We start from the raw sequence: 144,179 nt of genomic DNA on the forward strand, positions 1-144,179 counted from the left end.
GTGAAATGCTGTGTGGAATGATGTGTGTAATTTGGTGTGGAATGAAACGTCAGATGACGTGTCGAATGATGTGTGGAATGAAGAGCGGATAATATTTAAAATGTTGCATGGAATGACGTGTAGAATGAAGTGTGAAATGATGTGTAGAATGAGGTGTGGAATGAGGTGTGGAATGATGTGTACAATGATGTGTGGATTGTTGAGTGGAATGATGTGTGGAATGATTTGTGGAATGATGTTTGGAATGATGTGTGGAATGATGCGTGGAATGTTATGTGGTATGAGGTTTGGAATTATGTGGTGAATCATGTGTGGTATGGTGTGTGGAATGATGTGTGGAAAGAGGTGTGGAATGCGCTATGGACTGATGTGTGGAATGATGTGTGGAATGATGTGTGGAATGATGTGTGGAACGAGGTATGGAATAATGTGTAGAATGATGTGTGGAATGATGTGATGAATGATGTGTGGAATGATGTGTGGAAAGAGTTGTCGAATGAGGTTTGGAATGATGTGTGGAATGAGGTGTGGAATGATGTGTGCAATGATGTGTGGGATGATGTGTGGAATGATGTATGCAATGATGTTTGGAAAGAGGTGTGGAATGCGGTATGGACTGATGAGTGGAATGATGTGTGGAATGACGTGTGGAATGATGTGCGGAATGAAGTGTAGAATGATGTGTGGAATGATGTGTTGAATGATGTGTGGAATGATATGTTGAATGAGTTGTGGAATGATGTGTGGACAGATGTGCATAATGAGGTGTGGAATGATGTGAGGAATGAGTTGTGGAATGATGTGTGCAACGTGGTTTGGAATTATATGTGGAATGAGGTTTGGGATGTGGCGTGGAATGATGTGTAGAATGATGTGTTGAATGAGTTGTGGAATAATGTGTGGACTGATGTGCATAATGACGTGTGGAATGATGTTTGGAATGAGTTGTGGAATGATGTGTGGAAAGTGGTGTGGAATGACATGTGGAATGAAGTGTAGAATCATGTGTGGAATGATGTGATGAATGAATTGTGGAATGATGTGTGGAATGATGTATGAAATGATGTTTGGAATTATGTTTTGAATGATGTTTGGAATGTGGTGTGGAATGATGTGTGGAATGATGTGTGGAATGATGTGTGGAGTGATGTGTGGAATGACGTTTGGAATGATGTATGGAATGATGTGTGGAATGTTGTGTGGAATGCTGTGTGCAATGTTGTTTGGAATGATATGTGGAATGATGTGTGGAATGATGCCTGGAATGATGTGTGGAATGATGTGTGGAATGATGCGTGGAATGATATGTGGAATGAGGTGTGGAATGAGGTGTGGAATGAGGTGTGGAATGGTGTGTGGAATGATGTGAGAAATGCTGTGTGGAATGATGTGTGTAATTTGGTGTGGAATGATATGTCAGATGATGTGTCGAATGATGTGTGGAATGAAGAGCGGATAATATTTGGAATGTTGCATGGAATGACGTGTAGAATGAAGTGTGGAATGATGTGTAGAATGAGGTGTGGAATGAGGTGTGGAATGATGTGTGCAATGATGTGTGGATTGTTGAGTGGAATGATGTGTGGAATGATGTGTGGAATGATGTTTGGAATGATGTGTGGTATGATGCGTGGAATGTTATGTGGTATGTGGTGTGAATTGATGTTTGGAATGATGTGTGGAATGATGTGTGGAATGTTGTGGAATTATGTGTGGAATGATGCGTGGAATGATGTGTGGAATTTTGTGTGGAATGAGGTTTGGAATTATGTGGTGAATCATGTGTGGTATGGTGTGTGGAATGATGTGTGGAAAGTGGTGTGGAATGCGGTATGGACTGATGTGTGGAATGATGTGTGGAATGATGTGTGGAATGATGTGTGGAACGAGGTTTGGAATAATGTGTGGAATGATGTGTGGAATGATGTGTGGAATAACATGTGGAATGAAGTGTAGAATGATGTGTGGAATGATGTGATGAATGATGTGTGGAATGATGTGTGGAATGAGTTGTGCAATGAGGTTTGGAATTATGTGTGGAATGAGGTGTGGAATGATCTGTGGAATGATGTGTGGGTTGATGTGTGGAATGATGTATGCAATGATGTTTGAAATGAGGTGTGGAATGCGGTATGGACTGATGAGTGGAATGATGTGTGGAATGATGTGTGGAATGATGTGCGGAATGAAGTGTAGAATGATGTGTGGAATGATGTGTTGAATGATGTGTGGAATGATATGTTGAATGAGTTGTGGAATGATGTGTGGACAGATGTGCATAATGAGGTGTGGAATGATGTGAGTAATGTGTTGTGGAATGATGTGTGCAACGAGGTTTGGAATTATATGTGGAATGATGTTTGGGATGTGTCGTGGAATGATGTGTGGAATGATGTGTTGAATGAGTTGTGGAATTATGTGTGGACTGATGTGCATAATGACTTGTGGAATGATGTTTGGAATGAGTTGTGGAATGATGTGTGGAATGAGGTGTGGAATGACATGTGGCATGAAGTGTAGAATGATGTGTGGAATGATGTGAGGAATGAATTGTGGAATGATGTGTGGAATGAGTTGTGGAATGAGGTTTGGAATGATGTGTGGACTGAGGTGTGGAATGATGTGTGGAATGATGTGTGGGATGATGTGTGGAATGATGTATGCAATGATGTTTGGAATTATGTGTTGAATGATGTTTGGAATGTGGTGTGGAATGATGTGTGGAATGATGTGTGAAATGCTGTGTGGAATGATGTGTGTGATTTGGTGTGGAATGATATGTCAGATGATGTGTCGAATGATGTGTGGAATGAAGAGCGGATAATATTTGGAATGTTGCATGGAATGACGTGTAGAATGAAGTGTGGAATGATGTGTAGAATGAGGTGTGGAATGAGGTGTGGAATGATGTGTGCAATGATGTGTGGATTGTTGAGTGGAATGATGTGTGGAATGATGTGTGGAATGATGTTTGGAATGATGTGTGGTATGATGCGTGGAATGTTATGTGGTATGTGGTGTGAATTGATGTTTGGAATGATGTGTGGAATGATGTGTGGAATGTTGTGGAATTATGTATGGAATGATGCGTGTAATGACGTGTGGAATGTTGTGTGGAATGAGGTTTGGAATTATGTGGTGAATCATGTGTGGTATGGTGTGTGGAATGTTGTGTGGAAAGAGGTGTGGAATGCGGTATGGACTGATGTGTGGAAAGATGTGTGGAATGATGTTTGGAATGATGTGTGGAATGATGTGTGGAACGAGGTTTGGAATAATGTGTGGAATGATGTGTGGAATGATGTGTGGAATGACATGTGGAATGAAGTGTAGAATGATGTGTGGAATGATGTTTGGAATGATGTGTGGAATGATGTGTGGAACGAGGTTTGGAATAATGTGTGGAATGATGTGTGGAATGATGTGTGGAATGACATGTGGAATGAAGTGTAGAATGATGTGTGGAATGATGTGATGAATGATGTGTGGAATGATGTGTGGAATGAGTTGTGGAATGAGGTTTGGAAAGATGTGTGGAATGAGGTGTGGAATGGTGTGTGGAATGATGTGTGGGATGAGGTGTGGAATGATGTATGCAATGATGTTTGGAATGAGGTGTGGAAAGCGGTATGGACTGAGGAGTGGAATGATGTGTGGAATGATGTGTGGAATGATGTGCGGAATGAAGTGTAGAATGATGTGTGGAATGATGTGTTGAATGATGTGTGGAATGATATGTTGAATGAGTTGTGAGATGATGTGTGGACAGATGTGCTTAATGAGGTGTGGAATGATGTGAGGAATGAGTTGTGGAATGATGTGTGGAACGAGGTTTGGAATTATATGTGGAATGAGGTTTGGGATGTGGCGTGGAATGATGTGTGGAATTATGTGTGGAATGTCGTGTGGAATGATATATTGAATGATGTGTGGAAAGTTGTGTGGAATGATGTGTGCAATGCTGTGTGGAATGATATGTGGAATGATGTGTGGAATGATGCCTGTAATGATGCGTGGAATGATACGTGGAATGAGGTGTGGAATGACGTGTGGAATGATGTATGGAATGATGTGTGGAAAGTTGTGTGGAATGATGTGTGCAATGCTGTGTGGAATGATATGTGGAATGATGTGTGGAATGATGCCTGTAATGATGCGTGGAATGATACGTGGAATGAGTTGTGGAAATATTTTTGGAATGATGTGTATAATGATGTGTGGAATGATGTGTGGAATGATTTTTTGAATTATGTGTGGAATGATGTGTGGAATGAGTTGTGGAATGAGGTGTGGAATGAGGTGTGGAATGATTTTTGTCATGATATATGGAAAGATGTGTGAAATGAGGTCTGGAATATGGTGCGGAATGATGTGTGGAATGATGCGTGGAATGATGCGTGGAATGATGTGTGGAATGATGTGTGGAATGATGTGTGGAGTGATGTGTGGAATGATGTGTGGAATGATGTGTGGAATGATATGTGGAATGAGGTGTGGAATGAGTTATGGACTGATGAGTGGAATTATGTGTGGAATGATGTGTGGAATGATATGTGGAATGAGGTGTGGAATGAGGTGTGGAATGAGGTTTGGAATGGTGTGTGGAATGATGTGTGAAATGCTGTGTGGAATGATGTGTGGAATATGTTGTGGAATGATATGTCAGATGATGTGTCGAATGAAGTGTGGAATGAGGAGTGGATGATATATGGAATGTTGTGTGGAATGATGTGTGGAATGATGTGTGGAATGATGTTTGGAATGATGTGTGGTATGATGCGTGGCATGATATGTGGTATGTGGTGTGAATTGATGTTTGGAATTATTTGTGGAATGATGTGTGGAATGTTGTGGAATTATGTGGGGAATGATGCGTGGAATGATGTGTTGAATGTTATGTGGAATGAGGTGTGGAATGATGTTTGGAATTATGTGGTGAATCATGTGTGGTATGATGTGTGGAATGATGTGTGGAATGAGGTGTGGAATGCGGTATGGACTGATGTGTGGAATGATGTGTGGAATGATGTGTGGAATGATGTGTGGAATGATGTGTGGAATGAGGTGTGGAATGCGGTATGGACTGATGAGTGGAATGATGTGTGGAATGATGTGTGGAATGATGTGCGGAATGAATTGTAGAATGATGTGTGGAATGATGTTTGGAATGAGTTGTGGAATGATGTGTCGAATGATATCTGGACTTCTGTTTGGAATGATGTGCGGAATGATGTCTGGAATGTTGTGTGGAATGATGTGTGGACTGATGTTTTGAATTATGTGTGGAATGATGTGTGGAATGAGTTGTGGAATGAGGTGTGGAATGATTTGTGGAATGAGATATGGAATGATGTGTGGAATGATGTGTGGAATGATGTATGTAATGATGTTTGGAATGAAGTGTGGAATGAAGTGTGGAATGATGTGTGGAATGATGTGTGGAATGATGTGTGGAATGCTGTGTGGAATGATATGTGGAATGAGGTGTGGAATGAGGTATGGACTGATGAGTGGAATGATGTGTGGAATGATGTGTGGAATGTTGTGGAATGATGTGTGGAATGATGCGTGTAATGATGTGTGGAATGTTATGTGGAATGCGGTATGGAATGATGTTTGGAATGATGTGTGGAATCATGTGTGGAATGATGTGTGGAATGATGTGTGCAATGATATGTGGAATGAGTTGTGGAATGAAGTTTGGAATGATGTGTGGAATGACGTATGTCATGATGTTTGGAAAGATGTGTGGAATGAGGTCTGGAATATGGTGCGGAATGATGTGTGGAATGTTGCGTGGAATGATGTGTGGAATAGAAACATAGAAACATAGAAAATAGGTGCAGGAGCAGGCCATTCAGCACTTCTAGCCTGCACCGCCATTCAATGAGTTCATGGCTGAATATGAATCTTCAGTACCCCCTTCCTGCTTTCTCGCCATAACCCTTGATCCCCCGAGTAGTAAGGACTTCATCTAACTCCCTTTTGAATATATTTAGTGAATTGGCCTCAACTACTTTCTGTGGTAGATAATTCCATAGGTTCACCACTCTCTGGGTGAAGAAGTTTCTCCTCATCTCGGTCCTAAATGGCTTACCCCTTATCCTCAGACTGCGCTCCCTGGTTCTGGACTTCCCCAACATTGGGAACATTCTTTCTGCATCTAACCTGTCTAAACCCGTCAGAATTTTAAACGTTTCTATGAGGTCCACTCTCATTCTTCTGAACTCCAGTGAATACAAGCCCAGTTGATCCAGTCTTTCTTGATAGGTCAGTCCCGCCATCCCGGGAATCAGTCTGGTGAACCTTCGCTGCACTCCCTCAATAGCAAGAATGTCCTTCCTCAGGTTAGGAGACCAAAACTGTACACAATACTCCAGGTGTGGCCTCACCAAGGCCCTGTACAACTGTAGCAACACCTCCCTGCCCCTGTATTCAAATCCCCTCGCTATGAAGGCCAACATGCCATTTGCTTTCTTAACCGCCTGCTGTACCTACATGCTAACCTTCAATGACTGAGGTATCATGACACCCAGGTCTCGTTGCACCTTCCCTTTTCCTAATCTGTCACCATTCAGATAATAGTCTGTCTCTCTGTTTTTACCACCAAAGTGGATAACCTCACATTTATCCACATTATACTTCATCTGCCATGCATTTGCCCACTCACCTAACCTATCCAAGTCACTCTGCAGCCTAATAGCATCCTCCTCGCAGCTCACACTGCCACCCAACTTAGTATCATCCGCAAATTTGGAGATACTGCATTTAATCCCCTCGTCTAAATCATTAATGTACAATGTAAACAGCTGGGGCCCCAGCACAGAACCTTGCGGCACTCCACTAGTCACTGCCTGCAATTCTGAAAAGTACCCGTTTACTCCTAGTCTTTGCTTCCTGTCTGACAACCAGTTCTCAATCCACGTCAGCACACTACCCCAAATCCCATGTGCTTGAACTTTGCACATTAATCTCTTGTGTGGGACCTTGTCGAAAGCCTTCTGAAAGTCCAAATATACCACATCAACTGGTTCTCCTTTGTCCACTTTACTGGAAACATCCTCAAAAAATTCCAGAAGATTTGTCAAGCATGATTTCCCTTTCACAAATCCATGCTGACTTGGACCTATCATGTCACCATTTTCCAGATGCACTGCTATGACATCATTAAAATTGATTCCATCATTTTACCCACTACTGATGTCAGGCTGACCGGTCTATAATTCCCTGTTTTCTCTCTCCCTCCTCTTTTAAAAAGTGGGGTTACATTGGCTACCCTCCACTCCATAGGAACTGATCCAGAGTCAATGGAATGTTGGAAAATAACTGTCAATGCATCCGCTATTTCCAAGGCCACCTCCTTAAGTACTCTAGGATGCAGTCCATCAGGCCCTGGGGATTTATCGGCCTTCAATCCCATCAATTTCCCCAACACAATTTCCCGACTAATAAAGATTTCCCTCAGTTCCCCCTCCTTACTAGACCCTCTGACCCCTTTTATATCCGGAAGGTTGTTTGTATCCTCCTTAGTGAATACCGAACCAAAGTACTTGTTCAATTGGTCTGCCATTTCTTTGTTCCCCGTTATGACTTCCCCTGATTCTGACTGCAGGGGACCTACGTTTGTCTTCACCAACCTTTTTCTCTTTACATACCTATAGAAACTTTTGCAATCCGCCTTAATGTTCCCTGCAAGCTTCTTCTCGTACTCCATTTTCCCTGCCCTAAGCAAACCCTTTGTCCTCCTCTGCTGAGTTCTAAATTTCTCCCAGTCCACAGGTTCGCTGCTATTTCTGGCCAAATTGTATGCCACTTCCTTGGCTTTAATACTATGATGTGTGGAATGATATGTGCAATGAGGTGTGCAATGAGGTATGGACTGATGAGTGGAATGATGTGTGGAATGATGTGTAGAATGATGTGTGGAATGATGTGTGGAATGATGTGTGGAATGATGTGTGGAAAGATTTTTTGAATTATGTGTGGAATGATGTGTGGAATGAATTGTGAAATGATGTGTGGAATGAGGTGCGGAATGTGGTATGGACTGATGTGTGGAATGATGTGTGGAATGATGTGTGAAATGATGTGTGGAATGATGTGTGGAATGTTGTATGTAATGATGTTTGGAATGAAGTGTGGAATGAAGTGTGGCATGATGTGTGGAATGATGTGTGGAATGATGTGTGGAATGATGTATGGAATGATATGTGGAATGAGGTGTGGAATGAGGTATGGACTGATGAGTGGAATGATGTGTGGAATGATGTGTGGAATGTTGTGGAATGATGTGTGGAATGATGCGTGGAGTGATGTATGGAATGATGTGTGGAATGATGTGTGGAATGATTTTTTGAATTATGTGTGGAATGATGTGTGGAATGAGTTGTGGAATGATGTGTGGAATGATATTTGGAATGAGGTGTGGAATGAGTTATGGACTGATGAGTGGAATTATGTGTGGAATGATGTGTGGAATGTTGTGGAATGATGTGTGGAATGATGCGTGGAATGATGTGTGGAATGATGTGTGGAATGATGTATGTAATGATGTTTGGAATGATGTGTGGAATGAAGTGTGGAATTATGTGTGGAATGTTGTGTGGAATGATGTGTGGAATGATGTGTGGAATGATATGTGGAATGAGGTGTGGAATGAGGTATGGACTGATGAGTGGAATGATGTGTGGAATGAGGTTTGGACTGATGTCTGGAATGATGTGTGGAATGATGTGTGGAATGATGTGTGGAATGATGTGTGGAATGAGGTGTGGAATGAGGTATGGACTGATGAGTGGAATGAGGTGTGGAATGTGGTATGGACTGATGTGTGGAATGATGTGTGGAATGAAGTGTGAAATGATGTGTGGTATGTTATGTGGAATGAGGTGTAGAATGATGTTTGGAATGATGTGTGGAATGATGTGTGGAATGATGTGTGGAATGATGTGCGGAATGAAGTGTAGAATGATGTGTGGAATGATGTGTTGAATGATGTGTGGCATGAAATGTGGAATGATATGTGGAATGAGTTGTGGAATGAGGTGTGGAATTATGTGTGGAATATGGTGTGGAATGATGTGTGGACCGATGTGTGGAATGATGTGTGGAATGATGTGTGGAATGAGTTGTGGACTCATGAGTGGAATGATGTGTAGAATGACGTGTGGGATGATGTGTGGAATGAGTTGTGGAATGAGGTGCGGATTGATGCGTGGAATGATACGTGGAATGAGGTGTGGAAGGATGTTTGGAATGATGTGTGGAATGAGTTGTGTAATGAGTTGTGGAATGATACGTGGAATGAATTATGGAATGATGTTTGGAATGATGTGTGGAATGATGTTTGGATTGATGTGTGGAATGATGTATGTAATGATGTTTGGAATGATGTGTGGAATGAAGTGTGGAATGATGTGTGGAATGTTGTGTGGAATGATGTGTGGAATGTTGTGTGGAATGATATGTGGAATGAGTTGTAGAATGAGAAATGGACTGATGTGTGGAATGATGTGTGGAATGATGTGTGGAATGTTGAGGAATGATGTGCGGAATGATGCGTGGAATGATGTGTGGAATGTTATGTGGAATGAGTAGTGGAATGATGTTTGGAATGCGGTATGGACTGATGAGTGGAATGATGTGTGGAATGATGTGTGGAATGTTGTGGAATGATGTGCGGAATGATGCGTGGAATGATGTGTGGAATGTTATGTGGAATGAGGTGTGGAATGATGTTTGGAATGATGTGTGGAATGATTTTTTGAATTATGTGTGGAATAATGTGTGGAATGAGTTGTGGAATGATGTGTGGAATGATGTGTGGAATGATGTGTGGAATGATGTGTGCAATGAGGTGTGGAATGCGGTATGGACTGATGAGTGGAATGATATGTGGAATGATGTGTGAACTGATATGCGGAATGAAGTGTAGAATGATGTGTGGAATGATGTGTTGAATGATGTGTGGAATGATATGTGGAATGAGTTGTGGAATAACGTTTGGAATGATATGTGGAATGATGTATTTCATGATGTTTGGAAAGATGTGTGGAATGAGGTCTGAAATATGGTGCGGAATGATGTGTGGAATGTTGCGTGGAATGATGTGTGGAATGATGTGTGGAATGATGTGTGGAATGATGTGTGGTATGATGTGTGGAATGATGTGTGGAATGATGTGTGGAATGATTTTTTGAATTATGTGTGGAATAATGTGTGGAATGAGTTGTGGAATGATGTGTGGAATGATGTGTGGAATGATGTGTGGAATGATGTGTGGAATGATATGTGGAATGAGGTGTGGAATGAGTTATGGACTGATGTGTGGAATTATGTGTGGAATGATGTGTGGAATGTTGTGGAATGATGTGTGTATTGATGCGTGGAATGATGAGTGGAATGATGTGTGGAATGAGGTGTGGACTGATGTCTGGAATGATGTGTGGAATGATGTGTGGAATGATGTGTGGAATGATGTATGGAATGAGGTGTGGAATGAGGTATGGACTGATGAGTGGAATGAGGTGTGGAATGTGGTATGGACTGATGTGTGGAATGATGTGTGGAATGTTGTATGTAATGATGTTTGGAATGATGTGTGGAATGAAGTGTGGAATGATGTGTGGAATGATGTGTCGAATGATGTGTGGAATGATGTGTGGAATGATATGTGGAATGAGGTGTGGAATGAGGTATGGACTGATGAGTGGAATGATGTGTGGAATGATGTGTGGAATGTTGTGGAATGATGTGTGGAATGATGTGTGGAATGATGTGTGGAATGTTGTATGTAATGATGTTTGGAATGATGTGTGGAATGAAGTGTGGAATGATGTGTGGAATGATGTGTGGAATGATGTGTGTAATGATGGGTGGAATGATATGTGGAATGAGGTGTGGAATGAGGTATGGACTGATGAGTGGAATGATGTGTGGAATGATGTGTGGAATGTTGTGGAATGATGTGTGGAATGATGCGTGGAATGATGTGTGGAATGTTATGTGGAATGAGGTGTAGAATGATGTTTGGAATGATGTGTGGAATCATATGTGGAATGATGTGTGGAATGATGTGTGCAATGAGGTGTGGAATGCGGTATGGACTGATGAGTGGAATGATGTGTGGAATGATGTGTGGAATGTTGTGGAATGATGTGTGGAATGATGTGTGGAATGATGTGTGGAATGTTGTATGTAATGATGTTTGGAATGATGTGTGGAATGAAGTGTGGAATGATGTGTGGAATGATGTGTGGAATGATGTGTGTAATGATGTGTGGAATGAGGTGTGGAATGAGGTATGGACTGATGAGTGGAATGATGTGTGGAATGATGTGTGGAATGTTGTGGAATGATGTGTGGAATGATGCGTGGAATGATGTGTGGAATGTTATGTGGAATGAGGTGTAGAATGATGTTTGGAATGATGTGTGGAATCATATGTGGAATGATGTGTGGAATGATGTGTGCAATGAGGTGTGGAATGCGGTATGGACTGATGAGTGGAATGATGTGTGGAATGATGTGTGGAATGATGTGCGGAATGAAGAGTAGAATGATGTGTGGAATGATGTGTTGAATGATGTGTGGCATGAAATTTGGAATGATATGTGGAATGAGTTGTGGAATGAGGTGTGGAATTATGTGTGGAATATGGTGTGGAATGATGTGTGGAATGATGTGTGGAATGATGTGTGGAATGATGTGTGGAATGAGTTGTGGACTCATGTGTGGAATGATGTGTAGAATGACGTGTGGAATGATGTGTGGAATGAGTTGTGGAATGATGGTTCAAATGATATATGGAATTATATTTGGAATGATGTGTTGAATAATGTGTGGAATGATGTGTGGAATGAGGTGTGGAATGCGGTATGGACTGATGTGTGGAATGCTGTGTGGAATGATGTGTGGAATGTTGTGGAATGATGTTTGGAATGATGTGTGGAATGATGTGTGGAATTACGTATCGAATGATGTGTGGAATGATGCGTTGAATAATGTGTGGAATGAGTTGTGGAATGAGGTGCGGATTGATGCGTCGAATGATACGTGGAATGAGGTGTGGAATGATGTTTGGAATGATGTGTGGAATGAGTTGTGGAATGAGTTGTGGAATGATACGTGGAAGGACTTGTGGAATGATGTTTGGAATGTTGTGTCGAATGATGTTTGGATTGATGTGTGGAATGATGTATGTAATGATGTTTGGAATGATGTGTGGAATGAAGTGTGGAATGATGTGTGGAATGATGTGTGGAATGATGTGTGGAATGTTGTGTGGAATGATATGTGGAATGAGTTGTAGAATGAGAAATGGACTGATGTGTGGAATGATGAGTGGAATGATGTGTGGAATGTTGTGGAATGATGTGCGGAATGATGCGTGGAATGATGTGTGGAATGTTATGTGGAATGAGGTGTGGAATGATGTTTGGAATGAGGTATGGACTGATGAGTGGAATGATGTGTGGAATGATGTGTGGAATGTTGTGGAATAATGTGCGGAATGATGCGTGGAATGATGTGTGGAATGTTATGTGGAATGAGGTGTGGAATGATGTTTGGAATGATGTGTGGAATGATGTGTGGAATGATGTGTGGAATGATGTGTGCAATGAGGTGTGGAATGCGGTATGGACTGATGAGTGGAATGATGTGTGGAATGATGTGTGAAATGATGTGCGGAATGAAGTTTAGAATGATGTGTGGAATGATGTGTTGAATGATGTGTGGAATGATATGTGGAATGAGTTGTGGAATAACGTTTGGAATGATATGTGGAATGATGTATGTCATGATGTTTGGAAAGATGTGTGGAATGAGGTCTGAAATATGGTGCGGAATGATGTGTGGAATGTTGCGTGGAATGATGTGTGGAATGATGTGTGGAATGATGTGTGGAATGATGTGTGGAATGATGTGTGGAATGATGTGTGGAATGATGTGTGGAATGAATTTTTGAATTATGTGTGGAATGATGTGTGGAATGAGTTGTGGAATGATGTGTGGAATGATGTGTGGAATGATGTGTGGAATGATGTGTGGAATGATATGTGGAATGAGGTGTGGAATGAGTTATGGACTGATGTGTGGAATCATGTGTGGAATGATGTGTGGAATGTTGTGGAATGATGTGTGGAATGCTGCGTGGAATGATGTGTGGAATGATGTGTGGAATGATATGTGGAATGAGGTGTGGAATGAGGTGTGGACTGATGAGAAGAATGATGTGTGGAATGAGGTGTGGACTGATGTCTGGAATGATGTGTGGAATGACGTGTGGAATGATGTGTGGAATGATATGTGGAATGAGGTGTGGAATGAGGTATGGACTGATGAGTGGAATGAGGTGTGGAATGTGGTATGGACTGATGTGTGGAATGATGTGTGGAATGATGTGTCAAATAATGTGTGTAATGATGTGTGGAATGATGTGTGGAATGATGTGTGGAATGATGTGTGGAATGATATGTGGAATGAGGTGTGGAATGAGGTATGGACTGATGAATGGAATGATGTGTGGAATGTTGTATGGAATGAGGTGTAGAATGATGTTTGGAATGATGTGTGGAATCATGTGTGGAATGATGTGTGGAATGATGTGTGCAATGAGGTGTGGAATGCGGTATGCACTGATGAGTGGAATGATGTGTGGAATGATGTGTGGAATGATGTGCGGAATGAAGTGTAGAATGATGTGTGGAATGATGTGTTGAATGATGTGTGGAATGGTATGTGGAATGATATGTGGAATGAGTTGTGGAATGAGGTGTGGAATTATGTGTGGAATGAGGTATGGAATGATGTGTGGAATGATGTGTGGAATGATGTTTGGAATGATGTGTGGAATGAGGTGTGGAATATGGTGTGGAATGATGTGTGGAATGATGTGTGGAATGATGTGTGGAATGAGTTGTGGATCATGTGTGGAATGATGTGTAGAATGACGTGTGTAATGATGTGTGGAATGAGTTGTGGAATGATGTATCAAATGATATCTGGAATTATATTTGGAATGATGTGTTGAATAACGTGTGGAATGATGTGTGGAATGAGGTGTGGAATGCGGTATCTTCTGATGTGTGGACTGCTGTGTGGAGTGATGTGTGGAATGTTGTGGAATGATGTTTGGAATGATGTGTGGAATGATGTGTGGAATTAAGTATCGAATGATGTGTGGAATGATGCGTTGAATACTGTGTGGAATGAGTTGTGGAATGAGGTGCGGATTGATGCGTGGAATAATACGTGGAATGAGGTGTGGAATGATGTTTGGAATGATGTGTGGAATGAGTTGTGGAATGAGTTGTGGAATGATACGTGGAATGATACGTGGAATGACTTGTGGAATGATGTTTGGAATGATGTGTGGAATGATGTTTGGATTGATGTGTGGAATAATGTTTGTAATGATGTGTGGAATGATGTGTGGAATGAAGTGTGGAATGATGTGTGGAATGATGTGTGGAATGATGTGCGGAATGTTATGGAATGATGTGTGGGATGATGCATGTAATGATGTGTGGAATGTTATGTGGAATGAGGTGTAGAATGATGTTTGGAATAGGGTATGGACTGATGAGTGGAATGATGTGTGGAATGATGTGTGGAATGCTGTGGAATGATGTGTGGAATGATGCGTGGAATGATGTGTGGAATGTTATGTTGAATGAGGTGTGGAATGATGTTTGGAATGATGTTTTGAATCATGTGTGGAATGATGTGTGGAATGATGTGTGCAATGAGGTGTGGAATGCGGTATGCACTGATGAGTGGAATGATGTGTGGAATGATGTGCGGAATGAAGTGTAGAATGATGTGTGGAATGATGTGTTGAATGATGTGTGGAATGATATGTGGAATGAGTTGTGGAATAACATTTGGAATGATATGTGGAATGATGTATGCATGATGTTTGGAAAGATGTGTGGAATGAGGTCTGAAATATGGTGCGGAATGATGTGTGGAATGTTGCGTGGAATGATGTGTGGAATGATGTGTTTAATGAGGTGTGGAATGATGTTTGGAATGATGTGTGGAATGATGTGTGGAATGATGTGTGGAATGATTTTTTGAATTATGTGTGGAATGATGTGTGGAATGAGTTGTGGAATGATGTGTGGAATGATGTGTGGAATGGTGTGTGGAATGATGTGGAATGATGTGTGGAATGATGCGTGGAATGATGTGTGGAATGATGTGTGGAATGATGTATGTAATGATGTTTGGAATGATGTGTGGAACGAAGTGTGGAATTATGTGTGGAATGATGTGTGGAATGATGTGTGGAATGATGTGTGGATTGAAATGTGGAATGAGGTGTGGAATGAGGTATGGACTAATGAGTGGAATGATGTGTGGAATGAGGTGTGGACTGATGTCTGGAATGATGTGTGGAATGATGTGTGGAATGATGTGTGGAATGATATGTGGAATGAGGTGTGGAATGAGGTATGGACTGATGAGTGGAATGAGGTGTGGAATGTGGTATGCGCTGATGTGTGGAATGATGTGTGGAATGTTGTGTGAAATGATGTGTGGAATGATGTGTGGAATGCTGTATGTAATGATGTTTGGAATGATGTGTTGAATGAGGTATGGACTGATTAGTGGAATGATATGTGGAATGATGTGTGGAATGTTGTGGAATGATGTGTGGAATGATGCGTGGAATGATGTGTGGAATGTTATGTGGAATGAGGTGTAGAATGATGTTTGCAATGATGTGTGGAATGTTGTGTGGAATGAGGTGTAGAATGATGTGTGGAATGATGTGTTGAATGATGTGTGGAATGGTATGTGGAATGATATGTGGAATGAGTTGTGGAATGAGGTGTGCAATGTGGTGTGGAATGCGGTATGGACTGATGAGTGGAATGATGTGTGGAATGATGTGTGGAATGATGTGCGGAATGAAGTGTAGAATGATGTGTGGAATGATGTGTTGAATGATGTGTGGAATGGTATGTGGAATGATATGTGGAATGAGTTGTGGAATGAGGTGTGGGATTATGTGTGGAATGAGGTATGGAATGATGTGTGGAATGATGTGTGGAATGATGTTTGGAATGATGTGTGGAATGAGGTGTGGAATATGATGTGGAATGATGTGTGGAATGATGTGTGGAATGATGTGTGGAATGATGTGTTGACTCATGTGTGGAATGATGTGTAGAATGACGTGTGGAATGATGTGTGGAATGAGTTGTGGAATGATGTATCAAATGATATCTGGAATTATATTTGGAATGATGTGTTGAATAATGTGTGGAATGATGTGTGGAATGAGGTGTGGAATGTTGTGGAATGATGTTTGGAATGATGTGTGGAATGATGTGTGGAATTAAGTATCCAATGATGTGTGGAATGATGCGTTGAATAATGTGTGGAATGAGTTGTGGAATGAGGTGCGGAGTGATGCGTGGAATGACTTGTGGAATGATGTTTGGATTTATGTGTGGAATGATGTTTGAATTGATGTGTGGAATGATGTATGTAATGATGTTTGGAATGATGTGTGGAATGAAGTGTGGAATGATGTGTGGAATGATGTGTGGAATGTTGTGTGGAATGATATGTGGAATGAGTTGTAGAATGAGATATGGACTGATGTGTGGAATGATGTGTGGAATGATGTGTGGAATGTTATGGAATGATGTATGGAATGATGCATGTAATGGTGTGTGGAATGTTATGTGGAATGAGGTGTTGAATGATGTTTGGAATGATGTGTGGAATCATGTGTGGAATGATGTGTGGAATGATGTGTGGAATGATGGGTGGGATTAAGTGTAGAATGATGTGTGGAATGATGTGTTGAATAATGTGTGGAATGAGTTGTGGAATGAGATGCGGAATGATGTGTGGAATGAGGTGTGGAATGATGTGTGGAATGATGTGTGGAATGTTGTCTGGAATGATGTATGTAATGGTGTGTGGAATTACGTGTGGAATGTGGTGTGGAATAATGTGTGGAATGATGTGTGGAATGTTATGTGGAATGAGGTGTGGAATGATGTTTGGAATGATGTATGGAATCATGTGTGGAATGATGTGTGGAATGATGTGTGCAATGAGGTGTGGAATGCGGTATGGACAGATGAGTGGAATGATGTGTGGAATGATGTGTGGAATGATGTGTGGAATGATATGTGGAATGATATGTGGAATGAGGTGTGGAATGAGTTATGGACTGATGAGTGGAATTATGTGTGGAATGATGTGTGGAATGTTGTGGAAAAATGTGTGGAATGATGCGAGGAATGATGGGTGGAATGATGTGTGGAATGATGTATGTAATGATGTTTGGAATTATGTGTGGAATGAAGTGTGGAATTATGTGTGGAATGATGTGTGGAATGATGTGTGGAATGATGTGTGGAATGCTATGTGGAATGAGGTGTGCAATGAGGTATGGACTGATGAGTGGAATGATGTGTGGAATGAGGTGTGGACTGATGTCTGAAATGATGTGTGGAATGATGTGTGGAATGATGTGTGGAATGATGTGTGGAATGATGTGTGGAATGAGGTGTGGAATGAGGTATGGACTGATGAGTGGAATGATGTGTGGAATGATATGTGGAATGAGGTGTGGAATGAGGTATGGACTGATGAGTGGAATGATGTGTGGAATGATGTGTGGAATGTTGTGGAATGATGTGTGGAATGATGTGGGGAATGATGTGTGGAATGATATGTGGAATGAGGTGTGGAATGAGGTATGGACTGATGAGTGGAATGATGTGTGGAATGATTTGTGGAATGTTGTGGAATGATGTGTGGAATGATGCGTGGAATGATGTGTGGAATGTTACGTGGAATGAGGTGTAGAATGATGTTTGGAATGATGTGTGGAATGATGTGTGGAATGATGTGTGGAATGATGTGTGCAATGAGGTGTGGATGCGGTATGGACTGATGAGTGGAATGATGTGTGGAATGATGTGCGGAATGAAGTGTAAAATGTTGTGTGGAATGATGTGTTGAATGATGTGTGGAATGATATGTGGAATGATATGTGGAATGAATTGTGGAATGATGTTTGGAATTATGTGTGGAATGAGGTTTGGAATGTGGTGTGGAATGATGTGCGGAATGATGTATGGAATGACGTGTGGAATGATGTATGGAATGATGTGTGGAATGCTGTGTGGAATGATATGTGGAATGATGTGTAGAATGATGTGTGGAATGATGCGTATAATGATACGTGGAATGAGGTGTGGAATGATGTTTGGAATGATGTGTGGAATGATGTGTGGAATGATGCGTGGAATGATATGTGGAATGAGGTGTGGAATGAGGTGTGGAATGGTGTGTGGAATGATGTGTGAAATGCTGTGTGGAATGATGTGTGGAATGAGGTGTGGAATGATATGTCAGATGATGTGTCGAATGATGTGTGGAATGAGGAGTGGATGATATTTGGAAAGTTGTGTGGAATGTTGTGTGGAATGATGTGTAGAATGATTTTTGGAATGATGTGTGGATTGATGCGTGGAATGAGATGTGGAATGAGGTGTGGAATGAGGTGTGGAATGAGGTGTGGAATTGGGTGTGGAATGATGTGTGAAATGCTGTGTGGAATGATATGTGGAATGAGGTGTGGAATGATATTTCAGATGATGTGTCGAATGATGTGTGGAATGAGGAGTGGATGATATTTGAACTGTTGTTTGGAATGATGTGTGGAATGATGTGAGGAATGATGCGTGGAATGTGATGTGGTATGTGGTGTGAATTGATGTTTGGAATGATGTGTGGAATGATGTGTGGAATGTTGTGGAATTATGTGTGGAATGATGCGTGGAATGATGTGTGGAATGCTATGTGGAATGAGCTGTGGATGATGATTGGAATAATGTGTGGAATGATGTGTGGTATGATGTGTGGAATGATGTGTGGAATGATGCGTGGAATGTTGTATGGACTGATGTGTGGAATGATGTGTGGAATGAAGTGTGGTATGATTTGTGGAATGATGTGTGGAATGAGTTGTGGAATGAGGTGTGGAATTATGTGTGGAATGAGGTATGGAATGATGTGTGGAATGATGTGTGGAATGATGTTTGGAATGATGTGTGGAATGATGCATGTAATAATGTTTGGAAAGATATGTGGAATGAGGTGTGGAATATGGTGTGGAATGATGTGTGGAATGATGTGTGGAATGATGTGTGGAATGAGTTGTGGACTCATGTGTGGAATGATGTATAGAATGACGTGTGGAATGATGTGTGGAATGAGTTGTGGAATGATGTATCAAATGATATCTGGAATTATATTTGGAATGATGTGTTGAATAATGTGTGGAATGACGTGTGGAATGAGGTGTGGAATGCGGTATGGACTGATGTGTGGAATGCTGTGTGGAGTGATGTGTGGAATGTTGTGGAATGATGTTTGGAATGATGTGTGGAATGATGTGTGGAATTAAGTATAGAATGATGTGTGGAATGATGCGTTGAATAATGTGTGGAATGAGTTGTGGAATGAGGTGCGGATTGATGCGTGGAATGATACGTGGAATGAGGTGTGGAATGATGTTTGGAATGATGTGTGGAATGATACGTGGAATGAGTTGTGGAATGATACGTGGAATGACTTGTGGAATGATGTTTGGAATGATGTGTGGAATGATGTGTGGAATGATGCGTGGAATGATATGTGGAATGAGTTGTGGAATGAGGTGCGGAATGATGTGTGGAATAGGTGTGGAATGATGTGTGGAATGACGTGTGGAATGATGTATGTAATGATGTTTTGAATTATGTGTGGAATGAGGTGTGGAATATGGTGTGGAATGATGTGTGGAATGAGGTGCGGAATGATGTGTGGAATGATGTGTGAAATGAGTTGTGGAATAATGTGTGGAATGATGTGCAGAATGACGTGTGGAATGATGTGTGGAATGAGTTGTGGAATGATGTGTGGAATGTGGTTTGGAATGCTGTGTGGAATGATGTGTGGAATGCGTTGTGGAATGACATGTGGAATGAAGTGTAGAATGATGTGTGGAATGATGTGTTGAATGATGTGTGGAATGATGTGTGGAATGAGGTGTGGAATGATGTGTGGAATGATCTTTGGGATGATGTGTGGAATGATGTATGCAATGATGTTTGGAATTATGTGTGGAATGAGGTTTGGAATGTGGTGTGGAATGATGTGCGGAATGATGTGTGGATTGCTGTGTGGAATGATATGTGGAATGATGTGTAGAATGATGTGTGGAATGATGCGTATAATGATACGTGGAATGAGGTGTGGAATGATGTTTGGAATGATGTGTGGAATGATGTGTGGAATAATGCGTGGAATGATATGTGGAATGAGGTGTGGAATGAAGTGTGGAATGGTGTATGGGATGATGTGTGAAATGCTGTGTGGAATGATGTGTGGAATGAGGTGTGGAATGATATGTCAGATGATGTGTCGAATGATGTGTGGAATGAGGAGTGGATGATATTTGGAAAGTTGTGTGGAATGTTGTGTGGAATGATGTGTAGAATGATTTTTGGAATGATGTATGGATTGATGCGTGGAATGAGATGTGGAATGAGGTGTGGAATGAGGTGTGGAATTGTGTGTGGAATGATGTGTGAAATGCTGTGTGGAATGATGTGTGGAATGAGGTGTGGAATGATATTTCAGATGATGTGTCGAATGATGTGTGGAATGATTGGTGGATGTTATTTGAAATGTTGTTTGGAATGATGTGTGGAATGATGTGAGGAATGATGCGTGGAATGTGATGTGGTATGTGGTGTGAATTGATGTTTGGAATGATGTGTGGAATGATGTGTGGAATGTTGTGGAATTATGTGTGGAATGATGCGAGGAATGATGTGTGGAATGCGATGTGGAATGAGCTGTGGATGATGATTGGAATAATGTGTGGAATGATGTGTGGTATGATGTGTGGAATAATGTGTGGAATGATGTGTGGAATGTTGTATGGACTGATGTATGGAATGATGTGTGGAATGAAGTGTGGTATGATTTGTGGAATGATGTGTGGAATGAAGTGTAGAATGATGTGTGGAATGATTTTTTGAATGATGTGTGGAATGATGTGCGGAATGAGTTGTGGAATGTGGTGTGGAATGATGTGTGGAATGAGGGATGGAATGATGTGTGGAATGATATGTGGAATGATGTTTGGATTGATGTGTGGAATGTTGTATCTAATGATGTTTGGAATGATGTGTGGAATGAAGTGTGGAATGATCTGTAGAATGATGTGACGAATGATGTGTAGAATTATGTTGTGTATTATGATGTGTGGAATGAAATGTAGAACGATTTGTAGAATGATGTGTCGAATGATGTTGTTTAGACTGATGTGAAGAATGATGCGAGAATGATTTGTAGAATGATGTTGTGTAGAATGATGTGTAGAATAATGTGTGGATTGATGAGTAGAATGATGTGCAGAATGATATTGTGTAGAATGGTGTGTCGAATAATGTAAAGAATGATGTGTAGAATGCTGTTAAGAATGATGTTGTGTGGAATGATGTGTAGAATGAATTGCAGAATGATGTGTTGAATGATGTTGCGTAGAATGCTGTGTAGAATGAGGGTGTGTGGAAAGATGTGTCGAATGATGTTGTTTAGAAAGATGTGTCGAATGATGTGTAGAATGATATGTAGAATGATGTGTAGAATGGTGTGTAGAATGATGTTGTGTAGAATGACGTGTAGAATGATGTGTAGAATGATTTATAGAATGATGTGTAGAATGATGTTATGTAGAATGATGTGTAGAATGATATGCATTATGATTTGTATAATTATATTGTTTAGAATAATGTTTAGAATGAAGTTGTATAGAATGATGTGTAGAATGATACGTAAAATGAAGTGTAGAATGATGCTGTTTAGAATGATGTGTAGAATGATTTGTAGAATGATGTGTAGAATGATGTTTAGAATGATGTTGTGTCGAATGATATGTAGAATGATGTGTAGAATGATGTGTAGAATGATGTATGGAATGATGTGTAGAATGATGTGTAGAGTGATTTGTAGAATGTTGTGTAAAATGATGTGTCGAATGATTTGCAGAATGATGTGGCAAATGACTTGTGGAATGATGTTGTGTAGAATGATGTGTAGAATGATGTTTAGAATGATGTGCAGAATGATGTGTAGAATGATGTGTAGAATGATGTTGTTAGAATGCTCTGTAGAATGATGTGTGGAATGAAGTGTAGAATGATGTGTCGAATGATATGTAGAGTGATGTTGTGCAGAATGATGTGTAGAATGAAGTGCAGAATGTAGAATGATGTGTAGAATGATGTTTCGAGTGATGTTGTGTAGAATGATGTGTAAAATGACGTGTAGAATGAAGTGTAGAATGATGTGTAGAATGAGGTTTCAGAATGATGTGTAGAGTGATGTGTAGAATGATGTTGTGTGGAATTATGTGCAGATTGATGTGTGGAATGATGTGTCGAATGATGTGTAGAATGATGTTGTGTACTATGATGTGTAGAATGATGTGTATAAAGATGTGTGGTATGATGTGTAGAATGAAGTGTAGAATGAAGTGTAGAATGATGTGTAGAATGACGTTTTTGAATGATGTGTAGAATGATGTTTAGAATGATGTGTTTAATGATGTTGTGTAGAATGATATGCAGACTGATGTGTGGAATGATATTGTATAGAATGATATCGTTTAGAATGATGTGTAGAATGATGTGTAGAATGATGTGTAGAATGTTATTGTGAAGAATGATATCGTTTAGAATGATGTGTAGAATGATGTGTAGAATGATGTGTAGAATGATGCGCAGAGTGATGTGTAGAATGATGTGTAGAATGATGTGTAGAATGATGCATAGAGTAATGTGTCGAATGATGTGTAGAATGATGTTGTGTGGTATGATGTGCTGAATGATGTGAGAATGATATGTAGATTGATGTTGTATAGAATGATGTGCAGAATGATGTGTAGAATGATGATTAGAATGATGTGTAGAATGATGTGCAGAATTAAGATTAGAATGATGTTGTTTAGAATGATATGCAGAATTATGATTAGAATGATGTTGTTTAGAATGATGTGTAGAATGATGTGTAGAATGATGATTTGAATGATGTGTAGAATGATGTGCAGAATTATGATTAGAATGATGTTGTTTAGAATGATGTGTAGAATGATGTGCAGAATGATGTGTAGAATGATGCTGAGAGTGATGTGTCGAATGATGTGTAGAATGATGTTTTGTAGTATGATGTGTTGAATGATGTGAGAATGATATGTAGAGTGATGTTGTGTAAATTGAAGTGTAGAATGATGTGTAGAATGAAGTGTAGAATGATGTGCAGAATGATGTTTTAGAATGATTTGTAGAGTGATGTTTAGAATAATGTGCAGAATGCTGTTGTGCAGAATGATGTGTAGAATAATGTGTGGAATGATGTGTAGAAATATGTTCTTTAGAATGATGTGTAGAATGATGTGTAGAGTGATTTGTAGAATGTTATGTAACATGAAGTGTAGAATGATTTGCAAAATGACGTGTCGACTGACGTGTGGAATGCTGTGTGTAGAATGATGTGTCGAATGATGTGTGGAATGATGTTGTGTAGTATGATTTGTTGAATGAAATGTGGAACGATGTGTAGAATGATGTGTCGAATGATGTGCAGAATGATGTGCAAAATGATGTTGTTCAGAATGATGTGAGGAATGATGTGAGAATGATTTGTCGAATGATGTTGTGTAGAATGATGTGTAGAATGATGTGTAGATTGATGTGTAGAATGATGTGTGGATTGATGTGTAGAATGATGTGCAGAATGATGTTGTAGAGAATGGTGTGTCGAATAATGTAAAGAATGATGTGTAGAATGCTGTTAAGAATTATGTTGTGTAGAATGATGTGTAGAATGATGTGCAGAATGATGCGTAGAATGATGTTTCGAAGAATGATATGTAGAATGAAGTTGTGTGGAAAGATGTGTCGAATGATGTTGTTTAGAATGATGTGTAGAATGATGTGTATAATGATGTGTAGAATGACGTGCAAAGTGATGTGTAGAATGATGTGTAGATTGATGTGTAGAGTGATTTGTAGAATGATGTGTAGAGTGATGTTGTGTAGAATGATGTGTCGAATGATGTGTAGAATGACGAGGAGAATGATGTGTAGAATGATGTGTAGAGTGACTTGTAGAATGTTGTGTAAAATGATGTGTAGAATGATTTGCAGAATGATGTGTCGACTGACGTGTGGAATGATGTGTGTACAATGATGTGTCGAATGATGTGTGGAATGATGTTTTGTAGTATGATGTGTAGAATGAAATGTAGAACGATGTGTAGAATGATGTGTCGAATGATGTGTAGAATTATGTTTTGTAGAATGGTGTGTAAAATGATGTTTTGAATAATGTGTAGAAAGATGTGTAGAATGATGTGAGAATGATGTGTAAATTGAAGTTGTGTAGAATGATGTGTAAATTGAAGTTGTGTTGAATGATGTGTAAATTGAAGTTGTGTAGAATGATGTGTAGAATGATGTGTAGAAATATGTTGTATAGAATGATGCGTAGAATGATGTGTAGAATGATGTTTAGAATGATGTTGTGTAGAATGATGTGCAGAATGATGTGTAGAATGATGTGTAGAATGAAGTGTAGAAAAATGTGAGAATGATGTGTAAATTGAAGTTAGAAACATAGAAACATAGAAAATAGGTGCAGGAGTAGGCCATTCGGCCCTTCTAGCCTGCACCGCCATTCAATGACTTCATGGATGAACATGCAACTTCAGTACCCCATTCCTGCTTTCTCACCATACCCCTTGATTCCCCTAGTAGTAAGGACTTCATCTAACTCCTTTTTGAATATATTTAGTGAATTGGCCTCAACAACTTTCTGTGGTAGAGAATTCCACAGGTTCACCACTCTCTGGGTGAAGAAATTCCTCCTCATCTCGGTCCTAAATGGCTTCCCCCTTATCCTTAGACTGTGTCACCTGGTTCTGGACTTCCCCAACATTGGGAACATTCTTCCTGCATCTAACCTGTCTAACCCCGTCAGAGTTTTAAACGTTTCTATGAGGTCCCCTCTCATTCGTCTGAACTCCAGTGAATACAAGCCCAGTTGATCCAGTCTTTCTTGATAGGTCAGTCCCGCCATCCCGGGAATCAGTCTGGTGAACCTTCGCTGCACTCCCTCAATAGCAAGAATGTCCTTCCTCAGGTAAGGAGACCAAAACTGTACACAATACTCCAGGTGTGGCCTCACCAAGGCCCTGTACAATTGTAGCAACACCTCCCTGCCCTTGTACTCAAATCCCCTCGCTATGAAGGCCAACATGCTATTTGCTTTCTTAACCGCCTGCTGTACCTGCATGCCAACCTTCAATGACTGATGTACCATGACACCCAGGTCTCTTTGCACCTGCCCTTTTGTAGAATGATGTGTAGAATGATGTGTAGAAAGAGGTTGTGTAGAATGATGTGTAGAATGATGTGTAGAATGATGTTTGGAATGATGTTGTGTAGAATGATGTGCAGAATGATGTGTAGAATGATGTGTAGAATGATGTGTAGAATGAAGTGTAGAATGATGTATTGAATGATGTGTAGAATGAAGTGTAGAATGATGTGTAGAATGATATGTAGAGTGATGTTGTGTAGAATGATGAGACAAATGATGTGTAGAATGATTTTGTGAAGTATGATGTGTCGAATGATGTGTAGAATGATGTGTAGAATGATGTGTGGAATCATGTGCAGAGTTATGTTGTGTAGAATGATGTGTAGAATCATGTGTAGAATGATGAGTCGAATGATGTTGTGTAGAACGATGTGTAGAATGATGTGTAGAATGATGTGTCGAATGATGTATAGATTGATGTTGTGTAGTATGATGTGTAGAATGATGTGTAGAATGATGTCTAGAATTATGTGTGGAATGATGTGCAGAATGATGTGTAGAATAATGTGTGAAATGATGTGTAGTATGATGTGTAGAATTATATGCTGAATGATGTGTAGAATGATGTGAAGAATGATGTTGTTTAGAATGATGTGAAGAATGATGCGTAGAATGATGTGCAGATTGATGCGTAGAATGATGTGTAGAATGACGTGTAGAGTGATGTTGTGGAATGACGTGTTGCATGATGTGTAGAATGATGTGTAGAATGATGTGCTGAATGATGTGTAGAATGATGTTGTGTAGAATGACGTGTAGAATGATGTGTAAAGTGATGTTGTGTAGAATGATGTGTAGAATGAGGTGTAGAATGACGAATAGAATGATGTGTAGACTGATGTGGTGAATGATGATGTTTCGAATGATATGTCGAATGATGACGTTTAGACGATGTGTGGAATTATGTGTAGAGTGATGTGCAGAATGATGTGTAGAATAATGTGTCGAATGTTGTGTAGAATGATGTGTCGAATGATGTGTAGAATGATGTTGTGTAGTATGATGTGTAGAATGATGTGTGGAATGATGTGGAGAATGATATGCAGAATTATGTTGTGTATTATGATGTGTAGAATGATGTGAGAATGATTTGTAGAATGATGCTGTGTAGAATGATGTGTGGAATGATGTGTAGAATGATGTGTAGAATGATGTGTAGAATGATGTGTAGAATGAAGTGTAGAATGATGTGTAGAATGATGTGTAGAGTGATGTTATGTCGAATGATGTGTAGAATGATATGCAGAATGATGTGTAGAATGATGTGAAGAATGGTGTTGTGTAGACTGATGTGTAGAATGTTGCGTAGAATCACGTGTAGAATGAAGTTTTGTAGAATGATGTGTAAAATGATATGTAGAATAATATGTAGAAAGATATGTAGAATGATGTGAGAATGATGTGTAAATTGAAGTTGTGTAGAATGATGTGTAGAATGAAGTGTAGAATGATGTGCAGAATGATGTTTTAGAATGATGTGTAGAGTGATGTTTAGAATAATGTGCAGAACGCTGTTTTGTAGAATGATGTGCAGAATGATGTGTGGAATGATGTGTAGAAAGATGTTCTTTAGAATGTTGTGTGGAATGATGTATAGAATGATGTGTAGAATGATGCGTAGAATGAAGTGTAGAATGATGCTGTTTGGAATGATGTGTAGAATGATGTGTAGAATGATGTGTTGAATGATGTTTAGAATGATGATGTGTCGAATGATGTGTAAAATGATATGCAGAATGACGTGTAGAATGATGTGTAGAATGATGTTTAGAATGATGTGTAGAAGCATGTGTAGAATGAAGTGTAGAATGATGTTTAGAATGATGTGCAGAGTGATGTTTTGTAGAATAATGTGTAAAATGCCGTGTAGAATGATGTGTAGCTTGATGTGTAGAATGATGTGTAGAATGATGTAATGTAGAATGATGTGTAGCATGATATGCATAATGAAGTGTAGAATGATATTGTGTCGAATGATGAGCAGAATGAAGTTGTATAGAATGATGTGTAGAATGAAGCGTAGAATGATGTTGTTTAGAATGTTCTGTCGAATGATGTGTGGAATGATGTGCGAATGATGTGTCTAAAGATGTTGTGTAGAATGATGTGTAGAATGATGTTTAGAATGACGTGCAGAATGATATGTAGAATGATGTGGAGAATGATGTTGTTAGAATGATGTGTAGAATGATGTTTAGAATGATGTGTAGAATGATGTGTGGAATGAAGTGTAGAATGATGTGTAAAATGATATGTAAAGTGATGTTGTGTAGAATGTGTAGAATGATGTGTAGAATGAAGTGCAGAATGATGTTTTAGAATTATGTGTAGAGTGATGTTTAGAATAATGTGCAGAATGCTGTTATGCAGAATGATGTGTAGAATGATGTGTGAAATGATGTGTAGAATGATGTGTCGAGTGATTTGTAGAATGTTGTGCAAAATGATGTGTAGAATGATTTGCAGAATGATGTGTCGACTGACGTGTGGCATGATGTGTGTAGAATGATGTGTCGAGTGATGTATGGAATGATGTTGTGTAGTATGATGTGTAGAATGAAATGTCGAACGATGTGTAGAATGATGTGTCGAATGATGTGTAGACTGATGTGTCTAATGATGTATAGAATGATGTTGTGTACTATGATGTGTAGAATGATGTGTAGAATGATGTGTGTAATGAAGTGTAGAATGAAGTGTAGAATGATATGTAACGTGATGTTGTGCAGAATGAGGTGTAGAATGATGTGTAGAGTGATGTTTAGAATAATGTGCAGAATGCTGTTGTTAGAATAATGTGTAGAATGATGTTTAGAATAATTTGTAGAATGATGTGCGGAATGAAGTGGATAATGATGTGTAGAATGATATCTAAAGTGATGTTGTGTATAATGAGGTGTAGAATGATGTGTAGAATGAAGTGCAGAATGATGTGTAGAATGATGTTTTAGAATGCTGTGTAGAATTATGTTTAGAATGATATGTAGAATGATGTGTAGAATGATGTTCTGTAGAATTATATGTAGAATGATGTGTAGAATGATGTTGTATAGAATTATGTAGTTTAGAATGATGTGTAGAATGATGTGTAGAATGATGCGCAGAGTGATATGTAGAATGATGTGTTGAATGATGTGTAGAATGATGCATAGAGTAATGTGTCGAATGATGTGTGGAATGATGTTGTGTAGTATGATGTGCTGAATGATGTGAGAATGATATGTAGATTGATGTCGTGTGGAATGATGTGTAGAATGATGTGATAATGATAAGTAGATTGATGTTGTGTAGAATGATGTGCAGAATGCTGTGTAGAATGATGATTAGAATGATGTGTAGAATGATTTGCAGAATTATGATTAGAATGATGTTGTTTAGAATGATGTGTAGAATGATGTGTAGACTGATGTGGAGAATGATGCGTAGAGTGATACGTAGAATGATGTGCAGAATGATGTGTAGAATGATGCTTAGGGTGATGTGTCGAATGATGTGTAGAATGATGTTGTGTGGAATGATGTGAGAATGCTGTTGTGTATAATGATGTTTAGAATTATGTTTAGAATGATGTGTGGAATGGTGGGGCATGATGTTGTTTAGAATGATGTGTAGAATGATGTATGGAATGATGTGTAGAATGGTGTGTAGAATGATGTTGTTTAGAATGTTGTGTCGAATGATGTGTAGAATGACGTGCAGAATAATGAGTAGAAACATGTGTAGAATGATGCGAGATTGATGTGCAAATTGATGTTTTGTAGAATGATCTGTAGAATGATGTGTAGAATGATGTTTAGAATGATGTTGTGTAGACTGATGTGTAAAATGATGTGCATAATGATATGTGGAACGATGAGTAGATGCTTTACAGAATGATGCGCAGAATGGAGTGTAGAAGGTTATGTAGAATGATGTGCAGAATGATGTGTAGAATGATGTGTCGAATGATGTGTAGAGTGATGTTGTGTAGAATGATGTGTAGAATAATGTGCAGCAAGAAATGTAGAAGGATGTGTAGAATTAAGTTTTAGAAGGATGTGTAGAATGATGTTTAGAATGATGTGTAAAATTATGTGTCGAATGATGTGTAGAATGATGTGTAGTATGATGTGTAGAATGATGTGTAAAATTATGTGTGGAATGATGTGTAGAATGATGTGCAGAATGATGTTGTGTAGAATGCTGTGTCGGATGATGTGCAGAATGATGTGTAGATTGATGTTGTGTAGAATAATGTGTAGAAAGATGTGTGGAATGACGTGTAGAATGATGTTGTTTACAATGATGTGTAGAATGATGTGTAGAGTGATGTGTGGATGATGTGTAAAATGATGTGTAGAGTGATGTTGTGTAAAATGATGTGTAGAATGATGTGTAGAATGTTGTGTAGAATGGTGTGAAGAATAATGTGTAAAATGATGTGTCGAATGATGTGTAGAATGATGTTGTGTAGAATGATGTGTAGAATGTTGTGTAGAATGGTGTGTAGAATAATGTGTAGAATGATGTGTAGAATGATGTTGTCTAGAACATTGTGCAGAATGATGTGCAGAATAATGAGTAGAAAGATGTGTAGAATGATGTGAGAATGATGTGTAAATAAATGTTGTGTAGAATGTGGTGTAGAATGATGTGTAGAATGATGTGTAGGATGATGTTGTATAGAATTATGTGTAGAATGATGTGTAGAATGATATGTAGAATGATGTGTAGAATGATTTGCAGAATGATGTGCAGAATGGTGTGTAGAAGGATATGTAGAATGATGTGCAGATTAATGTGTAGAATGATGCGTCGAATGATGTGTAGAACAATGTGCAGAATGATATTGTGTAGAATGATGTGGAGAATGATGTGCAGAATGAAGTGTAGAATGATGCGTAGAATGAAGTTTTAGAATGATGTGTAGAATGATGTTTAGAATGATGTGTATAATGATGTTGTGTAGAATGATATGTAGAATGATGTGTCGATATATGTGTGCAATGAGGTGTGGAATGAGGTGTGGAATGATGTGTGGAATGAGATGTGGAATGACGTGTGGAATGATGTGTTGAATGATGTGTGGAATGAGGAGTGGAATGAGGTGTGGAATGATGTGTGGAATGAGATGTGGAATGAGGTGTGGAATGATATTTGGAATGATGTGTGGAATGAGGTGTGGATTGATGTGTGGAATGATGTATGCAATGAAATGTGGCATGCTGTGTGGAATGTTGTGTGGAATGATGTGTGGAATGATTTGTAGAATTATGTGTGGAATGATTTGTAGAATTATATGTGGAATTATGGACTGAATGAATTGTGGAATGATGTGCAGAATGAGGTGAGGAATGATGTGTGTAATGAAGTGTGGAATGATGTATGCAATGATGTGTCGAATGATATCAAGAATGATGTGTGGAATAATGTATGGAATGATGTTTGGAATGATGTGTGGAATGATGCGTAGAATTTTAGGTGAAATGACGTGTGGAATGATGTTTGGAATGATGTGTGGAATGATGTTTTGAATGACGTGTGGAATGATGTGTGGAATGAGGAATGGAATGATGTATGGACTGATGTGTGGAATGATGTGTGGATTGATGTGTGGAATGATGTGTGGAATATTGTGGAATGATGTGTGGAAAGCTATGTGGAATGATGTGTGGAATGATGCGTGGAATGAGATGTGGAATGAGGAGTGGAATGATGTGTGGGATTATGTGTGGAATCATATGAGGAATGATGTGTGGACTGATGTGGAATGATGTGTGAATGAGTTGTGGAATGAGGTGTGGAACGATGTGTGGAATGATGTGTGGGATGTGGTGTGGAATGATGTTTTGAATGATGTGTAGAATGAGTTGTGGAATGAGGTGCGGAATTTGGTGTGGAATAATATGTGGAATGATGTGTGCAATGATATGTGGAATAATATTTGGAATGAAGTGTGGAATGATATGTGGAATGAGGTGTGGAATGAGATGTGGAAAGAGGTGTGGAATGATGTGTGGAATGATGTGTGGAATGCTGTGTGGAATAAAGTGTGGAATGATATGTGGATTGATGTGTGGAATGATGCATGGAATGACGCGCGGAATGACTGTAGAATGGCGTATGGAATGCTGTGTGGAATGATGTGTGGAATGAAGTGTGGAAAGATGTGTGGAATGAGGTGTGGAATGATGAGTGGAATGATGTGTGGAATGTTGTGTGGAATGATGTGTGGAATGATCTGTGGGACGAGGTGTGGAATGAGGTGTGGAATGATGCGTGGAATGATGTGTGGAATGATATGAGAAATGATGTATTGAATGATGTGTGGAATGAAATGTGGAATGAGGGGTGGATGATATTTGGAATGTTGTTTGGAATGATGCGTGGATTGATGTGTGTAGTGATGTGTGGAATGTTATGGGATAATGTGTGGAATGATATGTGGAATGTTGTGTGGAAAGATGTGTTGAATGATCTGTGGAAAGAGGAGTGAAATGAGGAGTGGAATGATGTGTTAAATGATGTGTGGAATGAGGTGTGGAATGCTATTTGGAATGATGTGTAGAATGAAGTGTGGAATGATGTGTTGAATGATGTGTGGAATGATGTGTAGAATGAGTTGTGGAATGAGGTGCGGAATTTGGTGTGGAATAATATGTGGAATGATGTGTGCAATGATATGTGGAATAATATTTGGAATGAAGTGTGGAATGATATGTGGAATGAGGTGTGGAATGAGATGTGGAAAGAGGTGTGGAATGATGTGTGGAATGATGTGTGGAATGCTGTGTGGAATAAAGTGTGGAATGATATGTGGATTGATGTGTGGAATGATGCATGGAATGACGCGCGGAATGACTGTAGAATGGCGTATGGAATGCTGTGTGGAATGATGTGTGGAATGAAGTGTGGAAAGATGTGTGGAATGAGGTGTGGAATGATGAGTGGAATGATGTGTGGAATGTTGTGTGGAATGATGTGTGGAATGATCTGTGGGACGAGGTGTGGAATGAGGTGTGGAATGATGCGTGTAATGATGTGTGGAATGATATGAGAAATGATGTATTGAATGATGTGTGGAATGAAATGTGGAATGAGGGGTGGATGATATTTGGAATGTTGTTTGGAATGATGCGTGGATTGATGTGTGTAGTGATGTGTGGAATGTTATGGGATAATGTGTGGAATGATATGTGGAATGTTGTGTGGAAAGATGTGTTGAATGATCTGTGGAAAGAGGAGTGAAATGAGGAGTGGAATGATGTGTTAAATGATGTGTGGAATGAGGTGTGGAATGCTATTTGGAATGATGTGTAGAATGAAGTGTGGAATGATGTGTTGAATGATGTGTGGAATGATGTGTGGAATGAGTTGTGGAATGAGGTGCGGAATGTGGTGTGGAATGATGTGTGGAATGATGTGTGGAATGGTGTGTGGAATGATGTGTGGAATGAGTTGTGTAATGAGGTATGGAATGAGGTGTGGAATGATGTGTGGAATGAGGTGTGGAATGATGTGTGGAATGAGGTGTGGAATGATGTGTGGAATGTTGTGTTGAATGACGTGTGGAATGATGTTTGGAATGATTTGTGGAATGATATTTGGAATGATGTCTGGAATGATATGTGGAATGATGTGTGGAATGATGTGTGTAACGATGCGTGGAATGAGGTTGGAATGATCTGAGGAATGAGGTGTGGAATGATGTGTGGAATGTTGTGTGTTGTGATGTGTGGAATGAGGTGTGGAATGATGTGTGGAATGATGTATGGAATGATGTGTGGAATGAGATTTGGAATGTTGCATGGAATGATATGTGGAATGAGGTATGGAATGATTTTCGGAATGCTGTGTGGAATGATGTGTGGAATGAGGTGTTGAATGATGTATTGAATGATGTGTGCAATCATGTGCGCAATGCTGTGTGGAATGATGTGTGGAATGATGTGTGGAATTATATGTGGAATGATGTATTGAATGATGTGTGGAATGATCTGTGGAATGAGGTGAGGAATGATGTGTGGAATGAAGTGTGGAATTATGTGTGGAATTATGTGTCGAATGATATCTGGAAAGATGTGTGGAATGATGTGTGGAATGTTATGTGGAATGAGGTGTGGAATGATGTTTAGAATGATGATTCGAATGATGTGTGAATGATGTGTGGAATGATGTCTGGAATGATTTTGGAATGATGTGTGGAAGGATATGTGGAAAGAGGTGTGGAATGAGATGTGGAATGAGGTGTGGAATGATGTGTGGAATGATGTATGCAATGATGTGTGAATGATATCAAGTATGATGTGTCTATTAATGTATGGAATGATGTTTGGAATGATGTGTGGAATGATGCGTGGAATTTTAGGCGAAATGACGTGTGGACTGATGTGTGGAATGATGTGTGGATTGATGTGTGGATTGATGTGTGGAATATTGTGGAATGATGTGTGGACAGCTATGTGGAATGATGTGTGGAATGTTGCGTGGAATGATATGTGGAATGAGGAGTGGAATGATGTGTGGGATTATGTGTGGAATCATATAAGGAATGATGTGTGGATTGATGTGTGGAATGATGTGTGAATGAGTTGTGGAATGAGGTGTGGAACGATGTGTGGAATGATGTGTGGAATGTGGTGTGGAATGATGTTTTGAATGATGTGTAGAATGAAGTGTGGAATGATGTGTGGATTGATGCGTAGAATGAGTTGTGGAATGAGGTGCGGAATGTGGTGTGGAATGATATGTGGAATGATGTGTGCAATGATATGTGAAATGATTTTTGGAATGATGTGTGGAATGATATGTGGAATGAGGTGTAAAATGAGATGTGGAATGAGGTGTGGAATGATGTGTGGAATGCTGTGTGGAATAAAGTGTGGAATGATATGTGGAATGATGTGTGGAATGATGTATGCAATGACACATGGAATGACTGTGGAATGGTGTATGGACTGCTGTGTGGAATGATGTGTGGAATGAAGTGTGGAAAGATGTGTGGAATGAGGTGTGGAATGATGTGTGAATGATGTGTGGAATGTTGTGTGGAATGATATGTGGAATGATCTGTGGAACGAGGTGTGGAATGAGGTGTGGAATGATGCGTGGAATGATGTGTGGAATGATATGAGAAATTATGTATTGAATGATGTGTGGAATGAAATGTGGAATGATGGGTGGATGATATTTGGAATGTTGTTTGGAATGATGTGTGGATTGATGTGTGTAGTGAAGTGTGGAATGTTATGGAATAATGTGTGGAATGATATGTGGAATAATGTATTGAATAATGTGTGGAATGAAGTGTGGAATGAGGGGAGGAATGATGTGTGGAATGAAGTGTGGAATGAAGTGTGGAAAGATGTGTGGAATGAGGTGTGGAATGATGTGTGGAACGTGGTGTGGAATGATGTTTTGAATGATGTGTAGAATGAAGTGTGGAATGATGTGTGGATTGATGCGTAGAATGAGTTGTGGAATGAGGTGCGGAATGTGGTGTGGAGTGATATGTGGAATGATGTGTACAATGATACGTGGAATGATTTTTGGAATGATGTGTGGAATGATATGTGGAATGAGGTGTGGAATGAGATGTGGAATGAGGTGTGGAATGATGTGTGGAATGATGTGTGGAATGCTGTGTGGAATAAAGTGTGGAATGATATGTGGCATGATGTGTGGAATGATGTATGGAATGACACATGGAATGACTGTGGAATGGTGTATGGACTGCTGTGTGGAATGTTGTGTGGAATGAAGTGTGGAAAGATGTGTGGAATTAGGTGTGGATGATGTGTGGAATGATGTGTGGAATGTTGTGTGGATTGATATGTGAAATGATCTGTGGAACGAGGTGTGGAATGAAGTGTGGAATGATGCGTGGAATGATGTGTGGAATGTTGTTTGGAATGATGTGTGGATTGATGTGTGTAGTGATGTGTGGAATGTTATGGAATAATGTGTGGAATGATATGTGGAATGATGTATTGAATGATATGTGGAATGAAGTGTGGAATGTGGTGAGGAATGATGTGCGGAATGAAGTGTGGAATGATATGAGGAATGATGTGTCGAATGAAGTGTGGAATGGTGTGTTGAAAGTTGTGTGGAAAGATGAGTGGAATGATCTGTGGAAAGAGGAGTGGAATGAGGTGTGGAATGATGTGTTAAATGATGTGTGGAATGAGATGTGGAATGATGTGTGGAATGATGTGTAGCATGAAGTTGTGTCGATTGAAGTGTAGAATGATCTGTAGAATGAAGTGTATAATGAGGTGCATAATGAAGTGTAGAATAATGTGCAGAATGATGTGTAGAATGATGTGTAGAATGATGAGTAGAATGACGTGGAGAATGATGTGTAGAATGATGTGCAGAATGATGTGTACAATGATGTGTCGAATGATGTTTGGAATGATATGACGAATGATGTGCAGAATGATGTGTAGAATGATGTTGTGTCGAATGGTGTGTAGAATGATGTATAAAATAATATGTAGAATGATGTGTAGAATGATGTTGTTTCGATTGAAGTGTCGAATGATGTGTAGAATGATCAGTAGAATGATATATAGAATGATGTGTAGAATGATGTGTAGAATGATGTGTCGAATGAAGTTGTGCAGAAAGATGTGTAGAATGATGTGCAGAATGATATGTCGAATTGATGTGTAGAATGATGTGTAGAATGATGTGTAGAATAATGCTGTGTAGAATGACGTGTAGAATGATGTGTAAAATGATGATGTGTAGAATGATGTTGTGTGTAATGATGTGTTGAACGATCTGTAGAATGATGTGTAGTATAATGTGCAGAATGTTGTTTAGAATTATGAGTATAATGACGTGTGGAATGATATCTAGACTGAGGTGTAGAATGACGTGTAGAATTATATATAGAATGATGTGTTGAATGATGTGAAGCATGATGTGTAGAATGATGTGTAGAATGATGTGTAGAATGATGTGTAGAATAATGTTGTGTAAAATGATGTGTAGCATGATGTGCAAAATGATGTGCAGAATGATGTGTAGAATGATGTGTAGAATTATGTGTAGAATGATGTGTAGAATGATGTGTAGAATGATGTTTAGAATGATGTGTAGAATGATGTTGTGTAAAATGATCAGTTGAAAGATGTGTAGAATGATGTGTAGAATGATGTGTAGAATAATGTTGTGTAGAATGATGTGTCGAATGAAGTTATGTGGAATGATGTGTAGAATGATGTGTAGAATGATGTGTAGAATGCTGTGTAGAATGACGTGCAGAATGAAGAGTAGAATGATGTTGTGAAGAATGATGTGTAGAATGTTGTGTAGAATGATGTGTGGAATGATGTATGGAATGATATGTTGAATGATGTGCAGAATGATGTGCAGAATAATGTTGTGTAGATTGCTCTGTAGAATGATGTGCAGAAAAATGTTGTGCATCATGTCGTGTAGAATGATGTTTAGAATGATGTTGTGTCAACTGATGTTGTGTGGAATGATGTGCAGAATGCTCTGTAGAATGATGAGTAGAATGATGGTGTGTAGAATGATGTTCAGAATAATTTGCAGAATGATCAGTGGAATGATGTATAGAATGACGTGTAGAATGTTGTGCAGAATGAAGTGTTGACTGATCTGTCGAAAGATGTGTAGAATGATGTGTAGAATGGTGTGTAGAATGATGTGTAGAATGATGTTTTGTAGAATGATGTTTACAATGATGTGCAGAATGATCAGTAGAATGATGTACAGAATGACGTGTAGAATGGTGTAGAATAATGTTATGTCGAATGATGTGTCGAATGAAGTTGTGTTTAATGACGTGTCGAATGATGTGTAGAATGCTGTGTAGAATGACGTGTAGAATGATGTGTGGAATTATGTTGTATAGAATGATGTATAGAATGATGTATAGAATGATGTGTCGAATGATGCATGGAATGATATGTAGAATGATGTGCAGAATGATGTGTAGTATCATATTGCGTAGAATGCTGTGCAGATTGATGTGTAGAATAATGTTGTGTAGAATGATGTGTAGAATGATGTTGTGTGGAATGATGTACAGAATGATGTGTAGAAAGATGTGTAGAATAATGTTGTGTAGAATGACGTATAGAATGATGTGCAGAATGATGTTGTGCAGAATGATGTTGTGTGGAATGATGTGTTGAATGATCTGTAGAATGATGTGCAGAATGATGAACAGAATGAAGTTGTGTCGAATGATTTGTATAATGATGTGCAGAATGATATGCCGAATGAAGTGTAGAATGATGATGTGTAGAATGATGTTGTGTAGAATGATGGATAGAATGCGGTGTAGAATGATGTGTAGAATGATGTGTAGAATGATATGTAGAATGATCAGTAGAATGATATGTGGAATGATGTGTCGAATAATGCTTGTAGAATGATGCGCCAAAAAAGTTGTGTAGAATGATGTGTCGAATGTATGTAGAATGATGTGTAGAATGTTGTGTACAATGATGTGTAGAATGAAGTGTAGAATTATGTGTAGAATGATGTGTAGAATGAAGTGTAGAATGAAGTGTAGAATGATGTTGTTCAGAACCATGTGTACATTGATGTGTAGAATGACGTGGAGAATGATGTGCAGAATGATGTGCAGAATGATGTGTAGGATGAGGTGCAGAATGATGTGTGGAATGATGTGTAGAATGATGTGTAGAATGATGTGTAGAATGATGTGTAGAATAATGTTGTGTCGAATGATTTTTAAAATGATGTGTAGAATGATCAGTCGAATGATGTATAGAATGATGTGTAGAATGATATGTAGAATAATGTTGTGCAGAATGATGTGTCGAATGGAGGTGTGCAGAATGATGTGTAGAATAATGTGCAGAATAATGTGTCGAATGATGTGTCGAATAATGTGTAGAATGATGTTGTGTGGAATGACGTGTAGAATGATGTGTAGAATATTGTTGTGTAGAATTATGTTGTGTGGAATGATGTGTATAATAATGTGTAGAATGTTGTGTCGAATTATGTGTAGAATGATGTGTAGAATGGTCAGTAGAATGATCAGTAGAATGATGTATAGAATGTTGTGTAGATGATGTGTAAAATAATGTTGTGTAGAATGAGGTGTCGAATAATGTGCAGAATGATGTTGTGCAGAATGATGTGTCGAATGATATGTAGAATGAAGTGCAGAATGTTGTGTAGAATGATGTGTAGAATGATGTGTAGAATGAGGTGTCGAATGATGTGTAGAATGATGTGTAGAATGATGTGTAGAATGATGTGTACAAGGTTGTGCAGAATGATATGTAGAATGATGTGTAGAATGATGTGCAGAATGCCGTGTACAATGATGTGCAGAATGAAGTATAGACTGATGTGTCGAATGATGTGCAGAATGATGTGTAGAATGCTGTGTAGAATGTTGTGTAGAATGATGTTTAGAATGATGTGTCGAATAATGTGCAGAATGATGTTGTGTAGAATGATGTGCAGAATGATATGTAGAATGATGTGTAGAATGATGTGTAGAATGAGGTGTAGAATGATGTGTAGAATTATGTGTAGAATGATGTGTAGAATGATGTGTAGAATGATGTGTACAATGATGTGCAGAATGATATGTAGAATGATGTGTAGAATGATGTGCAGAATGCTGTGTAAAATGATGTGCAGAATGAAGTATAGACTGATGTGTCGAATGATGTGTCGAATGATGTGTAGAATGCTGTGTAGAATGTTGTGTAGAATGATGTTTAGAATAATGTGCAGAATGATCAGCAGAATGATGTATAGAATGATGTGTAGAATGGTGTAGAATAATGTTGTGTCGAATGATGTGTCGAATGAAGTTGTGTAGAATGATGTGTCGACTGATGTGTAGAATGATGTGTAGAATACTGTGCAGAATGACGTGTAGAATGCTGTGTAGAACGATGTGTCGAATGATGTATGGAATGATATGTAGAATTATGTGCAGAATGATGTTTAGAATGATGTTGTGTAGCATGCTGTGTAAAATGATGTGTAGAATAATGTTGTGTAGAATGATGTGTCGAATGAAGTTGTGTCGAATGATATGTAGAATTATGTGCAGAATGATATGTCGATTGATGTGTAGAATGATGTGTCGAATGATGTGCAGAATGATGTGTAGAATGTTGTGTCGAATGATGTGTGGAATGATGTGTAGAATGATGTGTAGAATGATGTTGTGTAGAATGATGTGTAGAATGATGTGTATAATGAAGTGTGGAATGATGTGTGGAATGAATTGTGGAATGATGTGTTGAATGATATCTGGAATTATGTTTGGAATGATGTCTGGAATGATGTGTGGAATGATGTGTGGAATGAGGTGTGGAATGCGGTATGTACTGATGTGTGGAATGCTGTGTGGAATGATGTGTGGAATGTTGTGGAATGATGTTTGGAATGATGTGAGGAATGATGTGTGGAATTAAGTGTATAATGATGTGTGGAATGATGTGTTGAATAATGTGTTGAATAATGTGTGGAATGAGTTGTGGAATGAGGTGCGGAATGATGTGTGGAATGAGGTGTGGAATGATGTGTGGAATGATGTGTGGAATGATGTGTGGAATGATGTACGTAATGATGTTTGGAATGATATGTGGAATGAAGTGTGGAATGATGTGAGGAATGATGTGTGGAATGAGTTGTGGAATCATGTGTGGAATGATGTGTAGAATGACGTGTGGAATGATGTGTGGAATGCTGTGTGGAATGATGTGTGGAATGTTGTGGAATGATGTTTGGAATGATGTGTGGAATGATGTGCGGAAGTAAGTGTAGAATGATGTTTGGAATGATGTGTTGAATAATGTGTGGAATGAGTTGTGGAATGAGGTGCGGAATGATGTGTGGAATGAGGTGTGGAATGATGTGTGGAATGATGTGTGGAATGATGTTTGCAATGATGTGTGGAATGAGTTGTGTAATAAAGTGTGGAATGATGTGCAGAATGACGTGTGGAATGATTAGTGGAATGAGTGGTGGAATGATGTGTGGAATGAGTTTTGGAATGATGTGTGGAATGATGTGTGGAATGAGGTGTGGGATGACATGTGGAATGAAGTGTAGAATGATGTGTGGAATGATGTGTTGAATGATGTGTGGAATGATGTGTGGAATGAGTTGTGGGATGAGGTTTGGAATGATGTTTGGAATGATGTGTGGAATGAGGTGTGGAATGATGTGTGGAATGATGTGTGGGATGATGTGTGGAATGATGTATGCAATGATGTTTGGAATTCTGTGTGGAATGAGGTTTGGAATGTGGTGTGGAATGATGTGTGGAATGATGTGTGGAATGACGTGTGGAATGATGCATGGAATGATGTGTGGAATGTTAGGTGGAATGCTGTGTGGAATGATATGAGGAATGATGTGTGGAATGATGTGTGGAATGATGTGTGGAATGATGTGCGGAATGATGTGTGGAATGATGCGTGGAATGATATGTGGAATGTGGTATGGAATGAGGTGTGGAATGAGGTGTAGAATGGTGTGTGGAATGATGTGTGAAATGCTGTGTGGAATGAGGTTTGGAATGTGGTGTGGAATGATGTGTGGAATGATGTGTGGAATGACGTGTGGAATGATGCATGGAATGATGTGTGGAATGTTAGGTGGAATGCTGTGTGGAATGATATGAGGAATGATGTGTGGAATGATGTGTCGAATGATGTGTGGAATGAGGAGTGGATGATATTTGGAATGTTGTGTGGAATGATGTGTGTAATGATGTGTGGAATGATGTGTAGAATGAGGTGTGAAATGATGTGTGGAATGATGTGTGCAATGATATGTGGATTGTTGAGTGGAATGATGTGTGATATGATGTGTGGAATGATGTTTGGAATGATGTGTGGAATGATGCGTGGAATGTTATGTGGTATGTGTTGTGAATTGATGTTTGGAATGATGTGTGGAATGATGTGTGGAATGTTGTGGAATTATGTGTGGAATGATGCGTGGAATGATGTGTGGAATGTTATTGGAATGAGGTGTGGAATGATGTTTGAAATGATGTGTTCAATCATGTGTGGAATGATGTGTGGAATGATGTGTGGAATGAGGTGTGGAATGCGGTATGGACTGATGTGTGGAATGATGTGTGGAATGATGTGTGGAATGATGTGTGGAATGAAGTGTAGAATATTGTGTGGAATGATTTTTTGAATGATGTGTGGAATGAGTTGCGGAATGAGGTGTGGAATGATGTGTGGAATGAGGTATGGAATGTTGTGTGGAATGATGTGTGGAATGATGTGTGGAATGATGTGTGGAATGATGTGTGGAATGATATGTGGAATGAGTTGTCGAATGAGGTATGGACTGATGTATGGAATGATGTGTGGAATGATGTGTGGAATGTTGTGGAATGATGTGTGGAATGATGCATGTAATGATGTGTGGAATGTTATGTGGAATGAGGTGTAGAATGATGTTTGGAATGATGTGTGGAATCATGTGTGGAATGATGTGCGGAATGATGTGTGCAATGAGGTGTGGAATGCGGTATGGACTGATGTGTGGAATGATGTGTGGAATGATGTGTGGAATGACGTGCGGAATGAAGTGCAGAATGATGTGCGGAATGATGTGTTGAATGATGTGTGGAATGATGTGTGGAATGAGTTATGGAATGATGTATGGAATGATGTGTGGAATGATGTGTGGAAAGATGTGTGGAATTAAGTGTAGAATGATGTGTGGAATGATGTGTTGAATAATGTGTGGAATGAGTTCTGGAATGAGGTGCGGACTGATATGTGGAATGAGGTGTGGAATGATGTGTGGAATGATGTGTGGAATAATGTCTGGAATGATGTATGTTATGATGTTTGTAATTATGTGTGGAATGAGGTGTGGAATATGGTGTGGAATGATGTGTGGAATGATATGTTCAATGATGTGTGGAATGATGTGTTGAATGAGTTGTGGAATAATGTGTGGACTGATGTGCATAATGACGTGTGGAATGATGTGTGAAATGAAGTGTGGAATGACATGTGGAATTAAGATAAAATGATGTGTGGAATGATGTGATGAATGAGGTGTGAAATGATATGTGGAATGATGTGTGGGATGATGTGTGGAATGATGTATGCAATGATGTTTGGAATTATGTGTGGGATGAGGTTTGGAATGTGGTGTGGAATGATGTGTGGAATGATGTGTGGAATGATGTGTGGAATAATGTGTGGAATGGCGTTTGGAATGATGTATGGAATGAAGTGTGGAATGTTGTGTGGAATGCTGTGTACAATGCTGTGTGGAATGATATGTGGAATCATGTGTGGAATGATGCCTGGAATGATGTGTGGAATGATGCGTGGAATGATTTGTGGAATGATGTGTGGTATGAGGAGTGGATAATATTTGGAATGTTGTGTGTAATGATGTGTGCAATGATATGTGGAATGATGTGTGCAGTGATGTGTGGATTGTTGAGGGAATGATGTGTGATATGATGTGTGGAATGATGTGTGGAATGATGTATGTAATGATGTTTGGAATAATGTGTGGAATGAAGTGCGGAATTATGTGTGGAATGATGTGTGGAATGATATGTGGAATGAGGTGTGGAATGAGGTATGGACTGATGAGTGGAATGATGTGTGGAATGAGGTGTGGACTGATGTCTGGAATGATGTGTGGAATGATGTGTGGAATGTTGCGTGGAAAGATATGTGGAATGAGGTGTGGAATGAGGTATGGACTGATGAGTGGAATGAGGTGTGGAATGTGGTATGGACTGATGTGTGGAATGATGTGTGGAATGATGTGTGAAATGATGTGTGGAATGATGTGTGGAATGCTGTATGTAATGATGTTTGGAATGATGTGTGGAATGAAGTGTGGAATGAGGTGTGGAATGAGGTATGGACTGATGAGTGGAATGATGTGTGGAATAATGTGTGGAATGTTGTGGAATGATGTGTGGAATGATGCGTGGAATGATGTGTGGAATGTTATGAGGAATGAGGTGTAGAATGATGTTTGGAATGATGTGTGGAATCATGTGTGGAATGATGTGTGGAATGATGTGTGCAATGAGGTGTGGAATGCGGTATGGAATGATGAGTGGAATGATGTGTGGAATAATGTGTGGAATGATGTGCGGAATGAAGTGTAGAATGATGTGTGGAATGATGTGTTGAATGATGTGTGGAATGGTATGTGGAATGATATGTGAAATGAGTTGTGGAATGAGGTGTGGAATTTTGTGTGGAATGAGGTATGGAATGATGTGTGGAATGATGTGTGGAATGATGTTTGGAATGACGTGTGGAATGAGGTGTGGAATATGGTGTGGAATGATGTGTGGAATGATGTGTGGAATGATGTGTGGAATGAGTTGTGGACTCATGTGTGGAATGATGTGTAGAATGACGTGTGGAATGATGTGTGGAATGAGTTGTGGAATGATGTATCAAATGATATCTGGAATTATATTTGGAATGATGTGTTGAATAATGTGTGGAATGATGTGTGGAATGAGGTGTGGAATGCGGTATGGACTGATGTGTGGAATGCTGTGTGGAGTGATGTGTGGAATGTTGTGGAATGATGTTTGGAATGATGTGTGGAATGATGTGTGGAATTAAGTATCGAATGATGTGTGGAATGATGCGTTGAATAATGTGTGGAATGAGTTGTGGAATGAGGTGCGGATTGATGCGTGGAATGATACATGGAATGAGGTGTGGAATGATGTTTGGAATGATGTGTGGAATGAGTTGTGGAATGAGTTGTGGAATGATACGTGGAATGACTTATGGAATGATGTTTGGAATGATGTGTGGAATGATGTTTGGATTTATGTGTGGAATGATGTATGTAATGATGTTTGGAATGATGTGTGGAATGAAGTGTGGAATGATGTGTGGAATGATGTGTGGAATGATGTGTGGAATGTTGTGTGGAATGATATGTGGAATGAGTTGTAGAATGAGATATGGACTGATGTGTGGAATGATGTGTGGAATGATGTGTGGAATGTTATGGAATGATGTGTGGGATGATGCATGTAATGATGTGTGGAATGATGTGTGGAATGTTGTGGAATGATGTGTGGAATTATGCGTGGAATGATGTGTGGAATGTTATGTGGAATGAGGTGTGGAATGATGTTTGGAATGATGTGTGGAATCATGTGTGGAATGATGTGTGGAATGATGTGTGCAATGAGGTGTGGAATGCGGTATGGACTGATGAGTGGAATGATGTGTGGAATGATGCGTGGAATGATGTGTTGAATGATGTGTGGAATGATATGTGGAATGAGTTGTGGAATGACGTTTGGAATGGTGTGTGGAATGATGTATGTCATGATGTTTGGAAAGATGTGTGGAATGAGGTCTGGAATATGGTGCGGAATGATGTGTGGAATGTTGCGTGGAATGATGTGTGGAATGATGTGTGGAATGATGTGTGGAATGATGTGTGTAATGATGTGTGGAATGATGTGTGGAATGATGGGTGGAATGATTTTTTGAATTATGTGTGGAATGATGTGTGGAATGAGTTGTGGAATGATGTGTGGAATGATGTGTGGAATGATGTGTGGAATGATGTGTGGAATGATATGTGGAATGAGGTGTGGAATGAGTTATGGACTGATGAGTGGAATTATGTGTGGAATGATGTGTGGAATATTGTGGAATGATGTGTGGAATGATGCGTGGAATGATGTGTGGAATGATGTGTGGAATGATGTGTGGAATGATGTTTGGATAGAAGTGTGGAATGATTTGAGCAATGTGGTGTGGAATGAGGTATGGACGGTTGAGTGGAATGATGTGTGGAATGAGGTGTGGACTGATGTCTGGAATGATGTGTGGAATGATGTGTGGAATGATGTGTGGAATGATATGTGGAACAAGGTGTGGAATGAGGTATGTGCTGATGAGTGGAATGATGTGTGGAATGATGTGTGAAATGATGTGTGGAATGATGTGTGGACTGCTGTATGTAATGATGTTTGGAATGATGTGTGGAATGAAGTGTGGAATGAAGTGTGGAATGATATGTGGAATGAGGTGTGGAATGAGGTATGGACTGATGAGTGGAATGATGTGTGGAATGATGTGTGAAATGATGTGTGGAATGAAGTGTGGAATGATGCATGGAATGATGTGTGGAATGAGGTGTGGATGATGTCTGGAATGATGTGTGGAATGATGTGTGGAATGATATGTGGAACGAGGTGTGTATGAGGTATGGACTGATGAGTGGAATGATGTGTGGAATGATGTGTGAAATGATGTGTGGAATGATGTGTGGAATGCTGTATGTAATGATGTTTGGAATGATGTGTGGAATGAAGTGTGGAATGATGTATGGAATGATGTGTGGAATGATGTGTGGAATGATGTGTGGAATGATATGTGGAATGAGGTGCGGAATGAGGTATGGACTGATGAGTGGAATGATGTGTGGAAGGATGTGTGGAATGTTGTGGAATGATGTGTGGATTGATGTGTGGAATGATGTGTGGAATGATATGTGGAACGAGGTGTGGAATGATGTATGGACTGATGAGTGGAATGAGGTGTGGAATGAGGTATGGACTGATGTGTGGAATGATGTGTGGAATGCTGTATGTAATGATGTTTGGAATGATGTGTGGAATGAAGTGTGGAATGATGCATGGAATGATGTGTGGAATGAGGTGTGGACTGATGTCTGGAATGATGTGTGGAATGATGTGTGGAATGATATGTGGAACGAGGTGTGGATGAGGTATGGACTGATGAGTGGAATGATGTGTGGAATGATGTGTGAAATGATGTGTGGAATGATGTGTGGAATGCTGTATGTAATGATGTTTGGAATGATGTGTGGAATGAAGTGTGGAATGATGTGTGGAATGATATGTGGAATGAGGTGTGGAATGAGGTATGGACTGCTGAGTGGAATGATGTGTGGAATGATGTGTGGAATGTTGTGGAATGTTGTGAGGAATGATGCGTGGAATGATGTGTGTAATGTTATGTGGAATGTGGTGCAGAATGATGTTTGGAATGATGTGTGGAATCATGTGTGGAATGAGGTGTGGAATGATGTGTGCAATGAGGTGTGGAATGCGGTATGGACTGATGAGTGGAATGATGTGTGGAATGATGTGTGGAATGATGTGCGGAATGGTGTAGGATGTTGTGTGGAATGATGTGTTGAATGATGTGTTGAATGATGTGTGGAATGATCTGTGGAATGATATGTGGAATGAGTTGTGGAATGAGGTGTGGAATTATGTGTGGAATGAGGTATGGAATGATGTGTGGAATGACGTGTGGAATGATGTTTGGAATGATGTGTGGAATGATGTGTGGAATATGGTGTGGAATGACGTGTGGAATGTTGTGTGGAATGATGTGTGGAATGAAGTGTGGAATGAGTTGTGGAATCATGTGTGGAATGATGTGTGGAATGACGTGTGGAATGATGTGTGGAATGAGTTGTGGAATGATGTATCAAATGATATCTGGAATTATATTTGGAATGATGTGTTGAATAATGTGTGGAATGATGTGTGGAATGAGGTGTGGAATGCGGTATGGACTGATGTGTGGAATGCTGTGTGGAGTGATGTGTGGAATGTTGTGGAATGATGTTTGGAATGATGGGTGGAATGATGTGTGGAATGATGTGTGGAATGATGTGTGGAATGAGTTGTGGACTCATGTGTGGAATGATGTGTGGAATGACGTGTGGAATGATGTGTGGAATGAGTTGTAGAATGATGTATCAAATGATATCTGGAATTATATTTGGAATGATGTGTTGAATAATGTGTGGAATGATGTGTGGAATGAGGTGTGGAATGCAGCATGGACTGATGTGTGGAATGCTGTGTGGAGTGATGTGTGGAATGTTGTGGAACGATGTTTGGAATGATGTGTGGAATGATATGTGGAATTAAGTATAGAATTATGTGTGGAATGATGCGTTGAATAATGTTTGGAATGAGTTGTGGAATGAGGTGCGGATTGATGCGTTTAATGATACGTGGAATGAGGTGTGGAATGATGTTTGGAATGATGTGTGGAATGATACGTGGAATGAGTTGTGGAATGATACGTGGAATGACTTGTGGAATGATGTTTGGAATGATGTGTGGAATGATGTGTGGAATGATGCGTGGAATGATGTGTGGAATGAGGTGTGGAATGAGGTGCGGAATGATGTTTGGAATGATGTGTGGAATGATGTGTGGAATGATGCGTGGAATGATATGTGGAATGAGTTGTGGAATGAGGTGCGGAATGATGTGTAGAATGACGTGTGGAATGATGTATGTAATGATGTTTTGAATTTCGTGTGGAATGAGGTGTGGAATATGGTTTGGAATGATGTGTGGAATAATGTGCGGAATGATGTGTGGAATGATGTGTGAAATGAGTTGTGGAATAATGTGTGGAATCATGTGCAGAATGACGTGTGGAATGATGCGTGGAATGAGTTCTGGAATGATGTGTGGAATGAGGTTTGGAATGATGTGTGGAATGATGTGTGGAATGAGTTGTGGAATGACATGTGGAATGAAGTGTAGAATGATCTGTGGAATGATGTGTTGAATGATGTGTGGAATGATGTGTGGAATGAGGTGTGGAATGATGTGTGGAATGATCTTTGGGATGATGTGTGGAATGATGTATGCAATGATGTTTGGAATTATGTGTGGAATGAGGTTTGGAATGTGGTGTGGAATGATGTGTGGAATGATGTGTGGAATGACGTGTGGAATGATGTATGGAATGATGTGTGGAATGCTGTGTGGAATGATATGTGGAATGATGTGTAGAATGATGTGTGGAATGATGCGTGGAATGATACGTGGAATGAGGTGTGGAATGATGTTTGGAATGGTGTGTGGAATGATGTGTTGAATAATGTGTGGAATGAGTTGTGGAATGAGATGCGGAATGATGTGTGGAATGAGGTGTGGAATGATGTGTGGAATGATGTTTGGGATGATGTGTGGAATGATGTATGCAATGATGTTTGGAATTATGTGTGGAATGAGGTTTGGAATGTGGTGTGCAAGATTGTGTGGAATGATGTGTGGAATGACGTGTGGAATGATGTATGGAATGATGTGTGGAATGATAGGTGGAATGATGTGTGGAATGCTGTGTGGAATGGTATGTGGAATGATATGTGGAATGATGTGTGGAATTATGTGAGGTATGTTGTGTGGAATGTTGTGTGGAATGATGTGTGGAATGATGCGTGGAATGATGCGTGGAATGATACGTGGAATGAGGTGTGGAATGATGTTTGGAATGATGTGTGGAATGATGTGTGGAATGATGCGTGGAATGTTATGGGAAATGATGTGTGGAATGAGGTGTGGAATGAGGTGTGGAATGGTGTGTGAAATGATGTGTGAAATGCTGTGTGGAATGATGCGTGGAATGAGGTGTGGAATGATATGTCAGAGGATGTGTCGAATGATGTGTGGAATGAGGAGTGGATGATATTTGGAAAGTTGTGTGGAATGATATGTGGAATGATGTGTAGAATGATTTTTGGAATGATGTGTGGAATGATGCGTGGAATGATATGTGGAATGAGCTTTGGAATGAGGTGTGGAATGAGGTGTGGAACGGTGTGTGGAATGATGTGTGAAATGCTGTGTGGAATGATGTGTGGAATGAGGTGTGGAATGATATTTCAGATGATGTGTCGAATGATGTGTGGAATGAGGAGTGGATGATATTTGGAATGTTGTGTGGAATGATGTGTGGAATGATGTGTGGAATGAGGTGCAGAATGAGGTGTGCAATGAGGTGTGAAATGATGTGTGCAATGATGTGAGGATTGTTGAGTGGATTGATGTGTGATATGATGTGTGGAATAATGCTTGGAATGATGTGTGGAATCATGCGTGGAATGTTATGTGGTATGTTGTGTGAATTGTTTTTTGAATGATGTGTGGAATGATGTGTGGAATGTTGTGGAATTATGTGTTGAATGATGCGTGGAATGATGTGTGGAATGATGTGTGGAATGCTCTGTGGAATGAGGTGTGGAACGATGTTTGGAATGATGTGTGGAATGAGCTGTGGAATGTTGTATGGACTGATGTGTGGAATGATGTGTCGAATGATGTGTGGAATGGTGTGTGGAATTATGTGTGGAATGAAGTGTAGAATTAAGTGTGGAATGATTTTTTGAATGATGTGTGGAATGATGTGTGGAATGAGTTGTGGAATGAGGTGCAGAATGATGTGTGCAATGAGGTGTGAAATGATGTGTGCAATGATGTGAGGATTGTTGAGTGGATTGATGTGTGATATGATGTGTGGAATAATGCTTGGAATGATGTGTGGAATCATGCGTGGAATGTTATGTGGTATGTTGTGTGAATTGTTTTTTGAATGATGTGTGGAATGATGTGTGGAATGTTGTGGAATTATGTGTTGAATGATGCGTGGAATGATGTGTGGAATGCTCTGTGGAATGAGGTGTGGAACGATGTTTGGAATGATGTGTGGAATGATGTGTGGAATGATGTGTGGAATGATGTGTGGAATGAGCTGTGGAATGTTGTATGGACTGATGTGTGGAATGATGTGTCGAATGATGTGTGGAATGGTGTGTGGAATTATGTGTGGAATGAAGTGTAGAATTAAGTGTGGAATGATTTTTTGAATGATGTGTGGAATGATGTGTGGAATGAGTTGTGGAATGAGGTGTGGAATGATGTGTGGAATGAGGTATGGAATGATGTGAGGAATGATGTGTGGAATGATGTGTGGAATGATGTGTGGAATGATGTATGTAATGATGTTTGGAATGATGTGTGGAATGAAGTGTGGAATGATGTGTGGAATGATGTGTGGAATGATGTGTGGAATGATGTGTGGAACGAGATGTGGAATGAGTTGTGGAATGAGGTGTGGAATGATGTGTGGTGTGAGGTGTGGAATGCTGTGTGGAATGATGGGTGGAATGATGTGTAGAATGATGTGTGGAATGATGCGTGGAATGATATGTGGAATGAGGTGTGGAATGAGGTGTGGAATGAGGTGTGGAATGTTGTGTGGAATAATGTGTGATATGCTGTGTGCAATGTTGTGTGGAATGATGTGTGGAATGAAGTGTGGAATGATGTGTGGAATGATGTGTGGAATGATGTGTGGAATGATGTGTGGAATGATGTGTGGAATGACGTGTGGCATGTGGTGTGAAATGAGGTATTGACTGATGTGTGGAATTATGTATGGAATGAGGTGATAAATGATGTGTGGAATGAAGTGTGGAATGATGTGTGGAATGATGTGTGGAATGATGTGTGGAATGAGGATGGGAATGAGATGTAGATTGATGTGTGGAATGATGTGTGGAATGATGTGTGAAATGTTGTGGAATGATGTGTGGAATGATGTGTGGAATGATGTGTCGAATGATATCTGGAATGTTGTGTGGAATGATGTGTGGAATGATGTGTGGAATGATGTGTGGAATGATGTGTCGAATGATATCTGGAGTGATGTGTGGAATGTTATGTGGAATGAGGTGTGGAATGAAGGATAGAATGATGTGTGGAATGATGTGTTGAATGATGTGTAGAATGATATGTGGAATGGGTTGTGGAATGAGGTGTGGAATGATGTGTGGAATGATGTGTGGAATGATGTGTGGAATGATGTGTGGAATGATGCGTGGAATGATATTTGGATTGAGGTGTGGAATTAGGTGTGGAATGAGGTGTGGAATGTTGTGTGCGATAATGTGTGAAATGCTGTGTGAAATATTGTGTGGAATGATGTGTGGAATGAAGTGTGGAATGATGTGTGGATTGATGTGTGGAATGATGTGTGGAATGATGTGTAGAATGAGATATGGACTGATGTGTGGAATGATGTGTGGAATTTTATGGAATGATGTGTGGAATTATGCATGTAATGATGTTTGGAATGTTACGTGGAATTTAAGTGTCGAATGATGTGTGGAATGATGTGTTGAATAATGTGTGGAATGAGGTGTGGAATGATGTGTGCAATGATGTGTGGCATGCGGTATGGACTGATGTGTGGAATGATGTGTGGAATGATGTCTGGAATGATGTATGTAATGATGTTTGGAATGATGTGTGGAATGAGGTGTGGAATATGGTGTGGAATAATTTGTGGAATGATGTGTGGAATGATGTGTGGAATGAGTTGTGGAATGATGTGTGGAATGATGTTGTGGAATGATGTGTGGAATGATGTGTGGAATGAGGTGTGGAATGACTTGTTGAATGAAGTGTAGAATGATGTGTGGAATGATGTGTTGAATGTTGTGTGGAATGATGTGTGGAATGAGTTGTGGAATGAGGTTTGGAATGATGTGTGGAATGAGGTGTGGAATGATGTGTGGAATGAGTTGTGGAATGAGGTTTGGAATGATGTGTGGAATGAGGTGTGGAATGATGTGTGGAATGATGTGTCGGATGATGTGTGGAATGATATATGCAATGATGTTTGGAATTATGTGTGGAATGAGGTTTGGAATGTGGTGTGGAATGATATGTGGAATGATGTGTGGAATGATGTGTGGAATGATGTGTGGAATGACGTGTGGAATGATGTATGGAATGATGTGTGGAATGTTGTGTGGAATGATGTGTGGAATGCTGTGTGGAATGATATGTGGAATGATGTGTGGAATGATGCCTGGAATGATGCGTGGAATGATACGTGGAATGAGGTGTGGAATGATGTTTGGAATGATGTGTGGAATGATGTGTGGAATGATGCGTGGAATGATATGTGGAATGAATTGTGGAATGAGGTGTGGAATGAGGTGTGGAATGGTGTGTGGAATAATGTGTGAAATGCTGTGTGGAATGATGTGTCGAATGATGCGTGGAATGAGGAGTGGATGATATTTGGAATGTTGTGTGGAATGATGTGTGGAATGATGTGTGGAATGATGTGTAGAATGAGGTGGGGAATGATGTGTGCAATGATGTGTGGATTGTTGAATGGAATGATGTGTGGAATGATGTGTGGAATGATGTTTGGAATGATGTGTGGTATGATGCGTGGAATGTTATGTGGTATGTGATGTGAATTGATGTTTGGAATGATATGTGGAATGATGTGTGGAATGTTGTGGAATTATGGGTGGAATGATGCGTGGAATGATGTGTGGAATGTTATGTGGAATGAGGTGTGGAATGATGTTTGGAATGATGTGGTGAATAATGTGTGGAATGATGTGTGGAATGATGTGTGGAATGAGTGTGGAATGCGGTATGGACTGATGTGTGGAATGATGTGTGGAATGATGTGCGGAATGATGTGTGGAATGATGTGTCGAATGATTTTTTGAATTATGTGTAGAATGATGTGTGGAATGAGTTGTGGAATGAGGTGTGGAATGATGTGTGGAATGAGGTATGGAATGATGTGTGGAATGATGTGTGGAATGATGTTTGGAATGATGTGTGGAATGATGTGTGGAATGATGTTTGGAATGATTTGTGGTATGATGCGTGGAATGTTATGGAATTATGGGTGGAATGATGCGTGGAATGATGTGTGGAATGTTATGTGGAATGAGGTGTGGAATAATGTTTGGAATGATGTGGAGAATAATTTGTGGAATGATGTGTGGAATGATGTGTGGAATGAGGTGTGGAATGCGGTATGAAATGATGTGTGGAATGAGTTGTGGAATGAGGTGTGGAATGATGTGTGGAATGAGGTATGGAATGATGTGTGGAATAAAGTGTGGAATGATGTGTGGAATGATGTGTGGAATGATGTGTGGAATGATGTGTGGAATGTTGTGTGGAATCATGTGTAGAATGACGTGTGGAATGATTTTTGGTATGAGGTGTGGAATGATGTGTGAATTGAGGTATGGAATGATGTGTGGAATGATGTGTGGAATGATGTTTGGAATGGTGTGTGGAATGATGTATGTAATGATGTGTGGAATGAAGTGTGGAATGATGTGTGGAATTATGTGTAGAATGATGTGTGGAATGAGTTGTGGAAAAAGGTGTGGAATGATGTGTGGAATGAGGTATGGCATGATGTGTGGAATGATGTGTGGAATGAGGATGGGAATGAGATATAGATTGATGTGTGGAATGATGTGTGGAATGATGTGTGGATTGTTGAATGGAATGATGTGTGGAATGATGTGTGGAATGATGTTTGGAATGATGTGTGGTATGATGCGTGGAATGTTATGTGGTATGTGATGTGAATTGATGTTTGGAATGATATGTGGAATGATGTGTGGAATGTTGTGGAATTATGGGTGGAATGATGCGTGGAATGATGTGTAGAATGAGGTGTGGAATGATGTGTGCAATGATGTGTGGATTGTTGAATGGAATGATGTGTGGAATGATGTGTGGAATGATGTTTGGAATGATGTGTGGTATGATGCGTGGAATGTTATGTGGTATGTGATGTGAATTGATGTTTGGAATGATATGTGGAATGATGTGTGGAATGTTGTGGAATTATGGGTGGAATGATGCGTGGAATGATGTGTGGAATGTTATGTGGAATGAGGTGTGGAATGATGTTTGGAATGATGTGGTGAATAATGTGTGGAATGATGTGTGGAATGATGTGTGGAATGAGTGTGGAATGCGGTATGGACTGATGTGTGGAATGATGTGTGGAATGATGTGTGGAATGATGTGTGGAATGATGTGTCGAATGATTTTTTGAATTATGTGTAGAATGATGTGTGGAATGAGTTGTGGAATGAGGTGTGGAATGATGTGTGGAATGAGGTATGGAATGATGTGTGGAATGATGTGTGGAATGATGTTTGGAATGATGTGTGGAATGATGTGTGGAATGATGTTTGGAATGATTTGTGGTATGATGCGTGGAATGTTATGGAATTATGGGTGGAATGATGCGTGGAATGATGTGTGGAATGTTATGTGGAATGAGGTGTGGAATAATGTTTGGAATGATGTGGAGAATAATGTGTGGAATGATGTGTGGAATGATGTGTGGAATGAGGTGTGGAATGCGGTATGAAATGATGTGTGGAATGAGTTGTGGAATGAGGTGTGGAATGATGTGTGGAATGTAGTATGGAATGATGTGTGGAATAAAGTGTGGAATGATGTGTGGAATGATGTGTGGAATGATGTGTGGAATGATGTGTGGAATGTTGTGTGGAATCATGTGTAGAATGACGTGTGGAATGATTTTTGGAATGAGGTGTGGAATGATGTGTGGAATGAGGTATGGAATGATGTGTGGAATGATGTGTGGAATGATGTTTGGAATGGTGTGTGGAATGATGTATGTAATGATGTGTGGAATGAAGTGTGGAATGATGTGTGGAATTATGTGTAGAATGATGTGTGGAATGAGTTGTGGAAAATGGTGTGGAATGATGTGTGGAATGAGGTATGGCATGATGTGTGGAATGATGTGTGGAATGAGGATGGGAATGAGATATAGATTGATGTGTGGAATGATGTGTGGAATGATGTGTGAAATGTTGTGGAATGATGTGTGGAATGATGTGTGGAATGATATGTGGAATGATGTGTGGAATGATGTGTGGAATGATGTGTGGAATGATGTGTGGAATGAATTGTGGAATCATGTGTGGAATGATGTGTAGAATGACGTGTGGAATGATGTGTGGAATGAGGTGTGGAATGATGTGTCAATGATGTGTGGAATGATGTGTGGAATGAGTTGTGGGATAAGGTGTGGAATGATGTGTGGCATGTTATGTGAAATGAGTTATGGACTGATGTGAGGAATGATGTGTGGAATGATGTGTGGAATGTTGTGGAATGATGTGTGGAATGATGTTTGGAATGATTTGTGGAATGAGTTGTGGAATGAGGTGTGGAATGATGTGTGGAATGTTATGTAGAATGAGGTATGGACTGATGTGATGAATGATGTGTGGAATGATGTGTGGAATGTTGTGAAATGATGTGTGGAATGATGTGTGGAATGATGTGTGGAATGATGTGTCGAATGATATCTGGAATGATGTGTGGAATGATGTGCGGAATGATGTGCCGAATGCGTTCTGGAATTATGTGTGGAATGATGTGTCGAATGATATCTGTAATGATGTGTGGAATGTTACGTGGAATGATGTTTGGAATGATGTGTGGAATGATGTGTGGAATGATGTGTGGAATTAAATGTGGAATGCGGTATGGACTGATGTGTGGAATGATGTGTGGAATGATGTGTGGAATGATGTGTGGAATGATATGTTGAATGAAGTGTGGAATGATGTGAGGAATGATGTGTGAAAAGATGTGTGGAATGATGTTTGGAATGATGTGTGGAATGAGTTGTGGATTGAAGTGTGGAATGATGTGTGAAGGAGTTGTGGAATGAGGTGTGGAATGATGTGTGGAATGAGTTGTGCAATGAGGTGTGGAATGATGTGTGGAATGAGTTGTGGAATGATGTGGTTAATGAAGTACGTAAAGATGTTTGGAATGATGTGTGGAATGAGGTGCGGAATGTGGTTTGGAATGGTGTGTGGAAAGATGTGTGCATGGATGTGTGGAATGCTGTGTGGAATGATGTGTGGAATGCTGTGTGGAATGATTTGTGGAATGATGTATGGAATGACGTGCGGAATGATGTGTAAAATGAGGTGTGGAATGATGTGTGGAATGATGTGTGGAATGAGGTGTGGAATGATGTGTGGAATGATGTGTGGAATGATGTGTGGAATGATGTGTGGAATGATGTGTGGAATGATATGTGGAATGATGTATAGAATGATGTGTGGAATGATGTGTGGAATGATGCGTGGAATTAAGTTTGGAATGCGGTATGGACTGATGTGTGGAATGATGTGTGGAATGATGTGTGGAATGATGTGTGGAATGAAGTGTAGAATAATGTGTGGAAAGATGTGTTGAATGATGTGTGGAATGATGTGTGGAATGATGTGTAAATGAGGTGTGGAATGATGTGTGGAATGAGGTGTGGAATGATGTGTGGAATGATGTATGGAATGATGTGTGGAATGATGTGTGGAATGACGTATGTAATGATGTTTGAAATTATGTGTGGAATGAGGTGTGGAATATGGTGTGGAATGATGTGAGGAATGATGTGTGGAATGATGTGTGGAATGACGTGTGGAATGAGTTGTGCAATGAGGTGTGGAATGATGTGTGGAATGAGTTGTGGAATGATGTGTGTAATGACGTACGTAATGATGTTTGGAATGATGTGTGCAATGAGGTGCGGAATGTGGTTTGGAATGGTGTGTGGAAAGATGTGTGGAATGATGTGTGGAATGATTTGTGGAATGATGTGTGGAATGAGTTGTGGAATGAGGTGTGGAATGTTATGGAATGTTGTGGAGAATGAGGTGTGCAATGATGTTTGGAATGATGTGTGGAATAACGTGTGGCATGATGTGTGGATTGATGTGAGGAATGATGTGTGGAATGTTCTGGAATGATGCGTGGAATGAGGTGTGGAATGATGCGTGTCATGTTGTGTGGAATGATATGTGGAATGATCTATTGAATGATGCATGGAATGATGTTTGGAATGATGTGTGGAATGATGTGTGGAATGATGTGTGGAATGATGTGTGGAATGATGTGTGGAATGATGTGTGGAATGAAGTGTAGAATAATGTGTGGAATGATCTTTTGAATGATGTGTGGAATGATGTGTGGAATGAGGTGTAGAATGAGGTGTGGAATGATGTGTGGAATGAGTTGTGGAATGAGGTGTTGAATGATGTGTGGAATGTTATGAGAAATGAGGTATGGACTGATGTGAGGAATGATGTGTGGAATGATGTGTGGAATGTTGTGGAATGATGTGTGGAATGATGTATGGAATGATGTGTGGAATGATGTGTGGAATGAGGTGTGGAATGATGTGTGGAATGATGTGTGGAATGATGTGTGGAATGATGTGTGGAATGATGTGTGGAATGATGTGTGGAATGAAGTGTAGAATAATGTGAGGAATGATGTTTTGAATGATGTGTGGAATGATGTGTGGAATGAGGTGTAGAATGAGGTGTGGAATGATGTGTGGAATGAGTTGTGGAATGAGGTGTTGAATGATGTGTGGAATGTTATGAGAAATGAGATTTGGACTGATGTGAGGAATGATGTGTGGAATGATGTGTGGAATGTTGTCGAATGATGTGTGGAATGATGTATGGAATGATGTGTGGAATGATGTGTGGAATGAGGTGTGGAATGATGTGTGGAATGATGTGTGGAATGATGTGTGGAATGATGTGTGGAATGATGTGTGGAATGATATGTGGAATGATGTATAGAATGATGTGTGGAATGATGTGTGGAATGATGCGTGGAATTAAGTTTGGAATGCGGTATGGACTGATGTGTGGAATGATGTGTGGAATGATGTGTGGAATGATGTGTGGAATGAAGTGTAGAATAATGTGTGGAAAGATGTGTTGAATGATGTGTGGAATGATGTGTGGAATGACGTATGTAATGATGTTTGAAATTATGTGTGGAATGTGGTATGGAATATGGTGTGGAAGGATGTGTGGAATGATGTGTGGAATGATGTGTGGAATGACGTATGTAATGATGTTTGAAATTATGTGTGGAATGTGGTATGGAATATGGTGTGGAAGGATGTGTGGAATGATGTTTGGAATCATGTGTGGAATGATCTGTGGAATGAGGTGTGGAATGATGTGTGGAATGATGTGTGGAATGAGTTGTGGAATGAGGTGTTGAATGATGTGTGGAATGTTATGAGAAATGAGGTATGGACTGATGTGAGGAATGATGTGTGGAATGATGTGTGGAATGTTGTGGAATGATGTGTGGAATGATGTATGGAATGATGTGTGGAATCAGTTGTGGAATGAGTTGTGGAATGAGGTGTGAAATTAAGTGTGGAATGATGTGTGGAATGTTTTGTGGAATGAGGTGCGGAATGATGTCTGGAATGATGTTTGGAATGATGTGTGGAATGATGTATGGAATGATGTGTGGAATGTTATGTGGAATGAGGTGCGGAATGATGTTTGGAATTATGTTTGGAATGATGTGTGGAATGATGAGTGGAATGATGTGTGGAATGAGGTGTGGAATGAGGTGTGGAATGAGGTGTGGAATGAGGTGTGGAATGATGTTTGGAATGATGTGTGGAATGATGTGAGGAATGATGCGTGGAATGATGCGTGGAATGATTTGTGGAATGAGGTGTGGAATGAGGTGTGGCAAGATGTTTGGAATGATGTGTGGAATGATGTATTGAATGATGTGTGGAATGATGTGTGGAACGTGGTGTCGAATGAGGTGTGGAATGATGTTTGGAATGATGTGTGGATTGATGTGTGGCATGATGTGTGGATTGCTGTGTGTAATGATATGTCGAAAGGTGAATTGAATGATTTGTGGAATGATGTGTGGAATGATGTTTGGAATGATGTGTGGAATGATGTGTGGAATGATGTATTGAATGATCTCTGGAATGATGTGTCGAATGAAATCTTGAATGATGTGTGGAATGATGTGTGGAATGATGTGGCATGATGTTTGGAATGATGAGTGGAATGATGTGTGGAATGATTTGTGGAATGAGGTGTGGAATGATGTGTGGAATGAGGTGTGGAATGAGGTGTGGACTGATATGTGGAATGATGTATTAAATGATGCATGGAATGATGTTTGGAATGATGTGTGGAATGATGTATGGAATGATGTGTGGAATGATGTGTGGAATGATTTGTGGAATGATGTGTGGAATGAGTTGTGGAATGAGGTGTGGAATGTTATGGAATGTTGTGGAGAATGAGGTGTGGAATGATGTTTGGAATGATGTGTGGAATAACGTGTCGCATGATGTGTGGATTGATGTGAGGAATGATGTGTGGAATATTATGGAATGATGCGTGGAATGAGGTGTGGAATGATGCGTGGCATGTTGTGTGGAATGATATGTGGAATGATGTATTTGAATGATGTATGGAATGATGTTTGGAATGATGTGTGGAATGATGTGTGGAATGATGTGTGGAATGATGTGTGGAATGAAGTGTAGAATAATGTTTGGAATTATGTGTTGAATGATGTGTGGAATGTTTTGTGGAATGCGGTGTAGAATGAGGTGTGGAATGATCTGTGGAATTAGTTGTGGAATGATGTGTGGAATGATGTTTGGAATGATGTGTGGAATGATGTGTGGAATGATGTGTGGAATGACGTATGTAATGATGTTTGAAATTATGTGTGGAATGAGGTTTGGAATATGGTGTGGAAGGATGTGTGGAATGATGTTTGGAATCATGTGTGGAATGATGTATGGAATGAGTTGTGGAATCTTGTGTGGAATAATGTGTAGAATGATGTGTGGAATGAAGTGTGGAATGAGGTGTGGAATGATGTGTCAATAATGTGTGGAATGATGTGTGGAATGAGGTGCGGAATGATGTTTGGAATGATGTTTGGAATGATATGTGGAATGAGGTGTGGAATGAAGTGTGGAATGTTATGTGGAATGAGTTATGGGCTGATGTGAGGAATGATGTGTGGAATGATGTGTGGAATGTTGTTGAATGATGTGTGAAATGATGTGTGGAATGATGTGTGGAATGAGTTGTGGAATTCTGTGTGGAATGATGTGTGGAATGAGGTGTGGAATGATGTGTCAATGATGTGTGGAATGACGTGTGGAATGATGTGTGGAATGATGTGTGGAATGAGTTGTGGAATCAGGTGTGGAATGATGTGTGGAATGTTATGAGAAATGAGGTATGGACTGATGTGAGGAATGATGTGTGGAATGATGTGTGGAATGTTGTGGAATGATGTGTGGAATGATGTGTGGAATGATCTGTGGAATGATGTGTGGAATGAGTTGTGGAAGGAGGTGTGAAATTAAGTGTGGAATGATGTGTGGAATGTTATGTGGAATGAGTTGCGGAATGATGTTTGGAATGATGTTTGGAATGATATGTGGAATGATGTGTGGAATGATGTGTGGAATGAGGTGTGGAATGATGTCTGGAATTATGTGTAGAATGATGTATGGACTGAGTTGTGGAATGAGGTGTGGAATGATGTGTGGAATGAGGTATGGCATGATGTGTGGAATGATGTGTGGAATGAGGATGGGAATGAGATATAGATTGATGTGTGGAATGATGTGTGGAATGATGTGTGAAATGTTGTGGAATGATGTGTGGAATGATGTGTGGAATGATATGTGGAATGATGTGTTGAATGATGTGTGGAATGATGTGTGGAATGATGTGTGGAATGATGTGTGGAATGAGTTGTGGAATCATGTGTGGAATGATGTGTAGAATGACGTGTGGAATGATGTGTGGAATGAGGTGTGGAATGCTGTGTCAATGATGTGCGGAATGATGTGTGGAATGATGTGTGGAATGATGTGTGGAATGAGTTGTGGAATAAGGTGTGGAATGATGTGTGGAATGTTATGTGAAATGAGGTATGGACTGATGTGAGGAATGATGTGTGGAATGATGTGTGGAATGTTGTGGAATGATGTGTGGAATGATGTTTGGAATGATTTGTGGAATGAGTTGTGGAATGAGGTGTGGAATGATGTGTGGAATGTTATGTGGAATGAGGTATGGACTGATGTGATGAATGATGTGTGGAATGATGTGTGGAATGTTGTGAAATGATGTGTGGAATGATGTGTGGAATGATGTGTCGAATGATGTGTCGAATGATATCTGGAATGATGTGTGGAATGATGTGCGGAATGATGTGCCGAATCCGTTCTGGAATTATGTGTGGAATGATATGTCGAATGATATCTGTAATGATGTGTGGAATGTTACGTGGAATGATGTTTGGAATGATGTGTGGAATGATGTGTGGAATGATGTGTGGAATGAAATGTGGAATGTGGTATGGACTGATGTGTGGAATGATGTGTGGAATGATGTGTGGAATGATGTGTGGTATGAAGTGTGGAATGATGTGAGGAATGATGTGTGAAAAGATGTGTGGAATGATGTTTGGAATGATGTGTGGAATGAGTTGTGGATTGAAGTGTGGAATGATGTGTGAAGGAGTTGTGGAATGAGGTGTGGAATGATGTGTGGAATGAGTTGTGCAATGAGGTGTGGAATGATGTGTGGAATGAGTTGTGGAATGATGTGGTTGATGAAGTACGTAATGATGTTTGGAATGATGTGTGGAATGAGGTGCGGACTGTGGTTTGGAATGGTGTGTGGAAAGATGTGTGCAATGATGTGTGGAATGCTGTGTGGAATGATGTGTGGAATGATGTATGGAATGACGTGCGGAATGATGTGTAAAATGAGGTGTGGAATGATGTGTGGAATGATGTGTGGAATGAGGTGTGGAATGATGTGTGGAATGATGTGTGGAATGATGTGTGGAATGATGTGTGGAATGATATGTGGAATGATGTATGGAATGATGTGTGGAATGATGTGTGGAATGAGGTGTGGAATGATGTGTGGAATGATGTGTGGAATGATGTGTGGAATGATGTGTGGAATGATGTGTGGAATGATGTGTGGAATGAAGTGTAGAATAATGTGTGGAATGATGTGTGGAATGATGTGTGGAATGATGTGTGGAATGATATGTGGAATGATGTATAGAATGATGTGTGGAATGATGTGTGGAATGATGTGTGGAATGATGTGTGGAATGAGGTGCGGACTGTGGTTTGGAATGATGTGTGGAATGATGTGTGGAATGATATGTGGAATGATGTATGGAATGATGTGTGGAATGATGTGTGGAATGAGGTGTGGAATGATGTGTGGAATGATGTGTGGAATGATGTGTGGAATGAGGTGTAGAATGAGGTGTGGAATGATGTGTGGAATGAGTTGTGGAATGAGGTGTTGAATGATGTGTGGAATGTTATGAGAAATGAGGTATGGACTGATGTGAGGAATGATGTGTGGAATGATGTGTGGAATGTTGTGGAATGATGTGTGGAATGATGTATGGAATGATGTGTGGAATGATGTGTGGAATGAGGTGTGGAATGATGTGTGGAATGATGTGTGGAATGATGTGTGGAATGATGTGTGGAATGATGTGTGGAATGATATGTGGAATGATGTATAGAATGATGTGTGGAATGATGTGTGGAATGATGCGTGGAATTAAGTTTGGAATGCGGTATGGACTGATGTGTGGAATGATGTGTGGAATGATGTGTGGAATGTTGTGTGGAATGAAGTGTAGAATAATGTGTGGAAAGATGTGTTGAATGATGTGTGGAATGATGTGTGGAATGACGTATGTAATGATGTTTGAAATTATGTGTGGAATGTGGTATGGAATATGGTGTGGAAGGATGTGTGGAATGATGTGTGGAATGATGTGTGGAATGACGTGTGTAATGATGTTTGAAATTATGTGTGGAATGTGGTATGGAATATGGTGTGGAAGGATGTGTGGAATGATGTTTGGAATCATGTGTGGAATGATCTGTGGAATGAGGTGTGGAATGATGTGTGGAATGATGTGTGGAATGAGTTGTGGAATGAGGTGTTGAATGATGTGTGGAATGTTATGAGAAATGAGGTATGGACTGATGTGAGGAATGATGTGTGGAATGATGTGTGGAATGTTGTGGAATGATGTGTGGAATGATGTATGGAATGATGTGTGGAATGAGTTGTGGAATGAGTTGTGGAATGAGGAGTGAAATTAAGTGTGGAATGATGTGTGGAATGTTTTGTGGAATGAGGTGCGGAATGATGTCTGGAATGTTGTTTGGAATGATGTGTGGAATGATGTATGGAATGATGTGTGGAATGTTATGTGGAATGAGGTGCGGAATGATGTTTGGAATTATGTTTGGAATGATGTGTGGAATGATGAGTGGAATGATGTGTGGAATGAGGTGTGGAATGAGGTGTGGAATGAGGTGTGGAATGAGGTGTGGAATGATGTTTGGAATGATGTGTGGAATGATGTGAGGAATGATGCGTGGAATGATGCGTGGAATGCTATGTGGAATGAGGTGTGGAATGAGGTGTGGCAAGATGTTTGGAATGATGTGTGGAATGATGTATTGAATGATGTGTGGAATGATGTGTGGAACGTGGTGTGGAATGAGGTGTGGAATGATGTTTGGAATGATGTGTGGATTGATGTGTGGCTTGATGTGTGGATTGCTGTGTGTAATGATATGTCGAAAGGTGAAGTGAATGATTTGTGGAATGATGTGTGGAATGATGTTTGGAATGATGTGTGGAATGATGTGTGGAATGATGTATTGAATGATCTCTGGAATGATGTGTCGAATGAAATCTTGAATGATGTGCGGAATGATGTGTGGAATGATGTGGCATGATGTTTGGAATGATGAGTGGAATGATGTGTGGATTGATTTGTGGAATGAGGTGTGGAATGATGTGTGGAATGAGGTGTGGAATGAGGTGTGGAATGAAATGTGGAATGATGTATTAAATGATGCATGGAATGATGTTTGGAATGATGTGTGGAATGATGTATGGAATGATGTATGGAATGATGTGTGGAATGATTTGTGGAATGATGTGTGGAATGAGTTGTGGAATGAGGTGTGGAATGTTATGGAATGTTGTGGAGAATGAGGTGTGGAATGATGTTTGGAATGATGTGTAGAATAACGTGTGGCATGATGTGTGGATTGATGTGAGGAATGATGTGTGGAATGTTATGGAATGATGCGTGGAATGAGGTGTGGAATGATGCGTGGCATGTTGTGTGGAATGATATGTGGAATGATGTATTGAATGATGTATGGAATGATGTTTGGAATGATGTGTGGAATGATGTGTGGAATGATGTGTGGAATGATGTGTGGAATGAAGTGTAGAATAATGTGTGGAATGATGTGTTGAATGATGTGTGGAATGTTTTGTGGAATGCGGTGTAGAATGAGGTGTGGAATGATCTGTGGAATTAGTTGTGGAATGATGTGTGGAATGATGTTTGGAATGATGTGTGGAATGATGTGTGGAATGATGTGTGGAATGACGTATGTAATGATGTTTGAAATTATGTGTGGAATGTGGTATGGAATATGGTGTGGAAGGATGTGTGGAATGATGTTTGGAATCATGTGTGGAATGATGTGTGGAATGAGGTGTGGAATGATGTGTGGAATGATGTGTGGAATGAGTTGTGGAATGAGGTGTTGAATGATGTGTGGAATGTTATGAGAAATGAGGTATGGACTGATGTGAGGAATGATGTGTGGAATGATGTGTGGAATGTTGTGGAATGATGTATGGAATGATGTTTGGAATGATGTGTGGAATGATGTGTGGAATGATGTGTGGAATGATGTGTGGAATGAAGTGTAGAATAATGTGTGGAATGATGTGTTGAATGATGTGTGGAATGTTTTGTGGAATGCGGTGTAGAATGAGGTGTGGAATGATCTGTGGAATTAGTTGTGGAATGATGTGTGGAATGATGTTTGGAATGATGTGTGGAATGATGTGTGGAATTAGTGTGGAATGACGTATGTAATGATGTTTGAAATTATGTGTGGAATGTGGTATGGAATATGGTGTGGAAGGATGTGTGGAATGATGTTTGGAATCATGTGTGGAATGATGTGTGGAATGTTATAGAATGATGCGTGGAATGAGGTGTGGAATGATGCGTGGCATGATTTGTGGAATGATGTGTGGAATGAGTTGTAGAATGAGATGTGGAATGTGTTGGAATGTTGTGTGGAATAAGGTGTGGAATGATGTTTGGAATGATGTGTGGAATAATGTGTGGCATGATGTGTGGATTGATGTGAGGAATGATGTGTGGAATGTTATGGAGTGATGCGTGGAATGAGGTGTGGAATGATGCGTGGCATGTTGTGTAGAATGATATGTGGAATGATGTATTGCATGTTGTGTGGAATGATGTATGGAATGATGTTTGGAATGATGTGTGTATTGATGTGTGGAATGATGTGTGGAATGAAGTGTAGAATAATGTGTGGAATGATGTGTTGAATGATGTGAGGAATGATGTGTGGAATGATGTGTAGAATGAGGTGTAGAATGAGGTGTGGAATGATGTGTGGAATGAATTGTGGAATGATGTGTGGAGTGATGTTTGGAATGATGTGTGGAATGATGTGTGGAATGTTGTGTGGAATGACGTATGTAATGATGTTTGAAATTATGTGTGGAATGAGGTTTGGAATATGGTGTGGAATGATGTGTGGAATGATGTGTGGAATGATGTTTGGATAGTTGTGGAATGATGTTTGGAATGATGTATGGAATGATGTGTGGAATGAGTTGTGGAATGAGGTGTGGAATGATGTGTGGAATGTTATGTGGAATGAGTTATGGACTGATGTGAGGAGTGATGTGTGGAATGATGTGTGGAATGTTGTTGAATGATGTGTGGAATGATGTGTGGAATGATGTGTGGAATGATGTGTGGAATGATGTGTCGAATGATATCTGGAATGATGTGTGGAATGATGTGCGGAATGATGTGTCGAATACTTTCTGGAATTATGTGTGGAATGATGTATCGAATATTATCTGGAATGATGTGTGGAATGTTACGTGGAATGATGTTTGGAATATTGTGTGGAATGATGTGTGGAATGATGTGTGGAATGAGGTGTGGAATGCGGTATGGACTGATGTGTGGAATGATGTGTGGAATGATCTGTGGAATGATGTGTAGAATGACGTGTGGAATGATGTGTGGAATGAAGTGTGGAATAATGTGTGGAACGATGTGTGGAATGATGTGTGGAATGATGTGTGGAATAAGTTGTGGAATGATGTGTATAATGATGTGTGGAATGATGTGTGGAATGATGTATGTAATGATGTTTGGAATTATGTGTGCAATGAGGTGTGGTATATGGTGTGGAATGATGTGTGGAATGATGTGTGGAATGAGGTGTGGAATGCGGTATGGACTGATGTGTGGAATGATGTGTGGAATGATCTGTGGAATGATGTGTAGAATGATGTGTGGAATGATGTGTGGAATGAAGTGTGGAATGATGTGTGGAAAGATGTGTGGAATGATGTGTGGAATGACGTGTGGAATAAGTTGTGGAATGATGTGTATAATGATGTGTGGAATGATGTGTGGAATGATAAATGTAATGATGTATGGAATTATGTGTGCAATGAGGTGTGGTATATGGTGTGGAATGATGTGTGGAATGATGTGTTGAATGAGGTGTGGAATGAGGTGTGGAATTAGTTGTGGAATCATGTGTGGAATGATGTGTAGAATGTCGTGTGGTATGACGTGTGGAATGATGTTTGGAATGATGCGTAGAATGATGCGTGGAATGATATGTGGAATGAGGTGTGGAATGAGATGTGGAACGAGGTGTGGAATGAGGTGTGGAATGATGTGTGAAATGCCGTGTGGAATGATGTGTGGAATGATTTGTGGAATGATGTGTGGAATGAGGTTTGGAATAATGTGTAGAATGAGGTTTGGATTGAGGTGCGGAATTACATGTGGAATGAAGTGTAGAATGATTTGTGGAATGATATGTTGAATGATGTGTGGAATGATGTGTGAAATGAGTTGTGGAATGAGGTTTGGAATGATGTGTGGAATGAGTTTTGGAATGATGTGTGGAATGATTTGTGGAATGCTGTGTGGAATGTTGTGTGGAATGACGTGTGGAATGATGTTTCGAATGATGCGTGGAATGATATGTGGAATGAGGTGTGGAATGAGGTTGGAATGAGATGTGGAATGAGGTGTGGAATGAAGTGTGGAATGATGTGTGAACTGCCGTGTGGAATGAGGTGTGGAATGATGTGTGGAATGATGTGTGAAATGCCGTGTGGATTGATTTGGGAATGAGGTGTGGAATGATGTGTGGAATGATTTGTGGAATGAGATGTGCAATGATGTGTGGAATGATAGCAGAATGAGGAGTGGATGATATTTGGAATGTTGTGTGGAATGATGTTCAAATGATGTGTGAAATGAAGTGTGGAATGACGTGTGGAATGATGTGTGAAATGATGTGTGCAATGATGTGCGGAATAATGTGTGGAATGATGTGTGGAATTACGTGTGGAATGTTGTCTGGAATGATGTGTGGAATGAGGTGTGGAATGAGGTGTGGAATGGTTTGTGGAATGAGATGTGGAATGAGGTGTGTAATGATATTTGGAATGCTGTGTGGAATGATGTGTGGAATGAGGCGTGGATTGATGTGTGGAATGATGTGTGCAATAATGTGTGGCACGCTGTGTGGAATGATGTGTGGAATGATGTGTGGAATGATGTATGGAATGGTGTGTGGAATGATGTGTGGAATGATGTCTGGAATGATGTATGGAATGACGAGTGGATTGAAATGTGCAATGGTGTATGGAATGCTGTGTGGAATGATACGTGGAATGACTTGTGGAATGCTGTGTGGAAAGATGTGTGGAATGATGTGTGGAACGAGGTGTGGAATGATGTGTCGAATGATGTGTCGAATGTTGTGAAATGATGTGTGGAATGATGTGTGGAATGATGTGTCGAATGATGTGTCGAATGATATCTGGAATGATGTGTGGAATGATGTGCGGAATGATGTGCCGAATCCGTTCTGGAATTATGTGTGGAATGATATGTCGAATGATATCTGTAATGATGTGTGGAATGTTACGTGGAATGATGTTTGGAATGATGTGTGGAATGATGTGTGGAATGATGTGTGGAATGAAATGTGGAATGTGGTATGGACTGATGTGTGGAATGATGTGTGGAATGATGTGTGGAATGATGTGTGGTATGAAGTGTGGAATGATGTGAGGAATGATGTGTGAAAAGATGTGTGGAATGATGTTTGGAATGATGTGTGGAATGAGTTGTGGATTGAAGTGTGGAATGATGTGTGAAGGAGTTGTGGAATGAGGTGTGGAATGATGTGTGGAATGAGTTGTGCAATGAGGTGTGGAATGATGTGTGGAATGAGTTGTGGAATGATGTGGTTGATGAAGTACGTAATGATGTTTGGAATGATGTGTGGAATGAGGTGCGGACTGTGGTTTGGAATGGTGTGTGGAAAGATGTGTGCAATGATGTGTGGAATGCTGTGTGGAATGATGTGTGGAATGATGTATGGAATGACGTGCGGAATGATGTGTAAAATGAGGTGTGGAATGATGTGTGGAATGATGTGTGGAATGAGGTGTGGAATGATGTGTGGAATGATGTGTGGAATGATGTGTGGAATGATGTGTGGAATGATATGTGGAATGATGTATGGAATGATGTGTGGAATGATGTGTGGAATGAGGTGTGGAATGATGTGTGGAATGATGTGTGGAATGATGTGTGGAATGATGTATGGAATGATGTGTGGAATGATGTGTGGAATGAAGTGTAGAATAATGTGTGGAATGATGTGTGGAATGATGTGTGGAATGATGTGTGGAATGATATGTGGAATGATGTATAGAATGATGTGTGGAATGATGTGTGGAATGATGTGTGGAATGATGTGTGGAATGAGGTGCGGACTGTGGTTTGGAATGATGTGTGGAATGATGTGTGGAATGATATGTGGAATGATGTATGGAATGATGTGTGGAATGATGTGTGGAATGAGGTGTGGAATGATGTGTGGAATGATGTGTGGAATGATGTGTGGAATGAGGTGTAGAATGAGGTGTGGAATGATGTGTGGAATGAGTTGTGGAATGAGGTGTTGAATGATGTGTGGAATGTTATGAGAAATGAGGTATGGACTGATGTGAGGAATGATGTGTGGAATGATGTGTGGAATGTTGTGGAATGATGTGTGGAATGATGTATGGAATGATGTGTGGAATGATGTGTGGAATGAGGTGTGGAATGATGTGTGGAATGATGTGTGGAATGATGTGTGGAATGATGTGTGGAATGATGTGTGGAATGATATGTGGAATGATGTATAGAATGATGTGTGGAATGATGTGTGGAATGATGCGTGGAATTAAGTTTGGAATGCGGTATGGACTGATGTGTGGAATGATGTGTGGAATGATGTGTGGAATGTTGTGTGGAATGAAGTGTAGAATAATGTGTGGAAAGATGTGTTGAATGATGTGTGGAATGATGTGTGGAATGACGTATGTAATGATGTTTGAAATTATGTGTGGAATGTGGTATGGAATATGGTGTGGAAGGATGTGTGGAATGATGTGTGGAATGATGTGTGGAATGACGTGTGTAATGATGTTTGAAATTATGTGTGGAATGTGGTATGGAATATGGTGTGGAAGGATGTGTGGAATGATGTTTGGAATCATGTGTGGAATGATCTGTGGAATGAGGTGTGGAATGATGTGTGGAATGATGTGTGGAATGAGTTGTGGAATGAGGTGTTGAATGATGTGTGGAATGTTATGAGAAATGAGGTATGGACTGATGTGAGGAATGATGTGTGGAATGATGTGTGGAATGTTGTGGAATGATGTGTGGAATGATGTATGGAATGATGTGTGGAATGAGTTGTGGAATGAGTTGTGGAATGAGGAGTGAAATTAAGTGTGGAATGATGTGTGGAATGTTTTGTGGAATGAGGTGCGGAATGATGTCTGGAATGTTGTTTGGAATGATGTGTGGAATGATGTATGGAATGATGTGTGGAATGTTATGTGGAATGAGGTGCGGAATGATGTTTGGAATTATGTTTGGAATGATGTGTGGAATGATGAGTGGAATGATGTGTGGAATGAGGTGTGGAATGAGGTGTGGAATGAGGTGTGGAATGAGGTGTGGAATGATGTTTGGAATGATGTGTGGAATGATGTGAGGAATGATGCGTGGAATGATGCGTGGAATGCTATGTGGAATGAGGTGTGGAATGAGGTGTGGCAAGATGTTTGGAATGATGTGTGGAATGATGTATTGAATGATGTGTGGAATGATGTGTGGAACGTGGTGTGGAATGAGGTGTGGAATGATGTTTGGAATGATGTGTGGATTGATGTGTGGCTTGATGTGTGGATTGCTGTGTGTAATGATATGTCGAAAGGTGAAGTGAATGATTTGTGGAATGATGTGTGGAATGATGTTTGGAATGATGTGTGGAATGATGTGTGGAATGATGTATTGAATGATCTCTGGAATGATGTGTCGAATGAAATCTTGAATGATGTGCGGAATGATGTGTGGAATGATGTGGCATGATGTTTGGAATGATGAGTGGAATGATGTGTGGATTGATTTGTGGAATGAGGTGTGGAATGATGTGTGGAATGAGGTGTGGAATGAGGTGTGGAATGAAATGTGGAATGATGTATTAAATGATGCATGGAATGATGTTTGGAATGATGTGTGGAATGATGTATGGAATGATGTATGGAATGATGTGTGGAATGATTTGTGGAATGATGTGTGGAATGAGTTGTGGAATGAGGTGTGGAATGTTATGGAATGTTGTGGAGAATGAGGTGTGGAATGATGTTTGGAATGATGTGTAGAATAACGTGTGGCATGATGTGTGGATTGATGTGAGGAATGATGTGTGGAATGTTATGGAATGATGCGTGGAATGAGGTGTGGAATGATGCGTGGCATGTTGTGTGGAATGATATGTGGAATGATGTATTGAATGATGTATGGAATGATGTTTGGAATGATGTGTGGAATGATGTGTGGAATGATGTGTGGAATGATGTGTGGAATGAAGTGTAGAATAATGTGTGGAATGATGTGTTGAATGATGTGTGGAATGTTTTGTGGAATGCGGTGTAGAATGAGGTGTGGAATGATCTGTGGAATTAGTTGTGGAATGATGTGTGGAATGATGTTTGGAATGATGTGTGGAATGATGTGTGGAATGATGTGTGGAATGACGTATGTAATGATGTTTGAAATTATGTGTGGAATGTGGTATGGAATATGGTGTGGAAGGATGTGTGGAATGATGTTTGGAATCATGTGTGGAATGATGTGTGGAATGAGGTGTGGAATGATGTGTGGAATGATGTGTGGAATGAGTTGTGGAATGAGGTGTTGAATGATGTGTGGAATGTTATGAGAAATGAGGTATGGACTGATGTGAGGAATGATGTGTGGAATGATGTGTGGAATGTTGTGGAATGATGTATGGAATGATGTTTGGAATGATGTGTGGAATGATGTGTGGAATGATGTGTGGAATGATGTGTGGAATGAAGTGTAGAATAATGTGTGGAATGATGTGTTGAATGATGTGTGGAATGTTTTGTGGAATGCGGTGTAGAATGAGGTGTGGAATGATCTGTGGAATTAGTTGTGGAATGATGTGTGGAATGATGTTTGGAATGATGTGTGGAATGATGTGTGGAATGATGTGTGGAATGACGTATGTAATGATGTTTGAAATTATGTGTGGAATGTGGTATGGAATATGGTGTGGAAGGATGTGTGGAATGATGTTTGGAATCATGTGTGGAATGATGTGTGGAATGTTATAGAATGATGCGTGGAATGAGGTGTGGAATGATGCGTGGCATGATTTGTGGAATGATGTGTGGAATGAGTTGTAGAATGAGATGTGGAATGTGTTGGAATGTTGTGTGGAATAAGGTGTGGAATGATGTTTGGAATGATGTGTGGAATAATGTGTGGCATGATGTGTGGATTGATGTGAGGAATGATGTGTGGAATGTTATGGAGTGATGCGTGGAATGAGGTGTGGAATGATGCGTGGCATGTTGTGTAGAATGATATGTGGAATGATGTATTGCATGTTGTGTGGAATGATGTATGGAATGATGTTTGGAATGATGTGTGTATTGATGTGTGGAATGATGTGTGGAATGAAGTGTAGAATAATGTGTGGAATGATGTGTTGAATGATGTGAGGAATGATGTGTGGAATGATGTGTAGAATGAGGTGTAGAATGAGGTGTGGAATGATGTGTGGAATGAATTGTGGAATGATGTGTGGAGTGATGTTTGGAATGATGTGTGGAATGATGTGTGGAATGTTGTGTGGAATGACGTATGTAATGATGTTTGAAATTATGTGTGGAATGAGGTTTGGAATATGGTGTGGAATGATGTGTGGAATGATGTGTGGAATGATGTTTGGATAGTTGTGGAATGATGTTTGGAATGATGTATGGAATGATGTGTGGAATGAGTTGTGGAATGAGGTGTGGAATGATGTGTGGAATGTTATGTGGAATGAGTTATGGACTGATGTGAGGAGTGATGTGTGGAATGATGTGTGGAATGTTGTTGAATGATGTGTGGAATGATGTGTGGAATGATGTGTGGAATGATGTGTGGAATGATGTGTCGAATGATATCTGGAATGATGTGTGGAATGATGTGCGGAATGATGTGTCGAATACTTTCTGGAATTATGTGTGGAATGATGTATCGAATATTATCTGGAATGATGTGTGGAATGTTACGTGGAATGATGTTTGGAATATTGTGTGGAATGATGTGTGGAATGATGTGTGGAATGAGGTGTGGAATGCGGTATGGACTGATGTGTGGAATGATGTGTGGAATGATCTGTGGAATGATGTGTAGAATGACGTGTGGAATGATGTGTGGAATGAAGTGTGGAATAATGTGTGGAACGATGTGTGGAATGATGTGTGGAATGATGTGTGGAATAAGTTGTGGAATGATGTGTATAATGATGTGTGGAATGATGTGTGGAATGATGTATGTAATGATGTTTGGAATTATGTGTGCAATGAGGTGTGGTATATGGTGTGGAATGATGTGTGGAATGATGTGTGGAATGAGGTGTGGAATGCGGTATGGACTGATGTGTGGAATGATGTGTGGAATGATCTGTGGAATGATGTGTAGAATGATGTGTGGAATGATGTGTGGAATGAAGTGTGGAATGATGTGTGGAAAGATGTGTGGAATGATGTGTGGAATGACGTGTGGAATAAGTTGTGGAATGATGTGTATAATGATGTGTGGAATGATGTGTGGAATGATAAATGTAATGATGTATGGAATTATGTGTGCAATGAGGTGTGGTATATGGTGTGGAATGATGTGTGGAATGATGTGTTGAATGAGGTGTGGAATGAGGTGTGGAATTAGTTGTGGAATCATGTGTGGAATGATGTGTAGAATGTCGTGTGGTATGACGTGTGGAATGATGTTTGGAATGATGCGTAGAATGATGCGTGGAATGATATGTGGAATGAGGTGTGGAATGAGATGTGGAACGAGGTGTGGAATGAGGTGTGGAATGATGTGTGAAATGCCGTGTGGAATGATGTGTGGAATGATTTGTGGAATGATGTGTGGAATGAGGTTTGGAATAATGTGTAGAATGAGGTTTGGATTGAGGTGCGGAATTACATGTGGAATGAAGTGTAGAATGATTTGTGGAATGATATGTTGAATGATGTGTGGAATGATGTGTGAAATGAGTTGTGGAATGAGGTTTGGAATGATGTGTGGAATGAGTTTTGGAATGATGTGTGGAATGATTTGTGGAATGCTGTGTGGAATGTTGTGTGGAATGACGTGTGGAATGATGTTTCGAATGATGCGTGGAATGATATGTGGAATGAGGTGTGGAATGAGGTTGGAATGAGATGTGGAATGAGGTGTGGAATGAAGTGTGGAATGATGTGTGAACTGCCGTGTGGAATGAGGTGTGGAATGATGTGTGGAATGATGTGTGAAATGCCGTGTGGATTGATTTGGGAATGAGGTGTGGAATGATGTGTGGAATGATTTGTGGAATGAGATGTGCAATGATGTGTGGAATGATAGCAGAATGAGGAGTGGATGATACTTGGAATGTTGTGTGGAATGATGTTCAAATGATGTGTGAAATGAAGTGTGGAATGACGTGTGGAATGATGTGTGAAATGATGTGTGCAATGATGTGCGGAATAATGTGTGGAATGATGTGTGGAATTACGTGTGGAATGTTGTCTGGAATGATGTGTGGAATGAGGTGTGGAATGAGGTGTGGAATGGTTTGTGGAATGAGATGTGGAATGAGGTGTGTAATGATATTTGGAATGCTGTGTGGAATGATGTGTGGAATGAGGCGTGGATTGATGTGTGGAATGATGTGTGCAATAATGTGTGGCACGCTGTGTGGAATGATGTGTGGAATGATGTGTGGAATGATGTATGGAATGGTGTGTGGAATGATGTGTGGAATGATGTCTGGAATGATGTATGGAATGACGAGTGGATTGAAATGTGCAATGGTGTATGGAATGCTGTGTGGAATGATACGTGGAATGACTTGTGGAATGCTGTGTGGAAAGATGTGTGGAATGATGTGTGGAACGAGGTGTGGAATGAGGTGTGGAATGACGTACGGAATGATGTGTGGAATGAAATGTGGAATGATGCGTGGAGTGATATGTGGAATGATGAGTGGAATGATGTATTGAATGATGTGTGGAATGATGTATGGAACGATGTATGGAACGAGGCTTGGAATGAGGTGTGGAATGATGTTTGGAATGATGTGTGACATGATGTGTGGATTGATGTGAGGAATGATGTGTGGAATGATATGTGGAATGATGTATTAAATGATTTGTGGATTGATCTGTGGAATGATGTTTGGAATGATGTGTGGATTGATGTGTGTAATGATGTGTGGAATGTTATGGAATGATGTGTGGAATGAGGTATGGAATTATGTGTCAAAGATATGTGGAATGGTGTTTGGAATGGTGTGTGGAATGATTTGTGGAATGATGTGTGGAATAATGTGTGGAATGACGTGTGGAATGATGTGTGTAATAATGTGTGGAATGTTATGGAATGATGTGTGGAATGAGGTGTGTAATGATGTGTCAATAATGTGTGGAATGATGAGTGAAATGATGTGTGGAATGATGTGTGAAATGATGTGTGGAATGATGTGTGGAATGAGGTGTGGAATGAGGTATGGACTGACGTGTGGAATGATTTGAGGAATGAGATGTGGAATGAGGAGTGGAATGATGTGTGGGATGATGTGTGGAATGATGTGGAATGATGTCTGGAATGATATGTGCAATGATGTGTGGAATGAGTTGTGTAATGTAGTGTGGAATGTTGTGTGGAATGATGTTTTGAATGATGTGTGGAATGATGTGTGGAATGATGTGTGGAATGATGTGTGGAATGATGTGTGGAATGATGTATGGAATGACGAGTGGATTGAAATGTGGAATGGTGTATGGAATGCTGTGTGGAATGATACGTGGAATGACTTGTGGAATGTTGTGTGGAAAGATGTGTGGAATGATGTGTGGAACGAGGTGTGGAATGAGGTGTGGAATGACGTGCGGAATGATGTGTGGAATGAAATGTGGAATTATGCTGGAATGATATGTGGAATGATGTGTGGAATGATGTATTGAATGATGTGTGGAATGATGTAATGAACGAGTTATGGAACGAGGTTTGGAATGAGGTGTGGAATGATGTTTGGAATGATGTGTGGCATGATGTGTGGATTGATGTGAGGAATGATGTGTGGAATGATGTGTGGATTGCTGTGTGTAATGATGTGTGGAATGTTATGGAATGATGTGTGTAATGATATTATGTAGAATGATGTGCAGAATGAAGTTGTATAGAATGATGTGTAGAATGATGTGTAGAATGATGTGTAGAATGACGTTTAGAATGATGTTGTGTCGAATGATGTGCAGAATGATGTGTAGAGTGAAGTTGTGTAGAAAGATGTGTCGAATGATGTGTAGAATGACGAGGAGAATGATGTGTGGAATGATGTGTAGAATGATGTGCAGAGTGATGTGTAGAATGATGTGTAGAATGATGGTTAGATTGATGTTGTGTCGAATGATGTGTAGAATGATATGTAGAATGGTGTGTAGAATAAAGTGTAGAATGCTGTGTCGAATGCTGTATAGAATGACGTTCTGTAGAATGACGTGTAGAATGACGTGTAGAATGATGCGTAGAATGATTTGTAAAATGATGTGTAGAATGATGTTATGTAGAATGATGTGTAGAATGATATGCATAATGATGTGTAGAATGATATTGTGTAGAATGATGTGCAGAATGAAGTTGTATAGAATGATGTGTAGAATGATGTGTAGAATGATGTGTAGAATGATGTATAGAATGATGTGTAGAATGATGTGTAGAATCATGTTATGTAGAATGATGTGTAGAATGATATGCATAATGATGTGTAGAATGATATTGTGTAGAATGATGTGCAGAAAAAAAGTTGTATAGAATGATGTGTAGAATGATGCGTAGAATGATGTTGTTTAGAATGTTGTGTCGAATGATGTGTGGAATGATGTGAGAATGATGTGGATAAAGATGTTGTGTAGAATGATGTGTCGAATGATGTTTAGAATGATGTGCAGAATGATGTGTAGAATGATGTGGAAATGATGTTGTTAGAATGATGTGTAGAATGATGTTTAGAATGATGTGTAGAATGATGTGAAGAATAATGTGTAGAATGATGTATAGAGTGATGTTGTGTCGAATGATGCTTCGAATGATGTGTAGAATGATGTGTAGAGTGATGTTTAGAATGATGTTGTGCAGAATGATGTGTCGAATGAAGTGTGGAATGATGTTGTGTAGAATGATGTGAAGAATGATGTGTAGAATGATATTGTGTAGAAGCTTGTGTAAAATTATGTGAGAATGATATGTAGTTTGATGTTGTGTGGAATGAAGTGTAGAATGATGTGTAGAATGATGTGTCTAATGAGGTGTCGAATAATGTTGTGTAGAATGATGTGCAGAATGATGTGTAGAATTATGTGCAGAATGATATGTGGAATGATGTGTAAAATGATGTGTTAAATGATGTGTCGAATGATGTTGTTTCGAAGGATGTGCAGAATGATGTGTATAATGATGTGTAGAATGATGTGTAGAATGGTGTGTATAATGATGTGCAGAATAACGTGTAGAATGATGTGCAGAATGATGTGTCGAATTATGTTGCGTAGAATGATGTGTAGAATGAAGTTGTGCAGAATGATGTGTAGAATGATGTGTAAAATGATGTTGTTTAGAATGATATGTAAAATGATGTGTAGAATAATGTGTAGAAAGATGTGTAGAATGATGTGAAAATGATGTGTAAATTGATGTTGTGTAGAATGATGTGTAGAATGATGTGTCGAGTGATGTGCAGAATGATGTGTAGAATGATGTGCAGTGTGATGTTGTGTCGAATGATGCGCAGAATGCTGTGTTGAATGATGCGTAGAATGATGTTGTGTAGAATGATGTGCAGACCGACGTGTAGAATGACCTGTAGAATGAGGTTGTGTAGAATGATGTCTCGAATGATGTGTAGAATGATGTGTCGAGTGATGTGCAGAATGATGTGTAGAATGATGTGTAGTGCGATGTTGTGTCGAATGATGTGCAGAATGCTATGTAGAATTATGTGTCGAATGGTGTGTAGAATAATGTGTAGAATGATCTGTAGAATGCTGTGTAGAATGATGTTGTGTAGAATGACGTGTAGAATGATGTGTAGAATGATGTGTTGAATGATGTGTAGAATGATGTGCAGAATGATGGGTCGAATAATGTTGTGTATAATAATGTGCAGAATGAGGTTGTGCAGAATGATGTGTAGAATCATGTGTCGAATGGTGTTGTTTAGAATAATGTGTGGAATGATTTGTAGAATGATGTGTAAAATGATGTGTAGAATGATGTGTAGAATGATGTTGTGTAGTATAATGTATAGATTCTACAACATCATTCCACACATCATTCTCCACATCATTCTACACATCAATCTACATGTCATTCTGCACATCATTCTTTCTTTCCATCATTCTACACATCATACTACACATCACTATACACATCATTCTACAAATCATTGATTCGTAACATTATTCCACACATCATTCTAAACATCATTCTGCTCATCATTCATTTTACAAATCTTTCGGCACATCATTCTACACATCATTCTACACATCATTCTACACATCATTCTGCACATGATTCGAATCATATTTCTACACATCATTCTCCACGTCATTCTACACATCATTAATTTTACAAATCTTTCGACATATCATTCAACACCTCATTCTACACATCATTCATTCTACACGTCATTCTACACTTCATTCTACACATCATTCTGCACATCATTCTGCACATCCTTCTGCACGTCATTCTGCACATCATTCTGCACATCATTCTACACATCATTCTACAAATCATTCATTCGACACACCATTCTACATATCATTCTACACATCACTCATCACTTCATTCTGCACATCATGTAATCATCTTTCATTCTGCACGTCATTCTACACATCATTCCAAACATCAATCTACACATCATTCATTCTACACATCATTCTACACATCACTCCGCACATCATTCACTCTCCACATCATTCTACACATCATTCTACACATCATTCTACACATCACTGGACACATCATTCTACACATAATTGATTCTTAACATCATTCAACACGTCATTCTATACATCTTTCTACACATCAATCGACACATAATTCTACACATCATTCGACACATCATTCTAAACATCATTCTACACATCATTCTACACATCTTTCATGCTGCACGTCATTCTACACATCATTCTACACATCATTCCACACATAATTCTACAAATCATACTACACATCATTATACTCATCATTCTTCACATTATTCAATCTGCACATCATTCTACTTAGCATTCTACACGTCATTCTAAACATCAGTCATTCGACACATCATATTATACATCATTCATTCTACACATTATTCTACACATCATTGTTAACATCATTCTGCACGTCAGTCTACAAATCATTTTACAAATCAATCATTCTACACATCTTTCTACACGTCAGTCTACACATCATTCTGCAAATCATTCATTCTACACAGCTTTCGACACATCATTCATTCTAAACATCATTCCAAACATCATTCTACGCATCATTCTACATGTCATTTTACACATCATTCATTCTGCACATCATTCTGCACATCATGAAGCAAATCATTCTGCACATCATTCTACACATCATCCGATACATCATTCCACACATCATTCTACACATCATCATTCTACACATTATTCGAAACATCATTCTACACATCATTATACTCATCATTCTACACATCATTCATTCTGCTCAGCATTCTACACATCATTCTACACATCATTCGACATGTCAATCTAAATACCAATCTATACAGTATTCATTCTGCATATCATTCTACACGTCATGCTACACATCGTTCTACACATCATTCTACACATCATTGATTCTGCAAATAATTTTATGCATCATTCTACATATCATCATTCTACAAATCGTTATACACATCATGCTGCACATCATTCTACACAGCAATCGACACATCGTTCTACATATCATTCTACACATCATTGATTTTGCAAATGATTCTACACATCATTCTACACATCATTCTACACATCATTCTACATATCATTCTACGCATCTTTCTACACATCAATCTACACATCATTCTACACGTCATTCGACACATCATTCATTCTACTCATCATTCTGCACATAAGTCTAAACATCATTCTACACATCATTATACTCATCATTCTACTCATCATTCATTCTACACATTGTTCTACACATCATTCTGCACATCATTCTCCACATCATTCTCCGCATCATTGTGCACTTCAATCTACACGTCATTCCACACATCATTCATTCTACACATCGTTCTCCACACCATTCTACACGTCACTATAAACATCATTCTACACATCACTGATTCTTAACATCATTCTACACATCTTTCTACACATCAATCTACACATTATTCTGCACATCATTCGACACATCATTCTAACATCATTCTGCACATCATTCTACACATCCTTTATGCTGAACGTCATTCTACACATCATTCTACACGTCAATCATTCGACACATCAATCTACACAATATTCTACACATCATCATTCTACACATCATTCTATACATCATTCTACGCATCATTCTTCACATCAATCTACACATCATTCTTCACATCATTCTTCACATCGTTCTACACATCATTCTACTCATAATTGTACACTTCATTCCACACTTCATTATACTCATCATTCTACACTTCATTCATTCTTCACATCATTCTACACATCATCATTCGACACATCATTCTACACTTCATTCTAGGATTCATTCTGCACATTATTATAATCATTATTCTGCACATCACTTATTCTACACATTATTCTACACATCATTCTGCACTTCATTCTACACATTATTATACACCTCATTCTCCTTGTCGTTCTGCACATCATTCGACAATTTATTCTACACATCAATCATTCCATACATCTTTCTACACATCATTCTGCACATGATTCTACACATAATTCTACACATCATTCTACACATCATTCATTTTACAAATCTTTCGAAACATCATTCTACACATCGTTCTACACATCATTCATTCCAAACATCATTCTACACATCATTCTACACATCATTCTAAACATCATTCATTCCACACGTCATTCTTCACATCGTTCTACACATCAATCTACACATCATTCTGCACATGATTCTACACATAATTCTACACATCATTCTATACGTCATTCCACACATCATTCATTTTACAAATCTTTCGACACATCATTCAACACTACATTCTACACATCGTTCTGCACATCATTCATTCTAAACCTAATTCTTGACATCATTCTACACATCATTCTACACATCATTCTACACATGTTTGATTCTACACGTCATTCTACACTTCATTCTACACATCATTCTCCACATAAGTCTGCACATCCTTCTGCACGTCATTCTACACATCATTCTACTCCTCATTCCACACATAATTCTACACATCATACTACACATCATTATACTCATCATTCTACACATTATTCAATCTGCACATCATTCTACTTAGCATTCTACACATCATTCTACACATCAGTCATTCGACACATCATATTATACATCATTCATTCTACACATTATTCTACACATCATTTTTAACATCATTCTGCACGTCACTCTACAAATCATTTTACAAATCATTCATTCTACACATCTTTCTACACGTCAGTCTACACATCATTCTGCAAATCATTCATTCTACACAGCTTTCGACACATCATTCATTCTAAACATCATTCCAAACATCATTCTACGCATCATTCTACATGTCATTTTACACATCATTCATTCTGCACATCATTCTGCACATCATTAAGCAAATCATTCTGCACATCATTCTACACATCATTCGATACATCATTCCACACATCATTCTACACATCATCATTCTGCACATTATTCGAAACATCATTCTACACATCATGATACTCATCATTCTACACATCATTCATTCTGCTCAGCATTCTACACATCATTCTACACATCATTCGACATGTCAATCTAAATATCAATCTATACAGTATTCATTCTGCACATCATTCTACACGTCATGCTACACATCGTTCTACACATCATTCTACACATCATTGATTCTGCAAATAATTTTATGCATCATTCTACATATCATCATTCTACAAATCGTTATACACATCATGCTACACATCATTCTACAAAGCATTTGACACATCATTCTACATATCATTCTACACATTATTATAATCATTATTGTGCACATCACTCATTCAACGCATCATTCTACACATCATTCTGCACATCATGCATTCGACACATCATTCTGCACATCATTCTACACATCATTCCACACATCATTCATTCGACACACCATTCTACATATCATTCTACACATCATTCATCACATCATTCTGCACATCATGTAATCATCTTTCATTCTGCACGTCATTCTACACATCATTCTACACAACATCCATTCTACACATCATTCTGCACATCATTCTACACATCATTCTACACATTATTATAATCATTATTCTGCACATCACTCATTCAACGCATCATTCTACACATCATTCTGCACATCATGCTTTCGACACATCATTCTGCACATCATTCTACACATCATTCTACACATCATTCATTCAACGCATCATTCTACACATCATTCTGCACATCATGCATTCGACACATCATTCTACACATCATTCGACACAACATTCTACACATCATTCTGCACATAATTCTACACATCATTTTACACGTAATTCTGCATATCCTTTTACACGTCATTCTACACATCATTCTACACATCATTCTATGCATCATTCTGCACATCATTAGACACATCTTTCATGCTGCACGTCATTCTACACATTATTCTACAGATCATTCATTCTACAGATCATTCTACACATCATTCATTCTACACATCATTCTACACATCATCCTACACATCATTCGACACATCATTCGACACACCATTCTACGCATCATTCTACACATCTATCATTCTACACATCATTATACACTTCATTATACATATCATTCTACACATCATTCTACTCATCATTCTACACATCCTTCGACACATCATTCTACACATCATTCTACACATCATTCTACACATCAAGCATTCTACTAATCAATCTACACATCATGCTATATTTCATTTTACACATCATACATTCCACACATCATTCTCCACGTCATTCTACACATCATTCTACACATCATTCTACACGTTAATCTACACGTCATTCTGTACATCATTCATTCTACACATCATTCTGCACAACATTCTAAATATCAATAATTCTGCACATAATTCGACACATCATTCTACACATCAATCTACACATCATTCCACACGTCATTCTACACCTCAATCTACACGTCATTCTACACATCATTCATTCAGCACTTCATTCTTCACATCATTCTAAACATCATTCCATACATCATTCTAAACATCATTGATTCTTAACATCATTCTACACATCTTTCTGCACATCAATCTGCACATCATTCTGCAAATCATTCGACACATCATTCTACACGTCATTCTACACATCATTCTACACATCTTTCATGCTGCACGTCATTCTACACATCATTCTACACATCAATCATTCTACACATCATTCTACACATCATTGTACACATCATCATTCTACATATCATTCTACACATCATTCTACGCATCATTCTACACATCAATCTACTCATCATTCTTCGCATAATTCTTCACATCATTCAACACATCATTCTACACATCATTCTACGCATTATTCTACACATCAATCTACTCATCATTGTTCACATAATTCTTCACATCATTCAACACATTATTCTACACATCATTCATTCGACACATGATTCTACACATCATTCTACACATCATTCTGCACGTCATTCCTTCTACACATCAATCTACACATCATTCTACACATCATTATACACATTATTCCACTCATCATTCTACACATCATTCATTCAGCTCATCATTCTACACATCATTCTTCACATGAATCTTCACATCATTCTACACGTCATTCTGCACGTCATTCATTCTTCACGTTTTTCGATACATTATTCTACACAACATTCTACACATCATTCATTCTACACATCATTGTACACATCAAGCATTCTACTAATCAATCTACACATCATGCTATATTTCATTCTACACATCATACATTCCACACATCATTCTCCACATCATTCTACCCATCATTCTACACATCAATCTACACATCATTCTACACATCATTGAATCTACACATCATTCTGCACGTCATTCTACACATCATTCTACACGTTAATATACATGTCATTCTGTACATCATTCATTCTACACATCATTCATTCAGCACATCATTCTTCACATCATTCTTCACATCATTCTTCACATCATTCTACACATCATTCTACACATCATTCTACACATCATTCTACGCATCATTCTACACATCAATCTACTCATCATTCTTCACATAATTCTTCACATCATTCAACACATTATTCTATACATCATTCATTCGGCACATGATTCTGCACATCATTCTACACATCATTCTGCACGTCATTAATTCTACACATCAATCTACACATCATTCTACACATCATCTACACATCATTCTACTCATCATTCTACACATCATTCATTCAGCTCATCATTCTACACATCATTCTTCACATGAATCTTCACATCATTCTACACATCATCAACACATCATTCTACACAACATTCTAAACATCATTCATTCTACACATTATTCTACACAACATTCTACACATCATTCATTCTGCACATCATTCTGCACATCATTCTGCACATCATTCTGCACATCGTTCTATACATCTTTCACTCTACACATTATTCTACACATCATTCTACACATCATTCCACACATCCTTCTGCACATCATTCTACACATGATTCTAAACATCATTCTACGCATCTTTATAAACATCAATCATTCTACACATAATTCTCTATATCATTCTTCACCTAATTCTATAAATCATTCTGCACATCATTCTGCACATCATTCTACTCATCATTCATTCTACACATCATTCTACACATCATTCTACACATCATTCTACACATTATTCTACACATCATTCTGGCCATCATTCATTCTACGCATCATTCTACACATCATTCTACACATCATTCTACACATCATTCTGCACATCATTCATTCCACACATCATTCTCCACATCATTCTACCATCATTCTACACATCAATCTACACATCATTCTACACATCATTGAATCTACACATCGTTCTACACATCATTCTGCACGTCATTCTACACATCATTCTACACGTTAATCTACACGTCATTCTGTACATCATTCATTCTACACATCATTCTGCACAACATTCTTAACATCAATATTTCTGCACATAATTCGACACATCATTCTACACATCAATCTACACATCATGCCACACATCATTCTACACATCAATCTTCACGTCATTCTACACATCATTCATTCAACACATCATTCTTCATATCATTCTAAACATCATTCCATACATCATTCTAAACATCATTGATTCTTAACATCATTCTAAACATCATTGATTCTTAACATCATTCTACACATCTTTCTACACATCAATCTGCACATCATTCTACACATCATTCGACACATCATTCTAAACATCATTCTACACATCATTCTACACATCTTTCATGCTGCACGTCATTCTGCACATCATTCTACACATCAATCATTCTACACATCATTCTACACATCATTGTACACATCTTCATTCCACATATCATTCTACACATCATTCTACGCATCAGTCTGCACATCAATCTACTCATCATTCTTCACATAATTCTTCACATCATTCAACACATTATTCTACACATCATTCATTCGACACATGATTCTACATATCATTCTACACATCATTCTGCACGTCATTCCTTCTACACATCAATCTACACATCATTCTACACATCATCTACACATCACTCGTTCAGCTCACCATTCTACACATCATTCTTCACATCAATCTACACATCATTCTACACATCATCTACACATCATTCTACACGTCATTCTGCACATCATTTATTCTGCACGTTTTTCGATACATTATTCTACACAACATTCTTAACATCATTCATTCTACACATCATTCTGCACATCATTCTGCACGTCATTCTATACATCATTCTAAACATCATTCTACACATGATTCTACACATCCTTCTGCACAACATTCTACACGTCATTCTAAACATCATTCTACACATCGTTCTAAACATCAATCATTCTACACATAATTCTCTACATCATTCTTCACCTAATTCTATAAATCATTCTGCAATCATTCTGCACATCATTCTACTCATCATTCATTCTACACATCATTCTGCACGTCATTCGTTCTATACATCATTCATTCTACGGATCATTCTGCACATAATTCATTCTACACATTATTCTACACATCATTCTGCACATCATTCATTATGCACGTTTTTCGATACATTATTCTACACAACATTCTTAACATCATTCATTCTACACATTATTCTGCACATCATTCTGCACGTCATTCTATACATCATTCTAAACATCATTCTACACATGATTCTACACATCCTTCTGCACAACATTCTACACGTCATTCTAAACATCATTCTACACATCGTTCTAAACATCAATCATTCTACACATAATTCTCTACATCATTCTTCACCTAATTCTATAAATCATTCTGCAATCATTCTGCACATCATTCTACTCATCATTCATTCTACACATCATTCTGCACGTCATTCGTTCTATACATCATTCATTCTACGGATCATTCTGCACATAATTCATTCTACACATTATTCTACACATCATTCTGCACATCATTCATTCTGCACGTTTTTTGATACATTATGCTACACAACATTCTTAACATCATTCATTCTACACATCATTCTGCACATCATTCTGCACGTCATTCTATACATCATTCTAAACATCATTCTACACATGATTCTACACATCCTTCTGCACATCATTCTACACGTCATTCTAAACATCATTCTACACATCTTTCTAAACATCAATCATTCTACACATAATTCTCCACATCATTCTTCACCTAATTCTATAAATCATTCTGCAATCATTCTGCACATCATTCTACTCATCATTCATTCTACACATCATTCTGCACGTCATTCGTTCTATACATCATTCATTCTACGGATCATTCTGCACATAATTCATTCTACACATCATTCTACACATCATTCTGCACATCATTCTACACATCATTCGACACATCATTCTACGCATCATTGCACACATTTTTCATTCTACACATTATTCCACACATCATTTTACACATCATTCTACACTTTATTCTATACATCATTGATTCTACACATCATTCCACACGTTATTTTACACATCATTCTGCACGTTTTTCATTCTGCACATCATTTTACACATCATTCTACATGTTATTCATTGTACACATCATTCTATACATCATTCTATACAGTATTCTACACATTATTCAACACATCATTCTGGCCATCATTCATTCTACGCATCATTCTGCACATCATTCTACACATCATTCTACACATCATTCATTCCACACATCATTCTACACATCATTCTACACATCATTCTACACATCATTGTACACATCGTTCTACACATCATTCTACACAACATGCTAACCTTCAATCAAACTATACATCATTCTACACACCAGTCTACACATCATTCTACACATCATTCTTCACATCATTCATTCTATAGATCATTCTACACATCATTCATTCTACACATCATTCTACACATCATCCTACACATCATTCGACACATCATTCGACTCACCATTCTACACATCATTCTACACATCTATCATTCTACACATCATTATACACATCATTCTACACAACCATCTACGCATCATTCTACACATCCTTCTACACATCATTCTACACATCAATTTTCACATCATTCTACAGATCATTCTACACATAATTCTATACATCATTCTACACATCATTCTACACATGATTCTACACATCCTTCTACACATTATTCTACACATCATTCAAATCATCATTCTACACCGCATTCTAAACATCAATCATTCGACAAATAATTCTATATATCATTCTGCACCTAATTCTATACATCATTCTACATATCATTCTGCACATCGTTCTACACATCATTAATTCTACACATCATTCTGCACATCATTCATTCTACACATCATCATACACATTATTCTACACATTATTCTACACGTCATTCGACGCATCATTTTTTCTACACATCATTCTACACATCTTTCTACACATCATTCTACACATCATTATACACATCATGCATTCTACTCATCATTCAACATATCATTCTGCACTTCATTCTGCTCATCTCACATTCTGCACATCAATCTACACATCATTCAACACATCATTCTGCAACTCATTCTACACATCATTCTACATATCATGCATTTTACTCATCATACTATACATCATTCTACACTTCATTCTACATATCATTTATTCTACACATCATTCTACACAAAAATCTACTCATCATTCTACACATCATTGATTCTACACATCATTCTACACATCATTCTACATATCAGTTTACACATCATTGATTCATAACATAAACCTACACATAATTCTACATATCATTCTACACATCATTTATTGTACACATCATTCTACACATCATTCTCCCTTTCATTCCAGATATCATTCTACATATCAATCTCCATATTATTCTACACATCAATCTACACATCATTCGACACATCATTCATTCACACATCATTCTACACAACATTCTACACATCATTCCACACATCATTCTAAACATCATACATTCTGCTCATCATTCAACACATCATTTTACACTTAATTCTACACATCATTCATTCTACACAGCAAGCCGCACATCATTCAACACATCATTCTGCACCGCATTCTACACATTATTCTTCACATCATGCACACTACTCATCATTCTACACATCATTCTACAATTAATTCTACACATCATTCATTCTACACATCAATCTACACGTCATTCTAAACATCATTCATTCATACATCATTCCACACAACATTCTACACATAATTCCACACATCATTCTATACATCATACATTCTGCTCTTCATTCAACACATCCCTTTACACTTAATTCTACACTTCATTCATTCTACACAGCAAGCCACACATCATTGTTTTTTATACTCACCCGGGTTTTTTCCAAGGGCGTCCAGCGACTCCGGGAAATCCCGTCGACTACGCCATTGTTAGCGTTAGTGTTTTCTTAGAAGAATCACTCAACACTCAGGGTCGGTTCCAATGCTGAAGCAGCTTTTATTACGCTCAGCGGGAAGGAAAAACTCAGGACCGTATCCAGGTTTCTCTTCACAGAACAAAGAGTTACATGTACCTTTATATGTTTCACAACAGTTACAAAACAGTTTACTACAGCTACACAGCCCATCACGGCTGGACACAAGCCAATCACAACGATTATAGATTACATATAGGTACGTTTAACCCAATAGAATTCTCCTAGTATCCAGGGAACCATATGTTCGGTTATTGTCAGTTTGGGCTGATCGATGACTTTATAGGTTCTCTCCCTAGTTCTTTCATCTGGGAGAAATGATTGGTTTGTAGCCTTGTTTACAGCAAATGGTTTCCCTCTTATTTTTCTTCCTGGGGAATTAATTGGTTTATGACCTTGCTCACAGGAGATGGCTTCCTTCTTATCTCTGTCTTCCCAGGCATTCCTACAGTGGGCCTCACAGGGTTATTGCTCGGTCAGTGAACGTTCAACAGTTCACAGCTTGACTACCTGGTTTCCCATCATGCCTGGGCAGCCATTTTATGTGTGTGTCCATTTAAGCTTATGTGAGTTTTAAATATCCAGCAGGTGCCTAATGCCTAAGTCTATATATATCTTTCGACTCTCTACAACAATTCCACACATCAATCTACACGTCATTCGACACATCATTCTACACATAATTTAACACATCATCTAAACATCATTCTACACATAACTCTACACGTCATTCTACACATCATTCTATACATCATTCTGCAAATCATTCTACACATCATTCTACACATTATTCTACACATCATACATTCTACACATCTTTCGACACATCATTCTACACGTCATTCTTCATATCATTCATTCTACACATCATTCTACACATCACTCTGCACATCATTCCACACATCATTCTACACATCATTCTCCACATCATTCTACACATCTTTCTACCCGTCATTCTACACATTATTCTACAAATCATTCATTCTACACGTCGTTCTATGCATCATTCTGCAATTCATTCCACACATCATTCATTCCACACATCAATATACACATCATGCTACACATCATTCTACACATCATTCAATCTACACATCATTCTGAACATCATTCTACACATCATTCTACGCATCATTCTACAAATCTTTCATTCTACACATCATTCTACACATCATTCTGCACTTCATTCTGCACATCATTCATTCTACACATCAAGCCGCAGATCATTCCACACATAATTGTACACATCATTCTGCATATCATTCTACACATCATTCTAAACTTCATTCTACACATCTTTCATTCTACACATCATTTTTCAAATCATTCTACACATCATTCTACACATCATTCTACACGTCATTTTGCACATCATTCATTCTACACATCATTCTACACATCTCTCTGCACACCATTTCACATATCATTCTACACATCATTCTACACATCATTCTAAATATCATTATACACATGATTCTACACATCATAGTACACATCAATATACACATCATTCCACATATCATTCTACACATTATTCTGCACATCATTCTACACATCATTCTAAACATCATTCTACACATCTTTCATTCTACACATCATTCTACACATCATTCAACACATCATTCTGCACTTCATTCATTCTACACATCTTTCGACACATCATTCTACACATCATCATTGGACACTTAATTCTACACGTCATTCTACACATCATTCATTCTGCACATCATTCTACACATCATTCTACACATCATTCTATACATCTTTATACACATCATTCTGCACATCATTCGGCACATTCAATAAATCATTCTACACATCATTCATTCTAAACATCATCATTCTACACGTCATTCTACACATCATTCTCCACATCATTCTCCAATATCATTCTGCACATCATTCTTCGAATTATTCCACAGATCATCATTCTGCACATCATTCATTCTGAACATCATTCTTCACGTCATTCTACACATCATTCTGCACATCATTCTACACATCATTCATTCTACCAATCATTCTGCATATCATTATATACATCATTCTACACATCATTCTACACATCATCATTCCACACATCATTCATTGCACACATCCTTCTGCACAAAATTCTAATCAGCATTCTACACATCATCCTACACATCATTCTACACTTCATAGATTCCACTATTGTTCCACACATCGTTCTCCATATCATTCTACACATCAATCTGCACGTCATTCTACACATCATTCTACACATCATTCTGCAAAATATTCTACACATCATTCTACACATCATTCGACACATCATTCATTCTACACTTCTTTCTACACATCATTCTGCACGTCATTCTGCACATCATTTATTCTACACATCAATCTACCCGTCCTTCTGCACATCATTCATTCGACAAATCATATTCCACATGATTCTACAATTCTTTCTACAAATCATTCTACTCATCATTCTACACATCATTATAGGCATCATTCGCACCGTCATTCTGCACATCATTCTTCAAATCATTCATTCTACACGTCATTCTATACATCATTCTGCAATTCATTCGACACATCATACATTCTACACATCATTCTACACATTATTCATTCTACACATCATTCTGCACATCATTCTACACATCATTCTACGCATCATTCCAGAAATCATTCATTCTACACATCATTTTGCACTTCAAACTGCACATCATTCATTCTACACATCAATCCGCACATCATTGTACACATCATTCTACACATCATTCATTCTGCACATCATTCTACACATCATTCTACACATCATTCTGCACGTCATTCTACACTTCATTCATTCTACATATCTTTCGACACATCATGCCACACATCATCATTCTACACTTCATTGTTCACGTCATTCGACACATCATTCATTCTACACATCATTCTACACATCATTCTACACATCATTCTACACATCATTCTATACATCTTTATGCACATCATTCTACACAACATTCGGCACATTCAATACATCATTCTACACTTCATTCATTCTAAACATCATCATAATACACATCATTCCACACATCATTCTCCACTTCATTCTACAACATCATTCTGCACATCATTCTTCGCGTCATTCCACAGATCATCATTCTACACATCATTCACGCTGCATATCATTCTTCACATCGTTCTACACATCATTCTACACATCATTCTACACACCAATCATTCTACATATCATTATATAAATCATTCTACACCTCATTCTTCACATCTTCATTCCACACATCATTCATTCTACAGATCATTCTACACAACATTCTCATCATCATTCTACACATCATTCTACACTTCATTCTACACATCATTCATTCTACACATCAATCTACACATCATTCGACACATCATTCTACACATAATTCCACACATCATTCTAAACATCATTCTCCACGTCATCATTCTACACATCATTCATTCTACACATCATTCACCACATCAATCTGCACGTGATTCTACACATCATTCTACACATCATTCTGCAAATCATTCTACACATCATTCTACACATCATTCTACACATCATTCATTCCACACATCAATCTACACATCATTCGACACGTCATTCAACACATAATTCTAAACATCATTCTGCACATCACTCTGCACATCATTCCACAAATCATTCTACACATCATTCTTCACCTCATTCTACACATCAATCTACACGTCATTCTGAACATCATTCATTCTACACATCATATTCCACATGATTCTATACTTCATTCTACACATCATTCTACACTTCATTCTACACATTGTTCCACACATCATCTGCACATCCTTCTACACATCATTCTCCACATCATTCTACACATCATTCAGTCTACTCATCATTCTACACATCATTCCACACAACATTCTAATCATCATTCTACACATCATTCTACACATCATTCTAAACATCATTCTATACATCTTGATACACATCATTCATTCTACACATCTTTCGACACATCATTCTACACATCATTCTTTCTAAACAACATCATTCTACACATCATTCTACACATCATGCTCCACATCATTCTACAACTTTATTCTGCACATCATTCTTCGCATCATTCCACAGACCATCATTCTACACATCATTCATTTAGCACATTATTCTTCACATCAATGTACACATCATTCTACACATCATTCTACACATCATTCATTCTACACATCTTTCGACACATTATCCTACACATCATTCATTCTACTCATCATTCTACACATCATTCTACACATCATTCTAAACTTCATTCTACACAACATTCTAAACATCAATCATCCTACACATCATTCTACACCTCAATCTACACTTCATTCTACTCATCATTCTACAAATCATTCATTCGACACATCATTCTACACATCATTCTGCACTTCATTCTGCACATCATTCATTCTACACATTAATCCGCACATCATTCTACACATCATTCTACACATCATTCTACACATCATTTATTCTGCACATCTTTCTACACATCTTTCAACACATTTTACTAAACATCATCATTTTACACTTCATTCTACACGTCATTCTACACATCATTCATTCGACACATCATTCGACACAACATTCTAAATATCATTCTATACATCTGTATACACATCATTCTTCACATCACGGCACATTCAATACATCATTCTATACATCATTCTTTCTAAACATCATAATTCTACACATCATTCTACACATCATGCTCCACATCATTCTACAACATCATTCTACACATCATTCTTCGCATCATTCCACAGATCATCATTCTACACATCATTCATTCTGCACATCATTCTTCACATCATTCTACACGTCATTCTACACATCATTCTAAACATCATTCATTCTACCCATCATTCTACATTTTATTCATTCTACACAACATTCTAAACATCAAACATTCAATACATCATTCTACACAGCATTAATTCTGCACATAATTCTACACATCATTAAACACATCATTCTACCCGCCATTCTACACGTCATTCTACAAATCATTCATTCTACACTTCATTCAATACATCATTCTGCAATTCATTCCATACATCATTCATTCGACACATCAATATACACATCATTCTACACACCATTCTACACATCATTCTACACGTCATTTTGCACATCATTCATTCTACACATCGTTCGACTCATCACTCTGCACATCATTTCAAAACATCATTCTACACTTCATTCTACACATCATGCTACACTTCATTAATTCTAAGCATCATTCAACACATCATTCTGAACATCATTCTGCACATCAATCGACACAGCATTCTACACATCATTGATTCCACACATCATTCTACACATCATTCTGCACGTCATTCTGCACATCATACTGGACATCATTCTACACATCATTCTCCACTTCATTCTACACATCAATCTACATGTCATTCTACACATCATTCATTCTACACATCATTCGACACATCATGCTACACATCATTCTACACAGCATTCATTCTACACATCATTCTACACATCATTCATTCTACACATCATTCGCCACATGATTCGACACTTCATTCTACCCTTCATTCATCACATCATTCGACACATTGTTTCACACATCATTCTGCACATCCTTCTACACATCCTTCTCCACATCATTCTACACTTCATTCATTCAACTCATCATTCTGCACATCATTCTACACATCATTCGAAACTTCATTCTACACAACATTCTAAACATCAATCATTCTACACATAATTCTACACATCATTCTACACATCATTCATTCTACACTTCATTCTGCGCCTCATTCTACACGTCATTCTGCACATCATTCATTCTCCATATCATTAATGCTACACATTATTCTACATCTCTTTATACACATCATTCTAACCGTCATTCTACACATCATTCTACAAATCATTCATTCGACACGTCATTCTATACATTAATCTGAAATTCATTCCATTCATCATTCACTCTACACATCAATATACACATCATTCTACACACCATTCTGCACATCATTCTACACATAATTAATTCTACACGTCATTCTACACATCATTCTGCACGTCATTAATTCTACAAATCTTTCGACACATCATTCTACACATCATTCTACACGTCATTCTGCACATCATGCTGCACATCACTCTGCACATCATTCCACATATCATTCGACACATCATTCTCCACATCATTTTACACATCAATCTACACGTCATTCTGCACATCATTCATTCAGCACATCATTCTGCACATCATTCATTCTACACATCATTCTACACATCATTCTGCACGTCATTCTAAACATCATTAATTCTACATATCATTTTACACATCATTATACACATCATTCTACCGGTCATTCTACACATCATTCTACAATTCATTCATTCTACACGTCATTCTATACATCATTCTGCAATTCATTCCAAAAAACGTTCATTCGAAACATCAATATACACAACATTCTACACACCATTCTACACATCAGCCTGCACAAAATTCATTCTACACATCATTCTACACATCAATCTATATATGATTGTACAAATCATTCTTCACATCATTCTACACATCATTCTACACATGATTCATTCTACACTTATTTCGACTCATCACTCCACACATTATTCAACACGTCATTTTGCACATCATTCATTCTGCACATCATTCTACACATCACTCCGCACATCATTTCACACATCATTCTACACTTCATTCTGCACATCATTAAACACATCATTCATTCTAAGCATCATTCAACACATCATTCTAAACTTCATTCTACACATCATTCTACACAGACATCAACACATCATTCTGAACATCGTTCTGTACATCATTCTATACAGCATTCTACACATCATTGATTCCATACATCATTCCACACATCATTCTGCACATCCTTCTGGATATCATTCTACACATCATTCTCCACATCATTCTACACATCAATCTACATGTCATTCTACACATCATTCATTCTACACATCATTCTATACACCATGCTGCACATCATTCTACACAGCATTCATTCTACACATCATTCTACACATCATTCAACACATCATTCTAAACTTCATTCTACACATCATTCTAAACAGACATCAACACATCATTCTGAACATCGTTCTGTACATCATTCTATACAGCATTCTACACATCATTGATTCCATACATCATTCTACACATCATTCTGCACATCCTTCTGGATATCATTCTACACATCATTCTCCACATCATTCTACACATCAATCTACATGTCATTCTACACATCATTCATTCTGCACATCCTTCTACACATCATTCTACACATCATTCTACACTTCATTCATTCTACTCATCATTCTGCACATCATTCTACACATCATTCTAAACTTCATTCTACACAACATTCTAAACATCAATCATTCTACACAGAATTCTACACATCATTCAACACATCATTCTACAAATCATTCATTCTACACATCATTCTACGCATTATTCTACACGTCATTCTGCACATCATTCATTCTCCATATCATTAATTCTACACATCATTTTACATCTAATTGTACACATCATTCGAACCGTCATTCTACACAACATTCTACAAATCATTCATTCGACACGTCATTCTATACATCAATCTGCAATTCATTCCATACATCATTTATGCTGCATATCAATATACGCATCATTCTACACACCATTCTGCACATCATTCTACACATAATTAATTCTACACATCATTCTACACATCGTTCTGCACATCATTAATTCTACAAATCTTTCGACACTTCATTCTACACATCATTCTACACGTCATTCTGCTCATCATTCATTCTACACATCATTCTGCTCATCACTCTGCACATCATTCCACATATCATTCTACACATCATTCTCCACATCATTTTACACATCAATGTACACGTCATTTTGCACATCATTCAATCTGCACATCATTCTGCACATCATTCTACACGTCATTCTAGACAACATTCTAAACATCAATCATTCTACACAGATTGCTACACATCATTCTACACATCATTCATTCTACACATCATTCTACGCATCATTCTACACGTCATTCTGCACATCATTCATTCTCCATATCATTAATTCTACACATCATTCTACATCTCATTATACACATCATTCGAACCGTCATTCTACACAACATTCTACAAATCATTCATTCGACACGTCATTCTATACATCAATCTGCAATTCATTCCATACATCATTTATTCTACATATCAATAGACACATCATTCTACACACCATTCTGCACATCATTCTACACATAATTAATTCTACACATCATTTTACACATCGTTCTGCACGTCATTAATTCTACAAATCTTTCGACACTTCATTCTACACATCATTCTCAACGTCATTCTGCACATCATTCATTCTACACATCATTCTGCACATCACTCTGCACATCATTCCACATCTCATTCTACACATCATTCTCCACATCATTTTACACATCAATCCACACGTCATTCTGCACATCATTCATTCTGCACATCATTCTGCACATCATTCTACACGTCATTCTACACAACATTCGAAACATCAATCATTCTACACAGAATTCTACACATCATTCATTCCACACATCATTCTGCACACCACTCTGCACATCATTCCACACATGATTCTACACATCATTTTCCTCATTATTACACACATCAATCTACACGTCATTCTGCACATCATTCATTCTGCACATCATTCTGCACATCATTCTACATATCATTCATTTTACACATCATTCTACACATCATTCTACACATCATTCATACTACACATAATTCTAAACCTCATTCTACACATCATTCTATGCATAATTCTACAAATCGTTCATTCTACACATCATTCTACATATCATTCTACTCTTCATTCTACACATCGTTCATTCTACACATCAATCTACACATCATTCTACACATCATACTCCACATCATTCTACAACATCATTCTACACATCATTCTTCGCATCATTCCACAGATCATCATTCTGCACATCATTCATTCTGCACATCATTTTGCACATCATTCTACACGCCATTCTACACAACATTCTAAACATCAATCATTCTACACAGAATTCTACACATCATTCTACACATCATTCTACACATCATTCATTCTACACATCATTCATTCTACACATCATTCTACGCTTCATTCTACACATCATTCTGCACATCATTCATTCTCCATATCATTAATTCTACACATCATTCTACATCTCATTATACACATCATTCGAACCGTCATTCTACACAACATTCTACAAATCATTCATTCGACACGTCATTCTATACATCAATCTGCAATTCATTCCATACATCATTTATTCTACATATCAATATACACATCATTCTACACACCATTCTGCACATCATTCTACACATAATTAATTCTACACATCATTCTACACATCGTTCTGCACATCATTCATTCTACACATCATTCTGCACGTCACTCTGCACATCATTCCACATCTCATTCTACACATCATTCTCCACATCATTTTACACATCAATCTACACGTCATTCTGCACATCATTCATTCTGCACATCATTCTGCACATCATTCTACACGTCATTCTACACATCATTCTACACATCATTCATTCCACACATCATTCTGCACATCACTCTGCACATCATTCCACACATGATGCTACACGTCATTTTCCTCATCATTACACACATCAATCTACACGTCATTCTGCACATCATTCATTCTGCACATCATTCTGCACATCATTCGGCTTATCATTCATTTTACACATCATTCTACACATCATTCTACACATCATGCTACACATCATTCTACACAGCATTCATTCTACACATCATTCATTCTACACATCATTCTCCACATGACTCGACACTTCATTCTACCCTTCATTCTTCACATCATTCTACACATTGTTCCACACATCATTCTGCACAGCCTTCTACACATCCTTCTCCACATCATTCTACACATCATTCGAAACTTCATTCTACACAACATTCTAATCATCAATCATTCGACACAGAATTCTACACAACATTCGACACATCATTCAACACATCATTCATTCTACACATCATTTTACGCATCATTCTACACGTCATTCTGCACATCATTCATTCTCCATATCATTAATTCTACACATTATTCTACATCTCATTATACACATCATTCTAACCGTCATTCTACACATCATTCTACAAATCATTCATTCGACACGTCATTCTATACATCAATCTGCAATTCATTCCATACATCATTCATTCTACACATCAATATACACATCATTCTACACACCATTCTGCATATCATTCTACACATAATTAATTCTACACGTCATTCTACACATCATTCTGCACATCATTAATTCTACAAATCTTTCGACACATCATTCTACACATCATTCTACACGTCATTCTGCACAACATTCATTCCACACATAATTCTGCACATCACTCTGCACATCATTCCACACATGATTCTACACATCATTCTCCACATCATTCCACACATGAATCTACACTATATTCTGCACATCATTCATTCTGCACATCATTCTGCACGTCATTCTACCCATCATTCATTTTACACTTCATTCTACACATCATTCTACACATCATTCATTCTACACATCATTCTTCACATCATGCTCCACATCATTCTACAACATCATTCTACACAACATTCTATGCATAATTCTACAAATCGTTCATTCTACACATCATTCTACATATCATTCTACACTTCATTCTGCACATCGTTCATTCTACACATCAATCTACACATCATTCTACACATCATTGTGCACATCATTCTACACTTCATTCATTCTACACATCCTTCAACACATTATTCTAAACATCATCATTTTACACTTCATTCTACACGTCATTCTACACATCATTCATTCTACACATCATTCTTCACATCATTCTAAACACCATTCTATACATCTTTATACACATCATTCTACACGTCATTCGGCACATTCAATACATCATTCTACACATCATTCATTCTAAACATCATCATTCTACACATCATTCTACATATCATGCTCCACATCATTCTACAACATCATTCTACACATCATTCTTCGCATCATTCCACAGATCATCATTCTACACATCATTCATTCTGCACATCATTCTTCACATCATTCTGCACATCATTCTGCACATCACTCTGCACATCATTCCACATATCATTCTACACATCATTCTCCACGTTATTTTACACATCAATCTACACGTCATTCTGCACATCATTCATTCTGCACATCATTCTGCACATCATTCATTCTACACATCATTCTACACATCATTCTGCACGTCATTCTACACATCATTAATTCTACACATCATATTACACATCATTATACACTTCATTCTACCGGTCATTCTACACATCATTCTACAAATCATTCATTCTACACGTCATTCTATACATCATTCTGCAATTCATTCCACAAATCGTTCATTATAAACATCAATATACACATCATTCTACACACCATTCTAAACATCAGTCTGCACATAATTCATTCTACACATCATTCTACACATCAATCTATATATGATTGTACAAATCATTCTTCACACCATTCTACACATCATTTTACACATGATTCATTCTACACATATTTCCACTCATCACTCCACACATTATTCTACACGTCATTTTGCACATCATTCATTCTGCACATCATTCTACACATCACTCTGCACGTCATTTCACACATCATTCTACACTTCATTCTGCACATCATACAACACATCATTCATTCTGAGCATCATTCAACACATCATTCTAAACTTCATTCTACACATCATTCTAAACAGACATCAACTCATCATTCTGAACATCATTCTGTACATCATTCTACACAGCATTCTACATATCATTGATTCCATACATCATTCTACACTTAATTCTGCACATCATTCTGGATATCATTCTACACATCATTCTCCACATCATTCTACACATCAATCTACATGTCATTCTACACATAATTCATTCTGCACATCATTCTACACATCATGCTACACATCATTCTACACAGCATTCATTCTACACATCATTCTACACATCATTCATTCTACACATCATTCTCCACATGATTCGACACTTCATTCTACACTTCATTCTACACATCTATCTACACATTTTTCCAACATCATTATGCACATCCTTCTACTCATCATTCTGCACATCATTCTACACATCATTCTACACATCATTCTAAACTTCATTCTACACACCATTCTAAACATCAATCATTCTACACAGAATTCTACACATCATTCTACACATCATTCTACACATCTTTAATTCTACACATCATTCTACGCATTATTCTACACGTTATTCTGCACATCATTCATTCTCCATATCATTAATTCTACATATCATTCTACATCACATTATACACATCATTCGAACCGTCATTCTACACAACATTCTACAAATCATTCATCCGACACGTCATTCTTTTCATCAATCTGCAATTCATTCCATACATCATTTATTTTACATATCAATATACACATCATTCTACACACAATTCTGCACATCATTCTACACATAATTAATTCTACACATCATTCCAAACATCGTTCTGCACATCATTAATTCTACAAATCTTTCGACACATCATTCTACACGTCATTCTACACGTCATTCTGCACATCATTCATTCTACACATCATTCTGCACATCACTCTGCACATCATTCCACATATCATTCTACACATCATTCTCCACATCATTTTACACATCAATCTACACGTCATTCTGCACATCATTCATTCTGCACATCATTCTGCACATCATTCTACACGTCATTCTACACAACATTCTAAACATCAATCCTTCTACACAGAATTCTACACATCATTCTACACATCATCCTGCACATCATTCATTCCACACATCATTCTGCACATCACTCTGCACATCATTCCACACATGATTCTACACATCATTTTCCTCATCATTACACACATCAATCTACACGTCATTCTGCACATCATTCATTCTGCACATCATTCTGCACATCATTCGACATATCATTCATTTTACACATCATTCTACACATCATTCTACACATCATTCATACTACACATAATTCTAAACATCATTCTGCACATCATTCTATGCATAATTCTACAAATCGTTCATTCTGCACATCATTCTACATATCATTCTACTCTTCATTCTGCACATCGTTCATTCTACACATCAATCTACACATCATTCGACACATCATACTGCACATCATTCTACACATCATTCATTCTACACATCATTCTACACATCATTCTACACATCATTCTACACTTCATTAATTCTACACATCTTTCAACACATTATTCTAAACATCATCATTTTGCACTTCATTCTACACGTCATTCTACACATCATTCATTCTACACATCATTCTTCACATCATTCTAAACATCATTCTATACATCTCTATACACATCATTCTACACATCATTCGGCACATTCAATACATCATTCTCCACATCATTCATTCTAAACATCATCATTCTACACATCATTCAACACATCTTGCTACTCATCATTCTACAACATCATTCCACACATCATTCTTCGCATCATTCCACAGATCATCATTCTACACATCATTCATTCTGCACATCATTCTTCACATCATTCTACACATCATTCTACACATCATTCTAAACATCATGCATTCTACCCATCATTCTACATTTTATTCATTCGACACAACATTCTAAACATCAATCATTCTATACATCATTCTACACATCATTCTGCACATCATTCTACACATCATTAATTCTGCACATCATTCTACACATCATTTTACACATCATTCTATCCGTCATTCTACACGTCATTCTACAAATCATTCATTCTACACGTCATTCTATACATCATTCTGCAATTCATTCCACACATCATTCATTCTACACATCAATATACACCTCATTCTGCACACCATTCTACACATCATTCTACACATAATTAATTCTACACATCATTCTACACATCATTCTGCATATGATTGTACACATCATTCTACACATCATTCTACTCATCATTCTACACATCATTCATTCTACACATCTTTCGACTCATCACTCCACACATCATTCTACACGTCATTTTGCACATCATTCATTCTGCACATCATTCTACACATCACTCTGCACATCATTTCACACATCATTCTACACTTCATTCTACACATCATACTGCACATCATTCATTCTAAGCATCATTCAACACATCATTCTGAACATCATTCTGCACATCAATCTACACAGCATTCTACACATCATTGATTCCACACATCATTCTACACATCATTCTGCACACCATTCTGCACATCATACTGGACATCATTCTACACATCATTCTCCACATCATTCTACACATCAATCTACATGTCATTCTGCACATCATTCATTCTACACATCATTCTACACATCATGCTACACATCATTCTACACAGCATTCATTCTACACATCATTCATTCTACACATCATTCTCCACATGATTCGACACATCATTCTACCCTTCATTCTTCACATCATTCTACACATTGTTCCATACATCATTCTGCACAGCCTTCTACACATCCTTCTCCACATCATTCTACACATCATTCGAAACTTCATTCTACACAACATTCTAAACATCAATCATTCTACACAGAATTCTACACATCATTCGACACATCATTCTGCACATCATTCATTCTACACATCATTCTCCGCATCATTCTACACGTCATTCTGCACATCATTCATTCTTCATATCATTAATTCTACACATTATTCTACATCTCATTATACACATCATTTTAACCGTCATTCCACACATCATTCTACAAATCATTCATTCGACACGTCATTCTATACATCAATCTGCAATTCATTCCATACATCATTCATTCTACACATCAATATACACATTATTCTACACACCATTCTGCATATCATTCTACACAAAATTGATTCTACACGTCATTCTACACATCATTCTGCACATCATTAATTCTACAAATCTTTCGACACATCATTCTACACATCATTCTACACGTCATTCTGCACATCATTCATTCTACACATCAGTCTGCACATCACTCTGCACTTCATTCCACATATCATACTACGCATCATTCTCCACATCATCTTACACATCAATCTACACGTCATTCTGCTCATCATTCATTCTGCACATCATTCCGCACGTCATTCTACACATCATTCATTCTACACATCATTCTGCACATCATTCTACACATTATTCATTCGACACATCATTGTACACATCATTCTACCCGTCATTCTACACATCATTCTACAAATCTATTCATGCTACACGTCATTCTATACATCATTCTGCAATTCATTCCACACATCATTCATTCTACACATAAATATACACGTCATTCTACACACCATTCTGCATATCATTCTACACATCATTCATTCTACACATCCTTCTCCATATGATTGTACGCATCATTCTACACATCATTCTACACATTATTCTACACATCATACATTCTACACATCTTACGACACATCATTCTACACATCATTCTACACGTAATTCTGCACATCATTCATTCCACACATCATTCTGCACATCACTCTGCACATCATTCCACACATGATTCTACACATCATTCTCCACATCATTCCACACATCAATCTACACTATATTCTGCACATCATTCATTCTGCACATCATTCTGCACATCATTCTACCCATCATTCATTTTACACATCATTCTACACATCATTCTACACATCATTCATTCTACACATCATTCTTCACATTATGGTCCACATCATTCTACAACATCATTCTACACATCATTCGATGCATAATTCTACAAATCGTTCATTCTACACATCATTCCACATATCATTCTACACTTCATTCTACACATCGTTCATTCTACACATCAATCTTCACATCATTCTACACATCATTGTGCACGTCATTCTACACTTCATTCATTCTACACATCCTTCAACACATTATTCTAAACATCATCATTTTACACTTCATTCTACACGTCATTCTACACGTCATTTATTCTACACATCATTCTTCACATCATTCTAAACATCATTCTATACATCTTTATACACATCATTCGGCACATTCAATACATCATTCTACACATCAGTCATTCTAAACATCATCATTCTAAACATCATTCTACATATCATGCTCCACATCATTCTACAACTTCATTCTAAACATCATTCATTCTACCCATCATTCTCCATATCATTCATTCTACACAACATTCAAAACATCAATCATTCTAAACATTATTCTACAAATCATTCTGTACATCATTCTACACATTACTAATTCTACCCATCTTTCTACATATCATTCATTCTACACATCATTCTACTCATCATTCTACACATCATTATACACATCATTCTAAACTTCATTCTACACAACATTCTAAACATCAATCATTCTACACATCATTCTACACATCATTCTGCACATCATTCCACACATCATTAATTCTACACATCATTCTACACATCATTATACACATCATTCTACCCGTCATTCTACACGTCATTCATTCTACACATCATTCTACACATCATTCTACATATGATTGTACACATCATTCTACACATCATTCTACACATCATTCTACACATCATTCATTCTACACATCTTTCGACTCATCACTCCACACATCATTCTACACGTCATTTTGCACATCATTAATTCTGCACATCATTCTACACATCACTTTGCACGTCATTTCACACGTCATTCTACACTTCATTCTACACATCATTCTACACATACATCAACACATCATTCTGAACATCATTCTGTACAGCAATCTACAAAGCGTTCTACACATCATTGATTCCATACATCATTCTACACATCATTCTGAACATCATTCTGGACATCATTCTACACATCATTCTCCACATCATTCTACACTTCATTCTACACGTCATTCTACACATCATTCGACACGTTGTTCCACACATCATTCTGCACATCCTTCTACACATCATTCTTTACATCATTCTACACATCATTCATTCTACTCATCATTCTGCACATCATTCTAAACATCATTCTACACATCATTCTACTCATAATTAATTCGACACATCATTCTACACATCATTCTACACATGATTGTACATATCATTCTACACATCATTCTACACATCATTCATTCTACACATCTTTCGACTCATCACTCCACACATCATTCTACACATCATTCTACACATCATTCTACACATCATTCATTCTACACATCATTCTTCGCATCATTCTACACGTCATTCTGCACATCATTCATTCTCCATATCATTATTTCTACACATTATTCTACATCTCATTATACACATAATTCTAACCGTCATTCCACACATCATTCTACAAATCATTCATTCTACACGTCATTCTATCATCATTCTGCAATTCATTCCATACATCATTCATTCTACACATCAATATACACATCATTCTACACACCATTCTGCACATCATTCTACACATAATTCATTCTACACATCATTCTACACATCATTCTACACATCATTAATTCTACAAATCTTCCGACACATCATTCTACACATCATTCTGCACGTCATTCTGCACATCATTCATTCTACACATCATTCTGCACATCACTCTGCACATCATTCAACATATCATTCGACACATCATTCTCCACATCATTCGACAAATCAATCTACACTTTATTCTGCACATCATTCATTCTGCACATCATTCTGCACCTCATTCTGCACATTATTCATTCTACACATCATTGTACACATCATTGTACCCGTCATTCTACACATCATTCCACAAATCATTCATTCGACACGTCATTCTATACATCAATCTGCAATTCATTCCATACATCATTCATTCTACACATCAATATACACATCATTCTACACACCATTCTGCATATCATTCTACACATAATTCAGTCTATACATCCTTCTACACGTCATTCGACACATCATTCTACATACGATTGCACGCAATATTCCACACATCATTCTACACATCATTCTACACATCATTCATTCTGCACATCTTTCGACACATCATTCTACACATCATTCTACGCGTCATTCTGCACATATTTCATTCCACACATCATTCTGCACATCACTCTGCACATCATTCTACACATCATTCATTCTTCACATCATTCTACACATCATTCTACACATCATTCATTCTACACATAATTCTAATCATCATTCTACACATCATTCTATGCATAATTCTACAAATCATTCATTATACACATCATTCTAACCGTCATTCTACACATCATTCTACAAATCATTCATTCTACACGTCATTCTATACATCATTCTGCAATTCATTCCAAACATCGTTCATTCTACACATCAATCTACACATCATTCTACATATCATACTGCACATCATTCTACTCCTCATTCATTCTACACATCAATCTACACATCGTTCTGCACATCATTCTACACTTCAATCATTCTTCACATCTTTCGACACATCATTCTACGCATGATTCTATACATCATTCTACACATCATTCATTCCACACATCAATACACACATCATTCTACACACCATTCTGCATATCATTCTACACATCATTCATTCTACACATTATTCGACACATGATTCTACATATGATTGTACACATCATTCTACACGTCATTCTACACGTCATTCTACACTTTTTTCATTCGACACATCATTCTGTACTTCATTCTACACATCATTCGGCACATCATTCGACACATCATTCCACACAGCATTCTACACATCATTCATTCTACACTTCATTCTGCACATCATTACGCACATCATTCCACACGTCATTCAGCACATCATTCATTCTACGCTTCATTCTAAACATCGTTGTACACGTCATTATACACACCATTCTGCACATAATTCTACACAACATTCAGACTACACATCATTCTACACATCATTCTGCACATCATTCGACGCATACTTCTACAAATAATTCATTTAGCACATCATTCTAAACATGATACTGCACTTCATTCTACACATCATTCATTCTACACATCAATCAACACATCATTCTACACACCTTTCTACACATGATTCTACACATCATTCATTCTACACATCAATCTACACATCGTTCTAACACATCATTCCACAAATCATTCTACACATCATTCTACACTTCATTCATTCTACACATCTTTCGACACATCATTCTACACCTGATTTCACACATCATTCTGCACATCATACAAACTACACATCATTCTGCACATCATTCTACACATAATTCAGTCTACACATCCTTCTACACATCATTCGACACATCATTCTACATACGATTGCACGCAACATTCTACACATCATTCTACACATCATTCATTCTGCACATCTTTCGACACATCATTCTACACATCATTCTACACGTCATTCTGCACATATTTCATTCCACACATCATTCTGTACATCACTCTGCACATCATTCCACACATGATTCTACACATCATTATCCACATCATTCCACACATCAATCTACACGTCATTCTGCACATCATTCTTTCTGCACATCATTCTACACATCATTCTACACATCATTCATTCTACACATAATTCTAAACATCATTCTACACATCAACCTATGCATAATTCTACAAATCATTCATTCTACACATCATTCTGCATGTCATTCTACACTTCATTCTGCACATCGTTCATTCTACACATCAATCTACACATCATTCTACACATCATACTGCACATCATTCTACACTTCAATCATTCTACACATCTTTCGACACATCATTCCACACATCATTGCACACATCATTCGACACATCATTCTAAGCATCATTATATACATCATTCTACACATCATTCATTCTACACATCAACACACATCATTCTACACACCATTCTGCACATCATTCTACACATCATTCATTCTACACATTATTCGACACATCATTCTACATATGATTGTACACATCATTCCACACATCATTCCACACATCATTCATTCGACACATCATTCAACACATCATTCTGCACATCATTCCACACGTCATTCAGCACATCATTCATTCTACGCTTCATTCTAAACATCGTTGTACACGTCATTATACACATCATTCTGCACATAATTCTACACAACATTCATACTACACATCATTCTACACATCATTCTGCAAATCATTCGACGCATACTTCTACAAATAATTCATTTAGCACATCATTCTACACATGATACTACACTTCATTCTTCACATCATTCATTCTACACGTCAATCAACACATCATTCTACACATCTTTCTACACATGATTATACACATCATTCATTCTACACATCAATCAACACATCGTTCTACACATCATTCTACACTTCATTCATTGAACACATCTTTCGACACATCATTCTACACATGATTTCACACATCATTCTGCACATCATACAAACTACACATCATTCTACACATCATTCTGCGCGTCATTCTGCACGTCATTCGACACATCATTCTACACATAATTCATTCGACACATCATTCTGCGCATCATTCTACACATCATTCTACACATTATTCATTCTACACATCTTTCTACCCAACATTCATTCTGCATATCATTCTACACATCATTCTAAACATTATTCAACGCGTCATTCAGCATTTCATTCATTCTACACATGATTCTCAACATCATTCTACACATCATTCCACACATCATTCTACACATTATTCAACGCGTCATTCAGCATGTCATTCATTCTACACATCATTCTCAACATTATTCTACACATCATTCTACACGTCATTCTACACATCATTCTACAGCTAATTTATTCTACACATCATTCTACACATCATTCTACACGTCATTCTACAAATCATTCATTCCACACATCATTCGACACATCATTCTACATATCCTCATTCTACACATAATTCTTTACGTCATTCATCACGTCTTTCATTCCACACATCAGTCTACACATCATTCATTCGACACATCATTCTACACATCATTCTCCACATCATTCTACAACATGCTTCTACACATCATTCTACCCATCCTTCTACACATCATTCATTCTTCCCATCATTCTAAATAGCATTATGCACGTTATTCTACACATCATTCTACACATCATGATTCTACACATCATTCATTCTACACATCATTCTGCACATCATTCTACACAACATTCATTCCACACATCATTCTGCACATCATTCTGCACATCATTCTACGCATATTTCTACAAATAATTCATTCAACACGTCATTCGAGACATGATACTACATTTCATTCTACACATCATTCATTCTACACATCATTCAACCCATCATTCTACACATCTTTCTACACATGATTCTACACATCATTCATTGTACACATCAATCGACACAGCGTTCGACACATCATTCCACAAATCATTCTGCACATCATTCTACACTTTTATTCATTTTACACATCTTTTGACACGTCATTGTACACATGATTCCACATATCATTCTGCACATAATTCATACTACACATCATTCTACACATCATTCGACACATCATTCTACACTTAATTCATTCGACACATCATTCTGCGCATCAGTCTACACTTCATTCTGCACATTATTCATTCTACACATCATTCTACACATCAATCATTCTATATATTCATTTTACACATCATTCTACACATTATTCAACGCGTCATTCAGCACGTCATTCATTCTACACAACTTTCTCAACATCATTCTACACATCCTTCCACACATCATTCTACACATTATTCAACGCGTCATTCAGTGCGTCATTCATTTGACGCATTATTCTAAACATAATTCTACACATCATTCGACACATCATTCTACACATCCTCATTCTACACATAATTCTATAAGTCATTCAACATGTCTTTCATTCTACACATCAGTCTACACCTCAGAGAGGCAGCGTCCTATGAAAGGCTCAGCAGTCCGGGAAGCGTCGAAAGAGGCGGGAGTCGAGAGAGGCAGCGGCCTATAAAAGGCTCAGCAGTCCGGGGAGCGTCGAGAGAGGCGGGAGTCGAGAGAGGCAGCGGCCTATAAAAGGCTCAGCAGTCCGGGGAGCGTCGAGAGAGGCAGCGGCCTATAAAAGGCTCAGCAGTCCGGGGAGCGTCGAGAGAGGCGGGAGTCGAGAGAGGCAGCTGCCTATAAAAGGCTCAGCAGTCCGGGGAGCGTCAAGAGAGGCAGCGGCCTATAAAAGGCTCAGCAGTCCGGGGAGCGCCGAGAGAGGCGGGAGTCGAGAGAGGCAGCGGCCTATAAAAGGCTCAGCAGTCCGGGGAGCGTCGAGAGAGGCGGAAGTCGAGAGAGGCAGCGGCCGATAAAAGGCTCAGCAGTCCGGGGAGCGTCGAGAGAGGCGGGAGTCGAGAGAGGCGGGACCGGTGCAGCTGCAGCGGGGAGAGGAGGCAAAAAAGAAGTAGAAAGAAATCAAAAGGTGACGTCACAAACAAGGGGGTAAGTGAGTGTTTTTTTTTTCTTCTATATCAGTGAGTAAACTTTAACATTGTTGTTGCCAATTTAAGTGTATCTAAGGGTTAAGTCATGGCAGGAGAGCTTGGTCGGGTGTTATGCTCCTCCTGTATCATGTGGGAACTCAGGGACGACACCAGTGTCCCTGACGACTACATGTGCGGGAAGTGTATCCTCCTCAAGCTCCTGACGGTCCGCGTTACGGAGTTGGAGCTGAGGGTGGATTCACTCTGGAGCATCCACGATACTAAGAATGACGTGAGTAGCACGTGTAGCGAGTTGGTCGTACCGCAGGGAAAGGGGCCACAGCCAGATAGGGAATGGAAGACCAACAGGAAGAGCAGTGCAAGGAAGGTAGTGCAGGGGTCCCCTGTGGTCATCCCCCTGCAAAACAGATACACTGCTTTGGGTACTGTTGGGGGGGATGACTCAACAGGGGAGAGCAGCAGCAGCCAACTTCATGGCACCGTGGCATGCTCTGCTGCACAGGAGGGCAAGAAAAAGAGTGGGAGAGCGATAGTGAAAGGGGATTCAATTGTAAGGGGAATAGAAAGGCGTTTCTGCGGCCGCAACCGAGACTCCAGGATGGTATGTTGCCTCCCTGGTGCAAGGGTCAAGGATGTCTGGGAGCGGGTGCAGGACATTCTAAAAAGGGAGGGAGATCAGCCAGTTGTCGTGGTGCACATTGGTACCAACGACATAGGTAAAAAAAGGGATGAGGTCCTACAAAATGAATTTAAGGAGCTAGGAGCTAAATTGAAAAGTAGGACCTCAAAAGTAGTAATCTCGGGATTGCTACCAGTGCCACGTGCTGGTCAGAGCAGGAATCGCAGATGAATGCGTGGCCTGAGCAGTGGTGCAGCAGGGAGGGATTCAAATTCCTGGGGCATTGGAACCGGTTCTGGGGGAGGTGGGACCAGTACAAACCGGACGGGCTGCACCTGGGCAGGACCGGAACCAATGTCCTAGGGGGAGTGTTTGCTAGTGCTGTTGGGGAGGAGTTAAACTAATATGGCAGGGGGATGGGAACCAATGCAGGGAGACAGAGGGAAACTAAAAGGAGGCAAAAGACAGAAAGGAGTTGAGGAAAAGTGGAGGGCAGGGAAACCCAAGGCAAAGAACAAAAAGGGCCATTGTACAGCCAAATTCTAAAAGGGCAAAGGGTGTTAAAATAACAAGCCTGAAGGCTTTGTGTCTTAATGCAAGGCGTATCCGCAATAAGGTGGATGAATTAACTGTGCAAATAGATGTTAACAAATATGATGTGATTGGGATTACGGAGACGTGGCTCCAGGATGATCAGGGCTGGGAACTCAACATCCAGGGGTATTCAACATTCAGGAAAGATAGAAAAAAAGGAAAAGGAGGTGGGGTAGCATTGTTGGTGAAGGAGGAGATTAAGGCAATAGTTAGGAAGGACATTAGCTTGGATGATGAGGAATCTATATGGGTAGAGCTGCAGAACACCAAAGGGCAAAAAACGTTAGTGGGAGTTGTGTACAGACCTCCAAACAGTAGTAGTGATGTTGGGGAGGGCATCAAACAGGAAATTAGGGGTGCATGCAATAAAGGTGCAGCAGTTATAATGGGTGACTTTAATATGCACATAGATTGGGTTAACCAAACTGGAAGCAATACGGTTGAGGCGGATTTCCTGGAGTGCATAAGGGATGATTTTTTAGACCAATATGTTGAGCAACCAACTAGGGGGGAGGCCATCTTCGACTGGGTGTTGTGTAATGAGCGAGGATTAATTAGCAATCTCGTTGTGCGAGGCCCCTTGGGGAAGAGTGACCATAATATGATGGAATTCTGCATTAGGATGGAGAATGAAACAGTTAATTCAGAGACCATGGTCCAGAACTTAAAGAAGGGTAACTTTGAAGGTATGAGGCGTGAATTGGCTAGGATAGATTGGCGAATGATACTTAAGGGGTTGACTGTGGATGGGCAATGGCAGACATTTAGAGACCGCATGGCTAAACTACAACAATCTTACATTCCTGTCTGGCGTAAAAATAAAAAAGGGAATGTGAGTGGGCAAAGGCATGGCAGATGAAGTATAATGTGGATAAATGTGACGTTATCCACTTTGGTGGTAAAAACAGAGAGACAGACTATTATCTGAATGGTGACAGATTAGGAAAAGGTGAGGTGCAAAGAGACCTGGGTGTCATGGTACATCAGTCATTGAAGGTTGGCATGCAGGTACAGCAGGCGGTTAAGAAAGCAAATGGCATGTTGGCCTTCCTAGCGAGGGGATTTGAGTACAGGGGCAGGGACGTGTTTCTACAGTTGTACAGGGCCTTGGTGAGGCCACACCTGGAGTATTGTGGACAGTTTTGGTCTCCTAACCTGAGGATGGACATTCTTGCTTTTGAGGGAGTGCTGCCTAGGTTCACCAGACTGATTCCCGGGATGGCGGGACTGAACTATCAAGAAAGACTGGATCAACTGGGCTTGTATTCACTGGAGTTCAGAAGAATGAGAGGGGACCTCATAGAAACGTTTAAGATTCTGACGGGGTTAGACAGGTTGGATGCAGGAAGAATGTTCCCAATGTTGGGGAAGTCCAGAACCAGGGGACACAGTCTAAGGATAAGAGGTAAGCCATTTAGGACCGAGTTGAGGAGGAACATCTTCACGCAGAGAGTGGTGAACCTGTGGAATTCTCTGCCACAGAAAGTTGTTGAGGCCAATTCACTAAATATATTCAAAAAGGAGTTAGATGTAGTCCTTACAAGTAGGGGGATCAAGTGGTATGGCGAGAAAGCAGGAATGTGGTACTGAAGTTGCATGTTCAGCCATGAACTCATTAAATGGCGGTGCAGGCTAGAAGGGCCGAATGGCCTACTCCTGCACCTATTTTCTATGTTTCTATGTTTCATTCATTCGACACATCATTCTGCACATCATTCTGCACATCATTGTACAACATGCTTCTACACATCATTCTACACAAAATTCATTCTTCCCATCAAACGAAATAACTTTATGCACATCGTTCTACACATCATACAACACATCATCATTCGACACATCATTCATTCTACACATCATTCTACACATCATTTTACACATCATTCTGCACATCATTCATTCTACACATCTTTCATTCCACACATCATTCTACACATCCTCATTCTACACGTCATTCATTCTGCACATCTATCTACACATCATTCTACACATCATTCTAAACATCATTATACACATCATTCGACACATTCGATAGATCATTATAAACATCATTCTACACATCATCATTCTACACATCATTCTACACATCATTCTACACATCATTCTACACATCGTTCAACGCATCTTTCTACACATCATTCTACACATAATTCATTCTACACATCATTCTACACATCATTCTGCACATCATTCTCCACATCATTCTACAACATCATTCTACACATTATTCGACACATCATTTCATTCATCATCATTCCACACATCATTCCACAGATCATTCTACACATCATTCTACACATCATTCATTTTCCACATCATTCTCCACATCATTCTCCACATCATTCTACAACATCATTCTACACATCATTCCACACATCATCATTCTACACATCATTCTACACATCATTCGACACATTCGAATTATGATTATACACCTCATTCTACACATCATCATTCTGCACGTCATTCTACACCATTCCACACATCATTCTACACATCATTCATTTTACACATCATTTTACACATCATTCTACATATCATTCATTCTGCACATCATTCTCCACATCATTTTCCACATCATTCTACAACTTCATTCTACACATCATTACGCACAGCATCATTCTACACCTCATTCTACACATCATTCTACACATCATTCATTCGACACATCATTCTACACATCATTCTCCACGTCATTCTCCACATCATTCTACAACATCCTTCTACACATCATTCTACACATCATTAAGTCTTCCCATCATTCTAAATATCATTGTGCACATCATTCTACACATCATTCGACACTTCATCATTCGACACATCATTCATTCTACACATCATTCTACACATCGTTCTACTCATCATTCTACACATCATTCTTTCAACCCATCATTCTACACATTATTATATCCATCATTCGACATATCATTCTACACATCATTCTAAACAACAGTCATTTTAAGCATCATTCTGCACATCATTCTACTCTTCATTCTTTACATCATTCATTCTACACATCATTCTACACCTCATTCTCCACCTAATTCTACAGGTCATTATACACCTCATTCTACTCTTCATTCTATGCATCATTCATTCTACACATCACTCGACAAATCATTCTACACATCATTGATTCTGAACATCATTCTACACATCAATCTAAACATAATTCTGCACATCTTTGATTCTTAACATCATTCTACATATCATTCTACACATCAGTCTACACATCATTCATTCTACACATCATTCTACACGTCCTTCTGCAGGTCTTTCTACACATCATTCTACACATCATTCTACACATCATTCGACGCATCATTCGACACATCAGTCTACACATCAATCTACACATCATTCATTCTACAAATAATTCTACACATAATTCGACACTTCATTCCACACTTCCTTCTGCAGATCATTTTACTCATCATTCTACACACCATTCATTCTACATTTCATTCATTCTACACATCATTCTACACATTGTTTTACACATCATTCTGCACATCATTCATTCTGCATATCATTTTACATAACATTATACACATCATTCGATACATCAATCTACACATCAATCTACACATCATTCATTCTACACATCATTCTACACATCATTCTAAACTTCGTTCTACACATCATTCATTCTACACATCATGCTACACATCATTCGACGAATCATTCGACACTGCCTTCGACACATCTTTCTGCACATCAAACTATACATCATTCTACACGTCATGCTGCACGTGATTCATTCTACACATCATTCTGCTCATCATATACAAGTCTTCATTCTGTAAATCATGCTGCACTTCATTCTACACATCATTCTACAATTAATTCTACACATCATTCGACACATCATTCATTCAACCCAACGTTCTACACATCATTACACTTCATTCTTCACATCATTCATGCTGCACATCATTCTACACATCATTCTGCACCTCATTCTACACGTGATAAAACACATCATTCTGCACATCATTCTGCACATCATTCTGCACATCATTCTACACATCATTCTATACACATCATTCTACACATCATTCTACACATCATTCTACCCATCATTCTACACCTCATTCATTCTGCACATCAGTCTGCACTTCATTCTTTACATCATTCATTCTAAACACAATTATACACATCATTCTACACGTCATGCCTCACATCATTCTACAATTCATTCTACACATCATTCATTCGACACATCAATCTACACATCATTCTACACATCATTCTACACGTCATTCTACACATCATTTTAGACAACATTCTACACCATTCTACACATCATTCATTCGACACGTCAATCTACTCATCATTTTACTCATCATTCTGCACATCATTCTACACATCATTCGTTCTGCACATCATTCTACACATCATTCTACACATGGTTTTACACATCATTCGATACACCATTCTACACATAATTTATTCCACCCATCATTCTTCACATCATTCTACATATCATTCTAGACATCATTCATTGTACACATCTTTCGACTCATCATTCTAAATATCATTCATTCTACTCATCATTCTTCACATCATTCAACACATCATTATACACATCATTGATTCTACACATCATTCTACACATCATTATACAATTAATTCTACACATCATTCCACACATCATTCTGCACGTCATTATACAGATCATTCATTCTACACATCATTCGACACATCATTCTTTCCACAGATCATTCTACACATCATTCTACACATCATTCCACACCTCATTCGACACATCATTCTACACATCATGCATTGTACACATCTTTCGACACATCATTCTACACATTATTCTACACTTCATTCGACACATCATTCTTTCTACACATCATTCTACACATCATTCTACACATTATTCTAGCCATCATTCTCCACATCATTCATTCCACACATCATGCTAAACATCATTCAACACATCATTCTGCACGTCATGCCAAACATTATTCCACTCATCATTCTGCACATCATTCTACACAAAATTCTAGAAATCATTCTACAAATCTTTAATTCGACATATCTTACTAAACATTATTCTACACATCATTCTTCACGTTATTCTACACATCATTCTACACGTAATTATGCACACCATTCTACACATCATTCTACAAATCATTCTGCACCTCCTTCGACATAACTTCATTTTACACATTATTCTACACATCATTCTACACATCATTCTACACATCATTCTGCACATCATTCAACACATTATTCGACACATCATTCTACACATCAATTTACACATAATTCTAAATATCATTCTACACATTATACATGTCATTTTACACATCATTCATTCAACACATCAATGGAAACATCATTCCACACATCATTCTACACATCAGTCCATACTTCATTCTACACATCATTCTACACAACATTCTAAACATCAATCATTCTGCACATAATTCTACACATCATTCTCAACATCATTCAATCTACACATCATCCTACACATCCTTCATTCTACACATCGTTCTGCACATCATTCTACACATCATTCGACACATCATTCTAAATATCATTCATTCTGCACATAATTTTACACATCATTCTGAACATCATTCTACACATCATTCATTCTGCACATCATGATACACATCATTCTACACATCATTCTCCACATCATTCATTCTACACATCATTCCACACTTCATTCTACACATCATTCTTTCTGCACATCATTCTACACATCATTCTTCACGTCCTTCTACACATCATTTTAAGCATAATTCTGCATAACATTCTACACGCCATTCTACACATCCTTCTACCCCTCATTAGACACAACCTCATTCTGCACATTATTCTACACATCATTCGACACATCTTTCGACACATCATTCTAAATATCATTCAACACGTCATTCTACACATCATTCATTCTACATATCATGGTGTAAATAATTCTAAACTTCATTCTACACATCATTCATTCTACACATCATTCTACTCATCATACGACACATCATTATACACATCATTCTACGTTACATTCTACTCATCATTCGATAAATGATTCTACACATCATTCTACACATCATCATTCTGCACATCATTCTACACATTCTTCTAGACATCTTTCTACTCATCATTCGACACATCATTCATTGTACACATTATTCGATAAATCATTCTACACATCATTCTACACACCATCATTCTGCACATAATGCTACACGTCATACCAGACATCATTCTACACATCAAACTACACATCATTCATTCTACACATCATTCTACACATCATTCATTGTACACATCATTCTACACATCATTCTACACATCATTCTACACGTCATTCTACACATCATTCGTTCTGCACATCATTATACACATCATTATACACATGGTTCTACACATCATTCTATACATTATTCTACACATCATGTATTCTACCCATCATTCTACACATCATTCTACATATCATTCTAGACATCATTCATGATACGCATCTTTCGACTCATCATTCTGCACATCATTTCCCACGTCATTCTACACATCATTCATTCTACACATCATTCTTCACATCATTCTAAACATTCTTCTAGACATCTTTCTACACATCATTCGACACATCATTCATTCTACTCATCATTCAACACATCATTCTGCACATCATTCTTAACTTCATTCTCAACAACATTCTAAACATCAATCATTCTGCGCATAATTCTACACATCATTCTATACATCATGCTACACATTATGCGACACCTCATTCTACACCTCATTCATTCTACAAAGCATTCTATACATCAATCGACATATCAATCTACACATCATTCATTCTGCACTTCATTCTACACGTCATTCTACACATCATTCTACACATCATTGATTCTTAACATCATTCGACACCTCATTATACAATTCATTCTACACATCATTCTTCACATCATTCATTCTACACACCATTCGACACATCATTCTATACATCATGCTACACATCATGCTACACGTCATTCTACACATCATTCTAGACATCATTTTGCACATCATTGTACACATCATTCTACACATAATTCTGCACATCAATCTACAGATCATTCATTCTACACGTCATTGAACACATCATTCTACACATCATTCTACACGTCATTCTACACATCATTATACAATTCATTCGACACATCATTCTCCACAGCATTCTACACATCATTCATTCCACACATCATTCTACACATATTATAAATATCATTCTACACATCATTCTACACATCATTCTGCACATCATTCTAAACATCATTCCACACAATATTCAATACATGAATCATTCTACACATAATTCTATACTTCGTTCTACACCTAATTCTAAACATCATTCTACACATCATTCTGCACATCATTCTACACATCATGAATTCTACTCATCATTCCACACATCATTCTACGCTTCATTCTACACATCATTCTACGCATCATTCTACACAATATTCAATACATGAATCATTCTACACATAATTCTATACTTCGTTCTACACCTAATTCTATACATCATTCTAAACATCATTCCACACATCATTCTACACTTCATTCTACACATCATTCTACGCATCATTCTACACGTTATTCTACACATCAGTCTGCACATCCTTCATTCTACACATCATTCTATACATCATTCGACACACCATTCTGCACATCATTGTGCACCTCATTCTACACATCTTTCTACACAGCATTCAGCACATCATTCTAAACATCATTCTACACAACATCCTGAACATCAATCATTCTACATATAATTCAAAACATCATTCTACACCCAATTCTATACATCATTTGACACATCATGCTACACATCATTCTACACATCATTATGTACATCATTATGTACATCATTCTGCACATCTTTCTACACATCATTCTACACATGATTCTACACATCCTCCTACACATCATTCTACACATCATTCTAAACATCATTCTACACAACATTCTAAACATGAATAATTCTGCACATAATTCTATACTTCATTCTACACCTAATTCTATACATCATTCGACACATCATTCTTTCCGCAGATCATTCTACACATCATTCTGCATATCATTCTACACATAATTCTACACACCATGCATTCTACTCATCATTCAAAACATCATACTACTCATCATTCGACACCTCATTTTTTCATCACATCAATCCACACATCAATCTACACATCATTCATTCGACACATCTTTCTACACATCATTCAACACATCATTCTGCACATCATTCGAAACTTCATTCTCCACAACATTCTAAACATCAATCATTCTGCGCATAATTCTACACATCATTCTATACATCATGCTACACATTATGCTACACCTCATTCTACACCTCATTCATTCTACATATCATTCTGTACATCAATCGACACATCAATCTACACATCATTCATTCTGCACTTCATTCTACACATCATTCTACACATCATTCTACACATCATTGATTCTTAACATCATTCGACACCTCATTATACAATTCATTCTACACATCATTCTACACATCATTCGACACATCATTCTATACATCATTCTATACATCATGCTACACATCATGCTACACGTCATTCTACACATCATTCTAGACATCATTTTGCACATCATTGTACACATCAATCTACACATCATTCTGCACATCAATCTACAGATCATTCATTCTACACATCATTCTACACATCATTCTACTCATTCTTCGACACATCATACTGCACATCATCCTACATATCATTCTAGACTTCATTCATTCTACACATCTTTCGACTCATCATTCTGCCCATCATTCTGCACATCATTCATTCGACACATCATTCTACACAACATTATACAATTCATTCTACACATCATTCTACACATCATTCTACACATCATTCTACACATCATTCTAGACATCATTCCAGACATCATTCTACACGTCATTCTACACTTCATTAAATCTACACATCATTCTGCACATCATTCTAAACTTCATTCTACAATCATTCATTCTACACATCAATCTACACATTATTCTACACATCATTCTGCGCGTCATTCTACACATCCCTCTGCACATCATTCATTCTACACATCATTCTACACATCATTCTAACCATCTTTCTCCACGACTTTCTAAACATCAATCATTCTGCACATAATTCTACACATCATTCTACACATCATTCTATACATCATTCTACACATCATGCATTCTACTCATCATTCTACTCATCATTCTAAACATCATTCTAAACATCAATCTATACATCATTTATTCTACCCATCATTCTACACATCGTTCTATATATCATTCTCAACATCATTCTTTCTCCACATCTTTCGACTCATCATTCTGAACAACATTATCCACATCGTTCTGCACATCATTCTACACATCATTGATTCTTAACATCATTCTACACATCATTCTACATATTATTATAGACATCATTCATTCTACACATTTTTCTCCACATCAATCTACACATCATTCTATACAACATTGATTCTTAACATTATTCTACATATCTTTGTACAATTCAATCCACACATCATTCTACACATCATTCTACACATCATTCTACACATCATTCTACACATCATTCTGCACATCATTCATTCTACACATCATTCTACACATTATTCTAAATTTCGTTCTACACATCATTCATTCTACACATCAATCTACACATCAATCTACACATTATTCTACACATCAGTCTGCGCGTCATTCTACACATCCCTTTGCACATCATTCATTCTACACATCATTCTAAACTTCATTCTACAATCATTCATTCTACACATCATTCTACACATCATTCTAACCATCTTTCTCCACAACTTTCTAAACATCAATCATTCTGCACATAATTCTACACATCATTCTACACATCATTCTATACATCATTCTACTCATCATGCATTCTACTCATCATTCTACTCATCATTCTAAACATCATTCTAAACATCAATCTATACATCATTTATTCTACCCATCATTCTACACATCATTCTATATATCATTCTCAACATCATTCTTTCTCCACATCTTTCGACTCATCATTCTGAACAACATTCTCCACATCGTTCTGCACATCATTCCACACATCATTGATTCTTAACATCATTCTACACATCATTCTACATATTATTATAGACATCATTCATTCTACACATTTTTCTCCACATCAATCTACACATCATTCTATACAACATTGATTCTTAACATCATTCTACATATCTTTGTACAATTCAATCCACACATCATTCTACACATCATTCTACACATCATTCTACACATCATTCTACACATCATTCTACACATCATTCTACACATCATTCTGCACATCATTCATTCTACACATCATTCTAAATTTCATTCTACACATCATTCATTCTACACATCAATCTACACATTATTCTACACATCATTCTGCACGTCATTCGACACATCATTTTACACATCACTCTGCACAACATTCAACAAATCATTCTTCACATCGTTCTACGCATTATGCTACACATCCTTCGATACATCTTCCTACAGAGCATTCTACAAGTCATTCATTCCATTCATAATTCCACACATCATTCTAACCATCATTCTCCACAACATTCTAAACATCAATCATTCTGCACATAATTCTACACATCATTCTACACATCATTCTACACATCATTCTACACATCATTCTACACATCATTCTACACATCATTCTACACATCATTCTACACATCATTCAACACATCATGAATTCTACTTATTATTCTACACATCATTCTACACATCATTCTACACATCATTCTACACATCATTCAACACATCATGAATTCTACTTATTATTCTACACATCATCCTGCACATCATTCTACACATCATTCGACACATCTTTAATTCTACACATCATTCTACACATCATTATACACATCATTCTACACATCATTCTACACATCATTCTTCACATCATTCTACACATCATGCATTTTATTCATCATTCTACACATCATTCTATACTTAATTCTACACATTATTCATTCTACACATCAATCTACACATCATTCTACACGTCATTCTACACATCATTCGTTCTTCACATCATTCTGCACATCATTCTACACATGGTTCTAAACATCATTCTACATATCATTCTTGATATCATTCATTATACACATCTTTCGACTCATCTTTCGACACATCATTCTACACATCATTCTTCACATCATACTTCACATCTTTTTCAATTCATTCTACACATCATTCTAAACTTCATTCTACACATCATTGATTCTACACATCATTCTACACATCATTCTACACATCACTCTACACATCATTCTACACGTGATTCTCCACATCATTCTTCACATAAATCATTCTGCACATCTTTCAACGCATCATTCTACACATCCTTCTACACATCTTTCTACACATCATTCTACACATCATTCATTCTACTTATCATTCTACACATCATTCTACACATCATTCTAAACATCATTCTCCACAACATTCTAAACATCAATCATTCTGCACATAATTCTACACATCATTCTACACATCATTCTTCACATCATTCATTCCACACATCTTTCGACTCATCATTCTACACTTCATTCTACACATCATTCGACACATCATTCATTCTACACATCATTCTACACATCATTCTACATATCATTGTACACATCATTCTGCACATCATTCTGCACATCATTCTGCACATCATTAATTCTACACATCATTCTACACATCATTCTACACATCATTCTGCACATCATTCTGCACATCATTCTGCACATCATTCTGCACATCATTCTGCACATCATTCTGCACATCATTCATTCTACACATCATTCTACACATCATTCTGCTCATCATTCTACACTTCATTCTACACATCATTCTAAACATCATTCTACACATCATTCATTCTACACATCATTCTACACATCATTGCACTCATCATTCTACACATCATTGTACACATCGTTCCACACATCATTCATTCTACACATCAATCTACACATCATTCTGCACATCATTCTGCACAACTTTCATTCTATACATCTTTCTACACAACATTCAACACAGCATTCTAAACTTCATTCTGCACAACAATCTAAACATCAATCATTCTACACATAATTCTACACATCATTATACACGTCATTCAACACATCCTTCATTCTACACATCATTCTACACATCATTCTACACATCCTTCTGCACATCATTCTGCACGTCATTCTACACATCATTCATTCCACTCATAAATCTACACATCATTCTACACATCATTGTAAACATTAATCATTCCACACATGATTCATTCTACACATCATTCGACATATCATTCTTCACGTCATCTACGAATCATTTTACACATCATTCTACACATCATTCTGCTCATCCTTCTACACATCGTTCTACACATCATTCTGCACATCATTCTACATATCATTCTAGACATCATTCGTTCTACACAACTTCGACTCATCATTCTGCCCTTCATTCTACACATCATACTACACATTGTTCTGCACATCAGTTATTCTACCAATCATTCTACACATTATTCTACATATCATTCTAGACATCATTCATTCTACACATCATTCTCCACATCATTCTGCACATCATTCGACACATCATTCATTCTACACATCATTCTGCACATCATTCTAAACTTCATTCTGCACATCATTCTAAACATCATTCTACACATCTTTCTATACATCACTCTGCACAACATTCTACAAATCATTCTGCACATCATCATACACATCATCATTCCACACATCATTCTACACATCTTCCTACACAGCATTTTACACATCATTCATTCTGCCCATCATTCTGCAAATCATTCTACACATCATTCTAACCATCATTCCGGACAACATTATAAACATCAATCATTCTGCACATAATTCTGCACATCATTCTACACATCATTCTACACATCATTCTACACATCATGCATTCTATTCATCAGTCTACACGTCATTCAACACTTCATTCTGGACATCATTCATTCTACACATCATTCTGCTCATCATTCTACACATCATTCGACACATCTTTAATTCTACACATCATTCTACACATCATTATACACATCATTCTACACATCATTCTTCACATCATTCTACACATCATGCATTTTATTCATCATTCTACACATCATTCTATACTTAATTCTACACATCATTCATTCTACACATCAATCTACACATCATTCTACACGTCATTCTACACATCATTCGTTCTGCACATCATTCTGCACATCATTCTACACATGGTTCTAAACATCATTCTACATATCATTCTTGACATCATTCATTATACACATCTTTCGACTCATCTTTCGACACATCATTCTACACATCATTCTACTCATTCTTCGACACGTCATACTGCACATCATCCTACATATCATTCTAGACTTCATTCATTCTTCACATCTTTCGACTCATCATTCTGCCCATCATTCTGCACATCATTCGACACATCATTCATTCGACACATCATTCTACACAACATTATACTATTCATTCTACACATCATTCTACACATCATTCTACACATCATTCTACACATCATTCTAGACATCATTCTACACGTCATTCTACACTTCATTAATTCTACACGTCATTCTGCACATCATTCTAAACTTCATTCTACAATCATTCATTCTACACATCAATCTACACATTATTCTACACATCATTCTGCGCGTCATTCTATACATCCCTCTGCACATCATTCATTCTACACATCATTCTAAACTTCATTCTACAATCATTCATTCTACACATCATTCTACACATCATTCTAACCATCTTTCTCCACAACTTTCTAAACATCAATCATTCTGCACATAATTCTACACATCATTCTACACATCATTCTATACATCATTCTACACATCATGCATTCTACTCATCATTCTACTCATCATTCTACTCATCATTCTACTCATCATTCTAAACATCATTCTAAACATCAATCTATACATCATTTATTCTACGCATCATTCTACACATCATTCTATATATCATTCTCAACATCATTCTTTCTCCACATCTTTCGACTCATCATTCTGAACAACATTCTCCACATCGTTCTGCACATCATTCCACACATCATTGATTCTTAACATCATTCTACACATCATTCTACATATTATTATAGACATCATTCATTCTACACATTTTTCTCCACATCAATCTACACATCATTCTATACAACATTGATTCTTAACATCATTCTACATATCTTTGTACAATTCAATCCACACATCATTCTACACATCATTCTACACATCATTCTACACATCATTCTACACATCATTCTACACATCATTCTGCACATCATTCATTCTACACATCATTCTACACATCATTCTAAATTTCATTCTACACATCATTCATTCTACACATCAATCTACACATTATTCTACACATCATTCTGCACGTCATTCTACACATCATTTTACACATCACTCTGCACAACATTCAACAAATCATTCTTCACATCGTTCTACGCATTATGCTACACATCCTTCGATACATCTTCCTACAGAGCATTCTACAAGTCATTCATTCCATTCATAATTCCCATTCCATTCATAATTCCACACATCATTCTAACCATCATTCTCCACAACATTCTAAACATCAATCATTCTGCACATAATTCTACACATCATTCTACACATCATTCTACACATCATTCTACACATCATTCTACACATCATTCAACACATCATGAATTCTACTTATTATTCTACACATCATCCTGCACATCATTCTACACATCATTCGACACATCTTTAATTCTACACATCATTCTACACATCATTCTACACATCATTCTACACATCATTATACACATCATTCTACACATCATGCATTTTATTCATCATTCTACACATCATTCTATACTTAATTCTACACATTATTCATTCTACACATCAATCTACACATCATTCTACACGTCATTCTACACATCATTCGTTCTGCACATCATTCTGCACATCATTCTACACATGGTTCTAAACATCATTTTCCATATCATTCTTGACATCATTCATTATACACATCTTTCGACTCATCTTTCGACACATCATTCTACACATCATTCTTCACATCATACTTCACATCTTTTTCAATTCATTCTACACATCATTCTAAACTTCATTCTACACGTCATTGATTCTACACATCATTCTACACATCATTCTACACATCATTCTACACATCATTCTACACATCATTCTACACGTGATTCTCCACATCATTCTTCACATAAATCATTCTGCACATCTTTCAACGCATCATTCTACACATCCTTCTACACATCTTTCTACACATCATTCATTCTACTTATCATTCTACACATCATTCTACACATCATTCTAAACATCATTCTCCACAACTTTCTAAACATCAATCATTCTGCACATAATTCTACACATCATTCTACACATCATTCTTCACATCATTCATTCCACACATCTTTCGACTCATCATTCTACACTTCATTCTGCACATCATTCGACACATCATTCATTCTACACATCATTCTACACATCATTCTACATATCATTGTACACATCAATCTACACATCAATCTACACATCATTAATTCTACACATCATTCTACACATCATTCTACACATCATTCTGCACATCATTCTGCACATCATTCTGCACATCATTCTGCACATCATTCTGCACATCATTCTGCACATCATTCATTCTACACATCATTCTACACATCATTCTGCTCATCATTCTACACATCATTCTACACATCATTCTAAACATCATTCTACACATCATTCATTCTACACATCATTCTACACATCATTACACTCATCATTCTACACATCATTCTACACATCGTTCCACACATCATTCATTCTACACATCAATCTACACATCATTCTGCACATCATTCTGCACAACTTTCATTCGATACATCTTTCTACACAACATTCAACACAGCATTCTAAACTTCATTCTGCACAACAATCTAAACATCAATCATTCTACACGTAATTCTACACATCATTCTACACGTCATTCAACACATCATTCATTCTACACATCATTCTACACATCATTCTACACATCCTTCTGCACATCATTCTGCACGTCATTCTACACATCATTCATTCCACTCATAAATCTACACATCATTTTACACATCATTCTAAACATCAATCATTCCACACATGATTCATTCTACACATCATTCGACATATCATTCTTCACGTCATCTACGAATCATTTTACACGTCATTCTACACATCATTCTGCTCATCCTTCTACACATCGTTCTACACATCATTCTGCACATCATTCTACATATCATTCTAGACATCATTCGTTCTACACAACTTCGATTCATCATTCTGCCCTTCATTCTACACATCATACTACACATTGTTCTACACATCAGTTATTCTACCAATCATTCTACACATTATTCTACATATCATTCTCGACATCATTCATTCTACACATCATTCGACACATCATTCATTCTACACATCATTCTGCACATCATTCTGCACATCATTCGACACATCATTCATTCTACACATCATTCTGCACATCATTCTAAACTTCATTCTGCACATCATTCTAAACATCATTCTACACATCTTTCTATACATCACTCTGCACAACATTCTATAAATCATTCTGCACGTCATCATACACATCATCATTCCACACATCATTCTACACATCTTCCTACAGAGCATTTTACACATCATTCATTCTGCCCATCATTCTGCACATCATTCTACACATCATTCTAACCATCATTCTGGACAACATTCTAAACATCAATCATTCTGCACATAATTCTGCACATAATTCTGCACATCATTCTACACATCATTCTACACATCATTCTACACATCATGCATTCTATTTATCAGTCTACACGTCATTCAACACTTCATTCTGGACATCATTCATTCTACACATCATTCTATACTTAATTCTACACATCATTCATTCTACACATCAATCTACACATCATTCTACACGTCATTCTACACATCATTCGTTCTGCACATCATTCTGCACATCATTCTACACATGGTTCTAAACATCATTCTACATATCATTCTTGACATCATTCATTATACACATCTTTCGACTCATCTTTCGACACATCATTCTACACATCATTCTTCACATCATACTTCACATCTTTTTCAATTCATTCTACACATCATTCTAAACTTCATTCTACACATCATTGATTCTACACATCATTCTACACATCATTCTACACATCATTCTACACATCATTCTACACGTGATTCTCCACATCATTCTTCACATAAATCATTCTGCACATCTTTCAACGCATCATTCTACACATCCTTCTACACATCATTCATTCCACACATCTTTCGACTCATCATTCTACACTTCATTCTACACATCATTCGACACATCATTCATTCTACACATCATTCTACACATCATTCTACATATTATTGTACACATCAATCTACACATCAATCTACACATCATTAATTCTACACATCATTCTACACATCATTCTACACATCGTTCCACACATCATTCATTCTACACATCAATCTACACATCATTCTGCACATCTTTCTGCACAACATTCAACACATCATTCTAAACTTCATTCTGCATAACATTCTAAACATCAATCATTCTACACATAATTCTACACATCATTCTACACGTCATTCAACACATCATTCATTCTACACATCATTCTACACATCATTCTACACATCCTTCTGCACATCATTCTGCGCGTCATTCTACACATCATTCATTCCACTCATCAATCTACACATCATTCTACACATCATTCTAAACATCAATCATTCCACACATGATTCATTCTACACATCATTCGACATATCATTCTTCACGTCATTCTACGAATCATTTTACACATCATTCCACAAAACATTCCACACTTCATTCAACACATCATTCCAAACGTCATTTCACACCTCATTCCGCACATCATTCCACATAGCATTTCACACATCATTCCACACATTATTCAAAACCTCTTTCCACACATCATACCACAACTCATTCCACACATCATTCCAAACATCATTCCATACCTCATTCAACATATCATTCCACGCATCAATCCACACATCATTCCACATATCATTCCACACATCATTCCACACATCATTCCACATAACATTTCACACATCATTCCATACATCATTGCACAAGACATTCCATACCACATTCCACACATCGTTCCACACCTCATTCCACACATCATTCCACACCTCATTCCACACATCATTCCATACATCATTCCTCACCTCATTCCACAAATCATTCCACGAATCATTCCACACATCGTTCCACACCTCATTCCACACATCATTCCACACATCATTCCATACATCATTCCACACCTCATTCCACAAATCATTCCACACTTCATTCCACATGTCATTCCACACCTCTTTCCACACATCATTCCACACGTCATTCTACAAATCATTCCACACATGATTCCACAACTCATTCCACACATCATTCCACACATCATTCCAAACAACATTCAACACTTCATTCCACGCATCATTCCACACATCATTCCACAACATTCCACACATCATTCCACACATCATTCCACACACCAGTCCATACCGCATTCCACATCTCATTCCACACATCATTCCACAAATCATTCCACACGTCATTCCATACATCATTCCAAACATCTTTCCAGATATCAATCGACACATCATTCCACAAATCATTGCAGATATCATTCGACACATCATTCCACACATCATTCCAAACATCATTCCACATCACATTCCACATAACATTCCACACATCAATCCACACATCATTCCTCACCTCATTCCACACATCATTGCGCACATCATTCCACATATCATTCCACATATCACTCCACACATCATTTCACACATCATTCCACACAGCATTCCACACATCATTCCACACTTCATTCCACACATCGTTCCTCACCTCATTCCACACATCATTCCAAACATCATTCAATACATCATTCCACATAACATTCCACACATCAATCCACACATCAATCCACACATCATTCCAAACAACATTCCAAATATCATCCACTCTTCATTCCACATATCATTCCACACATCATTCCACACATCTTTCCACACATCTTTCCACACATCATTCCACACATCATTCCTCACCTCATTCCACACATCATTCCACGCATCATTCCACCACTCATTCCACACATCATTCCACATATCATTCCACACCTCATTCCACACCTCGTTCCACACATCGTTCCACACTTCATTCCACACCTCATTCCAAATCTCCTTCCACACCTCATTCCACATATCATTCTACACATCATTCCACAAATCATTGCAAACATCATTCCACACATCATTCCACACATCATTCTACACCACATTACGCACCTCATTCCACAACTAATTCCACACAACATTCCAAACATCATTCCACATCACATTCCACATAACATTCCACACATCATTCCACAAATCATTCATCACCTCATTCCACACATCAATCCACACATCATTCCTCATATGATTCCACACATCATCCCACACATCATTCCATACATCATTACTCACCTCATTCCACACATCATTCAATGCATCATTCCAAATATAAATCCACAGCTCATTCCACACATCATTCCACGCACCATTCCACACAGCATGCAACACATCATTAAATACATCATTCCAAACATCAATCCACACCTCATTCAACACATCATACCACACATCATTCCACAAAGCACTCCAAATATCATTCCACACCTCATTCCACAACTCATTGCACACATCATTCCACAAAACATTCCACACTTCATTCAACACATTATTCCACAGGTCATTTCACACCTCATTCCACACATCATTCCACATTGCATTCCACACATCATTCCACACATCATTCAACACCTCTTTCCACACATCATACCACACGTCATTCCACATATCATTCCACTCATCATTCCACATATCATTCCACACATCATTCCAAACATCATTCCAAACATCATTCCACACCTCATTCCAAACATCATTCCACACATCATTCCACACCTAATTCCACAACTCATTCACACATCATTCCACAACTCATTTCACACCTCGTTCCACACATCATTAAAGAGGTCTTTCCACACAACATTCCACACATCATTCCACAAAGCATTCCAAATATCATTCCACTCCTCATTCCACAACTCATTGCACACATCATTCCACAAAACATTCCACACTTCATTCAACACATCATTCCACACGTAATCTCACACCTCATTCCACACATCATTCCACATAGCATTTCACACATCATTCCACACATCATTCCACACCTCATTCCACATAACATTCCACACCTCATTCCACAACTCATTGCACACATCATTCCACAAAACATTCCACACTTCATTCAACACATCATTCCACACCTCATTCCAAACATCATTCCATACATCATTAAAGAGATCTTTCCACACAACATTCCACACTTCATTGCACACATCATTCGACACATCATTCGACACATCATTCCACACACCATTCCTCATTTCATTTTCCGCGTCATTCCATACATCATTCCACACATCATTCCACACATCATTCCACACATCATTCCACATATCGTTCCACACCTCATTCCACACCTCTTTCCACACATCATTCCACATTGCATTCCACACATCATTCCACACATCATTCAACACCTCTTTCCACACATGATACCACACGTCATTCCACATATCATTCCACGCATCATTCCACATATCATTCCACACATCATTCCAAACATCATTCCAAACATCATTCCACACCTCATTCCAAACATCATTCCACACATCATTCCACACCTAATTCCACAACTCATTCACACATCATTCCACAACTCATTTCACACCTCGTTCCACACATCATTAAAGAGGTCTTTCCACACAACATTCCACACATCATTCCACACATCATACCACACATCATTCCACAAAGCATTCCAAATATCATTCCACTCCTCATTCCACAACTCATTGCACACATCATTCCACAAAACATTCCACACTTCATTCAACACATCATTCCACACGTAATCTCACACCTCATTCCACACATCATTCCACATAGCATTTCACACATCATTCCACACATCATTCCACACCTCATTCCACATAACATTCCACACCTCATTCCACAACTCATTGCACACATCATTCCACAAAACATTCCACACTTCATTCAACACATCATTCCAAACATCATTCCACACCTCATTCCAAACATCATTCCATACATCATTAAAGAGATCTTTCCACACAACATTCCACACTTCATTGCACACATCATTCGACACATCATTCGACACATCATTCCACACACCATTCCTCATTTCATTTTCCGCGTCATTCCATACATCATTCCACACATCATTCCACACATCATTCCACATATCGTTCCACACCTCATTCCACACCTCTTTCCACACATCATTCCACACGTCATTCTACAAATCATTCCACACGTGATTCCACACATCATTCCACACATCATTCCACACATCATTCCAAACAACATTCAACACATCATTCCACGCATCATTCCACACATCATTCCACAACATTCCACACATCATTCCACACATCATTCCACACACCAGTCCATACCGCATTCCACATCTCATTTCAGACATCATTCCACAAATCATTCCACACGTCATTCCATACATCATTCCAAACATCTTTCCAGATATCAATCGACACATCATTCCACAAATCATTGCAGATATCATTCGACACATCATTCCACACATCATTCCAAACATCATTCCACATCACATTCCACATAACATTCCACACATCATTCCACACATCATTGCGCACATCATTCAATACATCATTCCACATATCATTCCACATATCACTCCACACATCATTTCACACATCATTCCACACAGCATTCCACACATCATTCCACACTTCATTCCACACATCGTTCCTCACCTCATTCCACACATCATTCCAAACATCATTCAATACATCATTCCACATAACATTCCACACATCATTACACACATCAATCCACACATCATTCCAAACAACATTCCAAATATCATCCACTCTTCATTCCACATATCATTCCACACAGCATTCCACACATCTTTCCACACATCTTACCACACTTCATTCCACACATCATTCCTCACCTCATTCCACACATCATTCCACACATCATTGAAGACATCATTCCGCATATCATTCCACACATCATTCCATACATCATTCCACCACTCATTCCACACATCATTCCACATATCATTCCACACCTCATTCCACACCTCGTTCCACACATCATTCCACACATCTTACCATACAACATTCCAGCTATCATTCCACACATCGTTCCACACTTCATTCCACACCTCATTCCAAATCTCCTTCCACACCTCATTCCACATATCATTCTACACATCATTCCACAAATCATTGCAAACATCATTCCACACATCATTCCACACATCATTCTTCACCACATTACGCACTTCATTCCACAACTAATTCCACACATTCCAAACATCATTCCACATCACATTCCACATAACATTCCACACATCATTCCACAAATCATTCATCACCTCATTCCACACATCAATCCACACATCATCCCTCATACGATTCCACACATCATCCCACACATCATTCCATACATCATTACTCGCCTCATTCCACACGTCATTCAATGCATCATTCAAAATATAAATCCACAGCTCATTCCACACATCATTCCACGCAGCATTCCACACAGCATACAACACATCATTAAATACATCATTCCAAACATCAATCCACACCTCATTCAACACATCATACCACACATCAATCCACACATCATCCCTCATATGATTCCACACATCATCCCACACATCATTCCATACATCATTACTCGCCTCATTCCACACGTCATTCAATGCATCATTCCAAATATAAATCCACAGCTCATTCCACACATCATTCCACAAAACATTCCACACTTCATTCAACACATTATTCCACAGGTCATTTCACACCTCATTCCACACATCATTCCACATAGCATTTCACACATCATTCCACACATTATTCAACACCTCTTTCCACACATCATACCACACCTCATTCCACATATCATTCCACGCATCATTCCACATATCATTCCACACATCATTCCAAACATCGTTCCACACCTCATTCAACATATCATTCCACGCATCATTCCACACATCATTCCACACAGCATTCCACATATCATTCCACGCATCATTCCACACTTCATTCCACACATCATTCCACATAACATTTCACACATCATTCCATACATCATTGCACAAGACATTCCATACAACATTCCACACATCGTTCCACACCTCATTCCACACCTCATTCCACACATCATTCCACACCTCATTCCACACATGATTCCATACATCATTCCTCACCTCATTCCTCAAATCATTCCACACATCATTCCACAGATCATTCCACACATCATTCCACGCATCATTCCACACTACATTCCACACCTCATTCCACACATAATTCAAAACATCATTGCATACATCATTCCACACATCATTCCAAACATCATTCCAAACCTCATTCCACACATCATTCCACACATCATTCCACACATCATTCCACACATGATTCCACACATCATTCTACACTTCATTCCACATGTCATTCCACACCTCATTCCACACATCATTCCACACATGATTCCACAACTCATTCCACACATCATTCCACACATCATTCCAAACAACATTCCACAACATTCCACACATCATTCCACACATCATTCCACACACCAGTCCATACCGCATTCCACATCTCATTCCACACATCATTCCACAAATCATTCCACACGTCATTCCATACATCATTCCAAACATCTTTCCAGATATCAATCGACACATCATTCCACAAATCATTGCAGATATCATTCGACACATCATTCCACACATCATTCCAAACATCATTCCACATCACATTCCACATAACATTCCACACATCATTCCACAAATTATTCCTCACCTCATTCCACACATCATTGCGCACATCATTCCACACATCGTTCCTCACCTCATTGCACACATCATTCCACACATTATTCAATACATCATTCCACATATCCTTCCACACATCATTCCACACATCATTCCACACATCATTTCACACATCATTCCACACAGCATTCCACACATCATTCCACACATCGTTCCTCACCTCATTCCACACAATATTCCAAACATTATTCAATACATCATTCCACATAACATTCCTCACATCATGACACACATCAATCCACACATCATTCCAAACAACATTCCAAATATCATCCACTCTTCATTCCACATATCATTCCACACATCATTCCACACATCTTTCCACACATCTTACCACACTTCATTCCACACATCATTCCTCACCTCATTCCACACATCATTCCACACATCATTGAAGACATCATTCCTCATATCATTCCACACATCATTCCACGCATCATTCCACCACTCATTCCACACATCATTCCACATATCATTCCACACCTCATTCCACACCTCGTTCCACACATCATTCCACACATCTTGCCAAACAACATTCCAGCCATCATTCCACAAATCTTTCCACACTTCATTCCACACCTTATTCCACATCGCCTTCCACATCTCATTCCACATATCATTCCACACTTCATTCCACAAATCATTGCAAACATCATTCCACACATCATTCCACACATCATTCTACACCACATTACGCACCTCATTCCACAATTAATTCCACAAAACATTCCAAACATCATTCAACAGATCATTCCACACTTAATTCTACACATCATTCCGCACATCATTCCACACATCATTCCACACCTCATTCTACAACTCATTCACACATCATTCCACACATCAATCCACACATCATTCCTGATATGATTCCACACATCATCCCACACATCAGTCCATACATCATTACTCACCTCATTCCACACATCATTCAATTCATCATTCCAAATATAAATCCACAACTCATTCCACACATCATTCCACGCACCATTCCACACAGCATGCAACACATCATTACATACATCATTCCACACATCAATCCACACCTCATTCAACACATCATACCACACATCATTCCACAAAGCATTCCAAATATCATTCCACACCTCATTCCAAAACTCATTGCACACATCATTCCACAAAACATTCCACACTTCATTCAACACATCATTCCAAACGTCATTTCACACCTCATTCCACACATCATTCCACATAGCATTTCACACATCATTCCACACATTATTCAACACCTCTTTCCACACATCATACCACACCTCATTCCACATATCATTTCACGCATCATTCCACATATCATTCCACACATCATTCCAAACATCGTTCCACACCTCATTCAACATATCATTCCACGCATCATTCCACACATCATTCCACACAGCATTCCACATATCATTCCACACATCATTCCACACATCATTGCACATAACATTTCACACATCATTCCATACATTATTGCACAAGACATTCCATACAACATTCCACACCTCGTTCCACACATCATTCCACACATAATTCCACACCTCATTCCACACATCATTCCATACATCATTCCTCACCTCATTCCACAAATCATTCCACACATCATTCCACGCATCATTCCACACTACATTCCACACCTCATTCCACACATAATTCAAAACTTCATTGCATACATCATTCCACACATCATTCCAAACATCATTCCAAACCTCATTCCATACATCATTCCAAACATCTTTCCAGATATCAATCGACACATCATTCCACAAATCATTGCAGATATCATTCCACACATCATTCCAAACATCATTCCACATCACATTCCACATAACATTCCACACATCATTCCTCACCTCATTCCACACATCATTGCGCACATCATTCAATACATCATTCCACATATCATTCCACATATCATTCCACACATCATTTCACACATCATTCCACACAGCATTCCACACATCATTCCACACTTCATTCCACACATCGTTCCTCACCTCATTCCACACATCATTACACACATCAATCCACACATCATTCCAAATAACATTCCAAATATCATCCACTCTTCATTCCACATATCATTCCACACATCATTCCACACATCTTTCCACACATCTTACCACACTTCATTCCACACATCATTCCTCACCTCATTCCACACATCATTGAAGACATCATTCCACATATCATTCCACGCATCATTCCACCACTCATTCCACCACTCATTCCATACATCATTCCACATATCATTCCACATATCATTCCACATCTCATTCCACACCTCGTTCCACACATCATTCCACACATCTTACCATACAACATTCCAGCCATCATTCCACACATCTTTCCACACTTCATTCCACACCTCATTCCAAATCGCCTGCAACACCTCATTCCACATATCATTCCACACATCATTCCACAAATCATTGCAAACATCATTCCACACATCATTCCACACATCATTCTACACCACATTACGCACCTCATTCCACAACTAATTCCACACAACATTCCAAACATCCTTCCAATCACATTCCACATAACATTCCACACATCATTCCACAAATCATTCATCACCTCATTCCACACATCAATCCACACATCATTCCTCATATGATTCCACACATCATCCCACACATCATTCCATACATCATTACTCACCTCATTCCACACATCATTCCACGCACCATTCCACACAGCATGCAACACATCATTAAATACATCATTCCAAACATTAATCCACACCTCATTCCACAACTCATTGCACACATCATTCCACAAAACATTCCACACTTCATTCAACACATTATTCCACACGTCATTTCACACCTCATTCCACACATCATTCCACATAGCATTTCACACATCATTCCACACATCATTCAACACCTCTTTCCACACATCATACCACACCTCATTCCACATATCATTCCAAACATCATTCCACATATCATTCCACACATCATTCAACACATCATTCCAAACATCATTCCACACCTCATTCCAAACATCATTCCACACATCATTCCACACCTAATTCCACAACTCATTCACACATCATTCCACAACTCATTTCACACCTCGTTCCATACATCATTAAAGAGATATTTCCACACAACATTCCACACATCATTCCACACATCATTCCACACATCATTCCACACATCATTCGAAACATCATTCCACACACCATTCCACATTTCATTTTCCGCGTCATTCCATACATCATTCCACACATCATTCCACACATCATTCCACACATCATTCCACGCAGCATTCCACACATCATTCCACACATCATTCCAAAGCTCGTTCCACATCTCATTCCACACCTCATTCCAAACATTCCACACATCATTCCACACCTGATTCCACAACTCATTCACACATCATTCCACACATCAATCCACACATCATTCCTCATATGATTCCACACATCATCCCACACATCATTCCATACATCATTACTCACCTCATTCCACACATCATTCATTGCATCATTCCAAATATAAATCCACAACTCATTCCACACCTCATTCCACGCCTCATTCCACACAGCATGCAACACATCATTGCATACACCATTCCACAAAGCATTCCAAATATCTTTCCACACCTCATTCCATATCTCATACCACACATCATTCAACACCTCATTCCACACATCATTCCACACATCATTCCACATAGCATTCGACACATCATTCCACACCTCATTCCACACATCATTCCACACAACATTCCACACATCATTCCACACATCAATTCACACATCATTCCACACATCATTCCACACGTCATTCTACAAATCATTCCACACATGATTCCACAACTCATTCCACACATAATTCCACACATCATTCCAAACAACATTCAACACATCATTCCACGCATCATTCCACACACCAGTCCATACCGCATTCCACACATCATTCCAAACATCTTTCCAGATAACAATCGACACATCATTCCACAAATCATTGCAGATAACATTCGACACATCATACCACACAACATTCCACATCACATTCCACGTAACATTCCACACATCATTCCACATATCTTTCCACACATCATTCCACACATCATTACACACAGCATTCCACATATCATTCCACACTTCATTCCACACATCGTTCCTCACCTGATTCCACACATCATTCCAAACATCATTCAATACATCATTCCACATAACATTCCACACATCATTGCAAACATCAATCCACAAATCATTCCAAACAACATTCCAAATATCATCCACTCCTCATTCCACACATCTTACCACACTTCATTCCACACATCATTTCTCACCTCATTCCACACATCATTCCACACATCATTGAAGACATCATTCCTCATATCATTCCACACGTCATTCCACGCATCATTCCACCACTCATTCCACACATCATTCCAAATATCATTCCACACCTCATTCCACACCTCGTTCCACGCATCATTCCACCACTCATTCCACACATCATTCCACATATCATTCCACACCTCATTCCACACCTCGTTCCACACATCATTCCACACATCTTGCCATACAACATTCCAGCCATCATTCCACACATCATTCCACACATCATTCCAGACTTCATTCCACACCTCATTCCACATCGCCTTCCACACCTCATTCCACATATCATTCCACACATTATTCCACAAATCATTGCAAACTTCATTCCACACATCATTCCACACATCATTCTACACCACATTACGCACCTCATTCCACAACTAATTCCACACAACATTCCAAACATCATTCCACATCGCATTCCACATAACATTCCACACATCATTCCACACATCAATCCACACATCATTCCTCATATGATTCCACACATCATCCCACACATCATTCCATACATCATTACGCACCTCATTCCACACATCATTCCACGCACCATTCCACACAGCATGCAACACATCATTAAATACATCATTCCAAACATCAATCCACACCTCATTCAACACATCATACCACACAGCATTCCACATAGCATTTCACACATCATTCCACACATCATTCAACACCTCTTTCCACACATCATACCACACCTCATTCCACATATCATTCCACGCATCATTCCACATATCATTCCACACATCATTCCAAACATCATTCCAAACATCATTCCACACCTCGTTCCAAACATCATTCCACACATCATTCCACACCTAATTCCACAACTCATTCACACATCATTCCACAACTCATTTCACACCTCGTTCCACACATCATTAAAGAGATATTTCCACACAACATTCCACACATCATTCCACACATCATTCCACACATCATTCAACACCTCTTTCCACACATCATACCACACCTCATTCCACATATCATTCCACGCATCATTCCAAACATCATTCCAAACATCATTCCACACCTCATTCCAAACATCATTCCACACATCATTCCACACCTAATTCCACAACTCAATCACACATCATTCCACAACTCATTTCACACTCGTTCCACACATCATTAAAGAGGTCTTTCCACACAACATTCCACACATCATTCCACACATCATACCACACATCATTCCACAAAGCATTCCAAATATCATTCCACACCTCATTCCACAACTCATTGCACACATCATTCCACAAAACGTTCCACACTTCATTCAACACATCATTCCACACGGAATTTCACACCTCATTCCAAACATCATTCCACATAGCATTCCACACATCATTCCACACATCATTCCACACCTCATTCCAAACATCATTCCATACATAATTAAAGAGATCTTTCCACACAACATTCCACACATAATTGCACACATCATTCCACACATCATTCGACACATCATTCCACACACCATTCTTCATTTCATTTTCCGCGTCATTCCATACATCATTCCACACATCATTCCACACATCATTCCACACATCATTCCACACATCATTCCACATAGCATCCACACAGCATTCCACACATCATTCAACACATCATTCCAAAGCTCATTCCACATCTCATTCCACACCTCATTCCAAACACCATTACACACATCATTCCACACCTGATTCCACAACTCATTCACACATCATTCCACACATCAATCCACACATCAATCCACACATCATTCCACACATCATTCCACACATCATTCCAAACATCATTCCACACCTCATTCCACATAACATTCCACGCATCATTCCACACATCATTTCACACCTCATTCCGCACATCATTCCAGACAATATTCCACACATCATTCCAAACGTCATTCCACATAACATTCCAAAGATCATCCACTCCTCATTCTACATTTCATTCCACGCATCATTGCAAATCTCATTCCACACATCATTCGACACATCGTTCCACACGTCATTTCACACCTCATTCCACACATCATTCGAAATAGCATTTCACACATCATTCCACGCATCATTCCACAAATCATTCCACACATCATTCCAAACATCATTCCACACCTCATTCAACATATCATTCCACACATCATTCCACACATCATTCCACACATCATTCCACACATCATTCCACACATCATTCCACACCTCATTCCACATAACATTCCACACCTCATTCCACAACTCATTGCACACCTCATTCCACAAAACATTCCACACTTCATTCAACACATCATTCCAAACATCATTCCACACCTCATTCCAAACATCATTCCAAACATCATTCCGCACCTAATTCCACAACTCAGTCACACGTCATTCCACAACTCATTTCACACCTCGTTCCACACATCATTAAAGAGATCTTTCCACACAACATTCCACACATCATTCCACACATCATACCACACATCATTCCACAAAGCATTCCAAATATCATTCCACACCTCATTCCACAACTCATTGCACATATTATTCCACAAAACATTCCACACTTCATTCAACACATCATTCCACACGTCATTTCACACCTCATTCCACACATCATTTCACACAGCATTTCACACATCATTCCACACATCATTCCACACCTCATTCCACGTAACATTCCACACCTCATTC

This window comes from Pristiophorus japonicus, unplaced genomic scaffold (assembly GCF_044704955.1).
Source record: "Pristiophorus japonicus isolate sPriJap1 unplaced genomic scaffold, sPriJap1.hap1 HAP1_SCAFFOLD_35, whole genome shotgun sequence".
NCBI lineage: Eukaryota > Metazoa > Chordata > Chondrichthyes > Pristiophoridae > Pristiophorus > Pristiophorus japonicus.